Source organism: Glycine soja, chromosome 12, assembly GCF_004193775.1.
Source record: "Glycine soja cultivar W05 chromosome 12, ASM419377v2, whole genome shotgun sequence".
NCBI classification, from domain to species: Eukaryota; Viridiplantae; Streptophyta; class Magnoliopsida; order Fabales; family Fabaceae; genus Glycine; species Glycine soja.
In genome coordinates this window covers 776723-919646 of record NC_041013.1, presented here as the reverse complement: position 1 = coordinate 919646, position 142924 = coordinate 776723, and the positions used below count along the sequence as shown (strand labels likewise).

At 32.4% G+C, this 142924-nt stretch overlaps 14 protein-coding genes, 2 long non-coding RNA genes and 1 pseudogene across 20 annotated transcripts in view; 10 read left to right on the top strand and 7 right to left on the bottom strand.

The window, feature by feature from the left end:
- The window catches only part of LOC114378337 (mannan endo-1,4-beta-mannosidase 5-like), a 2175-nt gene extending 247 nt beyond the window's left edge, over positions 1-1928 (bottom strand). The window contains exons 1-5 of the mRNA XM_028336906.1: positions 1571-1928; positions 967-1161; positions 739-861; positions 428-630; positions 1-310 (exon numbers count right to left, since the gene is read on the bottom strand). The exon at positions 1-310 is cut by the window's left edge and continues 247 nt beyond it. Coding sequence (XP_028192707.1) covers positions 1-310; positions 428-630; positions 739-861; positions 967-1161; positions 1571-1909 — 1170 coding nt within the window. The 5' untranslated portion in view covers positions 1910-1928. The remainder of the gene's footprint in view (positions 311-427; positions 631-738; positions 862-966; positions 1162-1570) is intronic.
- Positions 1929-7301: 5373 nt separating this feature from the next.
- On the top strand, positions 7302-12988 carry LOC114378370 (NO-associated protein 1, chloroplastic/mitochondrial-like). 2 transcript variants are annotated; one of them, XM_028336953.1, is made up of 13 exons: positions 7302-7778; positions 7864-8049; positions 8605-8691; positions 8810-8889; positions 9153-9234; positions 9543-9563; positions 9969-10014; positions 10794-10912; positions 11004-11117; positions 11196-11300; positions 11407-11496; positions 12233-12354; positions 12532-12988. In XM_028336953.1, exons 1-13 carry the CDS (start codon positions 7407-7409, stop codon positions 12779-12781), a joined length of 1674 nt encoding a protein of 557 aa, XP_028192754.1. In that variant the 5' UTR covers positions 7302-7406; the 3' UTR covers positions 12782-12988. The 2 variants fall into 2 exon arrangements, with proteins under 2 accessions (XP_028192754.1, XP_028192755.1); XM_028336954.1 differs by having other exon boundaries at positions 7305-7778; positions 12233-12342.
- Positions 12989-20510: 7522 nt separating this feature from the next.
- LOC114379364 lies at positions 20511-21628 on the top strand (annotated as a pseudogene).
- Positions 21629-22388: 760 nt separating this feature from the next.
- LOC114379337 (polygalacturonase-like) lies at positions 22389-25570 on the bottom strand. Its single transcript, XM_028337979.1, has 9 exons — positions 25213-25570; positions 24975-25100; positions 24698-24865; positions 24561-24587; positions 24246-24453; positions 24044-24125; positions 23816-23924; positions 22980-23096; positions 22389-22839 (listed from the first exon to the last, which is right to left on the bottom strand). The coding sequence occupies exons 1-9, from the start codon at positions 25474-25476 to the stop codon at positions 22618-22620; spliced, it is 1323 nt and encodes a 440-aa protein (XP_028193780.1). The 5' UTR covers positions 25477-25570; the 3' UTR covers positions 22389-22617.
- A 2524-nt stretch (positions 25571-28094) lies between these two features.
- On the bottom strand, positions 28095-28786 carry LOC114380243 (scarecrow-like protein 3). Its single transcript, XM_028339248.1, has 2 exons — positions 28556-28786; positions 28095-28385 (listed from the first exon to the last, which is right to left on the bottom strand). The coding sequence occupies exons 1-2, from the start codon at positions 28784-28786 to the stop codon at positions 28095-28097; spliced, it is 522 nt and encodes a 173-aa protein (XP_028195049.1).
- Positions 28787-33220: 4434 nt separating this feature from the next.
- On the top strand, positions 33221-42516 carry LOC114378363 (probable inactive purple acid phosphatase 27). The gene is made up of 13 exons (XM_028336946.1): positions 33221-33759; positions 33844-33931; positions 38440-38706; positions 38787-38895; positions 39115-39229; positions 39504-39636; positions 39768-39955; positions 40215-40401; positions 40488-40555; positions 40651-40741; positions 40827-41015; positions 41191-41271; positions 42183-42516. The coding sequence occupies exons 1-13, from the start codon at positions 33422-33424 to the stop codon at positions 42234-42236; spliced, it is 1908 nt and encodes a 635-aa protein (XP_028192747.1). The 5' UTR covers positions 33221-33421; the 3' UTR covers positions 42237-42516.
- Positions 42517-48574: 6058 nt separating this feature from the next.
- On the top strand, positions 48575-50370 carry LOC114379217 (protein JINGUBANG-like). The gene has a single exon (XM_028337833.1). The coding sequence runs from the start codon at positions 48745-48747 to the stop codon at positions 49996-49998; it is 1254 nt and encodes a 417-aa protein (XP_028193634.1). The 5' UTR covers positions 48575-48744; the 3' UTR covers positions 49999-50370.
- A 2740-nt stretch (positions 50371-53110) lies between these two features.
- LOC114379584 (ubiquitin carboxyl-terminal hydrolase 24-like) lies at positions 53111-58192 on the bottom strand. Its single transcript, XM_028338268.1, has 7 exons — positions 57839-58192; positions 56808-57452; positions 56427-56614; positions 55637-55884; positions 55287-55432; positions 54197-54373; positions 53111-53648 (listed from the first exon to the last, which is right to left on the bottom strand). The coding sequence occupies exons 2-7, from the start codon at positions 57450-57452 to the stop codon at positions 53460-53462; spliced, it is 1593 nt and encodes a 530-aa protein (XP_028194069.1). The 5' UTR covers positions 57839-58192; the 3' UTR covers positions 53111-53459.
- Positions 58193-62990: 4798 nt separating this feature from the next.
- LOC114380398 (disease resistance protein RPP13-like) lies at positions 62991-66151 on the top strand. The gene has a single exon (XM_028339425.1). It carries the CDS (start codon positions 63077-63079, stop codon positions 65846-65848), a length of 2772 nt encoding a protein of 923 aa, XP_028195226.1. The 5' UTR covers positions 62991-63076; the 3' UTR covers positions 65849-66151.
- A 1628-nt stretch (positions 66152-67779) lies between these two features.
- LOC114378094 (protein IQ-DOMAIN 14-like) lies at positions 67780-71232 on the top strand. Of its 2 annotated transcripts, none has more exons than XM_028336629.1 (6): positions 67780-68328; positions 68732-68847; positions 68936-69283; positions 69895-70113; positions 70269-70382; positions 70469-71232. In XM_028336629.1, the coding sequence occupies exons 2-6, from the start codon at positions 68773-68775 to the stop codon at positions 71090-71092; spliced, it is 1380 nt and encodes a 459-aa protein (XP_028192430.1). In that variant the 5' UTR covers positions 67780-68328; positions 68732-68772; the 3' UTR covers positions 71093-71232. The 2 variants fall into 2 exon arrangements, with proteins under 2 accessions (XP_028192430.1, XP_028192429.1); XM_028336628.1 differs by having other exon boundaries at positions 67782-68328; positions 68933-69283.
- A 14172-nt stretch (positions 71233-85404) lies between these two features.
- LOC114380172 (cytokinin dehydrogenase 6-like) lies at positions 85405-87965 on the top strand. Its single transcript, XM_028339125.1, has 5 exons — positions 85405-86133; positions 86360-86487; positions 86593-86853; positions 86975-87237; positions 87330-87965. The coding sequence occupies exons 1-5, from the start codon at positions 85491-85493 to the stop codon at positions 87649-87651; spliced, it is 1617 nt and encodes a 538-aa protein (XP_028194926.1). The 5' UTR covers positions 85405-85490; the 3' UTR covers positions 87652-87965.
- Positions 86000-89387, bottom strand: LOC114380176. Its single transcript, XR_003659673.1, has 4 exons — positions 88433-89387; positions 88182-88277; positions 86325-86479; positions 86000-86114 (listed from the first exon to the last, which is right to left on the bottom strand). It is a non-coding gene; the product is annotated as an uncharacterized LOC114380176 (long non-coding RNA).
- Positions 89388-93204: 3817 nt separating this feature from the next.
- LOC114380174 (probable glycerol-3-phosphate dehydrogenase [NAD(+)] 1, cytosolic) lies at positions 93205-96982 on the top strand. Its single transcript, XM_028339126.1, has 5 exons — positions 93205-94443; positions 94775-94996; positions 95983-96230; positions 96328-96467; positions 96674-96982. Exons 1-5 carry the CDS (start codon positions 93783-93785, stop codon positions 96798-96800), a joined length of 1398 nt encoding a protein of 465 aa, XP_028194927.1. The 5' UTR covers positions 93205-93782; the 3' UTR covers positions 96801-96982.
- Positions 96983-100440: 3458 nt separating this feature from the next.
- On the top strand, positions 100441-107854 carry LOC114380175 (putative calcium-transporting ATPase 11, plasma membrane-type). Its single transcript, XM_028339127.1, has 7 exons — positions 100441-100659; positions 103674-103728; positions 103835-105780; positions 105872-106030; positions 106284-106455; positions 106553-106854; positions 107145-107854. Exons 1-7 carry the CDS (start codon positions 100486-100488, stop codon positions 107451-107453), a joined length of 3117 nt encoding a protein of 1038 aa, XP_028194928.1. The 5' UTR covers positions 100441-100485; the 3' UTR covers positions 107454-107854.
- Positions 107855-112277: 4423 nt separating this feature from the next.
- LOC114380473 (zinc finger CCCH domain-containing protein 53-like) lies at positions 112278-116761 on the bottom strand. 2 transcript variants are annotated; one of them, XM_028339549.1, is made up of 9 exons: positions 115046-116761; positions 114777-114956; positions 114491-114676; positions 114300-114394; positions 113961-114206; positions 113682-113847; positions 113296-113508; positions 113102-113180; positions 112278-112975 (listed from the first exon to the last, which is right to left on the bottom strand). In XM_028339549.1, the coding sequence occupies exons 1-8, from the start codon at positions 116008-116010 to the stop codon at positions 113117-113119; spliced, it is 2115 nt and encodes a 704-aa protein (XP_028195350.1). In that variant the 5' UTR covers positions 116011-116761; the 3' UTR covers positions 112278-112975; positions 113102-113116. The 2 variants fall into 2 exon arrangements, with proteins under 2 accessions (XP_028195350.1, XP_028195351.1); XM_028339550.1 differs by having other exon boundaries at positions 114497-114676.
- Positions 116559-117190, top strand: LOC114380474. Its single transcript, XR_003659723.1, has 2 exons — positions 116559-116677; positions 116758-117190. It is a non-coding gene; the product is annotated as an uncharacterized LOC114380474 (long non-coding RNA).
- An 8781-nt stretch (positions 117191-125971) lies between these two features.
- LOC114378341 (zinc finger CCCH domain-containing protein 53-like) lies at positions 125972-130578 on the bottom strand. Of its 2 annotated transcripts, none has more exons than XM_028336918.1 (10): positions 130114-130578; positions 128666-129823; positions 128397-128576; positions 128111-128296; positions 127914-128011; positions 127575-127820; positions 127303-127468; positions 126921-127139; positions 126743-126820; positions 125972-126652 (listed from the first exon to the last, which is right to left on the bottom strand). In XM_028336918.1, exons 2-9 carry the CDS (start codon positions 129607-129609, stop codon positions 126757-126759), a joined length of 2103 nt encoding a protein of 700 aa, XP_028192719.1. In that variant the 5' UTR covers positions 129610-129823; positions 130114-130578; the 3' UTR covers positions 125972-126652; positions 126743-126756. The 2 variants fall into 2 exon arrangements, with proteins under 2 accessions (XP_028192719.1, XP_028192720.1); XM_028336919.1 differs by having other exon boundaries at positions 128117-128296; positions 130114-130577.
- Between the last annotated feature and the right edge of the window lie 12346 nt (positions 130579-142924).

Here is a 142924-nt window from a genome sequence, read left to right as displayed (position 1 = left end):
ACTTGTAGAAGGGTTTTGAGATAAAACTATCTCATATCCATCATCATATGGGTCCATTCCTTCATCCAAAAGTTGCCAAACCAAGCCCCCAGCAAATGTTCCTCCATTTTGTGCAAAACTATAGATGCTTGAATACACAACATTCATGAATGAATCTCTTGCGTGGATACTATACCCTGGATCTTTCTTCGATTTCCCGAATTCTGTAAACACCAATGGCTTCTTCAAGATTGTTCTTGAGTCTTCCCAATGACTTGTCATCCACCTTTGCATGAATGCCATTTGCATGGTATCGTTTTGTCCCGTTAGCCTGTTTATGGTTCCAGCCACAATTAATTAATTGTTTATGATACATGTCCAATAAATCCTTAATCAAAAGGAATTTGAATTAATTGTAGTGATTAATTATCTACACATGCTTGCTTACCAATTATCAGGGTAAGCATGGATTGTTGCAAAGTCAATTTCTTTAATGAGATGGTTGCTAACAAAGTCTGTACCAACTTGGAAACCAGGGTTGTATTGTTGCCTATCCGGGATGGAATCTCCATAGAATCCTTCCATTCCAACCTCCAATAAGTGCATCGGGTCAATAGATTTCACATAGGGAGCCATCTCCTGAACCCATGCCTGTAATAAAAACAAACACCGTGAATAAAAAATGTGTCGACATTTTAAGAATATATATGGTAGAAAATGTTAAGCATACATGTTGTGTGTTCAAATATCAATACATACATTGATGGTCTTGCCAGAGTAATCAACTTGGCAGCGTGGTTCGTTAATTAGTTCCCAAGCCATGATGGTCGGTTCATCTCTATAAGCTGTTTTAGTGATTGTGTTGATTCTTGTTAGAATCCTCTGCAATACAATCAAGAACACGTTAGTTAGAGGATGCTATTAACCACTTATTATCTTGACTCTATTTTTAAGATGGGAATTTTAAGTAATTAATGTTTGACATACTTTGACATGGTTTTTGTAGTAACCTTTTACAACAGGATTTGTGTAAAAGTCATCATCGTTGGCGACGGGAACCCCACTACTATTGGCCCACTGCACGTACTGAGGTCTTCCTCCAAAATCATTGTAATTGTTGACCAAGCTAAAAATCAAACGCACTCTATACTTTTTTGCTTCTGCCACCACAAAATCCAATGCCTAGCAACAACAAGAAAAATTGGTCGTATTATATTGCGCAACAAATTAAACGTACTAGTTTTTGTTCAAAATGCATGCCTACATGTAACAATTTATAAAATCACATAAGTTAAAACAACTGATTAATCATCCATAAACTCTTACATATACGTTTGTGATTCATTATTATTTGTGGCTAAATATCGATAGAGTTAATTAGAGCATTACTACAGCTACCATAAAGGGATATTAATGTAATTTTAATTAACTATATATGTCACAACGAACATGTATATATATGTATCGCTTGTATTAATTCTTCTAAACTAAACCAAATGAATTGTGTTATGACATATTCTACTACAAATTCAAAGGAATGAAAATAAATTAATCGTTGATGTAGCTAAATACATGTGGACATGGACTAAACCTGAAACATAGCCTCATTGTAGAGACCAGGTGATATTTGTAAAGATTGATTGCCACCATCACTAAATGCCCATGTACGACACACTGTAAGACCTATAGCTGAAGCTTCTCGAAATACATTGGAAACTTTATATCTTTGGTTTGGATCAGCAGCTACGTTCATCATCCAGTAAGAGTTAAAGCCATTAAACAGGAAAGGAGAGCCATTTAGCACAAGTTCTGTGTCCTTGGTTTGAACAAATCCAGGTGTAACTCGGAGAAGCCTAGCTTCACAAACTAAGGTTGAAATGAGGATACTGAGAATGACCATGGAACTAGTAAGGTTCATAATGCTAGTCATTTTTGCTATGATCGATGAAGTTATGTTTACTCTAATGAACTGATGAAGATATGTGATTTGGCTATGAAGATTTGTGCCATGCTTGTTCACTATTTATAGACATGAAAGTGGGTTAGGGAGATTGAGCTGGAAATAATGGAATTCAACAAATAATGTTAGTAGATGACAAAAATATAACAATATTAAAATTAAAAAGGAGGACATTTTCATTAAGGTATGTGTTAGTTGCAAGAGGATATGGACACAGTAGTGTAAGTTACGGAATCTACTTATAGCAGCATGCTGAAGATCATGATTAGAAAATGCCCAGTGGTTATTTGATGTTGGTGGCATAGATTTTTGGAATATATTTATTCAAGTGGTATTATTTTTTTTCATGACGTTGCTCCCCTTTTTATAAGAACTTAGGTGCATTCAATTTGATCAACGAGAAATGTTTTTTTGACACTTAACAGTTTTTCCATTTTGGAAGAAATCCAAATCCCTCACATGCAGTTACATGTTTCTTTCCTCCAAGTCGTTACTCGTTGCATACAGTGTTTTCTTCTAGACTTTTCTTTCTTCTTTTGGCCGATTGGCGTGTTTTGATTTGTTTAGCCTTAGAGTCAAACATTTTTTCGTCCTTTTCTTTTTTAACTTTTGTGAAAAATATCCAATCATTCTAACCCATTTAATGATAATTTTATTTGTTGTTGCTTTATATAACTAGGTTTTTATTCTGTTTAGTCACTTTGATAAAAAAAAACTTAAATAAAAAATTGAAAAAATAACAGAAGTTATTTAATATTTACCTTTTCAAATAATTTAAAGTATTTAATAGAATATAGTTATTACTTTTATATCATGTGTTGTTTTTTTAGTACACAGCATGTGTGCATGACCACACAATAAAATAATTCTTATAAAAATAATTATGCAGCATTGATAAAAAAAATAACCAAGAAGTATTCACCCGAGATTTTTTTTTTTGAAACTTAACTAATTTTTTCATATTCAATCGACTCATTTTTTGATAAAGTGGTATTTCTAGTCATAATCTTTATATCTTGATTAGGGGTCTAATTGTCAAACTATCAGTGCCAACGGCTTTTGATGGTCGGTTCAAATGAATAAATATCTGGATCCCTTATGCTTTTTATTTATAAATTTATACTTTCTTTTTAATTTAGTACTTTGATCCCTGTTCTATTTTTTTTTATTTTTGTCACTCTTTTTTTATTTTGTTATTTTACTATCCAAATTCTTTATCATATTTTACGCTTGTAAGGAAGTCAACGGAATGAATAAATTTATAACTATAGAAAAACTTATATACTAATTAAAAACAATATTAAGGCTTTCAATTTCTGTGATTATTGTCCAAAATTTGTTAAAGATTAGTATTTAGTATTAAGATAAAAACTTTAAATGTGAATTTAGTTGGAATGTGTTGATAGTGTAATTTTTTTTCCATACATCTAATGAGTATTCACCCTATTATCTCGTCATACTATTCATTGATATGATGTAGCAGGTAGATAAATTTCTATTAGAGACATGCATAAAAAAGTTATACTAATACTACATATAATTAAATTAAACTGTAAATTAAAAATAAAATAACTTATTTTTTAATTTAATCTAATAAATTAAATAAACCAATCCAATCTTAATTGTACTGATTTAGTGTGAATTAGTTAATTTAAAAATAAAATCAAATACCCGTAGCTTATATATACCTCTTAGATCCGTCCTTCTGCCCTTATTGCTTGGTTTCCTTAAATGAAGTTTGCAATTTGTATGTTTTGTCCACAAATTAATTCTGAAAATATTTTTCATTTCTTATTACGATTCTTACATAATTTATCCTAATATAATATTAATACGTGATCGATTTGAATATATATTTAATTCATGTAAATATGACTAAATTTGTTTTGAGTATTTCCAAAAAAAAAAAAAGGTTGTAATCCTCACAATTTTTTAAATTATTTTTTTATCATCACTCAATAATATCATGACACATATCTAAAAATATCACGATCAATTATTATATAATGACATGAAATATAATATGTTTAAATGGATGTCATATTCAATGATTATAAAATGTATAAAATTAAACTAAAACTAATAAGTAATAAATTTTTAGAAAAATAAAATAAAATATAACTATGAACTAAAAAATATGCAACTCTTCCAACACATGTAATCTTTTTTAATATTGTTACATATTGCTGCCTAATGTTATCTTATCCGTATGGGTGATTCCTGATTCGTTAAGTTAGGAGATGGATATGAGTGAAGTATGGAACGAAACAGATTCCCATGAAGCTGTCTAGCTTGAACCACATAGATGCCATGAGTTTCATCTCCATGCACATATTTTCTATGAGAATTCAGACATTAGCCACAAACTCGTGCAGATGCAATGGAAAGTGCACTTGATCCATGTTCCTCGTGAAGACAACACCTGTGCGGATTTTATGCCCAATTGAGAACATAGAAAGCAAGCGTATATTTCGATATGTTTACTTTTTCATACATAGAAAGCGGATATTATAATACATACTATTCTTAAACTTCGCGCGACACTTTTTCATACATTACATACATTTCTTTTTCTTTATCTTAGTGATATGTTTACTTTTCCATATCATTTTAATTTTGTGAATTAGATATTCACATAATTTTAATTATGTTATTTTTTGTGTGATATATTAACTTGATAATTTATATTCAACAAAAATGCTAAGATGGCAATGGAGTGTTGATGTGAATGTACTAATGGGGGCATGAATATACTAACATAACAATAGAGTGATACCAAATTATACTCGCTCATTTTTTTTATACTGCAATACTCGCTCAATCTTAATTTCACTTTTTTTAATTATGCAATTTGAGTTTTCATATTTTTTAATATTTAGCATTTAAATTAAGAGAATTTAACTCAGTTGGTTAAGTAACGTGTGAGTTGTTGTAAATTTCTTAGTATTTATCTTCTATTTCACTCGATAAAAAAAGATAAATATTTAACAAATACAAAAAAATAAATACTAATGCTTAGACTTTAATGTTCACCCAAGTGTGAACAAGTAACATCTACCACGCCCTAATACATTTAATATAAATTTAACAAAATTGTTATATGCAAGATTCTTAAGGGAGCTTTAGAAAACCACCAACATATTTTCTGCTATTATATTTGTAAAAAACAAAATTTAATTAATGATATTAATTTAATACTGACTTCTAAATATTTTAATACCTAATATTGTTTGCAAAAAAAATTGCATTTTAAAATAAATTAAAAAAAACAAAGAATCTATTCAATTAATTAATTATATAAAATTTATATTGATTTGAATTATAATGATATTAATATTATCACTTGTGTCATTATAGAAATTACCTCAACAATTCAGATCTTCTGTTTAAGAAACTTTGCTTTCCACGAAGATTTGGTCTCTAACGGTGAAATAAATCAAAATAACAATATCTTAGCTTAAGAAACGTGGGAGGTTGGGATGATACCATAAATCATTAATATTGTACTCTTCACTAGTGGCAAAAAACTAATAAATAAATTATATGAAATTATAGATAATTGCTATCATTGTAAGTAGTCAAGGAAAATAAAAGAAAAAACCAGCCAGTCAACCACCATTGGTTTTTAAGAAGTTTAATAACAAAATAGTTGAAATTTCAATTGTATTATAACTCAGGTTTGTAATAGAATCGTATTTCCTTGCCAAGCTATACGTTTGCCAGTCCCTTTTTTATTCCGTGAAGGAAAGTTTTACATGGAATGGAACAGAGAAAAATGAGATGGAATTCTGAACCTGCACACATCATCATGGTATAACAGAAATTCTGGACCCATTTATCGTCAGTGACAAAAAGAAAAACGTCTCCACTCTTATCATCTATTAAAAAAAAGTGTTTGGCAAAATTCAGAAAGAAATTATGCATATACATGCCCGTGTGATGCGAGATGTGACTGAAAGTCCGAAAAAATGGTTTCAAATCCTCAATTTTTACTTCAGTTTAATTGTACTTATTTTAGCAAAGGTGACAAACCCTGTATCCAACAATTTACACGAGACTACTTTATAATGGTGTATGTCAAAATTTATTTACCTTAATTTCTCTCTTTCTTGGATACTCTGGATACGTCCCTGCTATTAAGTTATGATCGTTAAACAAAAACTAAACCTTGAAGCTGAGCCTTCCCGGATGAATTGCCTGATTTACTTATCAAGTTCCCCTCCCATGCATCATTAATTCAGTATTATACAGCTGGTAAATTATTGTTTGAAGCTTTGTCCTTGGCTTTTGTGTATGTAACTTGTTATAGTAGTTTGGTTCGATATACAATTGTGACTGATTTGTAATTTACAGAAGAGATTCCAACTTTTAAGTTGTAGACAATTCTCGTTGTATATAAGGTCCTTATAAGTGATGCCCGAAGTTAAAATAAACACTCCTTTAAGTTATATAGCATCAACAAAATAAGCAAGAATAACAGTGTTTCTTTTTACAACGTGATATTTAGGCTGTATTTGTATTTGCGTTTACCACGATAAAGCTTCCTTGCCGGTTAAAAACCATAAAACTTCCCTTCTGTAAAACTCTACACAAAGTAAAATTCAATCACAATTGCTAGGGTCATCTTTTTTTGGGAAAGTAAATTCCACAAGTAGTTGCCGAAAAGGATAATTTTGAGAAAAACAAAACAAATATGCAAAGAGGGTGTGCTTAGAAATTTAAGGAGATATATTTAACCATTACCCTTGATGTAAGGTTTTATTCTGATCCTTCAATTTTTTTTATTCATAAAAATTATACGGTACAAAATGTTTATAACAATTCATAATGAGTACTTAATTAATTGAACTAGACATCTTAATTTTGATAGTTTGATCTTAAAATGTTTAACAAATTGGTTATTCCCCTTCTTTCCATTTAAAAAACATCAATCTTTTGTAAATGTGAGTTGAATAAAGATTTTAGTCTTGAGGGGTAAAACAATGACATTCATTAAACTGTTTTATACTATTTAAAATATAAGAAAATTCATTTAAACTGTTTTCATTAGAATGCATAAATAACGTAATCAATTAAATTTATTGAGTTTCACAATAATCATCTTAAAAGTTATGTTTAAAATATTTTTATTATTATTTGAATGTACATTTTTAATTAAGATTAAACTAAAATGAAACTATAAAATCATAGTGAGAATAAGTAAAACTAAAAATTCAAATAAAAATAAAAAGTTATATCAAAAGAGAAAAGGCATATTTAAAAAATAAATTAATAATATAAAGGCTGATATTTGATGTGTAAATATAAATGGACCATGGGGGGTTTGGGCCATCTTGGCAGAAACAGTGAGTCGGACCCGAAAAAAGCATGCTGCATTAAACGGCAATTCGTTTCGTTTCCATTTCGCAACAGTATTATTTTGTTTCTACGTGATTTCCCGGCAAAGCAAAACCTCAGCAACAAAACAATGGCGCTTAAAACCCTATCCACTTTCCTCTCACCTCTTTCTCTTCCCAACACCAAATTCCCGCAATTCCTCACCATCAAGCCTTCCCTCATTCTCTGCGAATTCCCTCGCTCTCAGAAATCGCGTTTGCTCGCCGCCGATTCGGAAGGCACCGGCGCCGCCGCTCCTTCTCCCGGCGAGAAGTTCCTCGAACGCCAGCAGTCCTTCGAAGATGCTAAGATCATTCTCAAAGAAAACAAGAAGAAGAGAAAGAAGAAAGACAATGCTATAAAAGCTTCTAGAGCCGTCGCTTCTTGCTACGGCTGCGGCGCTCCGTTACACACTTCCGATGCCGATGCCCCTGGCTACGTTGATCCCGAAACCTATGAATTGGTATTGTGTCAATATAGGTTGAATTTTGGAAGCATCATTTTTGCTGAATTTCGAAACGCTGATTGCGTGCTTGCCTGTGTTGCAGAAGAAGAAACACCACCAGCTTCGAACCGTTCTGTGTAGGCGGTGCCGGCTTTTGTCTCATGGCAAGATGATAACTGCCGTTGGAGGGCACGGAGGATATCCTGGCGGTAAATTATTCGTCACTGCTGAAGAGCTTCGAGAAAAGTTGTCTCACCTGCGTCACGAGAAAGCTCTAATCGTCAAATTGGTAAATCAACCGCTGCAACATTTTCTCTTTAAACGAATCTGAATAAATGACTTAAGAAATGTGAACTGATCACGTGTAGAATTAGGATATTGAATGGGTTCCGTGGTGAAATCCTTTTGGCTTTTGCATTTGTATTTAGCTTAGGTGTTTTAGAATTTTTGCTATAAGGAACAATTCAATTGAATGGGTTCTTAGTGAAATTTCTGACATCTCTTAAAGTTACATTCAGTTTATTTTGTGAAAAATAGAAGCTCAAAGCATATAGTGCAATAAGGAGAACATTATCAATTGTAAGGATGGAAATTACCTGAAAATCTGACTCGACTTTGGATTTGATAAATAATTAAGACTATGCTAACAATTTGAAGGTAAAAACTAAAACCATGCTCTTATTTTATTCAGTGAAAAAATTTGTCACCTGAGACATTTCAATTATCATAAAAGATTTCATATATTCTGCTGTAGTTAAAGTGTCTTTTGTTTATTTCTAATCAAAGATAATGAATGAAAGGAATAGAGCTTCTTCATCTAACTTGTTGAAGTAACCACTTCTAGGTTGATATTGTTGACTTCAATGGCAGTTTTTTGTCTCGTGTGCGAGATCTTGCTGGTTCTAATCCAATAATATTGGTGGTGACTAAGGTAATAATATTCATGCAGCTTATTCTTGTTTTAAATATGATTTTTTTAGTAGATGTATGATAGGATTTGAATTTACAAATATGTGCTTTTCACATTTAACAGAATGTCTTCTTTGTAGGTTGATCTCCTTCCTAGAGATACTGATCTTCATTGTGTTGGGGATTGGGTTGTAGAGGCTACTATGAGAAAGAAGCTAAAGTAGGTATCTTCTTTACAATAAATTATTTATTAATTATTAACTTTAAGTTTACTAAGTGGTGTCTTGTTCAATTATATAGCATTCAAAGTTAACAATGAGAAGGCATTTGCAAAATTGCATACATTTGGTGTTAAGCATTGCTTTAGGATAAAATCCAATCCTTCTTCTTTTACTTTTATTTTTATGTGTTACTGAGGAAAACTTTATAACCTAAGTTGAAAATTTTAACTTATCTAATTTTAAATTCTGATATTCATTGCAGTGTTCTCAGTGTCCATCTGACCAGTTCCAAATCATTGGTTGGAATAACTGGAGTGATATCGGAAATCCAGAAAGAGAAGAAGGTTCTTTTCTCTGTCATGGGTTACATTTTTCTTTTTAGATGATTTAAAAGTTTCTTTTGGGAAGAAAGTTGTTGATACGTTGCTGTTTAATTTTACATCTGAGATGGCATACACTTTGTTATCCATATATATAAAGGTGTTGAATTTGTACTGCAAATGTTATGACACTTATGACTGATGTTGATACTTGAAAATCATTTTGCCTTTAAAATAAATTATAGAGTTCAATTCACATGTTACTGTTAACTTTTTTCTTATTTTTCTCTCTACTGAAATTCCTTTTTTTTTTTTTTTCTTTTTATGTGTAGGGACGAGATGTTTACATTCTGGTAAGTCTCTGAATTGGAAGTTTTATATGCTTAAGCAGATGATGATTGACAAACAAGCTGATGTTCCTACAATAATGTTTTTATTGAATTGTCAATGGAATTCCTGTGCTCGTGATACCCTTGGCTCTTATTTGCATGTAATTGAAGGATCCAGATTTTAAATTGCACTTATTTCTTATTTTTCTTTTCCTAATGTAAAACATGTACTAGTCTAAATTTCAGTTCCCACGCTTGGAAGACAGGTAGCTTTAGCATTTATTGTCTCGTTTTCACATATAACACAAATCTTACATTTTCTTGATTGTGTATTTGTTTGTGTATAAAAATATTTTTCCTCTAGTCATTAAGCTCCTAAATTCATCAGTTCGCCTAGGAAATCAATCAAATACAATTTTTATATTTCAGGGTTCAGCTAATGTTGGGAAATCTGCTTTCATCAATGCTTTACTAAGTAAGTTATATTTCCATGCAATCCTAAATATTAGGACTTGGCTTGTTTGTTTTCTATGATTGAAAATTGCTGTGAGTGCTAAATATATATTGCTTTTATATGTTGAATTCCTGTGTTGTCTTGTACAGAAGTTGGTATTAGTTTCTGCTTTTATGGTCATAGTTTGCATTGTGCTTGAACACTTTCATTCTTTCGATGCTGAACATGCCCCATTCAATCCATAACTGAAAAGAGAAAACAACAAAGAACCAAGGGGGGACATGGAACCAGAGTACCAGACCCTTGGAAGGCCAGAACAAAACTACTTATACCTATAAATACAAGAACGAACATGATGTAAATGCCACACAAGAATAATCAGCTATATATGATAACTGCAACCTCATCTAACAGTTGTCCAGCCATCTGATTCTGACAACCCACCGGCCTCTTATCGGTGACCAGTTGCTGGAGCCTATTTGCTGGTAAAGACGACAAACCGAGTTCCCCCTTACCCAACTTGCCGGAATTCAGGGAACATGGAATTGAAGCAGTTGTGCTGGAAGCCCGCTGACAATGTAGGCTTGTATTGTTCATATGATATACAGCAGCCTTTATAAAAAAAATTTCTTTGGCTTTCTGCTGTCAAATCACTTTTTGCATAGCTCAAAAGGAACTCTGTTGAACTTTATTATTAAATTGTTTTCCTTAATTATCTCTTGTTTTGACTATCATTTAGGCAATTCCAAGTTTTCAGGTATGCCTTTTCTCCATCTTGACTTTTTAATATTTGTTGTCAGAAACAATGGCTATAAATGATCCAGTGGCTGCATCTGCACAAAGATACAAACCAATACAATCTGCAGTTCCTGGAACTACCTTAGGGCCAATTCAAATTAATGCTTTCCTAGGAGGAGGGGTATGTTATTCTGATAGAAATTAATTCAAATAAATGATGCAGTGGCTGCTGTATATGTATTAATTTGTTTATTTTTTCATTACTCATGCAGAAATTGTACGACACTCCTGGAGTTCATCTCTACCATAGGCAAACTGCAGTTGTTCATTCTGAAGATCTACCCATCCTTGCTCCACAAAGCCGACTGAGGGGCCTGTCTTTCCCAGTATGTTCTTTTCAAAACTGTTTTAGGACATTTTACCATCATAAGTAATGCTAACTTCATTGTCATTGTTATTGCTAGAGTTCTATAGTATCTTCAGTAGAGGAAGGAGCTTCCACCATAGTGAATGGCTTGAATGCATTTTCAATATTTTGGGGAGGTCTTGTTAGAATTGATGTCTTGAAGGTTTTTATTATATACTTCCAAATTTTACATCTTGTCATAGGACAATTTATTAGAATTCAATCCCTATTCCTTGTCTAAATAATGCCATCAGTCCTGATAATTTCAGGTTCTCCCAGAAACTTGTTTGACATTTTATGGACCCAAGAGAATACCAATTCATATGGTACCCACAGAGCAAGCAGTTGAATTTTATCAGGTATTGAGATTCAATCTGTTTAGAGAAACTATAACAGACTAGACTCAATAATGTTGCTTACATCTGGCCTAAACTGTAGTTCACAAAACACTTGAGCTGTTTGTGCTTGCAAAGTTGAGAAACTAAGTTTATGTTCGATTCTAAGAATCATTGGAAAAACAATGTTGCTTTTTTTTCTCATGTAATAAAAAAAATTGAGAATGCCATTTTATGATGGGTTTACTGCCATCAGGTTGTAGATTTTTTGCTTCTGTTTACTAGAACATGATACCTGAACAAAAGAACAGTATTTGGTGCTACTGCTGCTATGGTTTCATATGTTTTGTTGCCTAATTAGGGGTGAAGAACCTATTTCACTTCAATAATATTATATAGCCTGTGTCAACATACTTAGGTGGAATTTATAATTACTTCTAGTTGTGTATATGCGGAGTTGCATTAGACTCTGGATTCTCTCTTTTTTCACTGCTTTGCCTCTTGCAAACTGACTTTATCTTTGTTTGTCGTGGGCAACTTTGGTCCTTTATTCTCTATTCTCTTTCTATATGAGAAGTGTGGTAGCGATATGCACAGATATTGTCATATGATAGATCTATTAATTTTGATTGTTGATCTATGAATATTTTTCTCCACTTATCTCTTCATGTCAACAAAAATTTGTATTTTGTCACACTTGTAAATTTAAGGATCTTACTACCCCTAACCTTAATGAGGGTGTTATTCTTTATTGTCTCAGACAGAACTTGGAGTTCTGCTGACCCCACCAAGTGGAGGAGAAAATGCTGAGAACTGGAAAGGACTTGAATCAGAACGTAAATTGCTAATTAAATTTGAAGATGTGGACAGGTATGATCCCAAGTTAGTTCTGTTATAGATACTTTTAGATGTAAAAGGTTTTACAATTTATTTTGGCATTCGAATTCTGAAACCTTGTTTAGCTCATTCGGTGTTGATTGATGAGCCATTTCAACCAAAAATGTTAACATTTATAATAAATAGTTAAATATGAAATTTCTTGTTTTTCTATTTGGGCAGACCAGCTTGTGATATAGCTATATCAGGTCTAGGATGGTTTACTGTTGAGCCAGTTAGTCGGTCACTCAAAATCTCACAACCAAAACCGGTAGAGACTGCTGGGGAATTGATTTTGGCTGTGCACGTCCCCAAGGCTGTTGAGATTTTTGTGAGGTCACCAATACCAGTAGGCAAGGCTGGAGCAGAGTGGTACCAGTATGTAGAATTAACAGAGAAACAAGAGGAAATGAGACCAAAATGGTACTTTTAAATTCTGTGTGTTGTATGTATTATTACTACTTGGAGAGAGAAAGAAGGGGGTTGCATTTTCATTTCTGACTTCTCCGACCGACCCATTTTCCATGTATTATTAATGTGATCAGTTTTCAAGTTGTACAACGATGACATCCTTTCAAAAGGAGGGAAATTTAAAGATAGCAAAGAGATGACATTTTAGTATTTTACCATTTTCTCTCAATGTGAGCTGTTGGTAAATATTTGTGTTTTAATTTAAAATTTATAAATATATATTAATTCTATTTTATAAAATAATATTTATTTTAGATTTTCTTAAGATTTTGTTTTAATGAGTCAAACTAGTTTGTTATATTTGTTGTGACAACTGTATGTTGGTTTTCCAACGGTCATATTTCTAACGGTCATATTTTGTTGTTGCAAAATGCCTATATATATCTATCTCCTCTTTTCTAGAAATGACAGACTGAGAGCTCTGGTTTCTTTCTGCCAAAAATTTATCTCTTTCTTTTCCTATACAAAACTTAATTTTTGTGAGAGCAAGAGCATTGGTGTTCATAAGGTTCGGGGATCCTTTCGCTGCACACGATCGGAACCAACGGGTTGTCGTATCTTGGGAGAGGAGCGCAATCAGAATTTCTTACCCGTGCAGTGGGGGCGTTTTCTCTCTAAGGATAGCGTTTACGCGCTTCAACCCAGGCTATTTAATTCTTTCCCTTGATTTAATTTTTCCTTGTGCTCATTGTATGATATAATTCATTATTTATGTGCTATCAATTAAATTTAATTTGCTATTGTTATTTTGTTATTTAATTCAAGACTATGCATCTTCTTCATATTTATTTTCCTTCATTTTGGTTTTATTTTTCCAACAGTCTTAGAGAGAAAAATCGTTATCACTTTCTTCTTGCATAGTCTTTTCTACAGTAGCATTCTATTTTACCAAAATATCTGTTGAAAATTAATGGATGAAGACACAATGTATTATGTTTTATTAAAAATGTTTTATTATATTATTTCATTTCCTTAAATTTTTACATTAGTGAGAAATTGTTGAAAAATATTTTCTTATAATTTGAGATTTACAATATATTTTCTTCACTAATGGTGGTTTTGAAGAGAAAATGCTTTTAGAATTAGTTTATGTGAAAAACTAAAAGCATACTTCTAATTTCATTCCTATATGATTAGAAAACTATCTTTTACTTGGTTAAATGATCCTGTGAACACAAGTCTTTAAAATCAGGACATTTGTTGTTTGGTTTTTAATTTTTATTGTTTAACGTTATTATTAATGCTGCAAGTATTTTGTTGTTACATGTTGACTGATTGTCTCTTTATTTATAACTCATTGATAAAAGATAAGCCTGTGAAAATATAACACACAAAAATAATAAAATAAATACTTTGGTGAAACTTTATATTTTGCATGTCGTATTCTTAAAAGAGTACCTTATAAACAAAAAAAAAATTATGAGCTATGAAAAAAAAAAAGAACCAAATTTGAAATATCTTAAAGTGTGGGGTGTCTAGTAAAGGTTAATATCCCTATTAATAAGAAAAGGAAAATTGAAAAAAAAATATTAATTATATTTTGTTGGATATTTTTTACATAATACTACTTATAGATTCTTAGTTATTAATTCAGAAGTATCTGAAATTTCTAATGGTACTATTATGGAGTCTAGAGATGTGACTTTCTTTGAAAATATTTTTTCTTGAAAAATAAATTATTAAATCTTTGTATGGTTTGAAACAAGCTCCAAAGCATTGACACAAAAGTTTGATTAAGTTATTCTTTTGTATGATTTTCAAATTAATGATAGTGATAAATGTGTGTATGTGAAACAATTTGATGATAATGGATGCGTCATTTTATGTTTGTATCTGGATGACATATTGATATTTGGTAGTAATATGTATTTCATAAATGATGTGAAGTTTTTCTTGTTTAGAAATTTTGGTATGAAAGACCTTGGTTGTGTAGATGTGATTTTGGGTATTAAGCTTATAAAGAAAAATGATGGCATGACTTTTACCCAATCTTAGTATGTTGAAAAGCTGTTGAAGAAGTTTAATTATTTTGATGTGAAACCTGTTTCTACTCCTTATGACTCATCCATCAAGCTAAAGAAAAATTTGGGTAAAGGAATTTCTTCACATAAATATTCTCAAATTATCGGTTCTTTGTTGCATTTGACAAACTTCTCTAGGCCTGACATTGTATATGCAGTTGGTAGATTAGGAAGGTATACTAATAATCCTGATCATTCTCATTGGATTGCATTAGAAAGAGTTTTTAGATACTTAAAAGGAACCATCAATTATGGCATTCATTATACATGTTTTCCTGCAGTAATTGAGGGGTTTAGTGATGCAAATTGGATTTCTGATTCTGATGAAACAAAATCAACAAGTGGTTATGTTTTTACTTTAGCCGGTGGTGCAGTATCATGGAAATCTGCTAAACAAACTATTATTTCACGTTCTACTATGGAAGCAGAAATTATTGCTTTAGATACTGCTACTAGTGAGGCTGAGTTTCTTAAAAATTTGTTATGTGATCTACCATTGTTGAATAAGCCTATACCTCCAATTCCAATGCATTGTGATAGTCAAGTTGCTATATCTAAAGTTACTAGCAAAAATTTTAATGAAAAAAGAAGACACTTAAGAGTGAGACATAAGTCTATCAGAAATTTGATTTCTCATGGTGTCATTTCTCTTGACTTTGTCAGGTCAGAAAATAATATTGCGGATCCGCTTACAAAAGGGTTGACGCGTCAACAAGTACTTGAGTCGTCGAGGGGAATGGGATTAAAGCCCATTATTTAGTTACAACAATGGACACCCGTCTCCGTGTGATTGGTGATCCCATGAATGGAGTTCAACGGGTAACAACGAAATTGTTTGTTGACTAAGGTACACCAAAATGAAATTTGGCGGAGTTGTTCCGTTTCTCATTCCTATGACGAGGTGTATTATAAATTGTGGCAATATTAAGGTTGAGGTATTTATATATGTGTATTTTTGATAAAAAAAAAAAAACAAAATACCTCTTAATGAATCCGATGACAATTATTGTAGGGGTGAGGGTCACAACTCACTTTTTGAGGATTCACCTAGTGAGTGTGGTGGTGGGGCCGCCACTGTGAGATATGGGCTAATCTCTAAAGGACACTCACGAAACAAGATACAAGCGCAAGGCCGTGTAACGCGCTACCACTTATTAGAACCTAATTGAATGCCAATATTGTAGGGGTTGTGTACTAAAGTCCGGTTAAAGAATATGTAGTTCAAGACAATCAAGTCACTACATTTTTCTCGGATGGAAGTTCATAAACACTAGGTATAAGGCTCAAACCCGGAAGGTTCCTTATACCGAAATACAATATCACATGCTCTTACTCTTATGTTTTTATACAAATTATCTTTTAGAAAATATACTTTAAAATTTTAAATTATGTGGGGGAATGTTGGTAAATATTTGTGTTTTAATTTAAAATTTATAAATATATATTAATTCTATTTTATAAAATAATATTTATTTTAGATTCTCTTAAGATTTTGTTTTAATGAGTCAAACTAGTTTGTTATATTTGTTGTGACAACTGTATGTTGGTTTTCCAACGGTCATATTTCTAACGGTCATATTTTGTTGTTGCAAAATGCCTATATATATCTATCTCCTCTTTTCTAGAAATGACAGACTGAGAGCTCTGGTTTCTTTCTGCCAAAAATTTATCTCTTTCTTTTCCTATACAAAACTTAATTTTTGTGAGAGCAAGAGCATTGGTGTTCATAAGGTTCGGGGATCCTTTCGCTGCACACGATCGAAACCAACGGGTTGTCGTATCTTGGGAGAGGAGCGCAATCAGAATTTCTTACCCGTGCAGTGGGGGCGTTTTCTCTCTAAGGATAGCTTTTACGCGCTTCAACCCAGGCTATTTAATTCTTTCCCTTGATTTAATTTTTCCTTGTACTCATTGTATGATATAATTCATTATTTATGTGCTATCAATTAAATTTAATTTGCTATTGTTATTTTGTTATTTAATTCAAGACTATGCATCTTCTTCATATTTATTTTCCTTCAAAAGGAGGGAAATTTAAAGATAGCAAAGAGATGACATTTTAGTATTTTACCATTTTCTCTCAATGTGAGCTGCGTAGAGTATGAAATGTTTAGATTCTTCATAAATTTTCTCATGTAAAATTTCACTCTTGCTACCATGAATGAATCCTTAAATGCGCCAGTTTCAGCAAAGGGATTAGATTGTTAATGACTTTTCTATGCCAGTTTATATATATATATATATAAAACTTTTGCGAGGGATTAACTTTTGACTGTAATTTTATTTCAGAATTTATCATTAAATTAAAAGTTTCTATTATACAACATTTTTACTACTGCAATTATACATCATTTTAATATATCATTATTAATGTAATAAATGTTTTTTTAAAATATATGGAAATAAAAACTACTTGATTATTTTCTTATTGTTATTTTAAAAATTTGATACAAATAGGTTAGGCAACAGGTAGCACATGTTTATAAGATGGGAATCAAGTTACTGTAGAATTGATATTTTAACATGGCATATTAATAAAGATATGTCTTAATCTATACAAATATATAAAGAAAATATTTTTTTGGTGTTCATTTTTACTTGGTTGATTTTTTCTCTAAATTAATCGAGAAATTATCCGTTAATATCCTTTTCTTCAATTGCTCATGTACACAACTTCAAGTGCTTTACAGTGATTGCGGGTAAACATTCAGTTACAAATTCTTCTGCCGACGACTTTCAAGATTTTAATTCTTAAATAAAAAACCCACCAATTTCTAAAAACTCTATAACTACCAGTACGCATGACAATACGTTTCATTCTTTGCGTGGAACTGTTCTCTTCTCTCACTCACCCTCTTTTTCTTTTCTTTATGTAAAACTCTCTTTTTCTTAATTTCTTGCTGACGACGCTTCCTTCTTCATTGTTTTTTTCTTGCTAATAATATTACATATTTAGATTATGTGTGCTTTGGTTGATTATCTGTTACTTTTTCAGATGCGCTGCAAGTTAGCATGTTCTTGGTGAGAGTAAAAATAGAACGATCGATGACCATTGATGTAGTGAAGATTGATAGGACATCTTCCTTAATTTCTTTTTTATTTTTTTCTTAAGGACATGAATGTATTGCAGGTATTCATGTTTCTCTTCATTTTATATAATGTTAGAATACTTTCTCATTCTGTATTTTTACTATCAAATAATCCTCTTTTATTAGTAATATAAATTCCTTAATTTTGTTTGATGGAGCCACATTGCATGAAGGGAGTTGCTGCCGATGAACATGATACCAGTAAGCCATCTGCGTATAAAAATAATGCAGTGAATCAATCTTCGTCAGATGCCATAAATTCTATTACTGACAGTAAATGCATTGCCACTCTAAATTGGCATTTGAAATTGAATTTTTTTGTTGATTTTTATTTGATAATTTTTTTACTTAATTTAGTTTCTACTGTTCTTTCTAGGAGGAGCATTGCATAACTAATATGTGACTATCATGCGCCCAATTTGTTCTTTCTCGTAGTGCATTCTTTTAAAATTTTAAAAGCTTCATCCATTGAACTACATTGTCTAACTAATTATTTTTACTTTGATCTCTTTGCTGCCACCATCTGTCCAAGTAATTGAGCAGAACAAAAAAAAAAAAAAAGTGATCTTCACAGATTTTTTGTTTCTCACTTTTTTTTTTCATTTGTTTTATATATCATCAAAGTAATGTATCTCATTACTTTCTCTGTTGTTTTGTTGTATTTCTGTCTCTTAAATTCTATATCGGATCTTGTAAAAAATTTGATTTTGGCAGGAATTTGGATTTTGATATTATTTTACTTGAGGTCAAATTGAAAATACTAGGGTTATAATTTTTTAATTCAGTAATTTATTTTAAAATAAAAAACTATATCTTTGTTTTTAATTCAGTTATTTATAAAAAAAATGTTATCTTTTGTTTTTAATTCAGTTATTACAAGGAAACTGAGTAATTTCTTTTCTTTTTCTTTTTGTACAGCAACCTCAGTAGTTTTTATAATTATTTGATTCGAAAACAAATTGGACAATTTTAGAAAATGCTGATGCTGAAAAGAGTGTAATGGAAATGGAAAATTTTATTTTAAAAAATTAATATTGAAAGAATAGTGAATTAAACTTTAAAATTAAAAAATTGATCCTAGATAAGCCGCCACATGGGTTGGCGGTTATAGTTAGTTTTTGTTTTGAAATGCTACATTAACATCGTTTAGGAAACGGTATGCATCTGAAGAAGCATCTCCAACTGCTTATTTATGTAACGTACGTATCCTACGGACTTGTAATTCATTTCTGTGTCTCCCTCTCTTGCTTTGCTACAATCACGACAATGGCTCCATCTTGTCACTTCCCGTTTTCATGAATCTGTCACCCGCAATGCACTTCGCTCTTATCTCTCTGACTTTATCTCCACTTTCTTCTATGTCTTTCTGGTCGTTGGCGCTGGAAGGCAAATTGTCTCATTGGGGTCTTTTTACAAATTATTTTTCGGAATGAGATTGTTTGTAAAGATTTTTTAATGGAAGCTGTTTTGTATGTGAAAAATGTCATTTTATTTAATTGGGAGGGGTTCTTTTTTATAGTAATTAAATAAAATGATGCTTTTTTAAAGCGTATTTTCTCCTTAAAAAAAGCGTATTTCCAATGTTTCTTTTTTTATAGCAATTAAATCAAATAACGTTTTTTTAGCGTATTTCCTCCTTAAAAAAAAGTATCGTATTTTCAACATACCTCTTCTGCACACAAGCCTGCGTCTTCTTCACGTCATGTAAAGATCTGCCAAATCGCTAGAAGGAATGGCGAGTCCCCTCCCAAACCTGCATCTCGCCATTCATGCTGGCGATATGCATGCATGGTGGCATTTTCCACGTACAAAACAGTCCCCCATTGGAAAATCTTTACAAACAACCCCATTCCGGGAAATAGTTTGTAAAAAGACCCCTAAGCGGCAATTTGCCGGCGCTGGAATGCCCTCACGTGAGTACCCTTAACTTCCAAGTTTCATGCATATTCTCTGCAAAGTTATGTTTCTTTCCATTACCTGATAATTAGTACACGTGCATATTCTTGTTCTTTCTTGCCTTTTCAACATAAAATTGATGTATAATCATAACCATGAAGAAAAACAAGGATTTTCGAAACAGAAGAAAAAATGGAATTAGATCAATTTCCAAAGCCATTATGGGGGTTATTTATGTTTTTCTTTTTTGGCACATGTTACGCATGAAAAGGATTCAGGTCATATTAGACAAGTTCTCGTTTTTAATGCAAATCAATATGTATAATCATAACGTACATATATAAAATCAGATAGTTTTTTAAGTTGCAAGTCCTTACGAACCTAATTATTTCCCTGGCATTCTGTTTTGCCATTTAATTTCATTTAGTTGTTATTGTTTCTTTTCTTTTTTTTTTCGAATAGTGATGGGGTTGTAATAAGAAAAATGCATGCCTCTTTCTTGTTTTCATGGAGAATTTTGTCTTATAAGTTATCTTCTTACAAATAAAGGATAAAATAATTTGCCGCATATAGTGTGAAATTGGTTACCAGAATTTCAGCATGTTGTTTACAATGTTCATTACTCGGAGAGTGTAAGCCATTTGAAATTCAATAAGAAGTTCATGCAATAATTGGTGTTGGAGAAATGACAGGGAAGTTGATGGCTGATGCTTCACTGAACCCAACAAGTTTGGTTGTGGTTGGCATTGCAAGCGCATTTGCTTTGTCTTCTGTTCTTTATATCGCATGGTCTCAGGTGGACACGTGAATCCGGCTGTGACCTTTGCAATGGCAGTGGGAGGCCACGTTAGTGTACCAACCGCTCTCTTTTACTAGGTTGCTCAACTCAGAGCCTCTGTTATGGCTTGCCATTGTTCTAAGGGTAATTGTTGTTGGAATGGTAATGTTTTCCACTTTTTTTTTTCCTAACATAAATCAATCTTCATTTCAATTTTTATATTCTTTTTCAGTCTTTACAATTACGACATTGAACATAATCCTTACCAAAATGGCATTTGTATATCAATTGAATGGTTATGCATTTGCAGTATGAACTTTTGCACAGTCAATCAATTAAAAATCATCGTTAAATCTAACATTTAAGATAATTATTATAAAAGTCAACAACTTAATTAGTGATACATGTAAAATTAATTAACATTGTATAACCTATTTTCTCTGTCTGTGTCATCGTATGTGTTATGGCTTGTGTGACATGTCCATGTTATTAACTCTCTTTGGTTTTGTTTATGTATTTTCAGCATGTTCCAACATAGCATCGGTGTTAGAGGGTATTCTGACATTTGTTTTGGTGTACACAGTGTATGCAGCCAGGGACCCTAGGCATGGTCCAATGAGTTCCACTGGCATACTTGTAGTTGGCTTAATGGCTGGGGCAAGTGTCTTGGCCACAGCTCCATTCTCCGGCGGCTCAATGAACCCTGCATGTGCTTTTGGCTCGGCTGCCATTGCAGGCAGTTTCAGGAACCAAGGAGTGTATTGGGTTGGACCCTTGATTGGTGCTACAATAGCTGGCCTTCTTTATGACAATGTGCTGTTCCGATCTCAACCCACAGATTCAATTCAAGGAATTGGGGTGTAAACTCTAGTGTTATGCAATAAATTAAATCCTACTAGTGTTGAACATTTTGTATTTCTTAATAGCTTTATTATAGTATCGTGACCGAAGACTTGTTAAACTTATCCCATGTTATGCTAGGAAGTGTTATGGAAAATCTGACATGGGCTTGTATTAGTGTAGGATAACATTTTCACCTATGTAGCAGTTTGTTCTTGCTAATTCCTAATGTTTTTTTTTAACATGAATAGTTATATTTACTCCATTTGTACTATAGTCTTTATAATTTTCTTTTATATTTCAATTACATTAATAAGTCTTCTATTTTTCTTTCTTTCCTTGTATATCTTTCATCATCATAAAAATTGTTGTGAAAATTTCATTATTTTTTTTTATTTTAAACATCTTCCTCAAATTACTTATTGACAAGGATTGTCCTGCATGTGAGCCTAAGAAATGTAGGAATGACTGCTCTTAGCAATGTAATTCTTTTTACATCCTCATGACAAATTATCCTTTAAACGAGATACCTGATGATTAGTAATTTGAGGAAGATGTACAAAATATTTATACACTGTCCGTACATACCAATTTAAAAGAATATGTAAATGAATTTTTTTTCTTTCAAAAGCATGTAAACGAATGTGTGCCAATTAATTAAATAATTAATAGTTAGACGAGTTAAAATACTTTGTAATGATTTTGTTTTACCCAAACTTCAGACCAACTCTATTTCTTCTTACCTAAATCCGATCTTAATCAAATTAAATTTACACATCTTCATACTTATAGTTGAATCATAATACTGTGAGACTTACCCAACCTATTTCCAAGGAAGCAGAAATAGGAATTGTTAACATCCCTAAAGTCAACAGTTTTTTCACATTGAAATGGAAACTAGTTGAAGTTAGTTAAGGTAGTTGAAAACAAAAATGAACTCTCATGTAAAGATAACCGGTAGTAGTTGATATGACTATAACATTAGACATCGCTTTCATCTTTATTATATTGTTACATTCTTTATCATTTTGACTTACTTCCCCCACTATTCATTGCAAAACTATCGTTACAAATAGCAGCTGCCAAAAAAGTCAGCCGAGCTAGTCGTCAATTATACCTACCCATATACCCACACTTGAAATTATTGAACCACTAGCTTTTTCAGTTTGTGTTTTCATGGAGTGCATTGAGGAAAAAACTTTCCTCTGTTGACATAACTAACATGTTCACATGTAGCAATGGTGCCACCATGGCCTTGGGGTTCTAAAATCACATCCTGAACGTAAATTTGTCTGCAAGGGACGGCTCGGCTGCAGTCAAATTTGATAGCCACTTCTGAGGCACTTGTTCCTTTTATGTTTTGGTACAACACATTGCTTAATTGCACAGCTGAGTCCTGCATGGTGCCAGTTCATCAAACATGGTTATGACTTAAGATAATATGATTGATTACCATTTCTTTTAATAATATACTGCTAGGAAAGAAAGTTTCTCTCTTTGGATTTTAATGGTCATGAAAGTTGTGAACTTGGTCACCTGCTCTTGGCATGGCTTCGATTGATCACAGTAGTATTGATCTATGATTATGGGATTTGTCACATTTTGCATCGCTATGTTCAAAAATTTAATGTTCCTTGCATAACCAGAACCTCCCTGCGTTGAGACAAACAAAAAATATGATGAGGTATCACAACAAAATCACACCTATCTTGCAATAAATAGAAATTTTCCCACGTAATGATGTGTGTGGTTTAAACGAATAATCTTTCAAGCTTTTAGTGCGTCCACCACCGTATTGCGCTCAATGTATACAAAAATGAAGAATGTCTCTGTAAAATATGGAAAATATTTAATGCTTGGGAAGAGGAATATATATATATAAAAAGAGAGTAAATGAAATGTAATAAAAAAATATGAAAAATTCATAATAAACCATGATTGAGGTCAGCTTTGATCCAATTAGAAGAAAAGAGTACTTTGGAAAAAACTTGTCAGAGGGCCAGTTTTTTAAAAGGGTGGTCAAGAGGACAAGAACCAACAAAGTGGAAATTTGTCAACCTTGGTGCACTATTTTTCTCACGCAAGTTCCAACTCTTCTATCATTCGTCAACTTCTCCATGTTATTGCTTGTCTGATCGGTTTTGTGCCTAAAATTTGGCAATTTGTGTTCACTGGAGTGAATTTTAAATAACTTATTCCAAAAGGTTTTTAAACTTACTTAGGTAAAGGCAGAACAAAAATTAGGGATAAGTTGAAATTCCTCTTTTTTATTCCAATTTTCTAAACATCCATTGTCTCTATTCCTTCAACTGTCATCAGAAGTTGTGAAGTGCCTAACAGCCTAAATTTCAAATCACAAGACCAACTTTTACCTGCCAAGTCTTTATTCTCACTCCATTAGTCGTTCCTGTTAAGGTTGCTCTGTTCACTACCACATTAGAGACTTCAGCTTCCGAGTTATCTGCTCCCAAGCTTCCAATGCTAAAAAAAAATAAAAATATTAAGTAAAAATTTAGCCAATAATGTAAAATTGATCCAAATAAAACTGCAACTTGTATGTGGTGTAATATATATTTATGTAATCATAAAAGTGATAAAACCTTATTCCATGTCCAGGTCCGCAGGTAATATCTGTGGCTCTTACGTTTTGGGACCCGCTTATTATTGAAATACAATCATCACCTTCCATAAAAAAAATTGCAAAATATTAAAACGTTTGACTAAATCCAAATTTTCATTTTGCATATACATATATACAGATATATATATTTTATTTTATTTTTTTCATTTTGTGGTCCTTACCTGTCCCAATGTCACTGTTACTTATGACAATATTTTGTGTGTCTGCGACATGAATTCCATCAGTGTTGGGGCTGTCACCTGGTGCTCTGATGACGAGATTCGAAACAATAACATTGAAGCATCCTTCAAAGACCACATGCATTTGCGGTGCATCTTTAAACCTCAGGTTTGTCACTTTCAAATTGTTGCATTGATAGAAAGTCACGGCCTATGTAACAAAAAATTCCAAGAAAAAGTAAAAGAGAGTTAGGGAAACAGAACAGAACACCCAACATCTCCATGTAAAACTTTATGGTATAAAGAATATTATCTTACTTTTGGTCTTGGTCCGTCGTTGCATGGCTGCAAGTGAATCAACGCAAGGAGAGGAAAGTAATGAATGTAAGTATTCATAAATTATAATTACAATAACGAAACGCAATATAAATGAATGTAAGTATTCAATGACTTACAAGGTTAGTGTTGACTTTGCAGGAGCTTTGCCACCACCTTTTCCCTTTGCCATTGAATGTGCCACCACCACCAACTCTGAAATTTGAAACACTATCAAACACAATCCAATGTTGTCTATCTTCTTGGTATGCCGACATTTGAGACCATGCCTCGATTGTTCCATAGAGCTTACATGTTGAATTAGGAAATAGAAGAATTACAATGAATTGATCGTGAATATGGAAGGTGGAATTAACTAATTTCTCACGAGGCATTACTTATGAACATGTGTCTCACCATAAAGGCAGTGTTGGGTCGACATGGACCAGAAAATATTATTGGCTTAAGACGATAGATCCTATTTTCAGGTACCACAAGGATAGCCCCTCTAGAACATGCTTCATTCCATGCCTTCCCAAATGCCTGAAGAACAAGAAGAATACTTAAAAAGAAAAGAAAAGTGAAAGAGATTGAGAATGGACTAAATTGACACATAAAAATTTTCTCTTTTTTTATTGATAACATGATATCTTACCTCGCTGTCATCACTTCCATCTGCTTTGGCTCCAAAGTCATCAACACTAACTGTTCCACGAGGCCTAGAAGTAAGATGGGTAGCTCTATTAGCCCTTGTTATTAGACCAAAATGTTCGTGTTTTGTCTTGATCAATCTCCCATCATGCACAGGGTAGTGTTTAGCATTTGTTTTATAAAATGATTCCTCTAAGTAATAGCCATTACATAAGACTAATGAAGCGAGGACAACGAAAAGTGGGATAGTTGGCGTTTGTGGAGACATTTGGATGTTTCACTTAATTTTTGAGAAAAAGAACAAGCTGAATGAAGGGCAAAAGTTGGAAGTCTGATAGAGAGATTTCGTGGTAATTGCCAAATGACGAGCAAGTGGTGTGTACTTATAGAAAAACTGGAGCTACTTTTCTAGAGAGGGAATCAATCGTGAGTTAGAAGCAAAGTGCACTAATTAATTAGAGAATGTTTTCCATTGAGTCTAGAGGATTGGATAATGCATAGCAGCATAGGTACTACTAGTATTAACTGCGACTAACTATTTGGGTACATTTATTCAAGTATTGCAATGGGGCAATCAATTCTTTCCCATTCTTGAAAATTCAACAATTGTGTGTGTATATATATATAGATTTATAATTTTTTATATCAAATTAAATCAATATTTTATTTATTTAATAAAAAATATTTTCTTTAATTATTTTAATCAATATTTGAAGTCCTTCTATCAATATTAAATATGATAAGATATTAATAAATTATTTTTAAAATAATATTATCTTTGGTCCTTTATATAAAAAATAATTTGATCATTTTCTATCTTTTACATAAGAATTTTTTTCCTAAATATTCATATGTTATATTTTAATTTATATGAAAAATAGGTATGCATTAATTTAAAATATTTCTATGCCATCATTTAATTATAACATATCATATATAATAAATTTATTAACTTTTATGATAATTACTTAAGAAATCATATCAATATCAATAGTGATACGAGTTTGAACGAAAACGTAATATTACTTTATATTATTATTACATTATCATTAAACTCAACTTATATTTCTATACCAATGTGAAATTGTATTTTTTCGAGAAAATTGTAACCAGAATCAATTAGTTAATTAGCATTACTTTTCCCTGCACACCACATGCAGCCACAGCCACTGGTTTAATTTAAAATACATACGGAATTGGTAACTGTCCACTCATAGTAAGTTGAATGCTTCCCCCTTATAAGGAACAACTACCTCTTAATCCAATTTTTATTGGGGTCTTTGATTTTTTAATTTTAAGTGGTGAAGATATACTTTTGTAACTGCATAATATTTTATTTTTCAGTTTTTAAGATAGGATTTAGTAAATAAATTGATTTTCTATATGTTAGGAGTAAGAAAGTTTTAATAGATTACTCTATATCTTTAAGGAGCAAGTTAGTTTTAATATTCTGTTTTGTTAATATCTTGTTATCTAATTAGTTTATTTTTTTTGTTGTGATTTACTGTATCGCTGAGAACAATTTGAATTAGAATAGAATACAATTTGAATTAGAATAGAATAATTCTATTTCCTTTGCATACTTATTGTCTCTCTTCTCTCCTCTTTTCTTTATAATTTCCTCCACAAAACCAACAAATAGCTAAATCCTATGAAGCATACGAGTTTTGGAAGAAGGGAAGACAAGATTTTATTGTGGCAACATGAGGTGGGATTGCATGTGATTTACGAGTGAAAACTTGCCGTAATGTGCTGTGGAAATAGAAAACCGAAGAAGCATACATAACATAGATAGGTATATATGGGGCACGGGACGGGATCATTTATAAGTCTCCAAGAAGAAGCTACCACACTAAGCCCATAACCACTAATGGTAATGTCACATTCAGTAAGCTTTTCTTATATCTTGCAATTGCACCTGCCCTTCTCGTTAGTTCACAAGTTAGGTTGGTTTGGTTCCAAATTTGGTATGTGGACGCAATCCAATTCAAAACCTGGTTTACCCAAGTGCTCCCCATAACCCAATAAATAATGCAGTCGTTTACCGTGAAACATATATTCTAGCAACTGAAACAGAGAAAACATGAACATAGGTGGGGATTTAGATGAAAACAAATAAAATGAAATTTATCTAAGTCATGTATATTCGTTTGTGGGTATATGAGTTAGGTAGGTAGATGGCACAATCTGTTGCGGAAAAACCAAAGAAAATGTTGACAAAGCAACAAGGGTATCTAATGTAATTATGTAAAGTATATTTGTTTGGATGGTTGAATTGGATAAAAATATATATATATATATATTTAAAATTTTAATCGCAACCTACTCAACTTATTATTGCTGCGACATGAGAATATTATCTTACACAAAATCACCTAGTAGTAGATCAATGTGTAGCATGGAATAAACTTTCTCAAATGAGATGCAGTTTTTTTTTATATAGTTATATTTAGGGTCTATTTGAAAATACGTGAGAAAGGGAAGAAATTACGTCAATCGCATACAAGATATAAAAGCTATAACGAATAGATTTTATCCAGACGTGAAAAATCACGTACGGTTCTGTTAACGCGTTCGTGTCCAAACATGCTATTAAGCTGCTGCACTGCACTTCATGTAGTAATTTGATGGATAGGCAATTTTTTCACATATTTACTGTTTTAAATTTTTATTCTAAAACAAAGTATTCAAAGATTAGAATTTACAATCCTCGTAACCCCCCATATGATGTTGGTGATGGTAGTATGCCATTGGTTCAGCAGCTCAGTCATTTATTGGCCAGCAAAATTTCTGTTTGGCCCAAAAGTTATGTAATACTCAAGATTTTTTACAAAAATGGACTTGCTTGCAATCAAGTTGCGCTAACTAAATATGGATCAATCATCTCTACATTTTGGCCATCTCATCGTCATCATCACTGGCAAGAAGAGAGTGAAGCTGAAGCACAGAACTAATAGCAAGAGGCTCACCTTTCTTGATAGGCAATGTCTCAGGGTCAAGGTTCTCCAAACTGCTTACAACAGGATTGAATTGGAAAGGGAAAAGCAACCTTTGAGCTTCAACTCCAAGATGCAACCCCATTTTCTCTAACACCTCCTTCTTCTCATGTATGGCTGTGATAGTAATTTTCGGACATGTTGGTGTGCTTGGTTTTAAACACTTGATGAGATTAGTCCACTGAAGAGCATTATTAGATGGACTGAGATCAAGGACATTAATGGCTGTTTCCCCTTGCAGGCTTCAATAATGGTCTGATTTGTGATGGTGTGTGCTATCTTTATGAAGGGGTAGAAATCAAAGAATAGCTTCTTGACTAATTGTTGTTCAGGAGTTGATAGTGTTTTTACCAAATGGAGAACTTTGGGTACACCACGCAAATTTTTGGCCACTTGGCAATAGGCTAGTGCCTCAATGAAACAAGTGGCAACGCGTTGCATTGAATCACCATCAGGGGAAGCAAGGTGAGAGAGATGGTAGAATGCAACATCTGCAGCATTGAAGTTGCCTAATTCAGTAAGCTTGACACAGGAATTAAGAAGATTGATTAGGCGTATGCGCTCGTCATCATCCCAGTTCATCCCTTGCACACGCACACACCTGCTGGTACTGTGAACCTATTATTATAGAACAAAAATTAATTACTATACATTAAGGGGTTAAACACCCTTTTGGTACCTCAAAGATAGCAAACAAAGAGGAGTAAAATTTCTTATGACCCTTTTATCGTTAGCCTAACGCAATCACAAAACTAGTTCATAGGATTTTTCACTTGCATGCACTATTTTGGTGAGTAATTAAAACCTTTTTCTTTCCTTCTTTTTCCTTTTAAATGCAACATTTTATTTTCTTTTACTTGAGAAATTTCACGGAGAGTAATATTAGAGATCATGTTACCTGAGTCCATAACTTTGGCTGACGACTCACACCTTGCATGTACCCCAGCAATCTTGCTCTCAAATAATATTTACTGCTTTTTTTATTTCATTTTATTTTTGGTCAATAAGAGTATTCATTGAAAATGTCGACCAACACAGATGCACACTCAATACTAACAACATTAGCAACTTAAACTTACAAACACCAAAAAAGAGAAAAACAGAGAAATTACTTCCGCCTATTACAAAGAAACGTAGATGAACTACTCTAAGGTTTTGATTTGGAGTTTGGACTAATGACCCAAAGAGGTCTGCATATGGATTCTAAAGTTGGGTTTTATAGGAATAAGTTCAACTAAAGTTAAAAGTATCTCTTGTCATGATCGGTTTTCTGCATTCAGGTGGCGACAATAAAAGAAATTGATTTTGTCGCCATTGGTTTGTACTTTGCAATTTGTTCACAAAAATCGGTATTATATATTATTGCTGGACAACGTGAGTATTTTGACTCCATTCAACAACAATTCATCAATGAACGTACAAACGAACCAAGTGACATTTTCTTTCCTTGCTGCTTAGTACACACTACATAGTGTGTGATGCGTGATGGGATCATATGCTGCCAAAAAATGTTACTTGGATTGCAAGTAAAACGGTACAAAGATTTGTTTGGAAACGAGGATGAGACCCAAATCTTTTGTCTCACTCCTCGATCTGCGGAGAAATGATATGTATGTTCTTACAAAGCAAATGGGAATGAAATATTTATTTATTACAACCTGATTGCTAGATAAGTAGATGGTATATATTCTAAGCAAATAGCACCCTAATCTATAAGAAGGAATATACTTACTAGTCACAAAAAATAAGAAAAATATACATGTAATATTTTTAAAAAATTATATAATATATATAACTAGAAATTATTTATATTTTTTGTTGGCACTAATAAGATTTCTTATAATATTTTCAAATACTTTTTGAAGTTAATTTGTTTCACAATTGTTAATGATTTTAAGTTATTGAAAGAATGTAAAGAATTTCAGTTTTAAATTTTTAGTCATTGAAAGAAGATAGGAATTTTAGTTTAAATTTTTAGTCATTGAAAGAATTTTTCTGTTTATTTGTCAGTGACATAAAAATATTAATAATTGTGAATTAAAAAACTTTAAAAATATTTGAAAATATTATTATTGGTGCCAACTAAAAATATAAATAATTTCTAATTACATATTATATATATTATAAATTTTCTAAAATTATTATATGTATGTAATTTATTTTTATTATTTTTGGGCGAGGGCACCCTTTGTCTTAATCATAACAAAGTAGTTCCATCATTGTGTCAAGGATTGTATTTTTGAATTCAAAATAATGAATTTGCAGACACCACAAGTCCAGAACTTAATTTGCACCTTAATTTCTCCGTACATCTTCCGAAAGTTTCCATTTGCGGGAGTCATTTTCAAGGGTTTCAGTTGTACCTAGGGGAAGTTTGATCTGAAACATTCCACTTTTTCTCTATAGCGATGGCCATGTAAAAAATTTAATTCAAACAATGTGGCCTTTTTTTAAAATAAAAAAAAAACATAATCTTTTTACCTGAACTGCAATTCTTATTATTGGACTAAGCAATGCTAAACTGTAGGAGATTACAAGGGTTAGGAGATTGTTGCTTTTCTGTTTAGACGTGAAAACTTTTCTCAAAAACGTAAATTTATTATACAGAAAACGAAAGCATGAAGAATTTGCACAAGAGAAGCAACAAAGCAATAGCAAATAAGATGAGCATTTGAATAGAGACTGTATAGATTTATCTTTGGACAAACCTAGGAAATCAAGTAATTCTATAGGAAATAGAAGGGGAGAAAAAGTGTTGGACATCAATAGAAATTACTATATTTTTGCTCTCTTATTCGGCTCTCTATGTTCATAAAAAAAAATGACTCTCTTTATACTCCACTGGCGGAAAGATGAATATGATTAAATTTGATTTCTTTTTAATGGTTTTTATGTTGAAAGAAAAAATTACCGTAATTCTATGGAAACTGGAAAGCTTGGTAAACATTCCAATTAGAAGGCGATACAATACGAGAATCATTTCACCAAAAAATATGTAATCCAAGAATAAATGGAAATGATGATATAAGATCCTGGATGGAATTTAAAATATAGAAGGTATAATCATGTGTGAGAATTGGTATTACGCACAGTCACGAAGGATTTTCGTTTTTCTAATTTCTAGCCAGAGCACTAATTATGAGGAAACATTTGGGCCTGATAATTACTATTGTTGACAGTTTCGTTCAATAAAAGCCCAATTCATGGTGCAGCTCGTTATCGGGAATTAGTGATTTGGGCTTCATAGTTCATACTTCCAAATTTGATTTTGGTTACATAGCCTCAGAGTGAGTTTGTAGAATGTTGTAGTTTCCGCAAAATAAATAACAAATAGTGTTTTTTTTCTTTATTTTTTGCTGAATAGTGTTTCACTAAGTAAATAACAAAAAATATATTTTATTTTTTACATATGATATTTTTTTATTTAAAAACATTAAAGTTTATGAATAAAATAAATAAATACATCAATTCAAATACTCAATACTGAAACTACCAAAATTAATTATCCTTCCCCAATATCTAATAACAAAAAATAATTTTTTTTTTGTAAATTTTGCATTGAAAATCCACTCTCTATGTCCCAGTAATTAATAAAACATATAAAATAAAATAAAAATAAAATAATTAAGAAGAAAGTGTTTTGAAGTTCCCCTAGGTTATAGAAAATTTTCATTTTTACTTTATACAATATTATTTAATTTTTACTTTCATTATTCTCAAAGTTAAAAATAAAAATAGTGAAAATTAAATATTCTTTTCTTGAAATATTTATATTTTAAATAAACATAATCTGTAAATATAATATATGAATTCAATTTTTTTAATTATAAATACATTATTTTATTTTTACTTTAATTTAAATATAATAAATAAATGAAAAAATACCAAAATTTTTAATCATAAACATATTATTTTATTTGGAGTTTAATTATATCAAAATTAAAATGAAAATGGTGATTGAATAATAAAACAATTCAAACCCATTATCATTTCCCCATTACTAATAATAAAAAAAAGATTTTAAGTGTACATTAAAATGCACTCTATTAATTTTCTTAATCATTAATATAATTTATTAATTAAACAGGAAATAAAATAATTAAGAAATAATGTATTTCTATTTTGTCTGAAAAAATTGCATAAAAAAAAGTCAAAGTCAGACTTTCTTTCTTTCACACACATATATAGACAATGTATAAAAAAGAAACTGTCCTAATTTAGATCTTATTATAAAAATAAGAGCTATAAATATAAATTATTAGATCTTATTCAACATTATAATTATGACTTTTTTTTCAGAATATTAGACTTATGACTTATGAGAAATAAAATAATTTAGAAGGAAATATTTAAACTGTCCTAATTTAAATGAGAAAACTTACATAAAAAACAAAGTCAAACTTTCTTTATTATTATTGTTATTATTATTATTATTATTATATATTCGTTCCTACTTTATTTTTTTTATATTCTTTACAACATTAGATATATGACTTATGACATGGACAATTTTAATACACATTTCATAGTTTCATAAATAAAAAGAATAATTTCTAAAAATATAAAGTCAACTGATTTCCCTATTGAATTTTTTTAGAAATTCAATTGTTTTCATTTTCGAAGTAGTAAAAAAGATTATTAAATTTACATTTTTGAAATTTTAAATTTGCAGAAAGAACGATGGGTGTGAAAACAGAAAGGAAAATGATAAAATTAGTGACCGAATCCATTTGGCTCCCAAGTCCAAGTGGCGCCCAACATGAAACTCAAAGTCAAACTAAAATTCTATTCTGTTTCCTACTTAGCTAGACAGAGTGTGTGTCATATTCATAATCATATCATGTAAACACAAGGCACCATCACAACCGATTAATAGGGAAAATTGGTACTCCACATTAGTACACATTAAAACAACCAAAAAGAAAACACCACGTTTTCCCCAAGTACCATTGGAATCAAAGATAAATACCAAAGACTTAAACTTGCTTAAATCTATTAAAATCCTTGCTAGTATCAGGCATCACAATCCATATAATTAATCAGGGATCCTCAATTGCTCCATAACTGCTTATTTTCCTTCTAAAAGCTACATTTCTCACTTTCAAAACACATCCTAAGACTGATAACAACAACTATTTAAGAGAGGGAAAGTTTGGTCGAATATCGATACACCCAAAACCAAGGCCTTCTTTCTTTTCTTCTCATTCTTTTTCTTCCATGGAATCCAGTAATTGGGTTCTCAAACATGCATCAATTTTTCTGGTTTTCTTCCTTAGCCTTGGTTGTTCAACCTCTGAAACTCTCACTCGCTCACTCTTGGACTTTGTGGTTACCAACACCACAGTCCTACACAGCAATTTCACTCTGGTATCAGAATTCAGAATGATAAACAGACGAATTTTGAAGGATTGCTCTGCTTCAAATCCCTTTGTCAAAGTCAATGTCACCTCAAATTCTAGCTTGTCAGATGACGAGTTCGTGACGGTCACAGTTACTGGGGTTTCCAATCCTTCAGTCAGTGATTGGGTTGCTATGATCTCACCTTCCACTTCTGAGTAAGAAACTAAGAATTGAGTTGTAGTATATGTGATTATAGATAATGGAGTTTTAACCTATAATAACAACTTGTTTTTGTGCAGTGTGAAAACTTGTATTCTGAATGAGGCCTTCTATCTGCAAACTGGTGATACGGCCAAACTTCCTCTGCTTTGTCATTACCCTGTCAAGGTACTACGTTCATGGACACACATATTTTACTTTTCTTCTTCTATTTTGCCTTTAAATTATTTTAATGCTCCACATTTGTTGCAATCATTTTCTTCCATCGGAGCTCATTAATGTATTCACCGAGACTTGTGCCATATATATCCAGCTAGCCTAAAGTATCTTTCATTTCCTTGAACAAGACCAACATAAAGGGAAAAATGCATAAATAAATAAATGAATGAATGGAACAACGTGCATTCATGAAACTGTTCATGGCATGCCTCATTAATGCGCACCTGTTGTCTTTGTTGGGTATATGGTGCAAAACTTGCTTGTTTGGCAAATTATTAATACGTTTGTCCTCCATTTTCAACCACCTTATCTCCAACTAGTCCCTCCCTCTCCCCTTTCAAGCTTATTAGTCGGTCTTTTCCATTTATTTGTAATTTTGCATTGCCATTGTTTTTTCATTAACTCTTCTTGTATCTCCTTTATAATTTAAAGATTTTGCTAATCAGTATCTTTAAGACACTGATTAAGAAATTCAGAATGAAAGGTTTTAATTAAAAATTGACATTAATGCATATATACTATGATTTCCAACACACTTTCAACGTGAATTTTTTTTTAAAATATTTTAAGTTCCTTAATTAGTGTGCTTAAGATTAGAATTGAAGGGGTTTTAAATGAAAAAATAAACACCCACTTAGTGTCAATCATATTAATCCTTATATATCGATAAAAAAAAATATTAGTTCCTATATAATAAAATACTTACATGATATATATTCTTGGAAATGTATTTCTTTAGCCACATCAGTCTTCATTTTAAGAATTTTGATAATTAGTTTGAGTGATGTAATACACATTTAATGACTAACTTAATCGACTAATGTATATTTAGAGACTGATTATAAGTTAGCACAAATGTTCAAAGATTTAGAAGGAAACTTGCATCCTTCCTTTATTAGGTACATATTTGAATCTTCCTAAATCCATCCAAAATCATGTTTTGCTTACTAACTGCACAGTAATTCTTTAAGCCTTCTTACCATTTTATCAACCCAAAAGAAAAAGAAATCATAGCATAATTTCTATATTAATGTGACCGAAAACATATTTTGTAGAGTAATTAATTTTACTATTTACTCTAATTTACTTTTAATAACACTTTCTATTGATTTAATCTTTTATTACTCTAATTTTACTATTGTTCAAGGTTATAATACATAAATTAAGAAAAAATAATTAATTCTATCATATATGTTGTTTATAATTTTGTAATTTATTATTTTGACATTTTATACATTACTACTAAGTTTTTTTCTTATTGATTTTGTCAATTCATAGATGATTTGGCGTAATATCACTGCAACCATCGATTTAATTTTTTTTTGGAAACAATAACATTGTAATTAATGAAACTTTATCATTCTCTTACAGTATTTATTTAGTTCGAAAGGTTGATTACTTATAAAACAATATCATTTATAAAGATTTAAGAATACCTAAGGAACGACAAAAAAGAAATGTTGAAATCATATTCATAAAATGAAATATTTATGAAAAATGTCAATTCCTATGATTCATTAATGATAGTAAATTAGCATTAATTGGTTATTGTTGGCACATTAATTAGCACGAAGGCACAAAATCAAATAATGAATAGAGACTGTCTTTCTTATTCAAAAGTTTAGTTTTTACTTTTTGTTATCAGTAAATATTAATGGTTAATATTGTTAGTAAAGAAATTTTAACCTGTAATTATTTTTTAATTTTTTTTCACAACTAAATTAATCTTATTTCTCCAAAAAGTTTAGTTTGACTTGTCCATAGTGACAAGTGGCAAGCATCCTCCAACTGTATATGTTCGCACACGCTTTGCTTTTCGCAATTGAATTCATTTCTAGCCTTTCTATTCTAATGGCGCAACAGTGTCCATGTGTAACCTTTTCTAGTGTTTGCGGTTGCTTTACATCTTGTGTACATAACTTGGACGTCTTTTTTAAGGTTTCAACTCAATCCACGATAACGTTTTTGCTTTGTCCTCTTCCATTGCATCTATCTCTATTGTAACAGCCTCCATGCATTGAATTATTTTAGCCTTACACAAATGAACGAGTGGGAAAACATTGTTTCTTGAAATTCTCACATGCCAATTAACATGTAAAAAAATTGCATCTATTTTATTTCTTCATAAATTTCAGTGGGTTTTATTAAAGTGAGAGGAATTTAATTTCCACATAGTGTGAAGTGAGTTTAAATGTTTTTATACTATTAATTAATTAAAAATTATTTTATGTATAACTTCAAAATAATATTACAAAAGTTGCAATATTACAATACATAGTAGGCTTTAATTTGATAACAATAATAAAAATCACGTAAATTAATATAATTTGACCTCTTTTTCATTCTAAGTTTATATATAAATAACAATTGAAGGTTGGGTTTATTGTTTGTAACATACTGACCCTCCAAAATCATACATTAGTAACTTGGTATATTTCCAATCCAAATTTGGCTCGTTTCCTTCGTACTTTCAGTGCTACATCTTAATAAATCGTGTCAACTTAACCCAATAGGTAAAAGATAGTATTTGTAATTTTATAAACATAGTGATATCCAATCTTGACCAACATGGCTAGTCAACTTGATATTTAGAAAATACGTCTTACACGTAATCATTTACACCAAAAAAGTGAAGAAAAATCACATGCATTCAAATTATTGATGCGTCAAAATCAGATAGATAGATATGGAAATAAATAATGTTCCCTTTAGTTCCTCACATGATGCACTGGGACTCAAAAAAAACGTTGGAGCAGTCTTTAATTTCTCCTTCGATTAAATCCCAGTTTGTTTGAATTGGCGTTAAAAATGCAAGTTTTCTCAATTTTTACTTCAAATCTAAGGGAGAAAAAATATAGAAGTTACATAAAGTAGCTTTCAACTTGAGGTGGATTCAATGTGTCTGGAAGTCGAACTAAACACGCACTCACAGTCCACCCGCCTGGCGTCAACAATAATATTTAACATAATAGAAAGTTCAAATTTCAGTTTGTGTAATTTGTGCATGAAAAGTTAAGTTCACCTTTAGTCCTTTTAATTTAGGTTTCGTGTGATAAGAAAAAATTGAGCAATCTTGAAGGCATTGCTGTTTTTTTCCCACATGTCTTGAGGTATGGCCAGACACTAAATATGAATACATTTTCCAACAGAAATTTAAACCTTGGTTTACCATGTTGTGGGATATTAGTTCTTTCCCTTATACATAATCCGGTTTGGATTGTTATTTTATTTTAAACATTTTTTTGGTGCACGTTTTAATTTAAACATTATAATTTATGAGTGCACTTTTAGTCCTTTTAATTTAAGTGTAAATCAAATATTATTGTTGTTTCTTTTCGTACGTCAAAGAAGAATCTGAAACAGCAACTAGGGGCATTAAAGCCAAAAATGGATGTTAGAAATAGAATTGAGCGAGATATTTTGAAGGCATTGCCAAAGTGACTTACGTTCACGCAATCCGTTATTGTTATTGCAAACTCAACAATAGTATTATGATCATTTTTTTTGGTTCCCATATGAGAGATTTACTCATTTGGTTAATTTAATTATTTCTGGTGAGGCCGGAATAAAGACATATTCTTATTCGTTATTATCTGCAATTTATGCATTTTCTAATTTCTCTGGACAGTAGCATTCTGATGATCTGGTGGATTTGATGCTTTCCACCTGGTTATCTTTTCTCCCTGCAAGTCTAGTTGATTGTCGTTAATAAACACGTAATCGGTTATTTTAGCACTAGATGTGAAATGTCTGCTTTTGGTCTCACTGTCAACAACAAAATTTCTTATATAAATATGTTCCTTTCTTGTCCTTTTTATTTATTTTGTGATGTACATTTTGCTAATGTGCTTTTGGACTTTGGTGGTAAGTCCAAAAGCAGAAAAATTGGACAATCTTGAAAACAACGAGTTGTAGATTTGAAGCTCCATGGGTGGATTCCTTAACAAAAGGCAAGAAAGCACCAACATTAATCAGTGATTAATATATTGAAAGTGAGGTTTAGGTAATAGTTTTTGGGCACTAAGTTTGTGTGTATGTGTACTTTGTGATGTTGGTTTTGCTAATGTGGTTTTGGTGAAAAGTCCAAAAGCAGAAAAAACTGGACAATCTTGAAAACTACAAGTTGAAGATTTGAAGCCCCGTGAGTGGATTCATTAATAAAAAAACAATGTAGTAGAGTACCAACATTAATGATTAATACACTGAAAATGAGGTTTGAGCATTACTTGTGTGTGTCTGTGGATTTAAGGGAGCGAAGGTGAATTTCACCTATCTCAGTTCTTAATAAATTTCTATATGAAAATTAAATAAATTTCTAATTTATGAATCAACTCTAATATGTCAAGAATTTCTTCTTGAGACTTGAGAGTAAAAAATTCTCTCAAGCATTGAGTTCATGTAAATGTCTCATATCTTGTACTAATAAATGTTGTACAATCGGATACACGAAAACGCAGGCACAATACATGAAAAATGATCCAAATTACCTCAGTTGCAAAAAGAAAGAATGTAAGACATTCCAAAATGGGAAATGTGCTGTCTCAACGTGCAGTGGTTCACTACAGTTTCATGTTGTCAACATTAGAAGTGACATCGAGTTTGTGTTCTTCTCCGGTGGATTCGTGGAACCATGCCTTGTGGGAAGGTCCACGCCTGTGAGCTTTGCTAATCCTAAGAGGCCACTCTATGGACATCTCTCGAGCATAGATTCCACTGGAACATCAGTAAGTAGCAAACTACTCTTTCTGCTTCAAATCTTCTCTGTTCATTTATTCTTAATCTCAAATGTGATTTGGTGTTGCAGATGAGATTGACATGGGTTAGTGGAGACAAGGAGCCTCAGCAAATCCAATATGGAAATGGAAAAACAGTTGCTTCAGCAGTCACTACATTTTCACAAGATGATATGTGTAGTGAGTGATAGCTTTACTTTAGTTTTCCTTACTCATAAATACGTACGTATTTCATATATGCTTCTCTCTATATAGTTTAATTTGAAGCTTGACCATAAATTGAGTGAATTAGTATTTTACATTATTTTGATAAGGAATATTGACAAATGATAAAAACAGCTTTTCATAATTGTTTTAGACTGGTTTTACTCATTGTTCGTTTCCATCCGAAATTGACAGGTTCAGCGCTGCCTAGTCCTGCTAAGGATTTCGGATGGCATGATCCAGGATACATTCATTCAGCACTTATGACAGGACTTAAGCCTTCAAGCACCTTCTCCTACAGATATGGAAGGTATGAACTTTTTCGGAATGAATTGAGCTTGAAGTTTGAGAAAATATCTAGTTAGTCATTTTTAGATGCATTAGTAATCTTATCTTAAAAAGGTTTTAAACCGGATCTCAGTCAAAATAGTATGAAAAGAACTTGGCTGGTAGGCTACCTAATGGAATACTAGTATACTACTAATATACATGAACTTCAAGAATTTGTTCTTGTGCACCAAGTATTTCAATAATTGAGATTTAACTCCTTAAATAAGTTGATTTTCCTTCTGCTTATGATCCAGTGGCTGGGTTGGTTGGAGTGAACAAATCAAATTTTCAACTCCACCTGCTGGAGGATCAGATGAGCTAAGATTCATTGCATTTGGTGATATGGGCAAGACTCCTCTTGATGCTTCAGAAGAACACTACATTCAGGTAAACTGTTACTTCAAATATATAAGCATTTAGATTTCAGATGCATATTGGGATAGGCCAATAGGATTTGGCTAGTGTTGTCAGGTTTAGGTACTTTGTACTGACCAGCTCTGGTCTTGTTTCTCAAACAGCCAGGAGCTCTTTCAGTTATTAAAGCTATTGCCAATGATGTAAATTCCAACAATGTAAATTCAGTCTTTCACATCGGAGACATAAGCTATGCAACAGGTTTTCTAGCAGAATGGGATTACTTCCTTCACCTTATCAACCCAGTAGCTTCCAGGATTTCTTATATGACAGCAATTGGGAACCATGAGAGGTATTACCTCCACACAAATGATAATTAGTCCAACAATTATTTTCCTCAAATATATAGATTAACTTGAAGAATTTAGACAAGTTCCCATGAAATCATTACTTGATTTCCTGTAAATTGTTGAATACTTAATATTTAAAATTTAATGCACGTTATGAATTTATATACTCATAAATAAATAACAGGCATTGTAGATTTGGTGAAAAATAGATTAAAAAAAATGTTATGATATCATTTCTAAACTTATTGTTATAATACTTAGGGATTATATCGATTCCGGTTCAGTATATGTTACTCCTGACTCTGGTGGGGAATGTGGAGTACCATATGAAACATACTTTCCAATGCCAACTTCAGCAAAGGATAAGCCTTGGTACTCAATTGAACAAGGAAGTGTTCATTTCACAGTAATATCAACTGAGCATGACTGGTCAGAGAATTCTGAGCAGGTAAAATGAGGGAAGCCAATATTATGTTTCTCTTATTTCTAGTGCAATTGAATAGTTACATAACATGTGTAAATTCCCTATTGCAGTATGAATGGGTGCAAAAGGACATGGCATCAGTTAATCGACAGAAAACACCTTGGCTAATCTTCATGGGGTTAGTTGTGCAAAATTTTAATGAATTAGTTGTCTCAACTTCACAGCATCATTGGATCTATTCATTAAGCATATGCATGACATTTTCACGTGCAGACATAGACCAATGTACACCACCAACCATGGATTCTTACCTTCTGAAAACAAATTTATGGAAGCCGTAGAGCCATTGCTATTAGAAAATAAGGTTAGCAAATCGAGCTCCTACGACCTTGTGTGTACAGTTCATTGGCATGCTTGTAGTAATTGACTGTATTGTGAACATGAAACAGGTTGACTTGGTTCTTTTTGGGCACGTGCATAATTATGAGAGAACTTGTTCCTTGTTTCAAAATGAATGTAAAGCCATGCCTGCAAAGGATAAAAATGGTGTTGACACATACGATGGCAGAAATTACAGTGCCCCTGTGCATGCTGTCATTGGCATGGCTGGCTTCACCTTAGACAAGTTCTCAAGCAATGTAATTATCCCTTCATCATATATTTCCTTCTCAATCCTCCACGCTTCCTATATTTCTCCCCATGCAAGAAAATTACATGGCATAAGTTTTTTCATATATACATCCATATATCTTCAGGATCGTGCTTACGATTTTTTAATAAGCAATCAAAATTTATGTTTTCCTGCATCCACAGGTAAAAAGCTGGAGCCTGAAAAGGATTTCTGAGTTTGGTTATTTAAGAGCACATGCTACGAGGAATGATTTAAACTTGGAGGTTAGTGTTTATATGCTTATGTTCCAATCTCATTATAGTATCAGGTAATGAATAGAGTTTATTAATTGTTTAACCCGTTCATTTTACATCTGTTTCTATATTGCTATCGGATTTCTTAGTGGATCCTTTTCTGTGCACTCTTTTATTTTTTTTCATAAAAAATCTCCCCACAAGGATAGAAGAGAACCGAAAAGAAGAAGAAACAGACATCTCATTTAAACAATGAACAAACGACAGGACAAAACAAAAAAAAGTACAACTCAAATCAACTCTAAGTTACCTCTCCCAACCGTGAAGCACAGTTATCAAAACAACTTTTGCAACAATATGAGATAGCTCAACTATATATTAAATTCTGTGCTACTCAGTGACATTTCTTGCATATCAGATGATGATAAATACCTGTTATCTAGGCATCAACCTATCTAAATATATAAATAAAAGATCAAGGATTTCCCTTTTCAGAGCAAATTTATCAGTCCTTTTCTAAGACAATAGATCTATAATGGAACTCACACATCCATATAAGTATGAAGAATAGAGTTTAATGTGCTTTCTACAAGCATCAAGGCTACTCTAAGGCTCATTTTATTTTTGATGGTGTACTTGGTAATTGACATGGGTGGAAATGTGAAGATAACAAATGGAGGAGCAAAAATTAATGCAGCCCTCATTATATTTCCTCCATTTGTCATCTTTCAAAATTTCCCAGGTCAACAACAAAGCACCCTAATATTAAAGCTGCCAATGAAATAAAATTACTATTCGTTGTTTCATAATTTTTCATCTTATTTTTAGTTCTGATTTGATGACTTTAGAATCACTTCATACCTAAATATTTTATTTTCAACATTTGGAAGAAGCATATGCATATATACAAATTATATTGACTATCATCTACTTCATTATAGTTTGTCATCTCAGATACAAGAGAAGTTAAGGACAATTTTCGCATTACAAAGTAACAACTCACTCAAGATAGAAAGCATACATAAGTGGAATGTATGTTATAGATAGAGACATACAAACAAATACACAATCAGATGTTATTGAAAGGCAAAGGAGATCTAGAGACCAACAACTTTTCACCCTGGATACTGTATATGGTTGTAATTTTGTTTAGACTACGAATTCTTGTAGCTTCAACATCTGTATTTTTTGTCCAAATCTGGATGGAAGTTCTGTTTAATGATATTCACAAGTAAGCCTTTTTATTATTGAGAAAAGAAAAAATCTTAAGATGAATTGAGGAGTGCACCCACTGACTGATGGAACTGAAGAATGTCACACAGATGCACACCAATGCAAATGTTTAAACACGGCATCACATGTGGTAGTGTGAAAGAACAAATAATAAGACCTGCTCGAAGCAATTCAAGCAAATACAAAACTAGTTTCCCACCATCAACCAGGTACATGGATTAATTTTACAAAACTTATATACTATCTCCTTATCCGTTCCTATTTATAAGACACAGTTACCAAATTCATTAAGATTAAAAAAGTAGTTAAATTAGTTAATAACAGTAAATTTGTCTTGAATTTATATACTTTTACAAAAATATCATTATCATTAATGTTTCTCTTTCTTTCAAATGGATGTTAATTTAACCTCTCTCTTATTTAATTAGGGGCCTAAAAATAATTAATGCATATCATTATCATTAATGTTTTTCTTTCTTCCAAATGAATGTTAATTTAACCTCTCTCTTATTTAATTAGGGGCCTAAAAATAATTAATGCATGAAACAATATAAATTGGTGAACAATTTGAATTAACTAGCATCGATTCATTCTCACAATTTAAATTAACTTGATTTAGCAACTCGTTATTTTATGGCTCTTTTGGGCCACCTAACCAACAGTTTTAGTCCAGAACAGTTTTTTCCTTTCTACAGAACTACGAAAACATATCCACGTATGTTTATGTTTGGAATTATCACTCGTACTTGGGCTTGGAATCAATTTGACCTAACATTTTCTTCTTCTTTTTTCTCCCTCATTTAAGAGGAATAATTATTTTTTAAAAATTGATAAAAATAACTGATTATGTGGCCAAAATAAATTGAATTGAACACATTAAATTTATAAGTCCTTTGAATTAGAAAGAAGTTTGTTAGATCATCTACACAGAGTATCACTTTTCTTATTTTCACCTTCCCTCTTCAGTCTTCACTGTGTACTCACGTGCTTCCAACGTGATTCAACATGAATCTAAAGTCTAAACGCTCCATGCTCGTATGTAATTAACCCCTACATACGCTTTTCATTCAAAAGTCAAAATTTATGTAGAATATAACGCATGCACACATTCTTTCATTTGGGCTAGTGGTCCTCATTCTTCTATTGGGCATTCTGCTTGAGCGCCCCATGTATAGGATCCGTTGATCTGTTATTTTCCCACCCCCCAAAGAACTTCCTCGATTTTTAGGTAAAGGCTGATTGAAATATATTATTGTACCATCTTTCCAATTTAAACTTTCAAATAGATGGCCTTAATTAATTAGCCCTTTTAGAACAACCATAACAACCACTTGATTAGTTCTGAACACTTGAATTTTTTTTATCAATATGCTTTTGTTTTTTTTTTTTTGGTATATAATTGAGGCAAATTCCAGTTATATACAAAGCTCCCCCGGAAAAAAAAAAAGTAGCTTTACTATACAAAGTTCTTTTGTTATATGTAAATGGTTTCTATCATGGAACTTTTTTTTCCATGAAATGACACTTTAAAGTATTAAAGTCCTTGTCCACATCCGACTATAAAAGCCTAATTCAATATGTACTTGGCGGTATTTCAACGTTAATTACTTGATTTTCTCTGTGAGGTTTCCGATGAAATTTCTCCAGATGGATGAGAATATAAATTCTATAAATAATGTAATCACATGGATAAAGGAATCTATAGCAACATTTATTTTGTTTCTTGCACACATCAGTACAAAATTTACTCTGGTATTCTTAAAATATTAATACTGATAAGTCAATACACAATATTGAAGCTTTCTTCAAACCGAGCATCATTGATTGACTTCTTTTGCATGTACAAGGTATCTAAAAGCTATGCTAATGCTTGACCTCTCTCTTTATTTAGATCAGCTGAGGGCTGAGCCCAATCCAAACTCACCTCACCATGCATGTGCTTCAGTTCATTAACCAAAGGGGAGGAGCATATATTTAAACAACCTTAAGCCGGAGAATAAATAAATAAATCAACCCTTTCTTCTCCCTAAATAAATTAATATACAGTATATAGTTTTTTTGGGGTACAGGATACAGTATATATAGTTTACATATTGCTTCTATGTTGTAATGGAATTACAACACTAAGCTTGGTCTCAAAAGTGAAAAATCCTATTAACAAATGTTACTTGTCAAAATGTTTTTCTTGGTTATATAGTTTACCATCGCCGACATGTTGGCATAGTCTTCGGAGGCAGGCAGATCCGATCCAAATTAAGGAATTTTAATCTTCTTCGTATTACTTATGTGTGATATCTTGTTTCTTAAGATAATCTTAGATTGGTTAGATTTTATTATAATACAGTATAAAAGAACCAATGCAATGCTTGTAGCCGACCATATACATTCACTATTTTTTTATTGATCTGTATAAGAGCCTTCGTGGTCCTATGAATGAAACAATAAAATATACAAGAGAAGTTAGCACCTTTCTCATTATTCTCTCGCACACATGTAATTCACATTAGTCTATAAGTAAGAAAACAAGTCAAGTTTGTTGTGTTGATGCTATTCATGTGAGCTAACAATAACGTACATAAATGGTTTTGCTTTCAACCAAACCACATTAAGTATGCTGCACTTTCTTTTTCTGACCCTTTTTCTAAAATTAATTTACTTTAATATTACTGCTTCTCCAGGTGGCCATCACTCAACAGTTCATTAATTTTTAAACTAAATTTCCACATGTTAAACCAGGAATGTTGTGCCATATATCAGAAGCAGAGATTTCCTATGTTGGCTAAAGTAGATATTCACGTTTTCAGGAAGGAATATGTCCAAATGCATTCCTCTCATAGTGAGGTATTATTTAAATATCTGTAATCTAAATCAAATCAGCTGTTTGGAACTTCCTCAAATGTAACTTGTTATTGGCCATTGAATGCAAGTAACCCAATCAGTTTAAACTCTCAACAATTCAAAAGGATTGGCCCTCTCGTAACTTGTTACTTTACATCAAGCACTGAGGCATAGTATGTCTTGATTAGAACTACGTACCTTATTCTATTTTTCATTCTTAAACCTTTAGTAATAGAAAGCTTGCAATAGGCTTAATTAAATTGTAAGTATTGAGAGGTAAAGACAAAAGCTAGCTATTGGAACTTCCTTTAAGTCACAAGTCACAATGCCTGAGAATGACAGCTTCTGCAAGTACGAAATCAAAAAGTATGCTTGACACCTCATGTAATAAGAGACCTGTGTTCAATCCTTGTGCAAATTTATTCTACCTAGCTAACATACCAAACCAGCTCACCAAACTCACCTGCTGCACAAACTTAAGTATTATTGCTTCCAATTATTCTCCTCATAATATCAACCATGCAGAAATTAGGAAAAGTAATTAGATAGTATCCATGAAACATACATATAGAGGAAGGAATGAACAGATAAGATTTTTGTATACGTAGCAAATCAATTTATATATTATTTAGAGTGGTTGACTGATTATATCACATTGTATATCTAACTTCGACATATAAATTTTCTGAAAGGGATATACTAATCAATCCTAATGTATGCTTACAAATTCTGAGTTTTTTTTTTTGTGGGGAGGGGGTTTGAATGAAGTATAGTAAATTGTATAAATACCTCACCCACTTTCTATATGTCTTGTATAAGACACTATTACAATTAAACTAGGATTTTGTTTATTTATCAGTCATGAGTTACCACCATATACAGTCACCATAATTTATTGCACTAAAAACTTTTCTTTTAACTTTTTAAGGATTGTAAGACTCAGGTTGTCATGATGGAAGATTAAACTAGTGGTTTCATATGTTTACTTTTTTTTTTTTTTTTATTTCAATCAAAGGATGGATGTTTGCAGCCGATCACTTTCATTCAATAGTTTGTTAATTAATCTTTGTAAAATGGATAAGTGGCAGTGGTCCTAGCTTCAAAACATTAAAATACAATTTCTAAAGTTAATAATAATAATAATAATAATAATAATAATAAAATTATTCATTCACTAATAGTGTAAAAAACTTTTACACCATCTTTCATTCATAAAATAATATAATAATAAATTTGTTAACTTTTACACTAATAACTTAAAAATAATACCAATCATAATTTCCAAACAATGTAAAAGTTTTACACTAACTATGCAATATGCATACAAATTAAACTAAAAATTTTATTTATGAAAATTAAAGTTGGTAACTTTGCATATTTTCTCTTTCTCCCATGTTATTTCTGATGAATTAATAAATAAGCATATGTGGAGTTAGTTATGTTGACGGAATTCTTGTGAGCTAACAACAACAAAAAGTGTTGCTCTCTACCAATCACATTAACCATCTCTCTTGCTATCTCGTTTGTACTATACTCTTTATACATTTTGTTTTCTTAGCAATTTAATTATTTCATCATTGATCCTGCTGCTAATTGGGCACAAATCAACTTTTCTTCGTTGGTTTAGCTAGTTGTGTCGGGGGCATAAAGCAGAAGCGGAGATATTATTCTATTCACTAAGCAGATATTTGCATTTCAATATGAATAAGCAGAGATATTAATAACCATAAGACGACCATGTGACTAACCGTTACTTTAAGCTATTTTACTTCGAAACATTTGTAAACCCAAAGAGGAAAAAAAAGGATAGATCGATGAACAGACGACGAGATAGGTATTGAGTAAACCAATCATTCAACAAATGTCTTTACTCATAGAATCAATGGCTAAGGAATTTATCTGAGAAGGAATGCACAATATTAATGTCCAAGCACAACTATAAGTAATTTTAAAGAGTCTCAAATTTAAATTTACTCTTTTCAGAAGGCTTTTACTTATCAGAACCACTTTAATGATGTAAAAATATATAAACGTGTTCTAATTTAAAATATGATGTCCCAACACTTTATTAAATAACAATATAAAAATTAAATTTTGCTAATCAAAGTATAATAGTATAATTTTTTTAACGAAAAAATAATTTTGTTTATATTATCAATATATTACTGTCATAGCTTTCAGTAAAGATTAATTACATGTTAAGTCGTTAAGAGTAATGGTTAACAAAACAATTACTCGTATCTCATGACAATTGTTATTCATATATACTCCCTTCCTTCCCAATAATAAAACCATAAAAAATTTACAAGTTAAATTTAAGAATTTAATTAGAATATATTGATGGTATAAATTACACTATTAGTATATTCTAATTACATTCTCATTTAATAATAAATTATCATATAATTAAAAAGTATTTTTTTAATATTAATTACTTTAATATTTATATTTAAAGGAAATTTTAATTGATTGACACTTATCATATAATTAAAAGAATTTTAATTGTAAAAGAAGAAAATATATTATGTAAGAGAACTTTATCAATATTTTATTTATCTTTATTACAATTTTTTTTGAAAAAATTTGTAAACTCCCTTTTACATTATTCCTCTCTCGTGTCACGTAGAGAGTGATGGTGAAAATTCTTCTTATATAAAAAATCTCTATTTATGTATCTAACCTCTTAATCTTAAATAAAGAAGTTAATTCTTAATTTATAAATAATATTTTTAAATTTATATATTCTTTTAAATTTTAATAATATTTTAAATATTTGAAATTAGAAAATTAATTAATTTTTTAATAATTCTTTCCTCAATTAAAATTTCTAAACCCCTTGCTATCATGGATGTCCTGTAAACTTTAAGTCTCTAGTTATAAACCTAATACCCTAATCATAAAAAAAATTATATATAATTTATAAATAATATCTTTAAATTTATAGAACATTATAAAGATAAAATAATATTCTTTTAAACGGTTAATTTAAACTCTCTGGAAAATCAGATAAATATCAAAGATGTGAGTGGAACCCAACATCCGATATGCATATAGAAATTAAATTAATTGTGCAATTACTATTGCAACTAATAATAATAAAGGGTAAAGATTCAAAACCACTTTCCAAAATAGAAAACCCTGAACCTGAAGTGAAGATATGTTGAAATCTTAATAGGAAAGCAGGGCGTTTTTGCCATTTTCCATGTGGAAGATGGTAATTGGTGGAATAAAAAATGCCACAAAAAGTGCCAACAACTCATAACTCATAGATACAACATTACAAAAGGGCATTGCAAGCAAATGACAGACAATTCTCTAGTCAAGGTAGCCGTTGTTATACAATCATTAACGCTCACATAACATTTCCCTCGTCAACAAGGAACCACCTTCTCTCTCTTTATTTTCTTTTCCACCACCACGCTCCTTCCTTCAATGAATTCCCTCGTTGCCCAAGCCGAATTTTCCGCTCCAATGGATTCAAAACCCAACCTTTGGAACACACCACCTTCAACTTGCAGCAGCTATAGCAGCAACAGCAGCGAGAGCGATGCCAGCCCCTTCTGTTCCCATCGCATACCCATAGCCATAGTTTCTGGCTTCTTCCACTCTCACCGATCACTCGCAGTTCTCTCGGGACACGTTGGCTCCGTTTCATGCTTGGCCTTATGCGGCGAGTTCATCCTCAGTGCCTCGCAGGGTAAGGATATCATAGTGTGGCAGCAACCAGATTTGAGGGTGTTTGCAAAGTTCGGACAAGGAGATGGGTCAGTGAAGGCACTTGCATCGGTTGGGAACAAGGTTTTCACCGCACATCAAGATAGCAGGATCAGAGTTTGGAAGGTGTCAAGAAGCTCAGAGAACGTGTTCAAGCTCGTTGATACTCTTCCCACAACCAAGGACTATTTGGGGAAGTTCATGAAGCAGAGCAACTATGTACAAACCCGGAGGCACCACAAGCGTTTGTGGATTGAGCATGCGGATAGCATTTCATGCTTGACGGTTTATAGCGGTTTGATTTATTCTGGGTCGTGGGACAAGACTCTTAAGGTGTGGAAGCTCTCGGATTTGAAGTGTTTGGAGTCTATAAAGGCTCATGATGATGCTATCAATGGGTTGGTGGCGTGTAAAGGGGTTGTGTATTCTGCTTCTGCTGATGGAAAGATTAAGGCTTGGGGGAGAAAAGATGGGAAGGGGGGGCATGCTTTGAAGGTGATTTTGGAGGGTCATAAAGATGTTTCTTTTAATGCTGTTGTTGTTTCTGAGGATGGGAAATGGGTTTATGGAGGAGGGTCTGATGGGTTTGTGATGGGGTGGGAGGGGTGTGGGGGGTTTGAGAGTTGTTGGAAGCTGGTTTCTGAGACCAAGGCACATGAGATAGCTGTGTTGTGTATGTGTTTAATGGGGGAGTTATTGTGCAGTGGATCAGCGGATAAAAGCATAGGGATTTGGAGGAGAGAGGCTTTTGGTAAGCTTTGTAAAGTTGGGGTCATAAGTGGTCATGAAGGGCCTGTGAAGTGTTTGCAGGCCTCATCTAATAGAATTGGTGGTGGCTTTTTGTTGTATAGTGGAAGCCTTGACAGAAGCGTTAGAGTTTGGTGGGTTCCAAGGTATAATAATGATGCAGAAGAAGTAAACGATAACAACTCCACAAGATTTGGCACAGTCAATCATCCCATGTTAGGATAGGAGGAACATGTTGAAGGCTGAGTGGGTGATGAAGCACACGATCTATTTTAACAGTGTCTGCCGTGTTTCCTTCTTGATTATTCATTTTCTCCTTTGAATTTGTTTTAGGTTGCAGAAAGACTAGAATGAAGGGCAGAATTGAAGATTTTGTTTGTATCTTGAAATTGCTGTTTTGCTTTTCGGTTTGCAAATGGTGTTGATTTCATTTTTTTTTTCTGAGCTGACTGTAGAATTTTAGGGTGAAATTAGGGGGCATAGCAGAGTGGGGTGGTTATACTTTTGTTTTTTAAATTATTTTTTTGTATTTGTATACAATTGTAACTATGCCTATAAAGGATTCAATCAATGGAAATAAGTCATGTTCTTTTGTTACTCGCATGATGCAGGATTCAATCAATGGAAATAAATCATGTTCTTTTGTTAGTTACATGATGCATCCAATCGAAGCTTAATGGACATGTAACCTTTTTGTAAGTGCATTTGCTTAGGACAATAATTAGCACAAGGAAAAGGACAGCAGAACATAGCACTTTATTACCCTAAGTGCATTGAAGAGATTAATGTCTCCAAATATCTTTGAGCTCTTCAGCAACTAAAACAAATAAAACAACCACCAAACAAACAACTATTAAGAATAGAAAAAGAAAAAAAGATTCTTGCGACAAACAATTCTGTTATTATTTGAGTCAAGGAATCTTGTCTTGCTATCTATGATATCTAAATCAGCATACTCATTCTGCTTGTTATTTTGTTAGTGGAGACAAATGTCACTACGTGACTATTAGTGAGTCAGAGGCTTGAGCCAATTGAGATCAAAGATAGTGTAGACATGTCCTATACTTCTATGGCTTAATTACCCATTTTATCCTATAATTGCACATCTTTTATGTTTTAGTCCTTACACCTAAAAATTACTTTTTAGTCCTTATGTGTACACTTTTTAGCCTTTGTCATTCAAAATTATATGAACAAAAACGGATTAAAAAAATATATGCCTAGGAACTAAAATTAGTTAAAAAAAGTGTATCTAAATGGATTTAAACTAGTTAAATAGCGTAAGAGGAGAGACTAAAACGAGTAATATTTAAATGTAAGAATTAAAACATAAAGATTGTGTAAGTATAAAGGTCAAATGAGTAATTAAATATGCTTTTATTCTTGTTTTTTATTTTGTAGATCATGACCAGTATTCAAAACAACCACATATTTCTAAAACAAGTTTTTTATTGTGAAATTAGTGGCCTTGGTTTATATTTTATTGTTATCTTAGTGAAGAAATTAGGGGACATAGCTGATTGGAGTAGTTATGCTTTTGTTTTTTAAATTTCATTTTTGTATTTTGTATACAATTGTAATTGTTATCATAGGTACGTTGAAGAGATTAATGTCTCCAAATATCATTAGGATAAGCTCTTCAGTAGCCAAATCAAATAATACCACCAACCAATCAAACAACTGTAAGAATAGAAGTAAAAAGATTCTCGAGACAAACAATTATGTTATTATATGAGTCAAGGAATTTTGTCTTGCGATCTAGGATACTCATTCTGCTTGTTATTTTCTTAGTGGAGACAAATATCACAGCGCAAGTATTAGTGAATCAGAAGAGGCCTGAAGCCAAATGAGATCAGAACAAGAAGATATGTAGAAATGCCCTATACTTTATTCTTGCTCTTTAGTTTGTAGATCATGACCAGTATTCAAAACAACTACATGACCAAAGCGGAGATTTCTAAAACAAGAGATATTCTTTCGTGGAAACCAGCAACTGGGCATAAAGAAGAAAAGGTGGACACAAGGATGAAAGGAAAAATCATGTGATGCTTAAAATTAAGTTTTCTGATTCTTTGAAATACACGTAATTTACTCAGCTGAGTTGTTTTTTTTTTCTTTTTCAAATGGTAACAATACTGGTATAAACTCCTAGATATAAAATATTCCCACAATTTTGTTTCAGCAGAAGTAATCAAAGTGTGATATTCTGAAGTCATTGGCTTTAACTACAGAGAGGTCCTTTGTGCCTAATTTTGGAGTGTCCTTTATGCTCTTCCACCGTCCATTTGGTGCAAAGAAACTGAAAGCAGCTGTTTATTTGGTTGGACCACGTAAAATCATGAAACCAGTTAAGTCATTGCTTTAAATTGTCTAAAAAGCCACCATTCACTAACCAGCAAGCCAGACAACCTAATTTCTTTAGCTCTCATGAAGCAATATTTTGTTCGCTGGGTTTGGACCACATGAAAAACAGGATATTCTATTCATGTAAAAGAGGGAACATCCAAATGAAGTTAACAACATAAATGAGTAGCTGTTTTGGATTTTCCTTTGTTATTCTTAAGATATTCAAAAGATGCTTTCCCTATTATTTGTACCAACCTTTGCTTTTTGAGAGAGGAAGAAGAAGAATGCAAGTCTGAGAGCCATGTGGAAGAAATGAAGTAATCATTTTAAGCAACTAGTAGAAAACATGAAAGTAATGCAGGTGCAGCCAACCTGCGGACAAATTTGAAAGTCGCTCATTTAAAAATATTTCAAGCAATAAGGTATTTGGAAAAGTAACAATTTAGAATGTTGGTTGGCTTGGACCTATTCAACTCCACTTTTGGAATTAAAATAAGATTTGCCAATTCAATGGAAGAAAATCATTAAGAACATGTTTCAACTAAGGCTTCAAAGTCAAATAACCCGAAACATGTTAGCTATGAAATAATGAACACCCAAGAGGCAATATTGCTTGGGAAACTCACTCATATTTCCCGTCTTCACGGGGGATAAAGCCATTTTCAGTCTTCTCAATAAAAAACGGGGAAGTAGCAAGGATATGGTTGTAAAGGAGTGATATTTGGTTAAGCATCGTTCTTGTGAAATAAAGACTTCAAATTTAAATAGCATCAACCACGATAAACCATGCTTGGGTCCAATACGGATTCTCCATTATAACTCGTCCGCTTAACAAATTTTAGTCGATTTACACCGGTTTGAACGTCTGAATTTTTGTCCCATTTGATTTTTAACAAGGCCTCTGGAAATTCAAAGATCTCAAACAATCATTAAATTATTAAAAAATCTGAAACAGAACAAAGCTTAAGCTTAATAACTTTAGATCCCAATCTCTTTCAAGTCTGGTGGGACTTTATAATATCCAGCGTATTCTTATAAACCTTTACTCACTATTACCATAAATACATACCCATGTCCTACACTAGGACAACAAAACTTTTTCGGTTTAAGATAATAGGAAAAAGAATATTACAACAATGACTCTTATCACACACTGGATTGGATCGACCATTTATGGTATACCTTAACAATCTGAGCCATGAACAATAGATATTGAGCTTGACCAGCTAATAAATAATCACCCACATTAATCGACCAGCAATCCTTTCTTATAGGGGAGTAGTGTTTTTTCTGTTAGGAGCAGAAGGGAGTAGATATTTGACAGAACAATATGTATATGTTCAAATCTGTCTGTAGAAAAGGACATATGCCTGATCATGCAGCACCTTATTTGTTCCAATAGCAAAGACAGATTGGTCATCAAATCGTAGCCACCGACCATTGGGATATTGGGCATCAGCTGTGTAGTGCCCCTTTGAAGGCTCCATTCCATGGTGAGTAATTGTAGCAACAAGTTCATACTTTCGACCCTGCAGAAGCATAAAAATCAATCAGCCACTACACCCTCTTCGTTCTAGTTAAAATAAAATTCTGGAAGGGCCAGAGAAAGATTACATTCATGTACACAAAAGAGCCTCTTGTATTCTCAAGTTTTTTTTAAGCTGAGTTGAAGCATTTACTTAAGATCAGCAGTAGATTACTCCTTTGCTTGTTTTGGTTGGAAATTAGTACATTAGAGAATATCTCATTTACTCAAGTTTTGTTGTTTTTATGGTAAGACCAGAGAAATGTGCTGGAAAATTAGCTAATCATCCATAGTCTTGTATTTCTCACTAGACCCTTTCAGAGTAGGGGGAGGGGGTAGCTAAAAAAGCAGTCTCCATAAGCAATGATTAAAATAATGTATGACACATTTTATACATTTTTTCAAAAAGGAGATATTCCCTAAATTAATCTTAAAGGAATAAAAGAAACTTTGAAAGAAGTAATCTAGAAAGAGAGGCCATCATTTATCATCATGATCACTAACTATTTACTTCCACAACATAGGGGCTATAACAGAGACATATTACATCACCTCAGTAGATGGTGAAACAAGCAAGTCACGACCCAATACCAACTCAAGAGGGAAGTGCACAGGCTTATGCAACTTGGTGCTACCCTGGCTTCCGTAGCCAAAACGCATAAGGTGCAATATCATTATTTTAGGAAGTGTCACTATTTGAACAGATTTTCTTGCAGTCACAACACCAGCCTGAAAAAAATTTAAATCAGTATTTTAATAGCAGTAGTAGAAAGCATATCCTCCATAGCAACCAAAGGAGATCACTATCCACTACAAAAGGCCGAGTTAAGATAGATGGGACCTAAGAACAGTTATATTAATGACTAAGATGACTTTCTATACTGCCAAAATTACTGATGGTGTGTACACAGACACAAAGAGCATGGAAGGCAACAAAGTAGCTATAATTTTGCCATCAGTTTCTTGGCCTCCTCCATTTAGAAAATATAGAATTTTGAAACCAGTTGATGTTCCACTGTCTTGCATGGATATGGGTACATACAGGGAAGTGGATGGTTTTAACTTTTAATTAGGGTAGCCAAGGAGAAAAAACAGCAATAAATCATTGATGAAGAGAAGAGATTGGGTTAAAATTTAAATATCTTTTCCAAAAAAAAATATACATATATAAAATAAAGAAAGTTAAAAATAAAAAGAAAGAAAGAACTCCTGGGCATCAAACTCAAAGAACATATGTACAGACTAGGGTACAAAAGAATTTCCAAAGCTATAAACAATAATGTATTAAAATCATCATATACAAATAAATTTCATGTTATGACTCAAGTACCCAAAACATTTAAAGGCACAAAGCAACAATTTGTTTTGTTTAATAACAATCAAACAACATAACAGCTAAATTTGGTGTTAAGCATAGACAGATTTATATTTGAGTAATAAGTGAGTATTGGGTGTGTATCCATGTACCCAATAGGTAGCAGTACTGAAAACATAATGGCAACTATTTAAGAGTTGTGGAGTTCTAATTCATCATAGTCCACTTAAAAAAAACCTTATCTTTATGAACATTGAATAAAAAAGTATGATGGTGTTAAAGATAATGTATTAAAGTATCCAAAAAATAAATGTAAAGGTTATATACCTTTGCAGTGAGTGATGTTCGGTACCCTTCAAGAGTCTCTGGTGCAGAAAACAAGTGAAGTGCATCCTCAATTGTGTGAACAGCATCAGGATAGATGTCAAGATGGAGCAAGAGATATGGTTGAACAGTAGCAGAAGCTCTATTTCCTAAATGACAAAAAAGAAATCGTGACAATGGCCATAATGTTTTTTTTATATAATACATACTTTATTTACATGTTCATTTTTTCTTTGAAGAATATCAGCACGAAGCAACAGACTGGTCAAATGAAATTCCCCAAAATCTTAATGAAGTTGACATTTAAAACAAAAAAAATCCCTTCACTAATATATTAGAGAGTTGTTTTGTACCTTTAGCTCTCACCAAACTTCTAAGTTGTCCTCCAAAAATACCACTTAATTCTGATGGGAGAAAGCTTTGAGTCCTTGTAACAGCAGATTTATTCTTCGGCCCCACTGTTTCCCATTCATCATCTTCCACCGAAGAAACCAGAGAAGATTTGCTACCATTAAGACTTGAAGACTGTCCTTCAAGCTTCAGTAATTCATCATGCATTTGATCCATTACAAAGCTCAGAAATTCCTGAGCATCTTCCTGTCTGAAAGTGACATGTTGACACTAACTATATTACAAAATTGCAAGTTTATGTTACCAATTACATCATGACACTTAGGCATTCCACACTTTCAAATTACCAAATATCTTTCTTGATGGGTCTTTAAAATCTCAGGCACATTGGTACAGCAGACAAAATTGTTTAAATGATACGAATATATGTGAAAACACAGTTGAAGTGTAGGAATGGAGGATTGAGAAGGAAAGAAAATATAGATTTTAACTATACACGTAAAATAATATCATAAACAAGTCCCTCTATAGGCCTGGTAGAGGTTATAAACATGACCATTCATCAGTTATTTTCTGGCAGCGAGACTATGCTTTTAACATATGATCAAAAAATAAAATGGTCAGGACCACATCCATACAAAATAAACCAACTAGCATGGACATAGTTCTTCGTGACATGTGTAAGTGTTAGCGAGAAATTCAGTTATGGAAGAATTATATTTAGATTTTTCTGTGTGTGTGTGTGTTGGGGGGGGGGGGGGGGGGGGGCGTTAACATAAAAAAAGTACCAACCTTGGTCTTCCTGAAATGCTATTTGGCACATCCGGAGTAAAAATTTTTAGGACACCTTCAAACATAACAGGGCGAAATGGCCTTCCAGACTCAAACGTATCTGCATCTTGCTTCTTTAATTTAGTTATGCTTGGCATATCAAATTGGGTTATGAACTCAGCAAATGCCGTCAATGTGGGATATCCAACCTAATATAATACAGAATAATAAACATGCAATAATATCAGTTCAATACTTTTCTAGCACAAGGGAAATCTGAATGCATAATACAGCTTTTAGGTCTTTATTCCTTTAATGTTATTAAGCCATATATAAGTTAAGCTAAAACCAGTAGATGGCAGTATTAGTTAATAGTTGAAATGCAGCAGCAGAAAAACTAACCTTAGGAAGGTTGCAAGTTCTTAATTGCTGTAAAAGATGAACGAAGGGTGAGCATGACAAGAGAGCCTGCATGGTTGCATTAAGAAAACATAGATTCCCAGAGTTGATAAGGCCTCGAGGCAGTATATCCTTAACATGCATAACAGCATGCCCATTAGGTGCCTTTTGGGGCTCTCGATCAGGTAACTTTGGTGCAGAATCATCCCCACTGCCAGTTGTATGTACATTCTTCAAGCTTTCAGCCTCAGAAGCATCTAGGCTCAACTTTGTAAACTTGTTTAAGGGACCATCTTCACAACGTAATGTAAAAAAATTCACATTTTTTTCTTCAACTTCATTTACACTAATGGTACTGGTGGACCTAGGGGAGATATTGGTAATGCTGCCATTCTCTTTAACTGTCCCTGACACTTCAGGTGAATTATCAATGGCACTTTTCACTCCATTACATTTCCGAGAATCAGAGGGTGGAGCATTATAAGGTGCTTTTGATGAATTTAGCAGATTGTTTGACTCAACAGTAACAGAATTCAGAGAACCAAATTGCAGCTGATTCTTCTCCACAGGCTTTTCCTTTTTCCCAAAAGACTGCTTTGACAGCAATGATCGGGTTTCATCTTCAGTAAATGACCCAAACACAAACATCTGTGAAGCAATGGCGCACAAATCCAAAACAAAGAAGTATATTAACAATTTCAACAAATAATAAACTATGTTAACAAACGAAATTTAAATATATAGCATAAACAATTCAACAAACAAATTAAACAAAGTTAGACGATAAGTAGCAAACTCCCAAAAACTACACCGAAGCAGATTAAAAGGGAAAAGGACAAAGAAAACACGTCATTCAACTACATAAGATTCGAAATAGCAATGACCAATAAATTATTCAACATTCATCAGAAACATTATAAACCTCAATTCACACCAGCAACTGACAATGGAGATCCAAAACAGCTCGAACTAAAGGAACACTAAGCAATCAAATATTTTTTATGGAAAAAACAAAAAAAGCAAAAAAATCGCACCTTTGAATCACTCGTGTTGGTGAGGAGAGAGAGGTTGGAAATCCAAGAGGCTAAAATTGAATATCAAATTCCCAGTAGGAAAAAAAAAAGGGTTGGGATGGAAATCAAAAAGTAGGGTTTTTGGAGACCCTGAAGGAGAGGCGGTGATTGAAGACATGAAAGGGGAAAAGGGAGAGCAGAGAGTGAAGAGAGAGAGCATTTAACAAAGGAACCCTCCTCTCCGCTTGAGCCTTGGTAGCACCAACACGGAGCATCGACAGAAAGGTTAACACAAAAGCCTCTCTCTGAATTTTGGTTTAGGGTTAGGTTATGGAATGGAATGAAGGTAAGGGGTAAGTAAAATACGCCACTTTGTCCTTCTTCTTGCCTTAAAGAGCGCTGCTATATGCCATTTTAAAATAAATTATATTTTTCACATTTTTTACTGTCTATTTTAATTCAATTTTTTTTCAATTTTCATTTTTTTTATTTTTATCCTCTAGACTAAAGCCATTACATATCAAAAATATTAAAACAATTTACATTTCAATTTGAATTTTTTTCTTCAAAAAATTTCAATTTTATTTATTTATTATTATTATTAAGCTTCAAAAAATTCTATATAATCCGATCTAATAAAATACAGTTTGTATTGAATTTGATTATTAGGTTTTTATTGGCACATTTTTACATAGTCATATTACATTTAAAAACATATTACAATATGTTTCTTATTGCTAAGCCAAATAAGTGTCAATTTCTATAACCATGGTAATTTATAGAAAAATCATCTTATGCGAGACAGATAAATTTCTATTTTTATAGTGCATATAGTTTAACTTATGAGAATATTAGAGTATTGATGTTAATAACAATGTAACTCTTCAAATGTAATAATATAGTAAAAATAATTTACAAAACTCAATAATTATATTTATATATCTTTATTCAAATAGTCAGTAAACAGATCATCTTTATTTAGATGTATTTTTTTATAGATAAATAAAAAAACATATGATAATTTTACAAATATGTAAAAAAATAAAAAGATAAACATAAATGGTATGATAAATTTATAAACAATAATATGTGTGGGTATGTATAATTTCAATTTGGATTGGATTGATTTTATTTTGAAAATCAAATCTTAAATTCAATTCAATCCAATAAAGTATTTCATTTTGTTTTTAAATTCAATTAGTTTGATTTTGGATTTATTCAGTGTTTTTAATCAGCTTTCTTCTATTTTTATTGGATTTAATAATTTTATAAACAGCCCCTAATACTGTATTATTGTGAATTATATTTTTAAGAAATACTATGCCTAGGAATGTAATTCACACGAACAAGTTAGGTTGTCTTAGTAATTTTATTTAAAAAAATTATTTAATTCAAAAACTGAAAAGTAAAAGTTTAAAAAGAAATATGGAGGAATGAAATAAGGTTAAGGCAAAGTCTTAAACAAGTGGTCCACTAATTGTGCAGCACTAATTACTAATACCGATTATAGTAGGTGATAATTATTTTTTAAAATCTTTGGAGCGATCAACTTTACTTTTAGAAATTTGGATTGTGTGAAAATAACTTTAAATCTATTATTTGAATTGAAATTATGCAAGAATTTATAAAGATCCATTAATTAAGATATGAGTTTTTAGGTCTAAATCACCTAAAAAATTAAGGATGTGAATTGAAACTCAATGAATAATCATTAAAAATTAGCATTAGTCATTATAGTTTGCATATTGATTAGGAATGAGTTTCATATGAAGAATTATATGAATTTTATTTCAATAACATTTTTTTTATTTGATTTCATCTTCGATTCAAAATTTGTGTTCAAAAATAAGAAACATTTTAGTTTTATTGTAGCAAATTGACAACACATTCATGACACCGAATTGATAACTCATTACAGTGAATATGTATACAAATTATTTGTTGATTCTATGATACACATAAATTCTGTAAATACAATAATTCTTATTCTTTTTTACAATTAAATTAGATTTACTTTGCCTATTATGTTTAAAAGCACAACAGTAGGTAACAATCATTACGTCATAAAAAATATATTTGTTAAAATAGGTTTGATCGTTCTTTGTGTTGTTTGTTAGAATAGGATCAAATGAGGAGACACAACACTAACCAACACATAAGGGAAAGACTAAATGCACAAGACGAGTAGAACAACGTCACACAATATTTCACATTTGAAAAGAATATGCAATGAGAAACAAAGCATGCACCTTGAAGGGGAATTAGAGGGGCAGAATCGAATAGATTGGAAAAAATGAACTAAGTAAGATGATAAATAGTACGATAATAAATGACAAATAGCAAATATGTATTGTCTATTATGACGCGAGTTGTGACGTTATCCACCTTCTTCTCCAACGATGCTGGGTTTGCAAACACTAATGTACTCCATCGACCTTTGACATACGACTTAATATTCACCAATAGTAAATTTTTTAGGTACGCGACAATACACTACACTAATTACTAATAAATTGTAGTAATTCATCAAGTACGTCACTATGTGGCTAACGTTCACTTTTTTACTTGAAGTTGGACATTAATGGAATGACTTTATTGCTTCTCTTTTACAATTCCTCCCAAAACAAAGAAATAATATGTATTTTTTTATATGTTACTTCTGAATATTATTAGTTTTTGTTAATAGAAAATTTAAATTTACAGTCTCTCTTCTCTTTTCTTTTCGCCACTGTATCAATCTTATCTAAAAGAAATAACACATGTGATCTCAAAATTTTTCAAATTACAGAATAGAAAATTTTATCTCTCTCTTTTTCTCTTGGTTTCTCAATGGGTACAGGGAAAGGAACTTTTCATACAACCCAAGATTCCACCTACCCCTGCAATCTCCCCCCACACAGTAGCATGGAAAAATTAGATATAATTCGGCAACACTACATCAATAATGACACCCAATAGGGAATAATTTTAATCAAAGCAAAATCAAAGAATAACAAAATTTCGAACACTTAATTTCATTTCAATCAACCAATAAACACGTTTAAAGTTACCACAATGAAGCCATAACCTCCTCCCCACCTTAAATGGTGAATCCGAAATGTTCCTTCTCATTCGCGCGCACGCACAAACCACTTTTGAACCCAAGGATGCACACACAAAGCCTTTTAGAAAAAAGATTCAAGAGGAGTGGATTTTCTAAGTGTTCTTCGTTTTTTGGGGGTCCCAAATTTAATTTAATTATTACACGGACAAAGAGCAAAATGACCACATCACTCCTGGATCTCACCTACACTCCACTTTTTTGGGCCAAAAGGTGTCCAACCCACCAGCTCATAAGGAAAAGTAAGGAGCAAAACGGCAAATGATAAATGCACCCTCCCTTTTTCTCAATAAATTTTCTAAACCCCCTTCCTAATTTATCCTTCTTCTTTAAATAATTATCATTAAGGTACTTTTTTTTCTTCTGGAAACATTCTTCCTCGCTACCCTCTCTTCCACCTCCATTCTTTCTCTTTAGTCACTTCACGCTCATTCCTTTTTTTTTTTTTTGTTAGCTCAGTTCCTTGGTTCTTGTCACCGAGTTCCCTCAATGATATGTATGCTAGACAAACACTTTTAGCTTATTTTTACTGGTTAAGATGTTTGTTCGACCTTATGAACAAACGTATAAGTTATACAAACTAACTTATAAACTATTAAAATAACTTGTAAAATACACTCTGATTAGTTTTCAGTTTACTTATCTTGAAATTAGGAAAACGTAAAAATATTGGCTGAATATTAAATTCCTGTGATAATTGTTTATTAAATCCAAGCTTATATATATGAGTTGATTATAAATTAAAATTAAAATTTAGCAAGTTCTAATCAACATTACTTAATCACCCAAAAAAAAAACAGCTTCGCCAATAGAGACATGAATAGATTTTCTGATGTAAACTACTAGATTTCTACTCATGCTATGCACGAATGATCCTGTATTCCTGTTATGTGTTAAGGGTACATATAACATAATAATAAGTTAAAAACATTTTCCGGTAACTAATTTATTAAATGGTAAGCAAAAGAATAATAAATTCATTGATTCCATTGGGATTAAATTTACTCTTGAATAAAATTTTGAGTTTAAACCTTATAAATGAAAAAAAAATGATTGAAAAGAGAAACTCTACTAAGGTAACTAGTTAGATTTTTAGTAGAGATTAGTAGTCAATAAAACTAGTGAATATTAACACTAATGTCTTGCTAAAAAAACAAAAAGAATAATAAATACTGATTTTATATTTGTATAATATTATGTTTGAGGAATTTCATTTAGATATTTCTAATTTAAGTTTTAAACCAAAAAAATTATACATAATAGTAGTAATAAGTAATTATCTTTAAACCTCAGCCGTTTGTTATTTGGTGGGTGGGTGTTTGTTGAACTTAGGAAACATTCTTGGTTTTATAGTACTAAATTAATATATGCTGAATAAAGTTACTGGTACTATCACCAGATTAAAAATCACCCTGTTAGTTTTAGTTAGTTGTCAATATAAATCCTAGTTTTAAAGATGTCACTTGTGGCTGCAGAAATATAAATCCTTCTACACACATCACGGGAGGAGATTAGTTTCCCATCAAGGGTGCGTGAGAATTTCCGAGGAAACCAGAATATTTTCTTAATGAAGGAAATTAGGAAACTTCAAAAAGGCAAAAGAAAAAGCGTAGGAAAGTGCTTACATTGATCTTTGTGATAGGTATCTCTACACTTAATATTAGTTACTTGTAAAAGCAACTCAAAAGGTGAGTTGCATATATTTTTTATTCTATTTTATTGCATTTCCATCTAACAACGGCGAAAGAAACCGGAAGGTGCAATGCAATCAAACTATATGCCACTAAATGTTGTACCATTATAAGGAAATGAGGAGGAAGGTGCAATTATGCATTAAACGCGAAGGTTCAGTTGAACTTTGTGCATGGTTGACGCAGAGTCAATGAAAAAAGAAAGGAATCTTGACCCCCTTTGTGCATGGTTGACGCAGAGTCAATGAAAAAAGAAAGGAATCTTGACCCCCTTTGTGCATGGTTGACGCAGAGTCAATGAAAAAAAAAAAGGAATCTTGACCCCAAGTCTTGGTAAAAAAATTATTGTAACTAGTTTGCATAGTATATAATTCCGATTGGTTAGTATGTGCATTCAAGGTCCAAAGCAAGCAATCTAGTGCGTTACTAAATCCGTTGTTCCTCTCTTACACACACATCCCTGCTGTAATGGCGGACAGCGTGGTTTCCTTTGTTTTAGATCACTTGTCCCAGCTATTGGCACGTGAAGCTAAGTTGTTGTGTGGCGTGGAAGACAGGATCTTGTCCCTCCAAAATGAGCTCGAAATGATCAACGAGTTCCTCAATACCTCAAAGAGCAAGAAGGGGATCGAAAAAATAGTGGTGAGCCAAATCAGAGATGTGGCCCACTTAGCTGAGGATGTCATCGACACATTCCTTGCCAAAGTTGTTGTGCACAAGAGGAGAAGCATGTTGGGAAGGATGCTCCATGGCGTGGACCATGCAAAGTTGCTCCACGATCTATCCGAGAAAATAGACAAGATCAAAATCACCCTGAACGAGATACGCGACAACAAGATCAAATACGTCGAGTTCCAAGAAAGCAACAATCAATCCACAATAAAAGAGGAGGAAAAGGCAGAGTCATTGCACGAGCGTAGAAGAAATGTTGAGGAAGAGGATGTAGTGGGTTTTGTCCATGACTCCAAAGTAGTCATCAAGCAGCTTGTGGAAGGAGGTTCATTGCGTAACGTCTCCATCATTGGCATGGGTGGATTGGGCAAGACCACTCTTGCTCGAAAGGTCTATAACAGCAGTCAGGTAAAACAATACTTTCGGTGCCGCGCTTGGGTTTACGTCTCAAACGAGTGCAGAGTTAGGGAGCTTTTGCTTGATCTTCTTAAGCAGTTGATGCCAAACCCTGAATACGAATATGGAGGCAAAAAGAAAGGCAAGAAACACACTCAAGACGTTTCTAACTTGAGCGAGGAAGAGCTGAAGAAATTGGTGTGGAAACGCTTAGAGAGGAAAAGGTATCTGGTGGTCCTAGATGACATGTGGAAAAGACAAGATTGGGATAAGGTGCAAGATGCTTTTCCAGACAACAACGAAGGCAGCAGAATATTGATCACTAGTCGTTTGAAAGAGTTGGCCTCACATACTAGCCATCATCCTCCTTACTATCTTAAATTCCTCAACGAAGAAGAAAGTTGGGAGCTCTTTTGCAGGAAAGTGTTTAGAGGTGAAGAATACCCTTTTGATTTGGAGCCTCTGGGCAAACAAATAGTTCAAAGCTGTCGCGGTTTGCCCCTCTCAATCATTGTCTTGGCAGGGCTGCTAGCCTACAAGGAAAAGTCATACAAAGAATGGTCTAAAGTGGTTGGTCATGTCAATTGGTATCTTACCCAAGATGAGACCCAAGTAAAGGATATAGTTCTCAAACTCAGTTACGACAACTTGCCAAGGAGATTGAAACCATGCTTTCTGTACCTTGGGATATTCCCTGAAGACTTTGAAATCCCAGTTAGGCCATTATTGCAACTTTGGGTTGCCGAAGGATTTATACAAGAAACAGGGAATAGAGACCCAGATGATGTGGCAGAAGACTACTTGTACGAGCTCATTGATCGTAGTTTAGTCCAAGTAGCAAGAGTGAAGACTAGTGGAGGTGTCAAAATGTGTCGCATACATGATCTTCTCCGAGATCTTTGTATATCAGAGAGCAAAGAGGACAAAGTGTTTGAAGTTTGCACAGATAACAACATTCTAATCTCAACAAAACCTCGTAGACTGTCCATCCTTTGTAACATGGGTCACTACATTTCTTCAAGCAACAACGACCATTCATGTGCCCGTTCTTTGTTCATACCTGGCTCAGGTAACTTTATCAGTCCAAGTGAATTGAAATTGCTTTTAAAAGGTTTCAAATTGGTTCGGGTGTTACACCTTGGAACAGACTCTTTTGGATTAAAGATCCCTTCCAATTTGGGGAACTTTATCCACTTAAGGTACTTGAGAATAGACACCTCGGATGTTAAATTTATTCCAGCTTCTATACTTACCCTTGAAAATCTACAAACCATAGACTTAGGTCATTTTTGGAATTTGACTTTCCCAATTTCTTTCCCTGCTGGAATATGGAAACTCAATCATTTAAGACATTTGTATACACAAGGACCTATCAAGCTACGAGGCCACTGTTCAGGTTCAAATGAGGTTATGTTGAATCTTCAAACCATCTTTGCCATTGTACTCGATCGACAAACAATATCTCTGATAAAGAAAGTAAGGTTTCCCAATCTTAAAAAATTAGGGTTGCAAGTGTCTTCAAGTTGCAAAGACCAAGTACCTGAGTTGTTGCAGAGCCTACACCCATTATGTCATTTGAAGAACTTACGCATTTACCTCAAAGGTAAGCGTGCTTCAGGTACGTTGCCCCCAAACCATGAGAGCATGGAATGGAACATTGGTTGTAAGCCACAAGAACTATTACAAAGCCTAGGTCAATTGAGTTGTCTAACTGCGTTAAGAATTATGAATGTCTTCGACCTTCTAACCTGTGGGGTTGTCACATTTCCTCCAAATATTACAAAATTAACGTTGTCAGGTATTAAGTGCATCACTGACGGGGGGATGAAAGCGTTGGGAAATCTCACCAAACTTGGAATTTTGAGACTTAGAGGATCTTCAGATGATTCTTTCGACCTAAATTGCGTTGAAGGTGGGTTCCCACAATTGCAAGTGCTTGAGATGAGTTTGTTGGGAGTTGGAAATTGGAAATTAGGCAATGGTACAATGTTACGCCTTCAAAGTTTGGTCATCAATTACTGTGAAGGGTTAAATGATCTCCCAAATGAACTGTGGTCGTTGACTGACTTAAGAAAAGTGCGAGTATGGCAACCCTCGGAACCAATGGCTCACATGCTAAGGAATTTGAAAATAAAGAATGCGGTTGAACTCGTAATCGTCGAGGATTATTAGAACTTGAGTTTGTTGACTCAAAGTATGGATTACAAAGGTTTTTGTGTGTGTTTGATTGCAAACAAGTCCATAGTTATGTTGGGTTTGATTAGTTTTCTTCAAGATTTTAGAATAATGAAGTTTAACGAGTTGACAAACTCGTCCAAGCATGTATATAAAAAAGTTGATGAATTTAATTATGAAAAACCTTTGTTAGTTTTTGGATGTAAGAGTTAGACTATCTGACCTTTTCTATTTGTTTAACACCACTTTAAAATTAAAGTTAATTAAAAAGATTAAAAATAAAGTAAAAAAATTTGATGATTTCCAATTCTTTTAATTTTTAAAAAATGATCCAAATAAAGAGTAGGGTGAGAAAAATGATAGAAAAAGCAGAGACATAGAAGACAAACTACATTTTATTCAAAGAGTCTTTTTTTTCACCTTTTTTAAAAAGTTACTTTTTTCTACCTTTTATAAAAAAAATAATTTTTTTAATTTTTCAAAAGTTTTCTAGAAAATGTGTTTCGCTCAACTTTTTCAAAAATAATTTTTTTAATTTTTCAATTCAGAAAAAAAGAAGTTAAAACCATTAATACTAAATTAATGTCCAATAAATTCAAAAGTCTATTTTAAATTAATAGAATATTTCATTCAATAATAAGTACAACTGATTAAAAAAAAGCTTCTTTCACATTTGAAGGATACACATCTTTGCATTGACGATTATTAATTTTAAGTTTATTTAATAGTCACCTTGTTGTTAATTAGGTAGAAATATCGGTTATACTTGGTTACCAGATTTGGCGGAAGTAATTAAGAAGGGGTTGGATACTTTAAGTAAAAAGCTATTGACACATTTCCCATCTAATTAAAATATTCCTGGATATCAATATATGTATGGACCGGTAGTGGCTCATCTTATACTTGAGTGCCTAAAATATGCTTGCTTTTGGCCCCCGAATTATGTTTGTCTTTAACTATATAGTTTATGCTAAACATTTCTCAAGTGTTGTGGTGTAGAGGCAATTTCGTTTTCATTCAGCAAAAGTTGTCCCATGCCATATTCTGATCTCTATGGTTGCTTAAAAATGGTGTCCCCAAAACCTCTCATAAATTGCAATGCACCGTTAGAATTGGTCCTGACAAAGCTAGCAAAACCTGCTTGATTAGTCTATTTTCAACTAGACAACCATCTTTTTTCATCACCACCGAACAGTCGTTTTTAAAGTAAACTCTAGTGTGTGAAACATTCTGCTTTTGGTTCTCTACTATCAAACCAAACCCTCTCTTTCTCTTCTGTTCACTCTTTTTGAAAAGATGAGGCGAGAATGTATTATGACAATTCCTCTTTTTGGGTCCTTTTACAGCTGTCTTCCCTCCTTATAACCTAAATCTTCTTTGTTTTTTTCCCCGCATTCCCTACCCTTTGCACATTATGTGTCCAGTGTCCACACTACTACTCAATTATGCACTTCCCCACACCTACCTGTAACAATGTCAACAAACACTTGTGTAACATTGTGATACTACATTTCTAATAATGCTAATCGTACATATATTCACATCTTCATATCTGTGTACTTGATGTGACTACTCTGCACACATGGCTACCTGTTCAGGATGAAAAATATCAAGTGTGAGTGTATATAAGTGTTACACTCTACTTTTCCTTTTACGTACATACAAAAGCAAGCTGAAATTTATGATTAGGCCAAAGATATATATATGATATAAGGATATGACAAGTGGTGCAAAGAAATGCCATACATATCTTGAGATCTCTATCTATCTCTATTTTTCTGTAACAAGTTAGTATTTGGTAGTCATACGTATAGCACATAAAGACATGGCCCTACTACCCTCCCTCAGCTAATTGACAAACACATGAAAATGAAGGGTAGTTATTGCTTGGTATTTCATGATTATATTAAAGCTCAATGAGGGACAGTGCTGCCATTTCAAACCCAACAGACATATGAACATGTCTGCTACAGTTGGAAAAAAGAGAGATGGAGAGAAAATAAAAACGGGAGGACCCATGAAGCTTATTAAGAGGAATGGCTAATGAGAACAAAGTGGCTATGCTTTTATCCCGAGCAATGCTTCTTCTTGCTTGGAGACCCCACATTTGGAACAGGAGAAACTCATCATGAAGATTGAGGAAGATGGAAATTTATGAATGATTGCAGTTGCACCCACATAAAAAGTCATGTCCACTCCACAAGAGGGTTTCAGTAATAGGAATAGGAGAATTTCTGCCCCTCAAGAGGAAAGAAATAGTCTTCTTGGTATTTGTGCACATTCACTGATGAAATCCAGCCAAAGTTGCTCATTCTTGATTTTGGTAACTGATATTATAAAGAATGTTTGCTGGTTCCAAGGCTATTCCATCTGAATTTAATGAATGACAGCACTGCACTTGTTCCCATACACCAAGTTTTCTGAAACGGTGGCTCTTGCCCTCTTTTTTTTATTTTTTATGGGATTTGAAAAAATGGGTAAGTAATTAACTTGGATCTCTCTCCAAATCTGCATTACATTCCTCATCTAATATTTTCCAATTTCCAACCATCTTGACTTGTGTGCATTCATGTTTAATACTACTTTGCTCCGAAATCAAGGTTCTGATTCATGTACATGTGTTTGTGTTTGGCCTTTGCTGTCAGTACTTATTCACATAAGAATCTTAGTCTACGACAATTTCTGCAAATTGTTTCGTCTTTTTGGACACGTCTAACGTTTGAGTTGTACAATTACATTACTTAAATAAATCATTGCCTGGTCACCAACCAATCGTACGTTTCACACATCTACTTTTGATGCGAGAGGTTTGGAATTAGATAACCACAAACTTACCAAGATATCTTGCGTATAAGAGGATGCTTATGGGCAATTTTGCAGATCACAGACATTGAAGTTGACCTATGTGTTGATATTCTTAAATGGCCAAAAAGAAGAGCTGGTTTAGTCTGGTGAAGAGGCTCTTTATATGGGACACACATTCCACACAAGATAAGGTGAGTCTTTAACTCTTGAGCCTTTTCAAATTAAGTCTTTAACTTGGATTCTGTTTCTCATGAGACAGAAAACTTTTTTATTCAGAAGGAGAAAAGAAGGAAATGGATATTTGGAAGGCTAAAGAGCAAGAGATTGCCTTCAATTAAAGCTCCACTACCCTCAAAAGGAACAACACTAAGTGAGGCAGAGCAAGAACAGAGCAAGCATGCTTTAACAGTGGCCATTGCCTCAGCAGCAGCTGCTGAAGCTGCTGTTACTGCTGCTCATGCTGCTGCTGAGGTTGTTCGCCTCACTGGGCAACGCAAGGAAAACTCAGAAGAATCTCAACCTGTTAAAACTAGGAATGGTGCTCCACAATCCACATACCAGTGCCAGAGGGAGATTAAAGAATCTGCTGCAGCCATCAAAATTCAAACTGCATTTCGGGGTTACCTGGTGAGTTTGTCCAACCCATTCTCTTTGATTTGTGTCACCTTAAGACCGCTTTGCATGAACTTTACATTCACTGCTAAATTCCTCACTCGTGGATTTATATTAATTATATATAAAAAACAATATATTTAGGTCATAAAATTCTCCTTAGGTACTTGTATAGGAGTAAAAAAAAAAGATATAATGAATTTAACTTCTCTCATGAGACAAAACCAATGCATGCATCTCATTTTTTGGGAAGTTAGATGAGAGAGCTTCTACAAAATCAAGTGTATCAAATGATTTTAATTTATGGAAATTCATCTCTTTTCCTATAAGTGCTCATACATAATTTTATCTAAACATGACTTCAATGGCAGACACACTAAATGTGAACCAAGTATAAGCTGAAATTTGTTAGAAATTAAAAGATTTCTTACAGCATTTAGTGATTTCAAAAATTCAACTCAAAGAGAGTAAAAGAAATAACGAAAATTGGCACAAAAAGAGAGAGAGAGAGAGAGCAAGTACTAATAGTAATAGAAATTAGTAAGTGGAAGAAAAAACCAAAGTCAACTTACTCTATTCTTTGTCATTGTTTTCTATTGATCACTGACTGATATAAGACATTACAGGCAAGGAAGGCTTTGAGGGCGTTGAAGGGAATAGTGAAGCTTCAAGCTATCATTCGTGGCAGAGCCGTAAGACGCCAAGCTATGAGTACTCTTAAGTGCTTACAGTCCATTGTGAGCATCCAGTCACAGGTCTGTGCAAGGAGGCTCCAAATGGTTGAAGGGAGATGTGATTACTCTGAAAATGAAGAGATGCAAGATTCTAAAGACAAAATAATTAGGGTGAGCGTAACAGGTTATTAGCTCGATAATTCACATTGAAAACACAAAGTTCCACTTGCATAACCTCATTCAGCATTTTATCAATTACATTACATTGTAGCTGTTACTTATCCTTGTACTATTTAGAATTTGAAACATGGTTTTCTCATTTTCAGATGGACTCAAACAGTGAAAGAAAGTGGGATGAAAGCACTGTATTGAAGGAAGAGGTAGACACCTCTTGCACAAGCAAGAGAGAAAGAACAAAAGAATACTCATTTAACCACAGAGTAAGCTCCTAGCTCTTTCATATGTTTTTTGCCTTGTTCTTTTGCACATTAAGGTTCTAAAACTAACATACATAAACCCCTCTCAGAGGTCAGCAGAGTCAGAAAGAAGTAAAGTAAATGGAAGATGGAGGTACTGGCTAGAGCAGTGGGTAGATACACAACTTTCAAAGAGTAAAGAGCTTGAAGATTTAGACTCAGTTTTTAGCTCACATTCTAGAGCTGGGGAGGAATATGGAGGAAGGCAACTTAAGCTGAGAAGTAATATTCAGAGACAAAATCCAGTTGAAGGATTGGATTCTCCAATACTTGGTTCAAGAAGATCTTTTCCTCATAGGAGGCAGTGTTCAGTGGGAGAGGACCACTCATTTTTAAGCTCTCCTGCAACTCCAGCATACATGGCTGCAACAGAATCAGCAAAAGCAAAAGCAAGATCAACAAGCTCCCCAAAAATAAGGACTGGGGGGAATGTGGACATGAACTCTGATAGCTATTCACCATGCAAGAAAAAGCTATCCATTGCATCTTCTATTAACAGTGAAATGCTTAGTAATGGTAGGGTGGGCAAGCTCAGTGTTAACCAGCAGCAAAGATCACCAAGCTTTAAGGGACTTTCAGTGCCTATAAAATCAAGCCGAACAACTATCAAGGATCTCAGTATTAATTCAGATTGCTCACTCCCTAATTGGGATCGACAGGCTTCCTTCAAATGAATCTATGAATGCTGATGTTACTCTTTCTTGCATTAACACAATTCCTTGTATCATGTGAAGGCTTGGAAACAATAACTGTTTATAAATATGTATGATATACTATATGCTATTGGATGTTATTTTGGTTGGGAATTGAACATTAATGTGACAGAAAATAGTTATTCTGGAGATATAAGATCAATTGTATGATTAAGAAAGAAGAGATATAAGATGGATTGTATGATTAAGAAAGAAGGAAAGGAAAATTAGTATTTTATACTGTTTATTGAGTATTATTTTTAAACTGTTTTCTGTTTTTAAAATTAGTATTTTTTTATTTCAATTTTTAAAATTAAAATCCCGGCCCACTATAGTGTTATTTTAGTTTTTTACTTTCACTTTTATACTATTAATTTTTCTTACACCTTTACGTATTTCTTTCCTTCTATTTTTTAAAAATTATTTTATCAAATAGTTTTTAGAAACTAAAAACAAAAACATAATAAAACATACCCTATCGTACTTAAATTATGTCTCCTTTTTTCCCTTTCATTTTGATCGTTGAAAATCAGCATTGTTTATGTTCCTTAAAACATCAACAAATGAATTGATCTTTGATTTGATAGACAAACAAGACAGGCCCAAAAAGAAAAGTATATCTCAAGGTTGTTTCTACCACAAATGCTTGTGTTTTTCTAGCTTTGATGCCTTGTAAAACTGCTGTAGGCTGATATTTCCTGTATCTCTAAGTTGCTTTCTGTATCTCTTTTTTAGCTTTTAAAATGACCAATCCAAAAGTAAAAAAAATACTAGAAAGAATGCAGAGAGCAACAACCACTACTGTATTGTGTGGGAGCTGAGCCTTTTCGTTTGGGCCTGGGATGTCTTTTGCCTTTATGTTTCCTTGCAATGGACTTGAAAAACAAAGTAAACGACACACTCTAGGCTATTGCTTCCTACACACTCTAGGCTATTGCTTCCTACACCTCCAAAATAGGAGGTACATTCCGGAATGTAATTTTACATTTCCGGATTGGCTATTTTGGAAACCAAAAAAGGGGTACAGGAAGCAACAGCCCGCATTCTTTGACTATTCATGGCTATATAAAGCCTTGAGCCACGGACCCAAAAAAAGTGTTGAGCCTGTACACCCATTAATTCTATCATTCTTGTTTCTTCCATTATTTTTCGTATACATGTAAATATATTATTGTTGCCATATTACGAATTGAGTTAGCAGTTAGATGAATTGAGTTATTTAGTTAGCATATATCAGTCTTATACAGTTACTAGTTACTTTTGTTTGTCTGCTCAAGCTAGCTAGTCAGTTGCCAAATTGGCCACTGATGACTGATATATAAACAATGTCTCTCTCTGGACATTTCAATCAATTTTAGTTCAGAATCTAAAATTCAGGCACTATCAGAATCCTACATATCAAAAGAAGAAGCAATGTCCATTACCTTCCTTCTTAGGTTTTGTTTTTGTCTACAGAATTTTTCCAAGCAGGTACAATTTCATTTGGTGTAGCAAATCAACCTGTTTGAAGTGGTTCTCTACCTCAATATGCGAAAACTGCTACACCAATTGCTGTGAGATTCGTGAAACTTTTAAGAGTTGAAAATATCTACACCCATTTGCCTTTGACCTAATTAATTAATATCATAGAAATCATACAATCTTAATATGGCTACTTATTTTTCCTTGAAAGCCTTTTAACAAGTTTACACTAAAGAATTAACGCATAAAATTCCTACCTACTCTAGAGTTTCAAAAACAGAGAAAAATAGTTGATAAAAAATATCATAATCAAATTGAAGCAAAAGAATACAATTGTCTTCGACTGGGTTTGTTTGGCCAAACAGCTTAATTAAGTACTTATTGAATAACTACTCTACTTATAATCAAAGAGAAAGTACAGTTGAGTTATTTTGATATAAGTTGTAATCTGTATTCATAAGTTATCTTACAGAAGCTGAAAACAACTTGTGAATATATCATAACATTTTTTTATACACTCTCATAAACACTTAAACAAATACCTGTGTCATAATTAAGATAAATCCAATAAATAAATTATAAACAAACTCTTCTAAATAGACCCTAAGTAAAAAAATACATAAAAACAAATTAAACGCATCTTATCGTGAAAAATAGGAAAATGTGTTGCCGATACTCTCCATTCCCAAGAAACAAAAAAAAGGTGAAATAATTAAGAAAATAAATCAAGACACTTCAGTGTAATATGATAGAACTTTAGTAAGTTGAATTAATCCTTATTGTAATTATATAGTACATGCATAGATGAAAACATGATTATTTTGACCATTCTTATTACACGTGGAATGCTAACATGCGTTGGCTAAAATTTAGTGCTCAAGTCTTCGGTTCTATAGAAGTTCCATGTTATCTAAAGTTACTTTGCAGTTTTGCACGAATAATTTGATGCGTGGTAGCGAAGTTGTCCACCACTATGGTTGTGACATGTGACTTTCAAGCATGGATTCAACTCACGTATTGGTCGTTGGACTTAGACCTAACCAACATATTCCAGAGCTTGCTCATGAGTTTTTATCAGACGAGCTAAATCCAACACGTACAACCCACAAACATTTCAGCAATATTCTCTGCATTCAAGTGTCTTTCTAGATTATTTTACATTAATCAACAAAAATTAATAAATAAATAATAATTTTATAAAATTAATCTTAAAATTTATATTATATTAAAAGACTAAAATAAAATTTATTGGAGATATTAATAAAAAAAATTAATATTACGTTAAAAAATTAAATCCAATACTTATTTTAAAACAAACTTTTTCGTTAAAGTAACACTTATTTTAGAAGAGTATCATTGTACAAAATTCACTATCACGAAGAAATACACTGGCCTATTGGAGGCTGCCTTTTAAGAAGTCTTTCCAAAACAATATTATGTGTATAGTATTAAAGTAACATCTCATTCTAGAGGGTCTTGGATCCAAGAATTTTACGCGTTGAAATTTGAGACGCTTACCAGTCACTACAAATTCAATTATTGTTCGAAAACGACATTAAGTTCTAGACCATTAATGCAACTTTTCAAAATATGAACAAAATCAGAGTTTGAAAAATTGAATTGACGGATTGGTCCGCCACTACTTACTAGGCTTCTTTTAGTATTCTACACTCTAGTTGCATGATAGACAGCCACTCACTTTCTGGTCCATACTAACCAGGCATCCATCCATGTCTAAACCTCGTGCTAAAAATGGCCTTGCCCACCTATATCTACTACTTTTTTTTTTCTTCTCAACTTTCTATGTCTAACAGATAATTGTGTACGTATAATTCCAAATAATCTCATGTTTGATGTCTAAACCCCGTGCACAAAAATGGCCTAGCACACCTATATCTACAATTTATTTTCTCAAACTTTCTATGTCTTAACAACTAATTGTGTATAATTCCAAATAATCACATGTTTGAGCAGATCAGAAAGCATTTTCTAATTTAATGCCAAGAGACCATGCAGGGTTAGTCAATCTATATAGTTCAATTTGAATAGTAGTATGGACAACAATTAAAAATGATAACGATTTATGTCTTTTAATCAAATAGTTGAGGATTTGAATCCTGACATATAAAATAAAATGTATTAAGAGAAAAATATTTATCTTACACGCACTCATGATTTCTGACCAAAATTAATTACTACTTTAAATGGATACTAATTCTTACTAATATTATAATAAATAAATAAAAACTAGTCGGTTTCTAAGGGAATAATGAACCAACATTACTCATATTTTTACGGTTACATTCTCAGGAAGCGCTAACTTGTTTCTAGTAGTTGTTAATATAATTAGAAGATTCATTCATTGATCTGTGAGAACCTCCTGAAAAGAAAAATAAGGCGGATACCATGAAGGAATATGGAATATCAAAAGTGGTTTTCTTTATGATACTAATGCAACTCAAATAGAAGTGCGTCAGCTAAATAAGACATACATTATACACATAAGATAACAAAATGTTAAACATATTAAATAAGAAACTGGTTAATTTGCAGTCATACATGACTATAACAGAAGATAAATATGTTGTCCTATCAACAACAGAACACATTCTAAATGAAAATGTAACGACAAGCCAAAGGTGGAAAGGTGGAGACATTCGTAAATGGCAGACATATCATTTCGCTTCATTTGATGAGTAAGTACCATATTGTATTTTATAATTGCTCGGGGAAAAAGTATTAATGCATTACAATAAAAAATGGATATAAGATTTGTGCTGGACCTTACTAAAGCAATTTAGGCTTGGGTAAGTAGAAAAAAAAGAAGAAAATAACGTATACTGTCAAACAATTTTAAATTATTATCTAATAAAAAATTATAAAAAATATAATAAATTTATTGAGTTTTAATTAATTATCTTAGAATTTATATCAATAATAATTTTTAATTGATAATGTGAAAGTTTTTAGATAATATATAACCATTAAACTTTTTTTTACGTGAGTGATACTCTGAGACTAATCCTGTAATTTGCGGTGTCCGTTGTTAATTAACAAATTATATTCATGACCTCAGGATTTGCATATCCATACAAGTTTTAGAGGTGTTAGACTACGGTCAGAATATTAAATCATCATCACACACAAAAAGATCACCTAACTTTTTTCTCCCTTGCAAATACTGACTTGAAAGTAGCAGGTATTTCACTGAAACTTGGCTTGTAGAGAATCATCTCATATTCCAAATTTGTTTCGAATATTCTTAATTGTCTTAATTGAACTGGTGTTGAACAAATATTTATAAATTAGAAAACCCTTTAGTGTAAAATATTATATCACTTAATTAGTTAGTGGTATTTTAACAAATATTTATTATGCTACCTAAAACTAATTAATTTTACTCCATTTTGATTTCCCTTAATTATATAATTTATTTTTTAACAAAATCTTGAAATTAGCTTTTAATATTGGAATAAAAAATTAGAAGTCTATAGCTAGCGACCTCCAGTTTCTTTCCTTTAATTTTTGGACATATATATGTTGAAGTGGCTACCAGGGACCTCCAGTTTCATAGTGAGTTCCACGCATGATATGCTCATTTTGATGCAACGAGGATCACAAAGACATATATAGGGGCAGGAAAAAATTACAAAAGACAAAATGCAAAGAGGACTCATAAAAATTGAATAGTCAAACTTTCAAAATTCTTTTTTTTTTCTTTTTTTGTGAATCTTTCGAAACTCTTTTTAAGTTCCCACCAGTGAGGAATGGAAGGAGATGCTGATACTTTTAGTTAGTATATAAAATATAAAACATAATTTGCGTTTGGTACGGTATTTAATAATTGTTTAAAATCTATATTAAACATCTACTAATACGAACGAAATTTTTAACTTTTAAATATCCTACAATATTCTAGTATTTTAATAAGATATAAGCAAATTAAATATAAGCATTTGACAAAGTGAAATACTAATCTGACATTCAAATGTAACAATGCCAACAAACCGATTATATTATTACCACCTGTGAGTGGTCGGTTTTTAGTGAGTTAGTTATTAGTCGGTTAATTGATATATTGTATATGTGCTTTTTAGATTGTTGTGATTAGTTGGATGATTGGTCACTTATCTTCTAAGATTTTAATTAAATGTGTTTTTTACATTATCATTTAATTATATTTTTTAATTGTTTTTTACTGCATTTAATTATATATTGCTATATTTGGTAAAAAAATTAATTTTATAATAATTACTTTAAATTTATATCAAAATATTCTAACTTTTTCCATCATCGAAAGTTGAAATCACCGAAATAGTCAGCTTTTCTTGTTAAGAAAATGTCAATTTTGTTATCAATAATTTTTTTATAAACTAAATGTATCTTTCATATAAGTTATGTAAACAGGATAGAATTATTTTAAACGATAATTTTTTTTTCTAAATATTTAATATTAATTAAATTAAAATAATTCGGTGTCAATTGATATTAGCTTTGAATGTGTTATTCTTTTTGCTTTCTTACTTTTACATTACATAGTAGTATATCAACGTATGTCATAAGATATGTTTGTTGCGTGTCATGTAAGTGGTCATTCCCTAACCAACCAAGCGGACTTTATTTTGTTCTTCCTCAATGGAGCTTTCAGGTCCCTTTTTCATTTTAATATATGGTAGTGATACAGTGATACCTCTCCCTTTTACTAATTGGTAGAGTTGGTATGCAACAACCTCACTTTTTTATTTTTATAATTAATGTCTAGATCTATTCCACAGGAACAACGTTGGCCCTTTGCGTTAAGCATGGAAAATATGTTCAAAATGACAATTGCATCAATGAGTCTGTAATAACATGTTGCTAAATATGTGAGTTTCGAGCAAGCCTCATGAGGACAAACCCAAACCTATTTTCGAACCATTCAAATCACATTTCTTAACATGGAGAAATTCTAATCTATTCTTAAAGTAATAGTCTCAATTTAAGAATATTTTTAATATATTTTCCCTATCTAATATTATTTATTTTTTAAGATTATTTTTAATATATTATACAAATTATTATAACCAAATGATTTTTTTTTTGCAAAATAATATTTCTTAGAAAATTAAAATATAATTGTGAACTCATTAAAATATTTGAGATATCAATAAATAAGAGTGTTATTTAAAATATAACTAATCCTGTCTTATTTTTCTTATAATAACAAGTATTTTAAGTAAAACAAAAATATTCAGAAAAAAAATATAATTTGATGCGGAACTTTAACATACATATGCGATAACTCTTGTTAGTTTTTTTGGGTGGAAGGATGTAATATTTTAAATAATTTTATTAAAAATTATAAAATAATAAATTAATTATGAAGTTTAGCGTAAATATTTTTGTGATTCCAACAAATTTCAGTCAATAGGAGAATGTATGTAAAAAGGATTATGCTAAAAATATATATTGCTAGCAATTTTCTTTATGGTGCCTTAGAAAAAGCATTTTTCTTCATGGTAATGCACAAATATTGTTAATGAAGAATGAATTTTTTAGTCCTAATCTTACTTGTCTTACGCGTTTACAAACCTAATTATATTTTTATTTTCACAATTTGATAAAGAAAGAGGCATCAGTTAAAGTGCAATAAAGTGGGATATGAACTTCACTCACAATAACAATATGGGTAAGAATGGATTTAACATTAGTATTTTAATCTCTATGTTTGGAATACGACAAGGAGACATCTGCTAAAGTGCAATGAAGTGGGATATGAAATATGATAAGAATAATGTTATAATCTAATGGTTTTGATGATTTATCTAAAATATAAGTTGTGTGTCCTATGGACCCGTCTAAATACAATCCTTTACTCCATATAGCAAGATAATGAGAGCTGAAAGCACCGTTATGTGACATTTACAAAGGCACCTGTCTCGTTGACGTTGTTTATTTGCAAATATTAACATTTGTCCGCGAGAAATTTCTGAGTGCTATGGAACAAAATGAAACTGATGTGGCATTCTTGTCTTATTTTGTTAATTAAATGATTTAAAGAGGGCATGATGACGGAAATTGTAAAAGATGATCGCCGCCCATGGATTGTGAAACATGACAATTGTTCAGTGTTCAAAAACTCTTTTCAGATTTTACACTGCCTAAAAGGTGATTCTGCTCTCCAAAATCTAAGCATCAACGGAAACTGAAGGCCCCATGATGTGGCTATCACTATACGTGTCTTGAGTAGTCCCACATGATAATTACTCTACTATAACCATTATTAATTTTCTTTTCATGTCTTCTTTATTGATGATACTCGGTTTCCTTCTAAAAAGCAAGTCATCAAAAGGATTAGATTAGGTTTTTCATCACAGATGAGAAGACTATGTCAATTGCGTTCACATTTTCACACTAGACACTACTACTAGGCATGCCCTATAATAACTGCGTGCCCGAGTCAAATTCTAACAATCTTAATCTATTATATATAATGGCAACCAAAGATGATTTAAAAAAAAAAAAAAAAACTTGATTGAAATATGTGCATGAACATTGAGGTCGCCTATATGTCTTTAAAATGTAATTTTTTGATCAAGTTGCTTTTCATGCCATGATTAGTGTCCCTTTCATACCAACGAATCCTTTAATAGATTCTGTGTATACTTTTTCTCCACTATCCTCCCAACGAGGAAGCCGTCAAATACCAAAACAAGAATATGTACATATAATAAGGAAGGCGAGCACTTCCACCAGAGAGTGGACGAGAGAGGGGTCAACCTTCTATTGTATGACTTTGAGTGTGGTTAACAGGTTGAGAGTTAAGCTGCAATACAAGTTTAGAACCATAGATAGGTAAGAACTCCAGTTACGTTTATATGATCAAGATCCATGAGTCTAATTGAAATGGTCTAATTATATTTGGTATGGAACCGAGGCAGTATTCCAAATGTTGTAGAAGAACAAAGAAGTGGCTAATAAAAAGGGACAGGGGGTCATAGCTAAAAAATGAATAAATATAATATTTTTTTATTATTATGTTATTAGTGTAAAATATTTACTAATTTTATTAATAATTAATATTTATTAAAAATTTGTCTAACCAACTTTATTTAATTATATTTTTACATTTTATAAGAGTTAAATTTGAGACTTTGATTAAGAATCCAAATTTACTTTCACTTGAAATTATGTAGCGTTGGTGAGTAAATATAATATAACTAGAGAGAGAAAGGGAAACCAAAAAAATATTTAGTAATATATATAGCTAGCCTAGAATCCAGAAAAATGAAAAAGAATATTCTCATTGCAACTTCACTAGGAGGAAAGAGAGGAAGAGAGAAACTGTACCAACAGCATAAATTATTGCCTTTATGTTTCTTTCTGAAAAACACGAGACATGGATCCGGCATTGGTGAGGTTTGCCAGAACCGTACATATCCCATTGGTGACCCGATATAATTTCAACAGAAGATCACGAAAGCATTTTTGCCAATCTAATGAAGTGACAAATTCATTTGGCCATAATAGAGGCAATAAGATGGTACTCTCTATGATGCTGCAAAAATCCTCATTGGACCAAGATACTACTAGTTGCATGAATAAAGGTAAAAGTTATGGTGACGTCTACGGTGAAATATTTCATACACACCATTAGATATATTAATAAAAATAATGAACGGATGTGATCATTTATTTGTGGGGTGTTGTCTACCTGCTATCTGTTAGTATAATTTTATTTAATTTGCATTTTAGTCCCTAAATAAAATGAGCATTTAGGGTTTATTTTCAAATTATTCAATTAGATTAATTAGAATTTGGAAAAGTTGAAACCTAGGAGATCCTGAAATGCCACGGCGAGATGAGTCTCCTCCTCTGCGTGATGATGCTAACACGAGATCTACATCCTCATTCGACCTTTTCGATTGAGCCACCATTTGCAAGCGCCACAAAATCTACAACATTAGCACGAGATCTGTATGTTTTGCTTGATGCCTACCATTGCGCCCCAATCTGTGAGTAGCGATGGCGACGTATGATCTGCATCTTCAGTAGTGTCATTGCCAATGTGAGTCTCGGGTAATCATTGGTGTTCAGTTCTAAGCATTTGCGAATTTGGTTACGGGGAAACAATTTGCATTTATAGATTTTGTATGCCATTTTGCTGGCATATAAGATTTTAATCCTAATTAAAATGTTTAGTCTGGAATCGAGTTCATAATTGTTAAGACTTGAGACGAAGAAGATGGTCATTAGTATTAATAATTGTTATGCATATATTTAGTTTGTGCACTTAGATTACATAATTATCTAATTTTTTCTTTTGACTTAAAAAGATAGGAATTTAGATTCTAAGTTTTTATCTTAAGAATGTTAAAGTTAATAATCTTATAATATTTTATTCTATTTTGTAGAGTTTTGGATAATGATCAGAAGAATGAAAGATGAATGAAGAATTAGAGTAGCACCCTTGGCATGTGAAGTCAAACTGGAAGTCAAGTATGGGCGCTTAGCATGTGCTTGTAAGCTTAGCACAAGATCACAGTCAGTTATATTTTACATGTGCACTCAGCACGCACATGTAGACTTAGTGTATAGTCATTTTCAGAAAATATGATTGTGCATCATTTTGAAGATAAAAGGCTATATAGTGATTTTTTTGGAGGGAGTTCGTTTAGGGCATGCTCTGAAGCAAAAACATCCACTTTGGGAGCTCTTCCATTTTTCTTGTTTCATCTTTTGTTTTAAAGTGAGGGCGAGCCCTGGTGCAGCGGTAAAGTTGTGCCTTGGTGACCTGTTGGTCATGGGTTCGAATCCGGAAACAGCCTCTTTGCATATGCAAGGGTAAGGCTGCGTACAATATCCCTCCCCCATACCTTCGCATAGCGAAGAGCCTCTGGGCAATGGGGTACGCTAGTTTTTTTATCTTTTGTTTTAAAGTCTCTTATGATTATGAGAGACTAAATTATCTATTGTTGGGGGCTTGGATAGTAAATACTCTTTAATGTAATGCACTTTACTATCTATTTAATGTTATTTCAATATTATTGTTTCTTTTCTATGTTTATTGTCTTGTTTATGATTTGATCATTCATTCACATGTATGTTATATGATTTTAATAATGAGAAAACATTTTTATCCTAAGAACTTGAAGGAGCTTCTAGGTAATCTATGTCTAGGGATAAAATGTGTTATTTAGTCTTATTTATACATCTTTATTCTTAAAACAAATTATTTGATTTAGCTCTTAAGGATTAGGAGTGAAATGATGTGATTTAGGTTCTTTCACATGAGGAATCATAATTAAAATAATATAGTTGATGAAAAGTAATAGTTGAAATAACTTTAAATGGTGAAAAAATTTTAACATTACATCACGAGTACTTTCGGTAGATCAAACATCTAACACTTCTACAAAAATCTACACTAAATATCATCTTCCACACCCAAGTGTTTGTTTTTCTTGTCTATTACTACTTTAATGTCTTTTATCACAGTATCACTTTAACAAATTGATACATTTATCAAGGAGTTAACAAGTATCAAGTGTGTTTGTCTTGTCATATGATCTTTTATGCAAGTAACATAACAAAGAGTAAATTATTTGTTTAATAATCCATTATTGGTTTGCATTGAGTTAGATTGTCATGATGATTTGCTTTATGGCAGAACTCGCATGAATTTCATTATTGTAGTAAATTTATATAGAGAGGGTCGAACGGTGTCACTTAAAATAGGTTGTTGTTGGCAAGGCTGGAATAGTTGAGTGTTTAGGTATAGACTTATAGCATAATGGTTTGAGATAGTAGTTTAGTTTCATGATTTTACTAATGCAAATGTAGTTTGGTTGTTTGAATTTTCCAGTGATGGAATTCTTTAACACGAACATTACTTGATGCATTTTGCATCAAGTGCCATGCACAAAGACGATGCCGAGAACTTGGAAACACCCTCCTAATGGCATTCCTCATTGTCATGTCTCCATTAGTGATAACAAATGTGTCTTTCCCTTCGTTACCTCCAAAAACTGCTCAAGTAACCATATATATGTCCCGTTCGTTTCATGTGCAATCACTGTAGTTGTAAATACAATTGTTTGCTTATGATTGTTAACACCAAAAAATATCACAATAGACAATCGATGCTTGTTTTTCTTATATGTCGCTCCAAATGCAAAAACATCCCCAAAAAATTGGTAATCCAATTGGCTCCTACCATCACATCAGAAAACATGCCCAACCCTATCCTCTACATCCTTTATGTGACACACAAACATCTATAGGTCATTCAATGTCAAGACACGCAAAAATTCAATCGCACTTGCACCGTCCGAGCCTCCTAGCTAGCTGTCTTTGCCTACTGCTTTGATTATACATGTTTTTTTTCTTTACAAATTGAACATTTAAGTAACCTCCTAACTTACTTGCAAAAGAATTATAGATATCTAGTGTGTCAATCCCTGCCTTCCTCAACCTGTTCATTTGCATTATATCACACTCATCCATCTTTCTATGACTTGCTACTAGAACTGAATGCATACCAATCTGTAATTCATGATTGTGAAAATCTTTAAAATTTGTCACATGCCATAGGTGTGACCTAAGGACGATGTGCACTTGGAATCTTGCTTTACAACCACACCTAGTTTCAGGTCTTCGCTTTTGTTTCTTTGCTGTTAAACCTTTATCTTCACGATAACCTTCCTTATTACACATAAAGGTTTACTGCACTTCTTCTCCATTAATGTTTCTCAATATCTTGCTTTTATGAACACCACAAAACCCTTCATTTTTCCATACCAATAGTTGAAATTATAAGCAACCTCAAGATTTGAAAACAAGCACTTCTTCAAATCTTTAACACCTAATGCATTCAGGTCAAAACTATAAATGTCATTCTCAATGGTAATTGACTCCCTACTTTGAAACACATCATCACCATTCAAACCTATTTCAGCAGTCTTCTTCACCTTCATATTCATTAGACTCTTCTTCATTTCCAGCAGAATCTTCCTGATCTTCACTTTCAACATAATCTTCTTCAATCTCCATTTCTAATGATTCTTCTTCACTTTCTATTTCAATTGAATCCTCTTCGGAATCTGTTTCACCACATTCATCATCGATCACAGTCTTCTTCAAACTCCACAACAGAATCAGATAATTCTTCATTTATGTCTTTATTAGTTTATTCACCAACTACTGAGTACCATTCAATATCTTCATTCCAGAACGTAGCTCCGCATTGTTCAGCCATAACACCAACCAAGCACCGAAAAAATCGCCCTACACCACCATATACACAAACAAATTCAATCACACAAAACAAAAACAACCACAATACAATGAAAACCATGAACTACTGACCCAAACCCAAACAACCCAAGCGAAGTACAAACTATATCGATTGAATCCAATACACAACAACATATACATACTTATACCACAAAAGCGATGTTTCGAAGCTGATCTCAGATAAAGATAATCATCCAACGCCAAATCAGTCGTCCTATCTCAATCGTGTACGACCAAAAAATCAGTCTAAACTCTTATCAGGTTCCAATGCAAAATGGTAACCACGAACATCGAATCCTAGATCCAAACACAACACCGCTTCACTCTGCTCAAAGAGTAATGCATGATCGTCATAATCACTATCGAACCCTACGTGCAAACACAACAATTGTTAACTTGTGCTTCTCTGATAAACGTCCATAGGAAGAAAACCCCTCTTCTGAACAGACTTAAATCAGCAATTTTAATTTATTATTTGGTGGCTACTACTCTTATTTACAAAATAACCCCTTAGTCCAATTTTATATCTTTTTTCATCATTTTTTAATAACCAATGAAGGGCTTCACTGGTTGATGACCGGCTATTAAAGGTAAAAAAAATGCTTACCTAACCAGTGGTCCCATTTCTCAAATACTTAACCGTAAAGTTATAGTAGTAGTACTAGTAGCATCAGAGTAAAAATACCCACCCAAATAAAAAAAAAAACAATGAAGAAAGTATAGACTGGAGATTGGTACTAAAGATTCGACAGAATAGTTATAGCATTGGTAGTTGTGCAGATATGTGTGTAAGTAGCAAGCAGTGTTGTGTTTCATTTGTTTCTCCCATTTGCTCTTCTTGTTTGAAGGATGGCCTACAAAAGAGAAGAGAAGAGGTCCCTATAGCTACATTACAAATGAATAATGAAACTTCACGTGTCTCATGGACCAACACATACCCCACCAAGTTTCATCTCTCCCTCTTTAATGAATTCAAATCATCCCGCGAGTCCTTCTCATCCAATCTAATAGCAGGATTCGCGATGTTTACATTCCGACAATAGTGGACTCAGTACCAACACCATAAAATAACTTACGTGTCCATAGGGGCAAAAGAGAAAGAAATACGCACTGTGGAAAAAAAAAAAAGAAGAAGCAAGGACTTATATTTCTAAATCCGGAAAAGCATATATATCCTTAAATTGGTTAATGAACAAAAAATTGAAACATGTCTTTCGTTCATGTTATTGTTATAACATAACATGCACTAATTGTTTGTGGTTACCACTGTTTGAAAAAGAAAAGTTGAAGAAGATTTGTGTGATCTGTCTTTGATGTTACTTTTCCTCTTCAACTTGGCTTCTGTGTCACTCACTGTGTGATGCCTTTGGCGTCTCTCTTCATAACAAGTAAGCAGTCCACATACGCATTCTCCTCATCGTAATGTATGTCATAACTGATCAACAAACAAGGCTACGTTGACCAAGCCACCCACAAACTCCTTTAAATTCTGGCCCAAACCCTTAAGTTCCTCCACTCTCCAATCCATCACTTTCTTCTTTTCCTCCTCGTGCTCACAAAGCACCTACAAAATCACGCTGCTTAATTATTCCTTCGACTACCATCATACCTTCTCAGCAGAAGAAAAAAAATAAAAATAAAAAAAATGAGATACCATTACCCACCTCGTAATAACATTCTTGGAGAACACAACATTCTGTTCCTCAAAAGCTTCACGATATTGTTCCTTAGTTGCATAGCCATTCGGCTTAACTTGTGTCTTTCCAGCATCCCCTCTTCACTGAAATCACTTCCCCTAGGAGGGCATTTAAATTTTGATGAAGTTAGCCTAAGCCATGCAGCAAGGGACTTCGGCAACAGGTACCAATATCATCCAATGGCAGTGCTGCAACCAGAATCAGTTTCTGATATCGCATCCACCATAAAGCATATCTGGCTGATGGGTCCTAGCTCGCACCTCACGGTTGCAGCGAGGGGCCACGGCCACTCGCTGCAGGGACAGGCTCAAGCCCATGGAGGAGTTGTGATAAACATGGAATCACTCAAGGTCCCAGAAATGCAGGTACATGTTGATGTGGGAAACTCTCCTCCATACGTGGATGTCTCAGGTGGCGAATTGTGGATAAACATATTGCATGAGACTCTAAGGTACGGGTTGGCGCCAAGATCGTGGACAGACTACCTGCATCTGACAGTTGGAGGCACTCTCTCCAACGCTGGTGTCAGTGGCCAGGCATTTAGGCATGGTCCCCAAATAAGTAATGTTCAGCTGCTCGAGATTGTTACAGGTTTGTCAAAACTAACAATTAATATTCACTGATATAAAAAATAAAAAAAGTTTGTAAAAACCATCTTCTAAAAAAAGAAAATGAATAATTGTGTAATTTACTGTGTTGTCTTTTCTGAACTACTAATTCATTTGATCCTGGCTGCAAATAAGTTTTCAAATAAAGAAAATGTCTTCTTTTTTTTTCCCTACTTTGATGAGTAAGCATGGTCAATGAATGGATGCAGGAACAGGGGAGGTGGTGAACTGTTCCGCAGAGAATAATGGGGATCTCTTTCACAGCGTTCTTGGGGGGCTTGGCCAATTTGGCATTATAACCCGGGCAAGAATTGTCCTGGAGCCAGCACCTGCCATGGTAATGAATCAGTGACTATACCAAAACAAAGTCTTTTTGGTTTTAGGTTGTGTTATGAGAGCACACAAGTAGTCATAGCTAAAAATTTTCTATTTTTTGGAACAGGTAAAATGGATTAGAGTGCTGTACTCAGATTTCACAGCATTCACAAGAGACCAAGAAAGGTTAATATCTGCAGAAAACACCTTTGACTACATTGAAGGATTTGTGATAATAAACAGAACTGGTCTGTTAAATAACTGGAGATTATCCTTCAACCCACAAGACCCGGTTCAAGCTAGTCATTTCAAGTCGGATGGAAGAACTCTCTTCTGTCTTGAAATGGCCAAATACTTCAACGTGGAAGAAATCGATGCAGCAAATCAGGTGAGGCCAGCAACACTCAATCTAACTCACTGGTCATAAATTTTCTTTAGGAAAGAAAAAAAAAGTCTGATTAAATGAACGGTGTCTCACTTATTTTCTTTTTGTGTGTGTGCTTGTGCAGGAAGTTGAGGAACATTTGTCCCGATTAAGCTACATCCCATCGACCCTTTTTTCAACAGAAGTCACATTTGTTGATTTCTTAGACAGGGTGCACATATCAGAGGTCAAGTTGCGTTCAAAAGGCTTGTGGGATGTTCCACATCCGTGGCTCAATCTTCTAATACCCAAAAGCCAAATACACAACTTCGCAGAAGTCGTCTTCGGGAATATCCTTACAGAAACTAGCAATGGCCCGGTCCTTATCTACCCAGTAAACAAATCAAAGTAATGAATGGTTCAGAAAATATATTAGTATTAACTCTACAAACAAATATTTTAGTCGTCAATATTTAATTGACATGTTGTTTTGTTTGCAGGTGGGACAACAGAACTTCTGTTGTGATTCCAGAGGAAGCTATTTTCTACTTAGTGGCATTTCTTACATCTGCAGTTCCATCTTCAACTGGAACTGACGGCCTAGAGCACATACTAAGTCAGAACAAAAGAATTTTAGAATTCTGTGAAAGTGCACAACTTGGAGTGAAGCAGTATTTGCCTCACTACAACACACAGCAAGAATGGAGGGCCCATTTTGGTCCTCACTGGGAGACTTTTCTGCAGAGAAAGTCTGTTTATGATCCATTAGCAATACTCGCTCCTGGCCAACGTATTTTTCAAAAAGCAATAACCTTCTCATGACCACTTTTTATTATTAATCAATAATCTGAAAAAGAAAAGTCCTTCATGGCATTGCCAAAATGAAAGAAAATCTTGTAAGTATGATCCAGACAGGTTTGGACACAGACCATAAAGAATGCAAAGGAAGAAGGTTCATTGATAGTAGAGAAAAAAAGTTGTTAGTGTATGAATGTATGATTACTGATGGGAAAATTGCCTTACATGCTGAGTGTAGCACCAAGGCAGCAGGGTCCGGCTGAGATTAGGTCAACAAAACACATTAGTTATTGTAGGGTTTCCAAAGAACTTATAAATATTATCAGCGTTAGAACCAACGTATATACTTTCAATTTTGTAAATACTCCTTTATATATTCTCTATCTCTCATGTAGCCAAATTCATTAAATTATAAATACAGATATTTATGTATCCACCACAAAAAGATATATATACGTTCGCAAAAAATACAGATAAGATGATATATAATGCTGAGTAACAAATATTACTCTAGCAAAAATATGGAAAAAGATGTAAAATTGAATATTCCTCACATGAAGGATGACGAATATCAGTCCACGGCAATTCATAACTCACTGCCAGTGATAGTGTGTGAAAGCAGCTACAAAATAGTGATGCCATCCATATCACTGAAAATAAGGTGTGTGTGTGTTTTAGTAATATATACTGTAATTGATAAATTAAAAAAGAAAATTGTAGCATTAGTAAAATTATACACTCATAAACCATGGTCTACTTCTTGCACAGGAGCAATCATTCATGAAAAATGGGATAATTAACTAACCACAACAAACTTTGTTTTTAGGCTCTGCTCTTTTCGCTGTGCTTTGTCTAAATGAAGCATCATAAGTCATAACTCATCAATGTAGCAGAACTTATCTAGCGTATTTTTGTTACTGTCAGAATAAGAACAACATGGGCATAATTAGGAACCACTGATGGCTTCTCAAGTGAATTAATGGCAAAAAAATAATAAAAGTGAAATTATTTCTTAAACCTAGTCCCTAACATCTTAATTTTGAAGTTATGCACGTTCATGTCATAATACTACTGGAAATCATTCAACGTTTTGCGATTTTTTATTATCCCTGCTGCTTTTCCAACTACTTCCAGTGGGGTATATTTTTCCTTATTTGGTTATAAATGCATAATTGTTCCCATCACTAAAAAGGAAAAGATCTATTAAAAAGCTAACTGAAATAGGGAGAAATGTGTTACTGCTCAAGAGATTCCATGATAGTGTGTCAGAATTAGAGGGGTAATGATTTTTGGTTGCTTCTAGACCATTTCCATTGCTCACTTGAATAAACATCACCCAGTGAAAGTTGCACCACAAGCATCACCTTCATTGCTCCAGAATGTTTTGGCTCAAAAAGCTTGCTTCGATCTGGATTCAGGTTTTGAACCACTCACCAGACAACCACACAAAATGGACTAAAGTTATGTCATCAAATAGTAAAGCACAACCTTTCCACGTACATGAGACCACAATGCATCGGTTCAGAAGATTTGTTGCTGGCTTGGAAATTGAAAGAATTCAAAAAGAGCTGCATAGATGACCATAGTTACAAATAAAAAAGCAAAGCATTGACTATTTTTGAAAGAAAAAGACCCATTTTTTGTAAGAAATGTACGAAAGGAAAGTTGAAGATAACTGCACAAGTTGTTTTATGTGTCTTATGAATGTCTGTCATCGTCTTTATGGTAGTAAAACTAGTACAATTAGCAAGGTATCTTTTGCACCTGCATGAATATTAAACTTGAATTAACACCATATATGAAGTATGAAACTGAAATAAATAACTTTTTAAGTGCAAAGAAAATCGTTTACCTTATACCGCCTTTGGTTTCTTGATATTGCCAATTATTACAATTGCTCATTGGAGGATCATACACAGAAAAGAAAAGCTAGGCTGGGGGGGACCATCTGCATAAAGCGCCTTGTAATCAAGCACCAACTAGTGCCAGATTGGTTGGTGCATCTTTAATAATTAGTCAGGAAAAGAAACTTAATGTATAAAATATATATAGGATGTATCAAAAAATAAAAGAAAAAATCCAATCATATAGGTAGCATTAATTTGATAAACTGTTAAATAAAAAAAACATGATATGAGTTCTATTTTATATATGGCATTTTAAAAATAATACATTTACATGTCTATCGAACTTGGAGGGTTAAAAGGTGGTACATTTTGATTCTACTAAAATGGTGGAACCAAATTAAGAGAATGAATAGAATATAACAAAATATTTTATTTTGTTTTGTTCTTCGCACGTGAAATACTATCATAGTTTTATAACTCCCCTCAAAATGGTAATGGACCGGACATAGGTAGTCCCTACCAATTATGGAAGACAAGAAAGAATCTATTGATCAATGGGAATTATGGGCTGACAGACAGCTGAGCATATGATATGGATGTTGTCTCTTAAATGTTGTATCGGGTCCAGATTCCAGTAATGAGTACATGGAAACTATATTGTACAAGATTCAACCACTGTGCACTGTGCAGTAAGCTTTACATTCAAATCACTTAAAACAAATAAATACTTGAGTTCATGGTTCAGACACCATAGTGAAAATCAACCAACTTTCTTAGATAACATTTGAAATCCAGACGCAGTACTTTTGGCAGCATAAACAAGAATACATGCAAACTCCGAACAAGAGTTCGGTCTCCAAATAATATCTTGAGTCCTTTTATATTGATTTTTTTGTTTGTTTTGAGAATGAGTCCTTTTATAATGATATTACAGTTGAATAACCAGAAATCACATTCTGATATTCAATATTCCATATGAGAGTTCTTGAAATTTCACATAATTTGCTGGTGATGTTGATGCCTATAACATTAAATGCAAGCAACATTTTCTAAAAAATTATTTCTTTACTTTTTTTTTGACAGAATTTATTAATTATTTACTTATAATGTGATACTCCATTGAGGTTCTTAAATGATGAATCCATTCACATAATGACTGGAAAGGTATATAATTCATGAGTATGCAAAAAGGGCCCATTGAGGCTCTTTTGGCAAAGTAGAAGGCCCATTGAGGTTCTTTTTTGCAAGTGACACGAACCTGTCCCGCAAGTTGGATGATATGTATATACTAAGCGGTGTAAGAATTAAACTTGCTTGTTTAGTTGTTTTGCTTAGCCTCCCATTAAGGTGTGTGTATTTGTTTGCTTGCTTGGATCTTGGAGGGGGTAGAAAGAGGAAGGTATGATAAAATTATCAAATTTTCATTTGCAAAAATAGGAAAGAAGGAAATAATGTTTTATGGGTCTCAGGTATAAAATTATTTCCTCCCTAATAAAGCATGAAATTGAGAAGAAAGAAGTGTATTTTATGTTGAGAAGAAAATAATATAATACTTTTAAAAAAAATAATTAAATTTATTATTTTAATTAGCATAAAATGTTTCATATAATTTATTTATTTTCACCTACTTTTCTACTTAGCTACAAAAGAAATTAAAGTTTTGCCCTCCCTGTGACTATTTTTTAAACTTAATTAAGGCCAGTTTTAACATGATCGATTACTATTGAGGTTTTTTATATTAAGTTTTGTGAAAAGTATCCCCACGTATTGCATTAATTGCTTGAAGAAGTAACCCAAAAAGTGAAACCATTCTATTTATTAAATTTCTCCCTCACATCCTTGCTACACTAGAACTCCCTCTCCACCTTCAAGTTTAAAAGAATGGATTCATTGGATCCATTAAATTTCTCAATATTGAATTCATGAGTAGACATCTTGAACATCATCAAAACGAGCCCTGAAAACCTAGAGTCTTGATGATACACTTCTTGTGGCGTAGACAATATTATAAAAATGAAAATTAATCAAGAGAACAAGGAGAACTTATAGATATTTTATGTGGTTGAACAAATGCGACTTATTTCTAAGGGTAATTGAAATTTCTTATTTCTTTAATTTGCGAGAACTGATACAAAAGAATACATCAATAAATCCTTTAGAATTTAACCCTCAGATTATACCAACCCACTATACACAAAATGAGGTTATAATTATGATGAGTCTGGAGTAGGGGTTATAATTTAAGTCTGCCCATTAAAAAATCAAGATATCTCAACATATCCATTGTTTAGGGAAGCATTTAAACATTAATAAGTGGCACTTTGCTACTAAGGGTGAGGCTTGGCATGATAATAAGGTTACCATCACAGTGAAAGAGACATTAGGTATTTGCCCGTTGGATTCATTTAATGAGCATGATTTTCTTTTCATGATCCCACCAAAGAGTATTTTTCAATCATTGAAATGTGAAGCTGACAATAAGTGGTGAATATCCCTGTCCTATGAGAATTTGAATAGGGAGATGTTAGGGCTCAACATTTACGCTGGCAATCTAATTCGTGTGATGTCTATGCTTGAATTGAAATTACACGAGATGATAAATTAGATTCGATAACGAACCCACACTATTTCTGAAACATGGTAAAAAAAATAGAATGATTCCTATTGTATTGTGACTAAGGCTGAATAGGAGAGTAAGGTGAATGTTGAACTGAAGAAGCAAAAGCAAGCAATGGCGACAGTTATCATCACTTAGATAATGAAAGATGATAAAATATATTTGTAATTCCAATATTTTTGTTAAATTTTGTTTTTAGTCTCCAAACTTTTATATCGTGTTATTTGATCCCTTATAAAAATCATATTTTTAATTCCTTTTCACAATCTCAAGTTAAAAAAAAATAAAAATAGGAGAGTAAGTCGAGGGATAAAAAGAAATTTATATAAAGTTCAGAAATTAAATTATACAATATAAAAATTCAGAACCTAGAAATAAGATTAAGGAAAAGAACTAAAAATATATTTTACTCAATTATATATTATGTGAGTGCCACCTCATGTTTTTCAATTTGATGTTTAACGACCAAACACACAATGATGCTTAAATTCAATTGTTTTTTAGCCGATCTTGGACCCAAAAAAATGATATTGTAACTGGAACCCTATATAGTTGACCTAAAAAAAATTTAATTGGGTATTAAAAAATGTATAATATCTAAAACAATTTCTAATGGTATTTTGTATTTACATTAACATGATTTTGCATTCAATGTTACTATAAAATAAAGTATTTTCTTTTAAAAATTTATAAAAAAACAAAATAAAAATTAAAACAACTTATATTTTCCTTCAATTTCATATTCATCATCTTTTAATATTTTTTCACGTAGATTAAGAAAATTAATAAATAACTTAGTGAAACAAATTCATTAAAATATTTTTACTTTCTTTCTCAATTTCTTTAAATGTATTATTAAGTAAATTAGGTAGAACTAGAACAAAAGTTATAATATTAATTCCCGATTAATTGAAATCGTTGATCAATTTTTAAATGGAGAAAGTAGTCTAAATTATAAAATATTAAATTAAAATGACTTAAAATTTAATATTATTCAAATTGACTCACTAGATGAATGAATCGGACTTTTTTGTGTGCGATGAAATTATGTGAATTTTCACCTTAAAACAGGGTTGAAGAAATCATTCCTCATTTTTTTATTCGTTGCTACTTTTCACCTCTGCATTATGTTTGTTGATGGCTTAAAACCTCTAGCTAGGAATAAACAGTAAACAACAACAGTTTACATTACTGCTCATTACAGACTAGGGTGAAATTTAAGAATAATTATGTCTCACTCTTCCAATGAGACATGTTACTCACTCAGCAAATGCAATGGCAGTTTCTGAGGTGACCGAGCAGCTTCTTCAAATTTCATTTTGAAGTTGGTCAATTCGATTGACGCGCGGGGCATGGCAAGGCAAATTCAACTTCACGCCGCCACGATTGGTTTGGTTTGTTGAGATTACATTACCAAAACTATTCGATTTGGACATTTCTTACTGTGCATGTTTCATAGGCATTTAAATTGCATCTCCACACTTCTATTGCAAAATCAATACTACTTATTTTTCCTTTCCCGTGTAATGTGATTGGTGTGGTTGGTGTTAGTCAGAATTTTACGTTCTGGAGGATTCTGTTTATTTGGGTGCCAAAAAGGTTGGAACTTGGATGAGATTTTCGACTATAAGTTTTGTGGGAATTCAAGATCTTTACTTTATAACTCTCAGCGTTTGTCATTTAGATCAAAGATGTTTGGAAACGGTGAAGCCGTGACTCACAGTGCATGCTCCAATGGTTCTGTCCAAACTGTAAATGGCAATTTGGAAGAGAAGCTTGATGAACTTCGTCTGCTAATGGGGAAAGTGGATGGTGATCCACTGAGAATAGTTGGTGTTGGAGCTGGGGCTTGGGGTAGTGTATTCACAGCTATGTTGCAGGAGGCTTATGGTGGTTTAAGAGAAAAGGTTCTGATTAGGATATGGAGAAGACCCGGAAGAACGGTTGATAGAGCCTTGGCTAAGCATTTGTTTGAGGTTATCAATTCGAGGGAGGATGTATTGAGAAGGCTGATTAGGCGATGTGCGTATTTGAAATATGTTGAGGGAAGATTGGGTGATCGTGTCCTTTATGCAGATGAGATTTTGAAAGATGGATTTTGCTTGAACATGATTGACACCCCTCTTTGCCCTCTCAAGGTTGTCACAAACCTGCAGGAGGCTGTGTGGGACGCAGATATTGTGATTAATGGCTTGCCATCAACGGAAACCCGTGAGGTATTTGAAGAAATTAGCAAGTACTGGAAAGAGAGAATCACAGTGCCTACCATCATTTCCTTAGCAAAGGGTGTGGAGGCTGAATTGGGGCCTGAACCACGGATAATAACTCCCACGCTAATGATCAATCAAGCAAGTGAGATACATTTATGTTCATTTCATTAATTGTTTTTGTAGTGAACTATGTTGTTTGAATTCTCTGCACTTTGAAGTTCCCTGTGTCTGTATATTCTCTGGAGCATTTGAATACATCTTTGATGATAAATTTAATCCTCTTTTAATGTGATTTAAACCTTTTTTTTTACAGTGTGGTTCTGTGTTTAGCTATTTTCTTACTTTATGTTTTTGTTTCATTGTCCTGTAATTTGAATTTTTAATTCAGTTTAATTTTGTTGGCATGTTTATAGTTTATACTAACTAAATGATTTTTTTTCCATCCCCTTCACTGTCTCTATCATGTTTTGTAGCTGGAGTCCCCATTGAGAACATCCTTTACCTTGGAGGTCCTAACATTGCCTCAGAAATTTACAACAAGGAATATGCAAACGCTAGGATATGTGGGGCAGAAAAGTGGAGGAAACCACTGGCAAAATTTTTGAGGCAGCCCCACTTTATAGTGTGGGATAATGGTGACCTTGTTACTCATGAAGTTATGGGTGGATTAAAGAATGTATATGCTATTGGAGCAGGTAAAAACTAGTTTATGTGGTTACATTGTAGAGAACAACTTAGCAGAAGCAAATAGGTACATACAGTTTTTTTTTTCAAAAAAATTTTAGAGTTTAGTGTTTTGCATTTTCTCATGCTAAATATTATTTGGGAGTTGTTAGATATTAAGATAAGGTATTTAGAGGAAGAGAATTTCCACCTGCCAAGCTCCTTTCTTTTTTAAAATCTTTTGTTTTTTCCTTGAAGTGCAAACTTATTGTATTTGCTTTTGTGAAACTGATAGAGATTAAACATGTATAGCCTACAATTGTAGGGATTTGTTGGTTTCGTGAATCCTTACTTTTCAAGCATCTTTCCCTTTTTATAATTTCTTATTTCTCACTGAAGAGGCTTGCTTATTGTATTTTTTTTCTGCCAGATATCATTCAGAGCCCTTGGGTTGGAGATTAGGAATGATTTTTTAGCCAACAATTCTGTGCTTCTGTCTCTGGTTTTGTTTTTGTTGAGTTTTTATGAATATTAAATACTATCTCCAGCTCAAGATCTGTTTCTTCATTCGTTGCAATTTAAATTTAATACTAATTGTTAGAAAGGAGCTCTGTAATCCTTGTATTATACTGATCAGAGTTGATCTAATGATTTCTCCATAGAGAAATGTATTAAAGAATATATTGATGATCTTGACTTTCAAGAACAACTTTTTTTAACAGTATTTAGAAGATGCAATTACTTAAATTATTCATTCCTGAGGTCTTGATTTTATCAGATAGAAATAATTTGTGAATAAATTTTCAATTTTCAAATAAAATTTTGTGTCAGATAGACCAATAGAATAGAATTGATATCAGTCAGAGGCTGACATACTATTTCATGTTGTAGTTGGATTGAGTTTCTAGATGTTGTTCGTCTGTTGAGCTTTGAATTCCTTTTCTATCTCACCATAGTATATTGCACTCTTAATATTTTCAATTCTTGTAATTTGTACTCACGACCTTCAATTTAACAGGAATGGTAGCCGCTTTAACAAATGAGAGTGCCACCAGCAAGTCAGTGTACTTTGCTCACTGCACATCTGAGATGATTTTTATAACTCATCTATTGGCAGAAGAACCAGAAAGACTGGCAGGGCCTCTCTTGGCTGATACGTATGTAACGTTGTTGAAAGGTCGCAATGCATGGTATGGGCAAAAGTTGGCCAAAGGGGAGTTGAGCCTTGAAATGGGTGACAGCATCAAGGGCAAGGGGACAATTCAGGTATAGATTTTGTGGCTCTTGCTGTCTGATTAGAATTTCATTCAAGTTTTTGTGTTGCTGCTTATCAATGATGTATATTTTGTTGTGCATGTTGTAGGGAGTCTCTGCAGTTAAAGCATTCTATGAGCTACTTAGTCAGTCCAGCTTAAATGTCCTAAATCCTGAAGAAAACGAGCTCGTTGCCCCAGTGGAGCTTTGCCCCATCTTGAAGATGTTATATAAAATACTAATAATTAGGTAATAATTTTTGCTACCTTACTGTAATGCTCTCTCCTCACTTAATGGGATAAGTCTATTAAAATCAATGGATTATGCTTCCAGCATCATCTGACATACAGATACAGTAATTAGGTGTAGTACTTAGAAGTTTTCCCTGCAATGTAAAAATTGAATCCAGTAACGAAACTAACTTTTCCATGGTTTTGTTGAACTCTAATATTCAGGGAATCTCCAGTAGAGGCAATTCTTCAAGCATTGCGAGATGAGACAATGAATGATCCTCGTGACCGTATTGAGATTGCCCAAAGCCATGTGTTTTACAGACCATCACTTCTTGGTCACCAGCCTTAAGAATTAAGAGTCTTAAGTTTATCTTCTGCTGCTCCATATTTATCCACCGCCCCTCCTAAAAATATCTGGAGTAAGCAAAGTTGTGTATCCAACGATACTATATTGTTGCAGTTAATGTGTATCCTAATTAATATAATTGGATATTCTAGTTAATAATATAATTATGTTTTTTAGAGAGAGAATATACAATTGTTATACATTGCATATTATAGTGTAATTATCTAATTATTATTAATTATATTAGGTACATTATACTATATATGATATAACATACTTAGGCAAACTCGGGTAGACAAGAAAAAAAAAAAGCCTGTCACATTTACAGGATGAATAGTTGAATCTTTTATGCTTGGTATTATAGGAACTTAAGGTGGCACATGGCATCGAGAGCTGCATGGCTCATGTCACTTGTGAACGATGGTTATGAAGATTCGAGAAGGTAAAATGAGGGCTGACTTGGATTAAGATTAATTTAATGGATGCAAAGTATCTTAACAAATGAAATAATACTACTAATTTCAAGTATGGTGATTACAAAGCCTAACAGCAACAACTCTTCAACTACCACGTATATTTCTCACGAAAGTTTAACTCCATTTTTCCAGTGTTCAAATGAACAATTACAAAAGCATATTTTACGGTTAGTTAAAATTCATTAAAAATTATAAAACTATAAAAAAAAATAAGTATCACAAAATTTTGTAAATTTCAGTTAATAATAAAGAGGGTGTTTAAAATAGTATTAGGCTAGGTAGTAAAAGCATTTCTCATTACACTAAATAATATCACTAGAAATTAAAAGATGACAACTATTGCTAGTTTGTTACCACAATTACTACTGAACGAATCGTGAGCAACAACGTTTGCCCAAAATGGAAGGCGAAAAATAATATTCAACGTGACAAGTAAAAAGACAAACTTAATTAAGGACAAAAAAAAAAGTAATTAACCTTGTATATAATATTGCGGTGAGTTTTACGTAACAGGAGATAACAAACACAAATTAATGAAATAGGTGGCGAATGAAAAGGAAAGAATTTGAAATATATATACATCATGAAATGCGAAGTAGAGACTTATTATGAACGGGATTGACTACAAAATTGAACGGGAAAACGAAACCAATTAAATGTACCTAGAATTGAAGTTGAGTATAAACTAGGTAATTTCCATATAAAAATGGGAGTTAGCACTTAGCATAGTGTGTAATTCAAGGAAGGGTCAATTAATCTCGATCGGTGTCTCTTCAATACGGTGAGAGAGAAGTTGTTGATTCATTAGCACTTGAGAATGTAGCACTAAGCATCTCAGATGAAGAACTAGAACATAAAAAATAGAAATATTAAAAAGCTGGGCAAAGCTATATGAATGGTGAGGTGGCAGATTGGAAGCATGAGTTCCAAATGATCATTATTATTATTATTCAACAATTGGTGCCAGGGAGTCCGGGAATGGCATAAACCACACAGAATGCTTAGCCACCAAGAACTGCAGTCGCTGTCGCTTCAGTGACCACTCACCCTCAAGGCCTCAATTATACTTCTAATTGTTACATACCCACCCCTTCAAACCCTTCTTTTATTCATTCCCACGCATGCACACACAAAATTCTTTTAGAAACTTACCGTCCATGGTACAAACCTTTATTCATGTTTTGATCAATTCAAGGGTGACCATTGTGGAACTTAAGGATGCAGTTCCAAGCCAGATCATTTTCCAAACTTTTGTGTTAAGTTTGCTTACACAATGCTACTCCTTATTTTTTTATCTTGATGATCCACAATGTATTTCTTCTCTCTTATTAATAAAATCATGAGTCAGTTTCTACAATAAAAATGGTTATAATCTATGTTAAAATATATTTTTACCTCCTAAAGTCATTTAAAAATGGACCACGTTGCCACTCTCGTTAGTAAGTCATTTTGAAAGAAAAAAAATAGCAATAAAAGATTCTTAATCAATCAAAAAAAATTGCATTCATTTGATTGAATTTTATTAAAAAATTCAAATTAAATCAACAAGCGTATGAATTAATCTGTACACAATTGTGTTAGTTATTTTTTTTTTTCAGTTAGAAAATTACAAAGAAAACTAACTCCTATACCCATGGCGTGGCATCTGTTAGCTAAAGAGAACTAATATCTGCAGGACAAGAATCCCACATGACTAAGGAAGAAACAGTGGTGGTGTAGAAACACCGCACCCAACCACCATTGTGCCAATCACCACCAACCTCCCTTTCACCGGATCTGTGGGACTATTCTTAACACGTCTCCTTAAGTCAGGGCTCCTCACCACAAAGCGAGGACTGGCGGCACCCATCGGGCAACAAAGGCATCCGAAAGGTCCCCTTAAAAACCGGTTCATAAGGGGGTGGTCTACCCAGCTATATAAGCACTTATCAAGTTTGTTAAACATCCGATGTGGGACTATTCTCAACAAGAACCATCACAACTTCCATGTCATCGAACGCCCACGCCGCCCTCTCTGCCACCGTGTACCACTTCCCCCTTCCCTTACAGTACTCCACGTCCGTCCACGACACCTCGTCTGAGGCCCGCCACACCGGCCACCCCGGGTTCAGAACCATCGTGGAGATCGAGGAGGTGAGCACCCTGCATTGCACACCGCTTTTTTTTTTGCATGGATAGCCCAGTCCGGGTCTGTAAAACCGACCGAGTCGCTGAGTTTCTTCAAAACTGATCAAATTTAACCGGATCATTCCAAACCAAATGCATGAACAATCCAACAACGAAATTAGGTCATCGAATCCTAGTCTCACCAGTTGGATCAAACCCATTTTTATAACAGTGATTTTCACTAACTCATAATCAAAGTGTCAAGAACAGGAATGTGTATGTAATGACACTTTGACTATATGAGTTAGTGAAAATCACTGTTATGTGGTATATGAAACCAAAACGAAAATTTGTCTTTATATGTTTGATATTTAAAGAAAAATATCTATTTTATTGGATAATTTTTTTTAAAATGTGACACTTATTTTAAAATAAAATGAGTAATTTTATACACCAAAATAAAAATGGAAAATTATAATTGATTGCTATTATAAAATAATTTAACACGGACAACATAGTAATTTTAAACTCATACCAATGTTCATTAATTCAAATTATTGTAATTGTTAACCGATTGATTTTAATATTTTTTAATTAATTATAACTTTATGGTTATATTTTTCATTGATTAAATATATTTACGTTTTGTTTTGATTATTTTATTAAATATTTGTATTATCAACCTAAATATTTAAATCATAAAAATATATAGATTATAATTACTCTTTAATTAATAAAATTATATAGTTTTGTAAACTAAAAATGGAAAATAGTTATTTGTATTGTTTTTAACAAAAAATATTATTTTATATATACAATTGATGACTAGTTATATTCATTTTTCAGCCAATAATGATATCAATTAAGGTAAAAGAGTATAAGGAAGAGGGCTATGCATGTATATATTTGTGTGCTCCTCTCCTCACCCATTCTCATGCCTGTGGCAGCTCTCTCTTGTTCCCGCCATATTCGGCGACGTTTGAAACTTTCTTTCTCTTCTTCCTTTCATTCGTATTAACCAATTTTGCGATAAAAAAAAATATATATATGAGACTGATTTTGTATGAAGCGATCGATCAGTGGAATAGCTAGCTAGCTAGCAATTAATGGAGAAGTACCTGAGAGAAAACTTTAGCGTGCAGCCGAAGAACCCTTCTGAGGATGCTCTTCTCCGATGGAGATCCGCCGTCTCCGTCGTCAAGAATCCCCGCCGCCGCTTCCGCATGGTGGCCAATCTCGCCCAACGCGCTGACGCCGAACAAAAGCGCAAGAAGCTCCAGGCACGTATTCATTCCAATTCCAATACCTCACAGTAGATCAAAATCCGATTGCTTTTGCTCCTTTACAAATTTCCGTTTTTCATAACATTGGTAGCGTGAAATGAAAGCTAGTTTTAAGTGTAATTAAGTTCTTATTAAACCAGTTACGTACATCATGATTCAGAAACCCTGTAATTTTTTTTAGCTATAATCATCATGCATGTACGCAAATTTATCTTAATAATAAAATCTTACATGATCCGTACCGGAGAATTAATTCCTCCTAAAATAAACAGATCAGACGTATCTTTCTTCACACGGTTTCCCGAAATTCATTTTTTCTTCTTGAAAGCCTAATTTTCTTCCGCCATATCAAAATCACAGCCTTTTGAGTTTACTAGGATTTTGTCAAAACTTAAAGGGTTTTGTTTAGTTATTGAAAAATTCTCTCTTTCACCTACTTTCTCTGTGGAGGTATTTAAACTTATTTAATTATTGATTAAAAAATAACAGTAGCATATTCAAACATAGGAATTGAGTCTGATAGAAGGGTTAGTGCATGTTTGCTTGGGTGTTTTGTATGCACATGGCTTCAATCTTTCCACGTTTAAATCAAATTTTAGGTGGAAGCTACAAGGTTAGGAGGAGGAGCTACTTCCATTTGACGTGAAGAATCGCATCTCAAAATTCAAACTAAAAATATGCTACTTTAGTTTCTCACAATTTAATTAATAAATCTGTTGAAAAATATGTTCATATTTAGTGTTTAATCACATCTGCAAATTGGATTGTCTAAAAAAAACTTTCTCCCATAAGAATTAATGTAGAAGAAATTTCCTAACTTTCTCCTTGAATTTTTCCGTCTGCTTTTCACACACCTACCTCGACTTGAGAATTCAATTTTTATGAAAATTAAAAATGAGAGTGACGGACATTGAAATTTCTTGTTTTATGAATCAAGTTTCTCGAAAGCTTAACTGACTCAATATATTGCATCAAGTACCGTTCAAACAAATTAGTCTCAATCTTTCAAAGATAGGCAAACTTTTTTCATACCGGTTGCCATAGTCGGGAAACAATTTGATATAGTCAAATCAAATGGCTGTCAATAGGATGGCACATGTTCTCCACCATCCACCTACATGTTAAATCTTCTAATCTTTATCTTTTTGTCTCGTTGAATTGTAGTTTTTCAACATAAAGCTCGTCTTTTTGTGCTTCCTAGTTCTACATATATTCTAATTGTTTCCATTATGAAACTCAAACAAAACAAAATTAGTTGCATGACGAAATTAAGATATATCATGCATACGTATATCTTTAAGTTAACCCATGCAACCATGCATGACCACTTGTTCCATCATATGCTATATGCAATGTAAAACAGCAAAGATTCGTGTTACTACCCTACTTTGAGTCATTTTCTTCTTTGTCTTGGGTGCCTATTCTTTAGTCTTTGGTGCTACCCTACTAGTGTTTCTATCATTTTCGGTGTATTTCCAAAGCAACTTCACTTGGTCGTACTGATTTTATAAAATTTATCATAATCATAATATTTATATTACTATTAATTACAAAAAAAATGACATGAGTTATATGCTTAGGATTTGTAAGAAATTTCATACAACTCCTGGCCTAGCAAATCAATAAAATTATGTTATATACCGTCCTGATTAATTTGACAACTGTCATCTCAATTTTGTATTTGTTAGGAAACAGATACAACAACAAATCACACATAATTGTTATATCTGGTGCTTTGAGTAATTTAAATTTCTTTTCCTACTTCGTTAGGCAATTGGTTCATGTACATTCTTTAAAAAAAAGGCAATTGGTTTATGTACATAACTTACCTTTCATTGAAATTACTGTATGATAGAACTGCTATATTACCATTTAATGTGTGATAGAAAAAGAGGTGTATTTCTCTGCTTTCATTTCAAGTTGATTTTAATTATAATTGTGATATGTACCAGTATTTTCAATTTTCAAATATCTCGTTCTTCAGAGCCATAACAACTTATCGTCTGATCTAACCCTCATGATGCTTTATCAGCTTGAGGGTGAAGACGATAGATTATACTTATTGAATTTAAAATTATTCTCCAACATTATTAGCTAAACTATCATAGTTTTTGGACTTATTTATTTAAGGGTAGTAATATATAGACACTCATATATCACAAACACTCCTTTGATATTCTTTATTTTTTTATTTATGTTTTTCTTCTTATTCATTATATCACTTTTTCTTTTTTTCTCTTTTTTTTAGGTGCCAAACAGCATGAGGTGTTTATGCATCTTTATTTTTTATATATACCGCATGGAGCAACAGTTTTTTTTTAATAAAAGAAACGCTTTTACTTAAATATTCATTATTAGATTAAACTTTAGTAAAACTGTAAAAGTAATATTAGATTTGTTACCAGTGCCATTGAAATTTATGACTTTTACATGATCATATATGTTAGAGATAATAGGATATGTTTTCATCAACCATATGCATGTATTTAGCCGTTAAAATATTTACTCAAATGATATCTTGATAGAAAAAATGATATTTTCCTCTATGCTCACACTTCTAGTTTGAATAATCAAAAATGCTAAACAGTACGAATACGAAATTGTATATACACTGCACGGAAAATTCGTTCACAAAGTTATCATTCTTTCATTTTTATTTTTTTTAGTAGAAGTTTAAAGAGATGAGAGGTTATCAATTCGAAGTTATTTAGTGTCACACTGTCACATATCTCATTTTTTTAGTGCATATGAATTGGTGAGTAAATTTTATGTGTAGTTGTCTGCTTTTTGTTTAGCTAATTAAGGAACTAAACCGTTTAATCTCTTATCTGGCACTATGAAAATTGTTGTTCAAGTGAAAAAATGCGATATATATATCAGTTAGCTGGAAGCATGCACATACAGGATATATAAAAAAATGCAATATATATACCCTTTTAAACGTTGAATGTCATGCATTTATTATCTGTCGCCCTAACACACTTTGCATATGCTCTAACTATCTTGACCAGGAAAAGATACGGGTGGCTCTCTATGTGCAAAAAGCAGCGTTGCAATTTATTAATGGTATACACACTTAACCGCTTTCAATACTCAGCATCTTTTGGTTATTCACTCTAACGTTGTTGTTCTGTTAAATTAATTTTTTTTTCTTTTCCTTCTCATCCAGCAGCTGGGAACCGTGGTGGTGGTTCCATGCTCTCCAAAGAGATTCAGGAAGCAGGCTTTGGAATTGAGCCTGACGAATTAGCCTCCATTGTTCGATCCCATGACACCAAATGTTTAGAACATCATGAAGGAGTTGAAGGACTAGCAAGAGCTGTTCGTGTGTCATTGCAACAGGGCGTTAACACACTAGATGTTCAGCACAGACAAAACGTCTATGGTTTTAACCGCCATGCCGAGAATCCCCCCAGAAGCTTTTGGATGTTCGTTTGGGATGCAATGCAGGACTTAACTCTAATCATCCTTATGGTATGTTCTTTTGTTTCAGTAGGTGTTGGAATCTTAACAGAAGGTTGGCCAAAAGGTATGTACGATGGAGTGGGAATCATACTATGTATCCTTTTAGTGGTCTTTGTCACTTCAATCTGTGACTATAAACAGTCTTTGCAATTTAAGGATTTGGACAAAGAAAAGAAAAATGTGAGCATTCAAGTTACAAGAGACAGCAAAAGACAAAAAGTTTCAATTCATGATCTAGTGGTAGGAGACATAGTCCATCTGTCAATAGGGGACATAGTTCCTGCAGATGGGTTATTCACATCAGGTTTCGGTTTATTAATAGATGAATCAAGTCTATCAGGTGAGAGTGAGGCTGTGAATGTTGATCAAGAGAAGCCTTTTCTTCTATCAGGGACGATGGTGCAAGATGGTTCTGCTAAGATGCTGGTGACATCCGTTGGTGTGAGGACTGAATGGGGAAGATTGATGGATACTCTGAACGAAGGGGGAGATGATGAGACACCACTTCAGGTCAAACTAAATGGGGTTGCCACCATTATTGGAAAGATAGGTTTGTGTTTTGCAATAGTCACATTCATGGTTCTCACGGGAAGGTTTCTCTGCGGGAAAATAGCTCACCATGAGATCACAAAATGGTCACTAAATGATGCATCTAGCCTTCTCAATTTCTTTGCCACTGCTGTCATTATAATAGTTGTGGCAGTTCCTGAGGGACTGCCTTTGGCAGTCACACTAAGCCTTGCATTTGCAATGAAGAAATTGATGAATGACAAGGCACTAGTAAGGCACCTCTCCGCATGCGAGACAATGGGTTCAGCTAGTTGCATTTGCACTGATAAAACCGGGACTTTGACTACAAACCACATGGTTGTGGACAAAATATGGATTTGCCAACAAACTAAGGCCATTAAAATCGGCAACAGTGAAAATGTGTTGAAGTCCTCAATTTCTGAGCATATATCTGATCTCCTTTTGCAATCCATATTCCAGAACACTGGCTCAGAGATAGTCAAAGGGCAAGATGGAAGGAACAAGATCATGGGTACTCCCACAGAGTCCGCATTGCTGGAGTTTGGCTTGCTTTTGGGAGGTGATTCCAAGTTTTATAACGACAAGTATAAAATAGTGAAGGTTGAGCCTTTCAATTCAATCAGGAAAAAGATGTCAGTGCTGGTGGCTCTTCCCGATGGCACCAACAAGTATCGAGCATTCTGCAAAGGAGCATCAGAAATAGTTGTCAAAATGTGTGAAAAAGTTGTTAATGCAGACGGCAAAGTCGTCCAATTGAACGAACAACAAAGGAATAGCGTCACAGAAGTTATCAATGGTTTTGCTTCTCAGGCTCTGAGAACGCTCTGCATTGCCTTCAAGGATATTGAAGGATCTTCTGGAAGTGATAGTATTCCTGAGGATAAGTACACGTTGATAGCTATTATTGGGATCAAGGATCCAGTGAGGCCTGGAGTCAAAGAAGCTGTTAAGACTTGTTTAGAAGCTGGCATTGTCGTTCGAATGGTGACTGGCGACAACATAAATACTGCTAAAGCAATAGCTAGAGAATGCGGCATATTGACAGATGGAATAGCAATAGAAGGACCAGATTTCAGGAACAAGAGCCCTCAAGAACTGATGAACATAATACCAAAAATACAGGTCTTGATTAATTACTGTTCCCTGGATGGATACTCCTTTTAATGTTTGGCAAGGATGATGCATTTATAAAATGGTTTCTTGATGTGTGTAGGTAATGGCCCGATCGTTGCCTCTTGACAAGCACACCTTAGTGAAACATTTGAGGGATGATTTTTATGAGGTTGTGGCAGTAACTGGTGATGGGACCAATGATGCTCCAGCGTTGCATGAGGCTGATATTGGACTTGCTATGGGTATTGCAGGGACAGAGGTTTGTTTGTTTGTTACTACACCCACATTCTATATAATATCCTTCATGACTTACCATTTGTTCCATGCCATCTGAGATTGCGTGCCATTATCTGCTTGCCTTATATCATTTTAGGGTGAGAATAGGATTCATATAGTAGGCAACAATAATTATATCATTTTGTGGGCATACTTAATATGTTTTCAAATCAATTGGTTTTAATATTTTACGTAGCATTGTTTGTTAAGGTATTGTTAACCTCCATGTTCCCCAGGTAGCCAAAGAGAACGCGGATGTGATTGTAATGGATGATAACTTCGCAACCATAGTGAATGTTACCAGATGGGGCCGTGCTGTTTATATTAATATACAAAAGTTTGTCCAGTTTCAGTTAACAGTTAATGTTGTGGCTCTCATGCTGAATTTTGTTTCGGCATGCGTGTCAGGTAATACATACAGCTAACTTTTTAAGACGATCTTTTCAGGTCATAGCTAAATATTTAGTTCAATTTAGATGACTAATCACAGCAGAATCCATTTCAGGTTCTGCTCCTCTTACTGCTGTTCAAATGCTTTGGGTAAACATGATCATGGACACCCTGGGCGCATTGGCACTGGCTACAGAACCTCCTCATGATGGGCTTATGAAGATGCCACCAGTTGGAAGGAACGCCAAAATCATCACCAGGGTCATGTGGAGGAACATAATTGGTCAGAGCATCTATCAAATTATTGTCCTTTTGGTTCTCAAATTTCGTGGCAAAAAGATTCTCAAGCTCAATGGACCTGATGATGCTACCTTACTTCTCAATACCGTCATATTCAACACCTTTGTATTTTGCCAGGTAATAGATCAGTTAACTTCACGTAGTAGACCTTGAATATATTTGATTAAAACATATTTGTTCCTCACAAAAAAAAAAGTGTTTTCTGATTTTCATATTTTACTTTCCCTGAGTCTCAATTTGTGTAGTAATTGGATGTTTATGTGGTAGGGTAGTGCATAGTTTTTTTCTCCATTGTTACTTAATATGCTTGGCCTTGTTACTTACTTTTTGGTCATGTTCATGCATCCTGAGGCACACACTAACCAACTCTTGTCATTGGAAACAATATTTCTGTCATTAACTAATAGGTATTCAACGAGATAAACAGCCGTGACATGGAGAAGATAAATGTTTTGCAAGGCATGTTGAGCAGCTGGGTTTTTCTGATGGTCATGGCCGCAACTATAGGGTTTCAAGCCATAATAGTTCAATATCTTGGTGCTTTTGCTCAAACAGTGCCACTGAGCCAGGAGTTGTGGTTAACAAGCGTGATGATTGGTGCAGTAAGCATAGTTGTAGGTGTTGTCCTAAAGTGCATTCCTGTTCCATCCAGTAACTACGTTGCCACGCACCATGATGGCTACGAGCAGCTTCCAAGTGGACCAGAGCTGGCATGAATACGATAGATTAGATTATGCAGTTCACTATATAACTTTGATCACAATTTTGATTCTTTTTTTTTTTTTCAAACCCTTAAAGAAAGATACCTACCCCTAAAGAAAGATATACCATAACTTGTCATCGTTGGTTGTCTTTCATTTTAGAGTTTATTTAGACTCTTCCCACCATTCTTTAATTTCTGCCCTCAATATTTTTTCTATTTGTCTCATTTGTTGGTTGCACTGTCATTGTCGATCTTGAGTATGATATCATCCATAATTCCTCAACCCCCTTTCCTTTCACTCTTTCGGAGGATGTTTTTTTGTCTGTAGTGAAAACATTAATCTGCTACTAAACATGTACCGGAGCGAAATTAGGAGGCCAAGTTTACAAAGTTTTACTTATCGTCAACTTATTATTATATGGTCGGATTATTGTTCAAAGTTAATAGTTTTTTATGAATAATGTTATTCTTCTAATACATTTTTAGAACAATTTGTATATATTTATTATTTTTGTTCATCTATTCTTATCACATCATTAATTTTATCATATACTTCTCTCTTTTTCTTTCTGTCTCTAATTTAATGTTTGACCCAAAAACAAAACATTTTGAGAAAGATAAAAAAACTTATGAATTTCAAAAATCTTCTTTTGCCAAAATATATATATTTGTTACCGAAAAAACTCTATGTATATTAAATGTTAAATTAATCTATAAGTCTGAAATTTTTTTAACAATTTTTAATTAGATATTTAAAATATTTTTCTTAGTTGAGCTTCTGAACTTGTATTTGTTATTTATTTAGGTCCTAGGCCAAGTTTTTATGGGCCAATATTTTCACTTTTGCATGTTAACATTCTCACCTTTACAACCTTTAGATGTTAAACTTGTATTCTCACTTCTTGCAAATAGAGGTGGGAACGGATCACACTAAACTTTTATCTACTTGACATGATGTATATCATAATTATTAAACTTAAATTTAATCTAATTACCTATTACGAGCTATTTTTAGGCTTTGGTATGGTCTACTTAAAAACCTATTTACATAGTTTGTTTTATAAAAGACTGGCCAACAAGCCAACAAGCATATAAACCTAAATAAGCCAACAGGTTTAAATAGACAAACATACTTATTATATATTAATACTTATATATATATATATATATATATATATATATCAAACTTAATAGGTGTTTTGAAAAACTTAAACTTCATTTTTAGTAACATGTTAGACCTTTGACGGGTCATATTATAGATCTCTGACATGTTATTTGATTTATTTTTACCCATACATATAAAATTGAGAATAATAACATGCAAATACTTAACCATTTTTAATTAAGTTTCAAATTATTTATCATTTTTAAATAGATCATTTAACTATTTTATTTTACTTTACAATTATGTTTCTGAATTCGTATTTATTTTTTTAATTATGTTCTTATTAAGAACATAATTCAAAAATAAATACAACTTCAAGAACTGAATTGAAAAATAAATATTTTGAAATTTAATTAAAAAATTTAAATTTTACCTTTATTAAATGATTAAGTGAATGACCTTGACTACTGTCTCAAAGATCAATCTTGTTTGGTTGAGTTTGAGAATTAATTCTTCACCTCGTTCTCAGTCTATCACTTTTGTCTTGTCAGACATTATTTCTTCGGCTATGTTTAACTTAGGCTCTCTTTTTTGTTCCATCTATTTGACATCGATAAATGAGCTAATCTACTAAAAAAAGTCAAACAACCTAGGTCATGAATTTTAATCTCATCTTTATCACTTTAAGTAATAAAAAATATCTGAGCTAATCAACTCATTACTTAGTACATGGCTATTACAATTAATTGAGATAAAATTTCCTCATTCTTTGAGATTATTTTCAAGATTTGATTAAATAACAACGATTAAATTTTCTACATGATTTAACTTTAAGGTTAATTTATTAAAAATTAATAGTTTAAAATAACTTTATATCACATTTTAAATTGTTTACTAAGAATCTAAAATATAATTTATACATTTAAATATAGTTATTTATTATAAATAAAAAATTTAATATATATTTATACATAAAAAAACCTTTTTTATAAATTTTAATTTAAATTAAAACACTTTTTTGGTTTTTAAGACAAAATTAAAATTTTAGATAAACAAATGATTTATTAGCTGAATAAATTGAACTGAACTCTTCTAACCGATAAGTCCTGGTTTGATTCCTGCAATCAGTCTTCCTTACCATAAAATTTTGTATGAATGGTCTTGTACTTTGCTTCTTTTCTTCTGCTAATAAAAGGGACAACAAATCTTTCGTTTTCTGTCTCAACAATCTACCAACACAGTACATTCTTTTTCATCTTCGGCCTTGAGTTGTGTCAAGTGCTGAGACTCTTATGTCGAGTGCATGTGCAATAGAAGTTGTCTAATCCATTTGAAGCATGTGGAACGAATATTCTTGCTAAATAATATGCAAACTTTATAATGGTGCACATTGTACCGTGGCTTTGACCTTTCCAATTTCCTCCTAATTTGAGCACTCTCTTACTCCTTTCAAATAATTTTTTTTTAATCACCTTTTTTTTTTGTGAATACTCTATTTTCAAAATCTTATGGAGTTCCTGTTTTTCAGTTTAAGATTGGTGATTTCAATTATTTGATGCATGTGGAGAGCATTTCTGCTTTGAATAGAACGACTAAGACAAAGTCCATTTATAGTATGTGAATGTGAACTCTAACAAATTCTTGCAGTAGATTTAATTGCCATATTTTTTACGATACAATAACATTGTACCAATTGATTCACGCTCTCGTTGTATCATCATTTTGTTATTTTAAGGTTATGCTTAGCATTCTTTTCTTTTTGTTAGACTTCAACATTTCAAAACTCATTCTTTTTTGTGCATATGTTAATGTATCTTTTTTTCACCAAGTTCATCCTGTAATATGCATATTAATATTTAGTACGATATATACATAAACAACCTTAAATGTATATACAATGCAATACACGGAATACAGTGAAGATATATGTATGCAAACAACCTTAACACAAACATGAAAACGGTGTCATATTTCCCCTTTTGTTTGAAACACAAGCTTATACTCGATTCCAAGAGCGTTGATCTGTGGGGTTCACAGACCGATTTAGATTTTGAACCCATCTACAAAGTATGCTAGTTAGCAAGTATTTTTTTGCATTAAGAGTACAAGAAATTTAAACAGAATAAATTTAAAAGAAATTATTTAAAATGACAAACTTTTAATTAATTTATGTAAAATATTAGAAATGCTTTACAAGAATAAATTTTGCAGGTTTATTCCATTTATTTTCCTTAATGACCTTCAAATAAAATAAATTAATGAAAAATCAAATAATTTATAAATTATATGATTTATTTTACTTGATGTACTTAATGTGAGCTGTCTAACGATCCATAAAATTCATCGTTTCTAAAAACTTACTATTAAGTGGAGTATGTTAAATGACTTATTTGATCTATACTCTATATTTAAACCTAAGTCATTAAGGTCCTGTGTTTGGGTAAGTTTTTTTATAAGTACTTCTCAGAGAAGAGAAAAAAAAAAGAATTATTCATAAATTAAAATAAATTTTTCATTTGCTAATTTATAAAAGCTTTCATGTAACTTCTCTAAAAAATAAAAAAAAAATCAATAAATTAACTAATGATTACTTAATAGAGAACTAATTTTTATTTTGAAAACTCAATTCATTTTTTCTCCTATAACCTAAGTGATAAATCATGAACACTTTTAATATCCTAGATATGTTGTACCGCTCAATCTTGTAAGACAATGATGGAGAGTCCAAATTTGAAGACTTTGGTGAAGAAAACCATAATGTCTGCATATGTATGGAGTACTGCGCATGATATTTTTGAAATTATTTGCGAAAAGCAAGATGATAACAATTTTAAAAATAATTTTCCTGTGAAACGAGGTATACAATCCGACCACAAACACTGCATTTGGAATTGCTATCAGGAGTTACCATCTGTTTCCCCATTGACCATATTTCTAGAATCCTATGCCACTAAAATATAACCACATGCACGCATAAGACCGTGACATGTGCAAACATGTCTTTATCACACATACAATCCAGTCACTAAAACACAATCTAATTCGTGAGCTTCCAAGAAACCAAGCATGGATTTACTAGTCATGGGTCACCACCATTGGGGCAATGTTCTGTTCTGTTGGCCTATGGTCATAAGTTGTGAATCATAATTAAAAAGGCAACTAACGTGTCAAAACCAACCAACCAACATTGCGGCTTGTGCTTATTCACGATATGCCACTCTGATTTTAAACCCTTTACTCAACATATATTGGTATTGGTTTTTCACAAACACCAGGGAGCTCTTGAAAACTTGAAAGAGGGCAAATTAATAAAAGCATAGAGCACAGCAACTCACATTCACAAGGCCACATCCACAGACCCCAAAAGATTCGAGTAACTGGCCACTTTTGTCATACGTGTGGGCATCTACCCTACTTTTAGATCTGTGCATGTCCTTTCCTGTCATGAAAGAGAATTTGAAGGGTAGAGAGATAAATATCTATGACTCACATGGGTAGGACCTGTGCACAACCTGTCATTATATAAATGTGTGTGTGGCCCATTTGCAGTGTCAGCAACCCCATGTGATGGTGTGCCTTGTGGTCCCCTTCTTTTCTCTCCAATAATGGCAAAAAAAAAAAAAGACAGACCCCACCAATTTACAATTTGAAGGGGAAAATAATTGAAGGAACAACGAGACAAATTCTCCTTTAAAATCATGAAGCACACAAGAGGAGAGGCAAATAGACCAATTAGTTTAAAAACTCACTTTTGATTCTTTCTAATTCTTGTTTCTCTTTTCTGTCAGGGTTGTTGATAAACTGTGTATAACAACTAAGTAGAACTACAAACTTAACTGATGGAACATAAGATCCAAGCTAAAAATCTCCACTTTGAACTTTAATCCAGCTAAGATTGACATTATACACTCCCCTCCTCACTTCTGGCCTTCAAACTCAAGTTAGTTACCCATCATGGGGGGGATCTCAATCAGCCTTGTAGTTATACAACTCTGCATTTACGGTTTTACCACTTCATCTATGCATGCTTTCTCTGGGTAATGCTCCAGCTGTACAAAGACTTCAAATTATACCTGTAACAACATAGGACTAACAATCTAAACTACTACATCCAAGGGTAATGAGAAGAAATTACAGTGCCATGGAGTTCCTACTACACATTGACTCAGGTGACTCTTTGTGTGTTATTTTAACCTGTGGTTTCCTTCAGCTACTACAGATATGAGAAGAAAGAAAATAATACAATAATAATGCTAACAAAAGAAAGCGAATGCCTGCCCCACTTCCTTCACTGAACTGCTTTTTACGTATGCATTTTGTATTGTAGTAAGTAGTATAGTACTGAAGATTGATGGTGATAGCCGTCATGATGGTGGTGGCGGTGATTCTCAATTATATCTGTCCGGGTTTCTTTAGTCATCTTTCACTTCCTGTAAATGTTGCACAAAAAAGACCAAACCGACATCAAAATTTAATAAACTAAACAACAAACCAATCCACCTTGACGACAACATGCAAAAAAGCCTCATCAACATAAACACCCGAACTAGCTTTACCTGAACATCAGGAAACTAAATGCCAATCGGTCCACCGGTGCCTGCGAACATACCAATAGTTCCATGGCCAGAAGAGAACCTAAAAACCAACCCAGATCATAAAAAAAAAACAAACAAACAAATTATAGATACTAAAATTCATGGCATGGGTAAAGAAGACTAATAGGCTAAAATGTGATGTCACACGCCAGTACCTTGGTATTTGGCAATTAAAGGATTTGAAAGTTCCCATGTCAAGAGCAGACGCTGCAGGAAGTAATGTGCTAGTCCCAAATTTGGAGTTGGCAGATGCAGCTAAGCCATCTGCATCAATGGCCTCATTAGATCCATTGGAGAAGGCAACCATGAAGTCTCCATCAGCTTTTGTTGGGGAAGCAAAAGGGCTATCAGGGAGATTATGCTCCAAACTGCATTTATTCATAAACCACTTAAAATGCTGACAATCAAATTTAGGCAAATTGGAAAACCTGAATAAATGCACGATTTTTGTTGCCATGAACTGAAAAAGGGATTTGGTGCAAAAAGGTGTTTACTATTCTGGTGCCCTTTTAGCAATTCAAAATAAGAAAAGGTTTTATACCATTCTTGCAAATCACGATCTTCATGACTAGAGCTCTGCTTGCCATTGCCTTCATCATACCCATTCTCACCATTGACATCCACTTCCTTGCCAACAGAAATGTTGACCTGCTGTTGACCAACAGAAACTGATGCAATACTAGCTGGAGCAGAACTTGAACCACTCTCTGAAATCAAATAACATAAATCTCAACAAATTCATTCCATTTCCCAGAAACGCACCAAGTTCAATTCAAGAGCAGCTGAAATTCGCTGCCTTTAAAATGTGAGAGAGATATACCCTTTGGGGCCTCTGAAGTGATGTGAAAAGAAGGAACAAGATTTTGGTTGAACATGTTAGGAGAATGGGTGGGGGAAGGAATTGGGCTTCCGGCGGAAAGTGCACGCTGGTGATGCTTCTTGATGTCAAGAAGTTGTAGACCCATTAGCCTCCTACTTTGTAGCTCAAGAGCTTGCTGCAAATCAGCTTGCTCCTCCAGCTTCCTCCTCCACAGCATGTCTTGAGTATTGTAGAACATTCTGCCTCCTAAAACCATACAATTAAGACAGTACACGTGTTAAGTAGAGTAGGTTTCACCAACACAATCTGAAAAGACAACAAAATGGAAGGTTCAACTACCAAGTTGAAGATCAAATTGGTCTCTAGCATCTAATCCAGTAGGAGTACCACATGGTGAAAAATCTCCTCTATCTACCTGCTGCTGCTGCAGCTTCCTGCAAATCACAAGAAACAATAGTGAGCACATTCAAAACAAACTCAAGGGAATAACAAAAACAAAAAGTTAACATAAGAGTAGAAAGAGGGGGTGCCTGTACTTGTCTGGGACTTTGCCCTTCTCCTTGTAAGGCTTAACAAGCACTCGTGCATCACACACAAAATGAGGGTTTCCTTTAGATAGAATAAGCTTCACGGTCTCTGGATAAACAAAGGTAACAAAACCAAACATTCGCTTCTGCTGGTATGGGATCCTCACGTCTTGGACTGGACCATATATGCTTCAACAACAGAAATAAAAACTATAAGTTAATATTTCTGCCATTGACCAACTATGCACACTGACCCCAGTTAACAAAGTTAAACCTAAACAATAATAACCTGAAGTAATTTGAAACATCTTCCTCCCTGAAAGTGCTATCTGCTGGGAAAGTCAAGTAGATCTGCCTGGAAGCTGGGTTTACCATGCCAGGACTGTTCAAAGAAAAATCATTTCTTTCAAGCCTGGATCGTCCAAATTTATGCAAATCCTCACTCATCATCAGAGCTGCAGCTGCCGCTCTGCAATTATTATCAACCATGATTAAAATTCTGCACCCCAACTATTATAAAGACAACAGCAACCAAAACACTTGATTGCAAAGGGGTACCTTTGGGTATCATTTTGTTGCTGCTGCAACAGGAAATTCATGCACTTAGGGGAGTATGGAAAAGTGGAAGAGGCCATGAGCTGAGAAGCAGCAGCCAATCTTTGTTGCTGACCAGATTTGGATCTTAAGAGCTCATGGCACTGCTCCATCATCTCAATCTTGCTAGGAGAGCCAACCATTGCAGCATCAGCATCTCCAAGTCCACCATGAAGGAACCTGCAACTAGTCCCATTTTTACAGTACCCTCTAGCAAAGTAAAGACAAGGCTTCCATCCCAACCCAGAATTAGGGTCCTCAGTGCCCAAACAAGCATCATTGACTGAACAACTCCTACGATGAAGAGACCCTCCCCAACCATAGGAAGGAAAAAGGGTAGGGTCAGCAGCAGTAGTAGGACTTGAAGACAAGTCTGAGTTACTAGGGTAAAACATATCTGGGTTGTTCTTGTGGGAAAGAGCAGTACTAGTTGGAGAACCATCATTCAGGAAAGCAAGCTGGTCTTGAAGTTGGAACTCATCAATTGGATCTGAGCCTCCGTTTGCATAAAAGGGTAAGGACAATGAAGAAGTAGAAGAGCCAACAACTAAATGGTTGGGACTCATCAAATCATCAGGAGTTTGAAGCTCAGACATGGTAGGCCATGAAGAAGGGTTAGGGATAGTGAGAGCAGGAGGGATATTGGTGCCACTGAGCCTTGAAGAAGTGTTTAAGTTTTGCCTAGAAATAAAGGGTGAAGGAGAAGGAGGAGTGGAGGGTGTGGGCGGAGAGTTCGAAGGTAAACCTAACTCCTTGCGGGCTTTGAGAATCACAGAGTGAACAAGTGCTTCTGGACCAAATGCTAGTCTAATCATTTCCTTTTCACCATGGTCTTGAAGAAGAAGTACACCCATGATTTTGGAAGCATTTTCAGGGTCCAAGTTTTGGATCCGTGAAAACACAATTCTTGTAGCTTCGTAACCATCCATCGGTGAACCCCAAAAAAAATATTGCTACTTGATTCCACAGCAAACTAGTCTATCCTAAAAATCAAATTTGCTTTTTTTCAAGTTGAGTCTCTCTCTCTCTCTATTCCCTAGTGGTCATGTATCTCACTCACTCCTGTTACAAGTAAAGTTTCTTTCTCAACCACACACAAAAGCCCTACCTACCAAGTTGAGATGAGTGGTGGCACAGTGAGTTTATTTGTCATATTCCAGCAAGCATAGCACAAGGGGAGAAGAAAAGAGTAAGAAAGTTGAGTGTTAAAAGTAGTATTCCCGTGTGGTTGATTAATGGGAGAGGACTAACGGAGGAGGATGCCAAGAGTTACCTTTGGTAAAAGGAAAAAGGAGAAAAATAAAGGAAAAGAAAGAGGGACAGAAGATGGTGGTTGAATTTCTCTATAAAGAAGTTATGAGGGCAAAAGTTGCAGAAACAACAAAAGGAGAAACTTCCAAAAAATAAACTCTTTTCCTTTTCTTTCTCCCTCCTACTACTTATTAAGCAGCTCCATTCTTTGCCAAATTAAAATTGAAATCCAAATCTGAGGAGAAGAGTACGGGATTACCCATGAAGGAAGATAAAGTCAGTCTCTTTACTCTTGGTTCGGTTACTGTGTTTGAAGTTTGAAGTTTGAAGTTTGAAGACACAATGGTATTCAGTCAAAGTTACTAGAAAAGCCAAACCACCGCCTTGCTTAATAGTAATTGGTTATAGTAATAATATGGTTGCAGGCTTTGTAGATAGAAGTAGCAGAAGAAGAATCAATAGCCAAATGCGTTTTATGGGGGCAGTGAAGTTGAGAGCTCAACTCAATTATCAAGCCAAGATTTTCTTCACTAACAAGCCGGAGAGATCCCACTCTCACACTCCTCTCTATGTATTTAGTATTTACTTTCAAATTTCATTGCACACCAAAACTCAACAGTCATTTCCTCACTCCAATTCCTCCTTCAGAGTTTGCTTCTCACGCCCCAACACAATCTCTCTCAGCCTCTGTGGGACCCTCTCGCCATTGGAGACTGAACAGCACGCTCCAGGTTTTGCCTTCATTGGCTCATCATGTCTTTACTCAGATTTCTTAATGTATATTTATATTTATTTATTTATCAAAAAAATACATTATGTATGTTTGCTGATTATAATTAATTCAGGGAGTTTCAACAATATGAATGAATTATTAATCAAAAATCTTGATTTCAAGTTATTTTAGACTTGTTGACCTTCAGTAAATTCAAATATGATTGAGTAAAGATATTTTTATTAAAAATGACTCGTCAAATTATGTGAGATTAATAATTAATAGAATCGATAAATATTTTATATCAATCATATAATAATAAAAAAAATATATATATATATGTGAATTATTATAGTTTTTAAAACAAATTACACACTCTTCTTCTAAAACTTGTTTGTATTACACATGATATTTTCTGTTTTTGAATTCTAAAAAAAATCTATAATTTTTAGACTTTTGTTACATCCATCTTTCCCTTTTGGAGTAAAAATTACATTTTCTCTCTTTCTAATTTATTAAATTTTTTGATAAATATTTGGTTAATGACTTAAAAAAAATTATTAAGATGTGTAAAATTACTCTATTCATTACTTTTTTATATTTTTCTATGATTTTACAATGAATATTTTATTATTTTAATTCTTTAATTAATATCCTAAAAACAATTATCTAAAAAATCTAAATTTTTTATGTGACTATTTTATTAACAAAAAATATTATATTTAAGATGATTTTAAAATACATTTAAAGTAAAACTTATTAATATATCACTTTTACAATAAAAATAAGTAAGTGTACTTTTGAATTACAAATGTAAATTTACTTTTACTTACTTTTACAATCAAACTTTCGAGAGTTTACATAGCTCGTGAGAGTTTTATAAACTCGATTCGTGAATTCAACTTATACATTTAAAGAGTTCACTTAATAACAAAATATTTATAAATAACATATCAATTAAGCATTTCAACAATATAATAAAATAAAATAATAAATCATAAATTTCACAATACTGAAATAATCAAGTCTAATAATACATCATTATTAGATAATAAATTGCAGATGTTATAGTAGTGGTAAATCATTCTCATCGAGGATTTGATGTTATTCGAGAACAATTATTTGATGTTATTAAATATGAGAATTTTTGTATTTGAGAATAATACGCTAAATGAATATATGTTGAACACTAAATAGACAGAAAATAATAAAAAATAAAATTATATTTTACTCTAATTTTTTTTAACTTGTTAATTCGATGATAAATTTAACAGAGTTTATATTTCTTAAGAAACGAATACCATAAAGAAAAAATGTGTTAAGTGTATTTCGGTGATGTCCCACAAGTTATATCACGAACTAGCATTAATTAAACCCATCATTTGCCATTTAGATTACTTCTTATTTGCTTGGTGATGTCCCACAAGGTGTTGCTCCCCTAGCTCCTCTATCATTATTCTCAAAGGGTCCCTTTACAATTATCACAAATATATGTAATTTATTTGTGATTGTTGTTGGGATGATTACTTGATAATATAATGTGTTATTATGTAAAGGAAAGAGATAGGTGGTTCTTTTGACGCTAGAAAATCACAAAAGATATATAGGATTCGTATAGAGTATTTTTTTATTTAATTTTTTTAATCTAGGAATTTGTATAGAGATAAGAGTATGATAGCTGCATCCTGCTTTCTCACTTATCGTTTTTGAGATGCCCCACAAACAAAATAGAAATGATGACTTAATGTCTCTCTCCACCTGTTTTTTTTTTCTCCCTCTTCGAATCTAAACACCCAACTCATATCTCGATATATTTAGTAATGCTTAAAAGTTAAAAGTACATTTTTATACTTTTAAAAAAGTTACTTACATCAACATCTTTTCATAATACTCGTGTAATTCTTAAGTCATTTCACAGCTTATATTGCTGATGACTGAAAAAGGGTATGATCAATAGGATGTTAATAAAATCAGGCAAATTTGATGAACCGATCTTAAATGACTCCGTATATGATATTACATGAGTTTCATCCATAAAAAAAACATTAGTTTCAAAAAATTAGGTTTAATTTTAATTTCATTTAATCCCTTTTTGTTCAAAATTGTATAAGCTTTGGGTTAGCTTATTAGCCTTTTTTCTTTTTTACTATTTTTATAATATTATAGAGTTTATTTGATTGACTATTTTTATATATTAAGCTAAAGCTTCATGTTATAAAATAATAAACAACAAAGATTAAAAGTTAAAGACATTTATGAAGATCTGTCAAACAAAAAGGCATTTATGAAGAGCTTCCAAAAATTATGATTATATTAAATATCAAATATTTATGAGATGTGTTTATGTAGGAATGCAATCTCAGTAAAAAAAAAATATGTAGGGACAGAGGAAATTTGTATAAAAAAATAACTCAATAATGAAGAATTCTATCCTTTCAAAAAAATATAAAAAAAAGGATTTTATGTGATTGATGTTTTGAGGATATCGTGTGTGCATGGTGGCATCAGAGTGTGCATGTTAGCGCATTGTGGGTCTTGGAGCATGGTTAGGTTACGCGTGAATAATTGAATACTTTCCAGAACTTAATTTCTTGAAACGGATTTTTTTAGTAAAAAAAACATACCAAAAAGTGTAAAGAGAGACAAGATTTGTAAGCAGGGGAGGTATATTTAACAATTTCCCATAAAATTGCCATTCATTTAGCTTTTAAAAAATTAAAAATCATGAAAGAATATAAAATAAATGTCTGGAAATCGTTAAGGACAAAAAAATGAAGAAAAAGAAAAATTGGCCCATGTGTCAAAGGAATCAGTATAGCACATGAACCTACTAATTGTATGTTGATTGTTGCTTTCTGCACCGTCATAATTTTCTACCAGCACCCATTACATTAAGTAAGATCCAATCCAGAATGTAATCGGGAATAAGCGTGGGCTACCTAGTAATAAACAGGCCCATGTGTCAAAGGAATCAGTATAGCACATGATATTTATAACCCATTTTTTTTATCTTTACACCTTCACATTTATTGGTTGTACTGTCGTCATTGTCGATCTTGAGTATGATATCATCCTAATTCCTCAACCCCTTTCCTTTCACTCTTTCGGAGGATGATTTTTGTCTGTAGTGAAAACATTAATTTGCTAGGAGAGCGAAATTTGGAGGCTAAGTTTACTTATCCTCCAGTACTAATTATATATATCATCGGGATTATTATTGTTCAAACTGAATAGTTTATTTATGAATAAACTTATTCATGCAATACATTTTTATATATTTATTCTTCTTTCTATCTATTTTCATAATATCATTCATTTTATTATATATCTACTTGTCTCTTTTCTTTTTTATCTCTCTAATTCAGTATTTAAACGTTGTTGCTCTTTATATATTAATAATGAATGAGGAAAAACTTTTAATGTTGTATAAAAAATGCTAAATGAATCCAGCTCAGTTGTTGAAAATATGTCTTAGTTTTTATATATGAGTTTAATTCCCATGGATAAATAAACATATTGCATCAAAGATATACAATCTTGTTTGGATGAGTTTTCACATTTTTGTCTTGTCCGCCATAATACACTGGTTATAATACTATTTTTTTCTATAAGCTAAAATTATCAATCCTTGGAAATATTAGGGGGAAAAATCACCGTTTTTTTTTTCTTTTCCTACGTTCTGATAGTTACTCTGCATGTGACGTACCTTGATAAACATGAAACTTTGTTTTTGCATGAAGCATGATCAAACGTGTCTACTTGTAGTTCATATTTCCACTTTGAACGAACAAATTTATACTCCTCTGACAGCAAATTCCCCAAACAGATCATGTTGGCATCAGGAAACGGTATAAATCTCACATCTACACTCTTATGAATTTTCATTCGATCTAATGCTCTAAATTAATGTCTGTAATCTTTATTTCCTAACTATTTAGTTTTAAGTGCATGGATAATTTAAATATAATACTAATCTTTTATTTAAATTTAAATGGTCAAAATTAGAATTTCAGATAAACAAAAGATCAATTAGGCATTGGCTGAATAGATTGAATTGAATTCCTCTTACCGACAAGTCTTGGTTTGATTTCTGCAATTAGCAATTAGTTCTCCTTACCATAAAATTTTGCATGAATGATGTTGTACATTGCTCTTTTTTTCTTCTGGAAAAAAATGCACTACAAATATTTTTTATCCTGTCTAAACAATATATACACAAACATAGTACATTCTTTTTTATCTCCAACTTTGAGCTGTATGAACTGCCGAGACTTTTATGTCGAGTGCATGTGCAATTGAACTACACTAATCCATTTATAATATGTGGAACCAATATTCTTGCTAAACAATATACCAACATTATCATGTTATGCACATTGTACCGGAGCTTTGACATTTCCAATTTCCTAATATTTTGAGCACTTTCTTACTACTTTCAAATAAAATTGTTTTGAATCACCTTTTGTTTGGTGAATACTCTATTTTCAAGATCTTCTTGAATACTATTTCAGTTTAAGATTGGTGATTTCAATTATTTGATGCACGCGTGGACCGCATTTCTGATTTAAATAGAACGAGCAAGGTAAAACTGATTTATAGAAAGTGAATTCTAACAAATTCTTGCAGTAAAATTTAATTATCATTTTATCCTTTTTAAGGCTTGTCATTCTTTTCTTCTTCTTTTTTTTCAGATTTCAATATTTCAAAAGTCCTTTTTGTTCATCGTTTATATGGTAATGGTTTTTTCTTCTTTTTATCAAGTTCATCTCGTAGCACACTTATTAATATTTAAGAATTGTTTGGTTAGAAAAAAATATTTTTTATTTTCACTTTTAATTACAAAAGTGACACATTATTTTTACTTTGCTTCGTATTTTTAAAAGTTTATAGAAATAGTTATAAAATTATTATTATTTTCTTGTTTCATTTTTTGTTTTCGAAAAGTAAATAAAAATATTTTCTTAAACCAAATATCTCTTAGCTTTTGACAAATGCAACAACATGGAAAGCTTAGAATGAAAAGAAAACTCCAAAATATAGCATGTGTTTGTGGAGACTTTATCAACTTAATTTCTATTTTTCCAATGCATAAAATGCAAAAATAATAATTTTGTTACTTTTGCATTTTATGCATTGGAATGAGAGAAAATCCGTTGCAACTTATATACAAACATACTCATAATTATTGATGAAATGAATTAGAAATGTTACGTTTGCCATTCATTCAGTTATAGTTTTTTATCAAGCGGATTTGACATTAATCCTAAAAGAAACTAACAAGAAATATGAATTTAAGGAGAATGGAACAAGCTTGAGTTGAAGTGTGCTATAAACTAAATCATAAAAAGATTGGGGCTGTGGATACTCCAACGTTTGGGTTGAGATTGACTCAAAGGTGTCTGAATTGATTTTTTGTTGAAGCCAACTAGACCTAAAGCCATCTCATGAGTTCCCTTATTCAGATGGCTAGAGAACACATCGGAAAGCATTGGTCTGTCATGTTAACTCATGTACATAGAAAAGTCAATTTTCTAGCTGATAGTTTGGCTTCTAACATGTTTAGTAGACAGAGCAATGATACATTTTTTTTTTTTAGTTCAAGGTATATTTTTTGCCAAAAACTAAAGAGTTAACTTCTCTTAATATATTTTTTCGTACACACAATAAAGATTAAATTCCGGCTCATATGTTTAATAAAATTATATAAATACTCCTTCAAGTATTGAATAGTACCTATCAATTTACTTCCTAAATTGGTAGATTTTACTAATATTTAAAGACTACTTATAATTATTTATAATATATGGAGGATTACTTTCTTAAATTTCATGTCTGAAGTATCACTTTCTTAAATTTCATGTCTGAAGTATCACTTATCAACTCTTAAAGGGTTTCTAATTTCAGACATAAAATTTGAGAGTTAGTACATGCATCTAATATCATATATGCATAACAAACTTAAATGTATATACAACGTAACAAGTGAAGAAGTTATAAATATAGAGGCTAATGAATATTCATATAGGGTCACAGTCATTAAATCATAAATTATTTATTAATTTTGCAACACTTAATTTAAAGTCATATAGCATGGAGATAGTGAAAATGTCTCCATCAATGAGGAAATGTTGTTACAGACGTAGATGTATACTTGTAAAAATCAAACGGTGGATCAAGAGTACCGGTGACTTATAGTTGGTTACAATTTGTAAATTTAGCAAATGCATTTTTTAATAAGTCTAAATTTTGAGTCAACTATAATTAACAATTTACTTTTTTTAAACCATATCTTACAAGGTAAATAAATAAAATCCAAAATTAATAATATAGTCCTTAGAAAATTTTAAAATATAAAACTATAATAAATTAAATTTACTTGTTTTATAAATATTATACGAAATGTTAAAAGTTATTTTAATTTAAATATACTCTTAATTTTTTACATTTTCACTTTAACTATTTATAACTTGAATTACCTTTTAAATATATTTATTAACCATGTCTTCAATAAGCCAAACTTTTTAGCCACGTTTCACAGTTTACTTATTTAAATAAATTATTTTCACTGCGACTCTTAACTTTTTTTTGCTATATATGTTTTTATTTCATTTCGAGAATTACATTCAATGTTTATATCTATGAAAACAATAATAAAGTTTAAATTATTTAATATAATAATTATATATATTCTAGTTGACTAGTTCTAGCTAGCAGCCCTCAAAGTATAAATCAGTTGTTTATCACTAGTGATATTTTTTTTCTCAGTTTTACTGGTCCTGGCTAGTAAAATGTTACAACTTGCATATACAGTAAGTAACCATTACATTTATCGCTTATTAAGCCATTTAATCATAACTGTACAATTCAACCAAGCATGTTGAATGGTTGCAGTTGCAGTCACGGTATGGAGCCTGCCAAAAAGAAAACATTTAACTTTTCTGCAATCAGTTAGTGCTCCCCACCTTACACTGCTTCCACTTGAAATAATTAACTACACTGTGCGTTCCGAACGAATTCTGGCCCATTTTTTTCTGACTTGACAAGATCATTATTTATGAACATTGGATTTTGGTGTTACTATCTTAAACATTGGAGCCATCCTTGCACTAGTTGAGTAATGAATACTTGGTGCATGTTACAAATTCAGTATCCGGGAACCATATCTCTCAATATACTCGATGTAAGTGGAAACAATCTGGCATGATTGCTTAATGAAGTCGTGTCAACAATTCGTGTTGTTCCATATTGGTTGGCTAAAACCGTGAGAGCAAGATATCAAATTGATAGAAGTAGAGTGTTAATCAAGGGTTCAACTTGGGCTTTGACATTCTAGGGATATTAACTACTACAACAACCTGTATTGTTCTTTTGTATTTTGTTCCCACATAAGTTCACATACTGTATTCAATCTGCTCGTGGGTCTCATCTCATTCATCAGCTAAATTAATTTGTCTATTTAAAATGCAAGTTCTGCTGAACTGTGACAGGTGAAGATTAATTTAATTTAGACTTAAAATATTAATGAAGCATTTGATACTATCATGTTGGAATTGAAATTGAAGACGGTAATTAGTTCCCATGCATCATAATCATACTCAAATGTCAGTGTCATAAAGATTACTTCTATAATGACAGACTAATGGTGCACGCGTATGCATTATTAAAGTATGCACCGGTAAGAAAAAACATTGCACGGAAAAAGATTTTTAAAAAAACGTTCAGAGGAACAGATGCAAAATAGGAAATATATGGAGATTGTTTTCCCATGAATTGGTTCTATCATATCAAAATATAAGGTTCTGCCAAACTACAACCAATTTAAGACATTAAAATTATATGCAGTAAAATGTAATAAACCCACTGAAAAGCGAAAACATCAATGTCCTCTTGATCCCCACTATCCAGTGTCAACCATTAGGCATTGACACTCGCATTCACAGGTGATAACAAAGACATGACTTGGAATCACTCAACAGTGGAATTCAGAGATGACAAACCTCACAAATACCTCACCAATACAACAGCTCGATCAGATCTGCAAATCTCGGGTCTTGCATTTAGATCCAAAAAAAACCCTACTTCCATGGTGTACATCAGGGCTACAACTCGTGGGATAATACTAATATTTTAGATTTATTTGGATAAAAATAAGGGAAAAAATTGTATACTGTCAATATAAATAATTTTACAGTCATATATAATAATTTAAATGATAATTTATTATTAGATGACAAATTAACAGTATAAAATTATTTTACATTATTAATACATAATCATTAAACTCAATATAAATACATAAATCCGGTTGTCACTTGTTCCAGTAGGCAACTAAATAACTAACGTGTCAAAACTAACCAACCAACAATGAGCATTGTGCTTAATCACGAGTTGCCAATCTGGTTTTCAAACTTTTTTCTCACCCACACTTCAACATCGAGCTTAACATATATAGTTTTCACAAACACCTAGAGGCTCTTGCAAGTTAAAAAAAGCATATAGCACAGTAACTCGCACGGCCCGTCTCACACATTCATAAGGCCACAGAACCCAAAAGATTCGGCCACTTTAGTCATACGTGTGGGCATCAACCCTACTTTTAGATCTATGCATGTCCTTTCCTGTCATGCAAGAGAAACTAAAGGGTAGATATGATATGAAAGATAAAAGTGGCATCACTCACATGGGTAGGTGCTGGTGGTGGTGGGTAGGACCAATACACAACCTGGCATTATATAAATATGTCTGGCCCACTTGCAGTGTCAGCAAACCCCATGTGATGGTGTGCCTTGTGGACCCCCTTTCTTTCCTCCCCAATAATAGCAAAAAAAAGACAGACCCCACAAATTTACAATTTGAAAGGGAAAGAAAAAATAATTGCAGGAACAATGAGACAATTTATCCTTTAAAACCAAAAGGTACACAGGAGAGAAGAGGCAAATAGACCAATTAGTCTAAAAACTCACTTTTGATTCTTGTTTCTCTTTTCTGTCTGGGTTGATAAACTGTGTATAACAACTAAGTAGAACTACAAACATAACATCCAAGCTAAAAATCTTCACTTTGAACTTTAATCCAGCTAAGATTAACAATTATACACTACCCTCCTCACTTCTGGCCTTCAAACTCAAGTTATCCATCACGGGGGAATTTGAAACAGCCTTGTAGTTATACAACTCTGCAATTACGATTATACCACTTCATCTGTGCATGCTTTCTCTGGGTAATGCTCCAGCTGTACAATGACTTCAAATTATATCTGTAACAATAAAGGACTAAGAATCTACACTACTACATATCCAAGGGTAGGAAATGAAATTACAGTGCCTGGGAGTGTTCCTACTACACATTAACTCGGGTGATTCTTTGTGTGTTATTTTAACCTGTGGTTCATTCAGCTACTACAGATATGAGAAGAAGGAAAATGGTACAACAATAATAATGCTAACAAAAGAAGGGGGAATGCCTGCCCCACTTCCTTTACTAAACTTCTTTTTCCGTATGCATTTTGTATGGTAGTAAATAGTATAGTATTGGTGATTGATGGTGATGGCCGTCATGGTGGTGGTGGTGGTGATTCTCAACAGATTTGTTTAGTCATCTTTCACTTCCTGTAAATGTTGCACAAAAAAATCAAACCGACATTCAAGACAACATGCAACAGAGCCTCATCAACATAAACTTCCAAATTGGCTTTTTACCTGAACTTGGGAAACTAAATGCCAATCGGTCCACCGGTGCCAGCAAACATCCCAATAGTTCCATGACCAGAAGAGAACCTAAATCCAAACCCAGATCATCAAAAAATTATGGACACTAAAACTCATGGCATGGGGAAAGAAGACTAATTGGCTAAAATGGGATGTAACACGCCAGTACCTTGGTATTTGGCAGTTAAAGGATTTGAAAGTTCCCATGTCAAGAGCCGATGCTGCAGGAAGTAATGTGCCAGTGCCAAATTTGGAGTTGGCAGATGCAGCCGAGGCATCTGCATCAATGGCCTCATTAGGTCCATTGGAGAAGGGAGCCATGAAGCCTCCAGGACCAGTAGCTTTTGTTGGGGAAGCAAAAGGGCTATCAGGGAGATTATGCTCTAAACTGCATGCATTTAAAATACTGACAATTAAATATGGGAAAATGGGAAAAGCTGAATAAATGCACAATTTTTTTATCGGCAAGTACTGAAAAAGGAATTTTTTGGTGTAAAAAGGTGTTTTACTATTCTGGTGCCCTGTATTCTAAATGAGAACAATTTTTATACCATTCTTGCAAATCACAATCGTCATGACTAGAGCTCTGCCTGCCATTGCCTTCATCATATCCATCCTCGCCATTGACCATCACTTCCTTGCCAACAGAAATGTTGACTGACTGTTGACCAGTAGAAACTGACGCAGTACCAGCTGGAGCAGAAGTTGAACCACTCTCTGGAATCAAATAGCATAAATCAAAACCAATCCATTCCATTCCCAAGAAATGCACCAAGTTCAATCCAAGAGCAGCTGCATTTTAAAATGTATGAGAGAGAAATACCCTTTGGGGCCTCTGAAGTGATGTGAAAAGAAGGAACAAGATTTTGGTTGAACATGTTAGGAGAATGGGTGGGGGAAGGAATTGGGCTTCCAGTGCAGAGTGCACGCTGGTGATGCTTCTTGATGTCAAGAAGTTGCAGACCCATTAGCCTCCTACTTTGTAGCTCAAGAGCTTGCTGCAAATCAGCCTGCTCCTCCAGCTTCCTCCTCCACAGCATGTCTTGAGTATTGTAGAACATTCTGCCTCCTAAAACCATACAATTAAGACAGTACACGTGTTAAGTAGAGTAGGTTTCACCAACACAATCTGAAAAGACAACAAAATGGAAGGTTCAACTACCAAGTTGAAGATCAAATTGGTGGTCTCTGGCATCTAATCCAGTAGGAGTACCACATGGTGAAAAATCTCCTCTATCTACCTGCTGCTGCTGCAGCTTCCTGCAAATCACAAGAAACAATAGTGAGCACATTCAAAACAAACTCAAGGGAATAACAAAAACAAAAAAAAGATAACATAAGAGTAGAAAGAGGGGGTGCCTGTACTTGTCTGGGACTTTGCCCTTCTCCTTGTAAGGCTTAACAAGCACTCGTGCATCACACACAAAATGAGGGTTTCCTTTAGATAGAATAAGCTTCACGGTCTCTGGATAAACAAAGGTAACAAAACCAAACATTCGCTTCTGCTGGTATGGGATCCTCACGTCTTGGACTGGACCATATATGCTTCAACAACAGAAATAAAAACTATAAGTTAATATTTCTGCCATTGACCAACTATGCACACTGACCCCAGTTAACAAAGTTAAACCTAAACAATAATAACCTGAAGTAATTTGAAACATCTTCCTCCCTGAAAGTGCTATCTGCTGGGAAAGTCAAGTAGATCTGCCTGGAAGCTGGGTTTACCATGCCAGGACTGTTCAAAGAAAAATCATTTCTTTCAAGCCTGGATCGTCCAAATTTATGCAAATCCTCACTCATCATCAGAGCTGCAGCTGCCGCTCTGCAATTATTATCAACCATGATTAAAATTCTGCACCCCAACTATTATAAAGACAACAGTAACCAAAACACTTGATTGCAAAGGGGTACCTTTGGGTATCATTCTGTTGCTGCTGCAACAGGAAATTCATGCACTTAGGGGAGTATGGAAAAGTGGAAGAGGACATGAGCTGAGAAGCAGCAGCCAATCTTTGTTGTTGAGCAGATTTGGATCGTAAGAGCTCATGGCACTGCTCCATCATCTCAATCTTGCTAGGAGAGCCAACCATTGCAGCATCAGCATCTCCAAGTCCACCATGAAGGAACCTGCAACTAGTCCCATTTTTACAGTACCCTCTAGCAAAGTAAAGACAAGGCTTCCATCCCAACCCAGAATTAGGGTCCTCAGTGCCCAAACAAGCATCATTGACTGAACAACTCCTACGATGAAGAGACCCTCCCCAACCATAGGAAGGAAAAAGGGTAGGGTCAGCAGCAGTAGTAGGACTTGAAGAAAAGTCTGAGTAAGTCGGGTAAAACAAATCTGGGTTGTTCTTGTGAGAAATGCTAGTATTAGAACCATCATTCAGGAAAGAAAGCTGGTCTTGAAGTTGGAACTCATCAATTGGATCCGAGCCTCCGTTAGCATAGAAGGGTAAGGAAGATAAAGAAGTAGAAGAGCCAGCAACCAAATCGGTTTGAAGCTCAGACATAGTAGGCCATGAAGCAGAAGGGTTTGGGATAGTGAGAGGAGGAGGGAGGTTGATACCACTGACACTGAGTCTTGAAGAAGTGTTTGAGTTTTGCCTAGAAATGAAGGGTGAAGGAGAGGGAGGAGTGGAGGGTGTGGGCGGAGAGTTCGAAGGTAAACCCAAGTCCTTGCGGGCTTTGAGAATCACAGAGTGAACAAGTGCTTCTGGACCAAATGCTAATCTAATCATTTCTTTCTCACCATGGTCCTGAAGCAGAAGTAAACCCATGATTTTGGAAGCATTTTCAGCATCCAAGTTTTGGATCCTTGAAAACACAATTCTTGTAGCTTCGTAACTATCCATGTGTGAACAAAAGAGATTGCTACATGATTATTATCCCTAAAAAACAATTGTATTTTTTTTTTCAAGTCGGGTGGCTCTTTCTCTCTCTATTCTCTAGTGGCCACCTTTCTCACTCCTTTTTTTACAAGTAAAGCTTCTTTCTGAACCACACACAAGCCCTACCTACCACCAAGTTGATATGAGTGGTGGCACAGTGAGTTTCATTCTCATATTCCTGCAAGCAAAGCACAAAGGAGAAGAAAAGGGTAAGAAAGTTGAGCGTTAAAAGGAAAGGAGTATTCCCGTGTGGAGGAGGATGCCAAAAGTTAGTACCTTTGATAAAAGGGAGTGGGAAATAAGAGGGCGGTTGGATAAAAAAGTAAAGAGTGCAGTGCAAAGGTTGCAGAAACAACGGAAGGAGAAACTTACAAGCAAAAAAAAAAAAAAAAAACTCATTTTTTTTCTTAATAAGCAGGTCCATTCTTTTATCCAAATTAAAATCTGAGGAAAAGATGAGGGGCTTACCCATGAAGGAAGATAAAGTGTGTCTCTTGGCTTGGTTACTGTGGTTGAAGACAGTGATCTCCTCAAGCAGAAACACAATGGTAGTGAGTCAAAGTTACTAGAAAATAGAAAAGGCAAAGCATCAATTGCCTCAGTGCCCCTTATGTATGTTTTATGGGGTTCTGGGCAAGAGTGGGCAGTGAAGTTGAGAGTTCAAGTATTTATCATTTTGCCCTTTGATCTCTCTCTATTGTCTTGTCTCTCCTCCCACTTGCTCTATGTAGACCCTTCCCTCTTTGAAGGGGGAGAGAGCGTGCGTGAGGTAATACTAGTAGTGTTGTGTGCTTGTGGCTTCAAATAAAATAGTACTAGTAGAACAATAACAACAGGTTCACTGACACTGCTCTCTATTAGTAGTATTTTCTGAGCTTTGATTGCTTTCCCGAGCACATGAGTTTGGTGTTCACGCTCCAACGGAGGCTCTCTCTGAATTCCATTGGAGAGTGAACAACACGTCCCCGAACCCCAAGGATATGGTCGCTGCATTTTGCTTTGTCGTTTTTGACCTGCCCCACTCCACCACTTTATTTTTTCTCCTACTCCCCAACCCCAACTCATGTCTCCATAATACTACTACTAGTCCTCAGTCTATTTTCTAGTCAAATACTAACTAGTATTTTTAAATATTAGTTAAGAAATCAAAAATATATTTTTAAATACATCAAATTATATTCCTTATAATTTTTATATTTTTTATAATACAAAAATTAACAAATAATGTCCTAATGATATTATTTAACAAAATCATTTTTTTATAAATTAAGCTCAATGATTAAATAATTTTAAAAGTATTTATCATATGAATAATAAATAATCATGTGTCTCTTAATATTAATGGAGTATACAATATCAACATTTAAAATTAATTATAAAGATTAAAATCGTAAATATTTTAAAAATAAGGAACAACAAAATTAGTCATGAGAATTAAAATTATAATTTTTTTAAAGGTGATAAATAAAATATTTAAATTAAAAAATAAAGAAACTAAAATTATATATTTAAAAAGTATAGAAAGAAAAAAATTTATCCTAAATAATATAAGTTTTGAAATGATTTAAATCACGATTAACTATGAAAAGATGTTGATCTTCCTGATTTTGGAATGTTATACCGGCAAGATTCGAACCAGTCTCATGTGAGATTGTCCTACGATAATTATTATCATTCGAATCAAGAATGCCAGTAAAAGATGTTGATCTAACTTTTTTAAAAGCATAAAAATTTACTTTTAACTTTTATTTTAAGCATTAGAGAATAGGGACTTGTTAACTTATTGCCTTTTAGATTCTTAACGAAAACTCTAAAAATACTTATTAATATTTATTATAAAAAAATAATTAAAAAATACACAGTCAACGTTTGATATTAGGTTTTTTTCATAATTATACCTATTTAATCTAAAATATTTTCAAAATACACTAGTTTATTAAAAAATTCCTAAACTACAATAATTGAGAAAAAATTTTAGTAAATTAATGTATTTTGAGAATATTCTAGATTAAATAGGTGTAATTATGGAAAAAAAAAAGCCTTTGATATTATTCACGGTATTAAAATCATGATTTTTTTAAAGTGAAATACAAAATTTTATAATAAAAAAATAACTAAAATCATAATTTTTTAAAAGTGGAAGATAAAATATTCTAATTAAAAATGAAAGAATAAAAATTATGAATTTAAGAAAATAAAAAGATAAAAATTATATTTAAATCTATTATTTATTATTGATCAAGGTGTGTTCAAGAGAGCCTTAAAATCATACGAATTTGATGAATATATGTTAATGACTCAATATATGATGTAAGATGAGTTTTTAACATTTACGTTTAATTTTAATTTGATTCAAAGTTTTATAAACTCGTGAGTTGTTTTAGCTTACTATCCCAATTTTTAATTATTTTATAATATTTTAGATATTTATTTAATTGACTAAATTTTTATATCGAACTAACCTTCATGTTACAAAGTATTCACTTCTTTTTATAAGTTTCAAATTAAAAATATGATTTAATTTTTTTATAAGATTCAATTGAAAACGTCTCATGTATCAATTATTTTTTTTAAAAAAATATACTTAATTAAAGTCAATTCTACAATAATACGATAGTGAGATAAACATAATTCAATAGTATTTGTTAATCTTATTTAAGGAGTGGTTTATGGTATTTTGAAATATGTAACTTAGGAGTGAAAACTAGTTAAACTCTTAAAGTTTGAATTTCACTTGTGAAAATAATTAATTGTTCAAACTAGGCTCATTTATTTGATCGAGCCTAATTTACTTGAACTAACTCATTAAGAAAATTAAGCTTGAACTTAACTTGTCCAACTCATTTATAACTTAATTATTTTTTAAAACTTTATCAATATAGCATTTAATAGTTATTTTAATACTAGATAATAATCAACAAATAGAAAAAATGTGTTTAATATGTGATACATGTAATTAAAAAAGTTTTGATTATTACATTTTCAAAATTAATTCAATGTTTTTTCTTAAAAGGCAAAAACGCTTTTTTTAGAAGGTAAAATTGAATTTATTAAGATATCAAACTTGACAAAAGGTGTGTCAAAGTTTAGTACAAAAATACATGGGATCACTAGAATTAAGTTTATACATCATAGTTCCACAACAGTATCAATATGTATATTCAAACAATTAAACATCGAGATAATTAAGTTAAAAATAATAATAATAAAGATATTAAAATTTATGTTAAAGTTATCTTTATATATATATATATATATATATATATATATATATATATATATATCACTTATTCACAAGTCTTTAATCTTTAACTTTTAAAGTTTAGACTCAGATTAGTGGGTACATTTATTGGCTTAATAGTAATATAAGTTACACTCGTTGGTGAAATAATTATGTCTTATATCACATACAATGCCATTAAATATAACTATTAAAAATAATTTAATTTTATGGTTAATTTTGAAATAAAGTTTAAATTTATGATATTATTAATTAATTTAACTACCTTAATTACTTTGATTTATCTTGATAAATTAATTATTAGTTTCTTATATAAAGGAGTAGAAGAAGTATTTTGTTGTGTCGAATTTTAAATCACTTTAACACATAACTTAGACTCTATATGTGTTATAAATTATCGATTCAGTCTCTGTATATAAAGTTTTATTAAATTGATCTTTACATGTGCAAACATTGAAAATTAATTCATCGACGTTATTTACACTTTAATTTGATCATATATACAAAGTACATTCTTAATTTAGTACTTGTATATGTAACATATTCTTAATTTGGTCTCAATAACAATTAATAATTAAGCATGCATTGCATGTATAATGACAAAATAAAAAATACACATATAAGGATTAAATTAAGATTGTCATGCACATGGACTAAATTAATAATTTGTAAACAGTGTGATAATGGTAACCAATTTGATAACACTTGCATGTATGGGAACCGAAATGATTTCTTTTTTTTTTACGTATGAGACCAAATTGAAAATTGGATTAAATCATGTAATTAACATTAAAATTATTTTGAAGTTGTATGTGACTTCTTTTATTGATAAATGAGTTAAGTTATAGGGACTTATTAAAGTTAATATAAGCCTTATAGAAGTATTTATAAATTATTTATCAAAAAAGTCTGCATTGATAATAAAACTTGAACTCACTTATCTTTATATGATGTTGTTTACTCTTATCAATTGAATCAATTTTATTGAACGGGTGACTTATTATAATTAGATGGATATCATAGACTATTTTTAAAAAGTTAAATATATAAAATTAACATAGTGAATATTTTTAAAACTATTAATTTCACATAAATATATTAATAGAGAGTAAAATTATAGTGTCTTGTTTGTAAATACCAATGGTCCTGTATTTTATAACGAGGGGTTCGTACGCATTTGATCTATTTTTCCATTAAGTATAAGTCAGTGATGTGTATTATAGAGGAAAGTGAATGGGTAGTTCCCACTTGGTGGTGATGACAAACTTGAAAAAGTTAAGATTTTCATGAAGAGAGAAAAATATAAGGGTATTGATAATCAGTCTCCTATAAGTCCCAATTACTTTTAAAGTATAAAAGGGAGTATGCACACTTTAGAGCTTCCCACATTTTCTTTGAAGTCATGTTCAATCATGCCACACACAATAAGTCCAAACACACGAATTCAGCTACAAATATATACCCAGTCCCCACACAGCCGGATTTTTGTTTGTCTTCTACCTATTCCAATTTAACACATGTCTATCACTATATCTCACCATTCCAAAACAATACACATCCTTTCACTTTCTCAAGGAGGGACTATTTCTATTTTCTACAATTATTTCTATTTAACTTTAAAACAAACATAATTTATAACTTTAAAGGTTGAGAAATCAGAAGAAAGTAAAAGATAGTACATGTAGTGAATATAAAATTTTGAGGGGTAAAAAGGTTAAATACGAGACCTTCTAACCTGTTAAGTTTTCATGTCACAACTTTAAATATTTTTTCATTTCTTAACTTCAAATAGATTAATCTGTTTCAAAAAAAAAAACCCTTAAAATAGATTATGTTAATTGACCAAGTGTATTGGACCGGTTTTAATGCGATCCTATATGTGATTTCTATTTTCATGTGAGTGACACTGTGATTTGAACCTTTTTAAACTCATCTCCAAACTCCTCTACCAAACACTTCGTTAATAGAAGCGAAGCGACAATCAATTAAGAGGCACGTGCATATATATAAAACAATAGTAGTATCAGTTTTTACGCCGACAACGTGAAAGCTTCAAAATAACATTATTATATGGCACATGTCTATCAGTATTACTGTATTAGTATTTTCTGCTAAAAATATAATTAATAGGTTAAAAATAGGAGTAAAATGACGTAATTCAAACTTCAAATACGTTTTTTTTTTCACGCCTCCACCAGTGAAATGAGTGGAATACAAAATGGGGAAAAAGTGAAAGGTGGGACAAAAAACTGAGGAAAAAAAAAAAAGAGAAAATATGAAGTAAATATAAACAAAAAATGTGTAATAAATTCTTAATTCAAAACACATGATGGACCATCAAATTAAAACCATATGATACGAAATTGAATTTAACATATAAAAAATTTATTTGATTTGATTCGAAAACTAGATCCTATAATTTTAAATATTTTTATGACTTCAATTAAAATTAATAAATAGTATAAAAATTTTATATTAATATCTAATTACATTGTTATAACAAAAAGTTAATTATGAAATAGATTAATTTAAGATATTCTAAAATATTTTAAGATATCATGGTGATCATAAATTTAAGATATTCTAAGATGTCATAAATTAATTTTTTAAGATATTTAATTTTTTATTTTATAGATCTCATGGAGATTATATAGTTAAAAGAAATTTTAATTTGAATTTAAAATATTTTAATTTTGATTTTTCTCATATAATATGTAATATATATTTGTTTATGACCTAATACCATTTTGCTAGAGAATGAAATTCAAACTAGCAGACTAGCCGAGCAGCTTAAATAATAGGCGGAAAGAATGAAATGGCAAAGATAATAATGAATCAATGATATTTTGAGCATCATGACCTCTCAATCTCATAGGACAAATTGCCAATCTACCAACATGAGAGAGAACATGGTCACGTACCCACCTAATTTAATAATTATTAAAAAGGAAAACCCAACCCCCCCACCCCCTCAATTTCGGAAGAATCAAACAACACAACACAATAGGAGCAAAATGAAGAAATTCTTAATTAATTTTTCTTTTCATCATTAATTTTATTTGTAGTATTTCAAATCATGGTATTTTAAATACTCTCTATCTCTATTATTTAAAACAATAAAAATTGCTTGTCTTTTTCTCAAAATTGCTTGTCTCTATTTCAATTATTTTTAATTTAATAGGATCAAAGTTTTTATTTTATGCTAGATATTACTTTTTTCTTTTTATTTATTTTCTAAGGTTGTTTTGTAAAAACTAAGAAATGCAATAAATTTTGTTGACTTTATAAAAATAGGTATGAGATTTCCTATTTTATTCCTTTTTATTTCCACTTTATTATAAATACATGCGTAAATTAATGAAAGATAAAGAGACAATTAAGAGCATAATTAATAAAAAAATAATTAATGTGATTTTAAATTTTACAATTAATAAATAAATAGAAATAATAATTCTTCAACAATTTGACAATTAAAAAAGAACGGAAGAAATATAAAATTCTAATGAAGAATATTAGAACAAAAAACATCTTTGTTGTGAGATTAACACAATTTAATGAAATCAACTATTTTTTTTAAAGAAAATTGAACAAGACAAAATAAAATATTTATTAAAATGAATTTCTTTTTCTTATAATATAAAGCAAAGGGAGTATAATTATAGTAAAAAGCAACAATACTTCTTATAATTAAAGTAATTATACATTTAACATGAGAAAACAATTTAAAGGAAAGTTCTTCCACTAAAAATCCTGAGGAAAATAATACTGTTGGACAAAGATAATGTGTGTCTCTCACGACCACCACAACAGCGTTGTTTATTGGGTGGTTAGCGTTTGTTTCCCGGCAGTGGTGCAGGAATTCAGGCTAATTAAAGCATAGAACAGAACACAGAAAACCACATTAACACACATAGACATAGCAATGGGCAATCTCTAATACAGTATGAAGTGCCTTGCACGCTCCTTTGCACGTGAGCTGTCTCCAACTTTGGCCAAAATGTTGTTTTGCTCCCCCATGCCAAATAAAGACACATCGTTTCTATTTCCAAATGAATGGGACCACTCCCAGTCACACTTCCATTTGATAAGTACTATTTCCTAGTAATTGTTTCTGCATTTAAAGATGTGCAATCATAGTGCACCCTTTTCTCTTTGTTTTTCCCGTGTTGCCTTCTTTTTTCTTTGTTTTCTTCCTTGCAGTAATTATAAAATTTTGGTCTAAGCTCATTAATGACTTGCGCAAAATTCAAATGTTCCTATTATTTTCTTCTTTCCTTTTTTGAACTTTTATTTCAGGGAATCATAATTTGTCTATCTTCTTAATCCTAAATTGAACTACGTAGGATGAAATGATGATATGGGTGTGTGTATCTATTGTTACTTTTCCAAATGAGTGGGAATCTACTAACGACATTCTCTGCATTTCAGATTTAAATTTGTAACCAGTGAGCCGGCTCATATAATTGGAGTATGAAAAGTGATATTCGTGGCAGATATATATGGCACATAAACTCTATATCAAAGCCTCTACAATGTTTTCCTATGTATAAAAAAAAAGCCTCTACAGTTGAAATTTCAACTACAAAGCATCTAAGCCATTAAATATACATAATTTTTAATTATTAACGTAAAATATAAATATATAACACGCTAATAATCAGATATAACTGCATTAAACAGCATAACTAAATTTTATTACATAATAAAATTAAATATCTGCATGCTAAAATATACTGCAGAGATTATAGCCTGAAGGTTATGGTTATCTACAATTCATTTTTCCATATGTGTGCCTATGTTTTCTTGGTAAGAAAAAAAGAGGAGGAAAGTGAGATTCGTTTGATTTTTTTTTCTCTCTCAAAAATAATACGGACAAGGGATAGAAGGACGAATTTAAGTGTAGAAATGATATTATTGTTGTTATTATTGTAACAGGAATTAATTAAGAAAGGTTTAAATATCACAAACTAACTCACTGTAGCGTTGAAATAGAATTGATGACTAAACTGTAATATACTGTTAACTCCATGTTAAACAAGTTGAAGATCCGTTCTGAACATGTTGGCAATGCAAGCTTCTTATGTTTGGAATAAGTAAAAACCTAAGTGCCAATATTGCACTAAAGTCAAAAATAAATTAACATGATATCTTTCAGTTCCTGATTACACAGCTAATGGTGTTGAAAAGGTGACAGCTTGGATCCTTCCGGTCATATTGTGATCATATCACTGTAAATACGTAAGTTAGAAATTAAATTCAAATCCTGAAAATAAATTAAAAATTTCTCCCTCGCTTTCTAATATCATTGTTTTGATTATTGCCACTTTAGCTTCATTCTGAAAAGTAAAACTAAAAACTACAAGTTAAAAAGTAGGTTTGCTTAAGACTGCACTTTTTTCTTTTCTAAAAGGACCTTGTCCAAATACTCTGTATTGATCTGTTGTTCACATGCACTTGCCCTCTTTAATGGATGTTTCCTTATTGTTGGGGTAAACTTAAGGGTGAACTGCCATTAATTACTTCTTTTTTTTTCTTATTTACTTCTTTTGGGCGTAAATTTTTCCTCACAGTTAAGTATCATAAAATAGTTCGGTGGCATAGGAAAACTCTTAAATAATGGCTCGTTTGATTTAATTTTTTTCTATTACTGTTATTTTAAATAATAAAAAATATCATTAAATTCAATTTTCTTGTTAATTAATTTTAGTTTACGTGTTTTTTTTATATGATCTCTATCATCATTTAATAATAATGTAAAATCAATCTAAACATGTCGTATTATCAGTCATTCTGACCTAATGTAACATGTATTTAAATGTTGGTCTAAACTATAGAGTAATAATGCGACAACTAACATGTTTAGATACATATTGTATTATTCTAATAAGTGGTGATATGAATATTTTAAAAAAAAATTAAAATTGAAAACATATAAGAATTAAAATCAATTAAAAAAACTTAAAATCAAATTAACTATGCTTATAAAATAAAAAAAATATATTTTATTCATGTGTATTATTAACTATAGTTTTTGCTGACATCGTAAAGCTTTTTTGTTTCAATTCCAACATCATGAAGCTTTTTTTAGATATACTTTTAACGAAGAAACGAAGTTAAACAAAATTTATATGTTTTAGACAAAGTGAATAAGTCTGATTTACTATTTTTTTTTTTAAGATTTATATGCAGTCGGCAAAAGTTCGCCAATAAATGGACCGGTGCAGACTCAAATAATAATTTGAATTTTTTTTTATGATAGAAACAAAAAAAGTAAGATAAAATCTATCGCATCAAAATATATAAATATATAAATATAACAAATTAAACACAACAACTTAAATTAAACATGAAAATTTTAACATAATAAATAAACATATTTAGACAGATTACATTAATAATCGGAGCTTAATTAAGCGGAGTAAAAAACTTGATATAATTATACAAGTTTGAATAGAAAAGGAAAGTTATTTATAAGGTTGAGGAGCTTAATATAGGAATCCCTTAATGAGGAAGCATAATTTGATGGATGCCGTGGGGCGTATGTGGTTGAGTGCAGCTCATTTTCGAATTAAAACATGCACTGTCGTTTGCGACTACATATAATATCCTTTTTCAGACACATCAAAAGAAATATGATATGGAAATCCAACCCGCATCAAAAGATAAAACAAAAATGACATGCCAACAAGTGTATTGTTTTATTCACCAAACTTCCTAATATACCAGCGCATAAATTAAAAAACCCTAGTATTCATATACATGACATCATTATGTTAGAGTTGTGTTTAATACAAGTATAAAATTTAATTAGTTTAAAACAGTAGCCATTTCTTGTTCATAGATTTATTCTCATACTACATATTGAAATCCATAATTTTTTCTCATTCAATTAAATATTCTCAAAACATTCTCTCTTCTTTTCGTGGGATATGTATTTTTTGAATTAGAAAAAAAAAATATTTCAACCATTTCAAATTACTATCTTCTATCTTTATCTATATATCTGATTTTTTAAACTGCATATTTATTCAATCTGCCTTTTTAATAAATGTGTTATTTCTCACTCTAATACTAAAACTAAATATATATTTTTTAATCTTTCTCCCTTCTTTCCTTCTCATATTTTTTTTTATAATGCATATCTATTTTACAAGTAGAGTCCGTGTCCCTTTTCTCTAATGCTACAATAAAATAAGAACCCAAATGAAAATTTTGCATTGGAGATGGTACCACTTGCATAAAATTTTACAGTACAAAAATCCCAATTACTTTTTTTAAAGGAAAAATTCCCAATTACTAATAGACACAAATAATCAAGTATTAATATTATCTTCGCAAGAATAACCTTTAGCAAATAAAAATTAAATTGTTAGTATAGACTCTGAAGATATAAATTATATAAATGATAATACATTCTTTTTAGCATATTTTTATTTATTTAATGAACTACATCTATAATAACTTTTTTTAAGAGAACTTTTATAACTTTTAATATATATATATATATATATATATATTATTTTGATGGCTGACTTACGTAATTATTTATGGATTAATAGGTGTTTTGTATACTTGACGAAAATAAGTGTCAACATCACTGTTAAAACTCCCAAATGACTTAATATATTGATATTAATATAAAATACTAATATCTGTCTCAATTCTTTAATTACAAATCATTGAGAGGGATAATAACAGCTTATTGGGCGGTCTTGTGTCTAATCCAAGTCACTCACTTTATTTTTATGTCCAGATGAACTTTACTTTTGACCACAACCACTAATAAAAGGTTAACCTGCTACGGGTAGGAAAAAAAATTAGTTCCATTCAAGAAGTTAATTAATTTTGAAGTAAAAATGTTTAGTACTTCAGATTAGGGGTTTAGTTGTTTTAGTTTTCAAATTAAAGTTTATTTTTCTTAGTCCTTTAAATTTAAGGAATGATATTTTTAATTCCTCAAATTTGATAAATGCTTTTTAGTCATTTTTTCCATAAGTGTCAGACGACAAGAAACATTTAATTTATAATTTATGAGAGTTTTTACCCACCTATATCCGATTCCGAGTAATCAAAAGTCACCACAAATTATAAATTTAATATATTGCGTTTGACATACACTAATAACATATATGGAAAAAAAATTAAAAGTACATTTTATAAATTTAAAAGACTAAAAAATAATTTTTAATTTGGGGATTAAAACAAGAAAATCCTTGTATTTAAAAGACTAGAAACACATTTAAGTTAATAATTCATTAGCTAGTTATTAAAATATTGTTTGCACCGGAATCTAATATTTTTCATCGATAAAACACTGTCACTTTGACCACCTAATGCATTTGCTTTGGGTTTAGATTGGGCCTTACTTCCAATGATTTTTCTTAATAAAAAAAAATTGAAGGGGGAACTGGGTGGTTCTCTTCCCCCCACTTTATTTTTGTCTAGACATATTTACATGGACAGGTATATAATAATGAGATTCTGAACATAAATTACGACGTTAAATGTTGCATAATCAACTCAGTAATGCCACATTGGAAAGTAGCAAAAACCTAAAATTGTAAAATTAGGGAAACAGAAACGTAAGTCACAGCCTCTAGGCTCCAGCACTTACGATCAGGTTCTCCCAGCTTCTCCTTCTCCGATTTTTAATTTCAATGATCCAAGAATATTACTCCAATGTGAGTTTTTGGGTTGTTAAAAGTGTTATAAAAAATGTGTACAAATAATACAGCGTTTATAACTATTACAATTCGCATGTACCAATAAAAAACTACTAATAGAATTCGCAACATGTGTCTTTGCTTTTATATTATACAGGAAATATATTAAATGAAAAAGAATCTTTTATAACAGAGGGGCAAATACATATTAATTATTAAATTTTAACGTAAAATAAAATAAAAATTAAAATTAAGAATAGGCTTGTTTTTAAAAAATAATGTTTTTAAAAATTAATAATCAAAAGATTTGAATTTACATCTCATTTACATACACCCTCAATACTCATTACTCCATAGTCTATACATACATAACACACAAGTTAATAAAAATGATTTTTACTCATTTACGTACACCTTCAATACTCATTACTCCATAGTCTATACATATATAACACACAAGTATCCTTTATAAGATACAATTTGATTTTTTTTTATGCATAAAGATTGCAGCCGATAGATGAAGACTAATTGAGTTTGCACCATTTAAACCAACAGTATAATAATATTACTTTCTTAGACTTTTTTTTTAAAAAAATTATTTATTTATTTTAATAACATTATTTTCAATTTTTTTTGCATTCATTATTATTTTTACCATAATACCCTTAATCACTTTACAATAAAAGTAATTAAGTGAAAAAAAATGATGAATTCCAATAATTTTAAGAATAATTTTGAAAAATAATACCAAATAATAATAAATTTAATATTAATACTAACTAAATTAATCAATTTGGATGTAAAAGTATCTTATATTTAGGTACAAAAGGTATTATATTATATTTATTTTATTATAGATAAAGCTTATGTGCATTATTTTAACTATCTTTCACATTGTATTTCTATCAAATAGAAACCTTTGTCTTGTGAACCTATATCCTTGAGCTTGATTTATAGCACGTTCAAGCCTGAGATAGTGAGATATTAGAATACCACAAAGTGAATGACTCAAACTTTTTTGGTTATTTCATACACGATCAATGTATCAAACAGATGTCCATGCTCTTGATTGAAATTAATTAAATTTTACTAATGTTAACAAAATTTATTTTTCTTAAATTAATTTTGCATATTAAAAAATAATTCAAACTATTTTGAAATTAGTTAATATATCAAATTTAAATTAGTTTTAACATTATTTAAAATTTTGATATTCTATGTACAATAATAATATATATACATCAAACTATTGACTATTTTAGACCTTTGTACTTAAAAAACTAAAAATTAAATGACCAAATTATTAAGATAAGTTATGCAGATGAAATAAGTGTTCATGTTAGTATTATAATACCAAGTTGGTCTAACTTTATTG

Excerpts from the sequence above, each read along its gene's own strand:
- LOC114380398 (XM_028339425.1), top strand. The coding sequence starts at position 63,077 with ATGGCGGACAGCGTGGTTTCCTTTGTTTTAGATCACTTGTCCCAGCTA.
- LOC114378370 (XM_028336953.1), top strand. The coding sequence starts at position 7,407 with ATGGCGCTTAAAACCCTATCCACTTTCCTCTCACCTCTTTCTCTTCCC. Across the intron at positions 8,050-8,604 it reads AAGCTCTAATCGTCAAATTG|GTTGATATTGTTGACTTCAA; the intron begins GTAAATCAACCG and ends AACCACTTCTAG. Across the intron at positions 11,118-11,195 it reads TGAGGGGCCTGTCTTTCCCA|AGTTCTATAGTATCTTCAGT; the intron begins GTATGTTCTTTT and ends TGTTATTGCTAG.
- LOC114378363 (XM_028336946.1), top strand. The coding sequence starts at position 33,422 with ATGGAATCCAGTAATTGGGTTCTCAAACATGCATCAATTTTTCTGGTT. Across the intron at positions 38,896-39,114 it reads TTCACAAGATGATATGTGTA|GTTCAGCGCTGCCTAGTCCT; the intron begins GTGAGTGATAGC and ends CGAAATTGACAG. Across the intron at positions 40,402-40,487 it reads GGTCAGAGAATTCTGAGCAG|TATGAATGGGTGCAAAAGGA; the intron begins GTAAAATGAGGG and ends TCCCTATTGCAG.
- LOC114379337 (XM_028337979.1), bottom strand. The coding sequence starts at position 25,476 with ATGTCTCCACAAACGCCAACTATCCCACTTTTCGTTGTCCTCGCTTCA. Across the intron at positions 24,866-24,974 it reads GACCCAACACTGCCTTTATG|CTCTATGGAACAATCGAGGC; the intron begins GTGAGACACATG and ends TCAACATGTAAG. Across the intron at positions 23,097-23,815 it reads TGAGAATAAAGACTTGGCAG|GGAGGTTCTGGTTATGCAAG; the intron begins GTAAAAGTTGGT and ends GTCTCAACGCAG.
- LOC114380473 (XM_028339549.1), bottom strand. The coding sequence starts at position 116,010 with ATGGATGGTTACGAAGCTACAAGAATTGTGTTTTCACGGATCCAAAAC. Across the intron at positions 114,957-115,045 it reads CAACAAAATGATACCCAAAG|AGCGGCAGCTGCAGCTCTGA; the intron begins GTACCCCTTTGC and ends TAATAATTGCAG. Across the intron at positions 113,848-113,960 it reads CACTTCAGAGGCCCCAAAGG|AGAGTGGTTCAAGTTCTGCT; the intron begins GTATATCTCTCT and ends ATTTGATTTCAG.
- LOC114379584 (XM_028338268.1), bottom strand. The coding sequence starts at position 57,452 with ATGTTTGTGTTTGGGTCATTTACTGAAGATGAAACCCGATCATTGCTG. Across the intron at positions 56,615-56,807 it reads GAACTTGCAACCTTCCTAAG|GTTGGATATCCCACATTGAC; the intron begins GTTAGTTTTTCT and ends GTATTATATTAG. Across the intron at positions 54,374-55,286 it reads GAACATCACTCACTGCAAAG|GCTGGTGTTGTGACTGCAAG; the intron begins GTATATAACCTT and ends AATTTTTTTCAG.
- LOC114380172 (XM_028339125.1), top strand. The coding sequence starts at position 85,491 with ATGAGATACCATTACCCACCTCGTAATAACATTCTTGGAGAACACAAC. Across the intron at positions 86,488-86,592 it reads TGGAGCCAGCACCTGCCATG|GTAAAATGGATTAGAGTGCT; the intron begins GTAATGAATCAG and ends TTTTTGGAACAG. Across the intron at positions 86,854-86,974 it reads AAATCGATGCAGCAAATCAG|GAAGTTGAGGAACATTTGTC; the intron begins GTGAGGCCAGCA and ends GTGCTTGTGCAG.
- LOC114379217 (XM_028337833.1), top strand. The coding sequence starts at position 48,745 with ATGAATTCCCTCGTTGCCCAAGCCGAATTTTCCGCTCCAATGGATTCA.
- LOC114378094 (XM_028336628.1), top strand. The coding sequence starts at position 68,773 with ATGGCCAAAAAGAAGAGCTGGTTTAGTCTGGTGAAGAGGCTCTTTATA. Across the intron at positions 70,114-70,268 it reads CTAAAGACAAAATAATTAGG|ATGGACTCAAACAGTGAAAG; the intron begins GTGAGCGTAACA and ends TCTCATTTTCAG. Across the intron at positions 70,383-70,468 it reads AATACTCATTTAACCACAGA|AGGTCAGCAGAGTCAGAAAG; the intron begins GTAAGCTCCTAG and ends AACCCCTCTCAG.
- LOC114380243 (XM_028339248.1), bottom strand. The coding sequence starts at position 28,786 with ATGAACTGGGATGATGACGAGCGCATACGCCTAATCAATCTTCTTAAT. Across the intron at positions 28,386-28,555 it reads TACCCAAAGTTCTCCATTTG|TGGACTAATCTCATCAAGTG; the intron begins GTAAAAACACTA and ends AATGCTCTTCAG.
- LOC114380174 (XM_028339126.1), top strand. The coding sequence starts at position 93,783 with ATGTTTGGAAACGGTGAAGCCGTGACTCACAGTGCATGCTCCAATGGT. Across the intron at positions 94,444-94,774 it reads GCTAATGATCAATCAAGCAA|CTGGAGTCCCCATTGAGAAC; the intron begins GTGAGATACATT and ends CATGTTTTGTAG. Across the intron at positions 94,997-95,982 it reads TGTATATGCTATTGGAGCAG|GAATGGTAGCCGCTTTAACA; the intron begins GTAAAAACTAGT and ends TCAATTTAACAG.
- LOC114380175 (XM_028339127.1), top strand. The coding sequence starts at position 100,486 with ATGGAGAAGTACCTGAGAGAAAACTTTAGCGTGCAGCCGAAGAACCCT. Across the intron at positions 100,660-103,673 it reads AAAAGCGCAAGAAGCTCCAG|GAAAAGATACGGGTGGCTCT; the intron begins GCACGTATTCAT and ends TATCTTGACCAG. Across the intron at positions 106,456-106,552 it reads TGTTTCGGCATGCGTGTCAG|GTTCTGCTCCTCTTACTGCT; the intron begins GTAATACATACA and ends AATCCATTTCAG.
- LOC114378341 (XM_028336918.1), bottom strand. The coding sequence starts at position 129,609 with ATGGATAGTTACGAAGCTACAAGAATTGTGTTTTCAAGGATCCAAAAC. Across the intron at positions 128,297-128,396 it reads GATGTTTCAAATTACTTCAG|CATATATGGTCCAGTCCAAG; the intron begins GTTATTATTGTT and ends CTGTTGTTGAAG. Across the intron at positions 127,140-127,302 it reads GATTGTGATTTGCAAGAATG|TTTAGAGCATAATCTCCCTG; the intron begins GTATAAAAATTG and ends AAATGCATGCAG.